The sequence below is a fragment of the Eucalyptus grandis genome, chromosome 4, assembly GCF_016545825.1.
Source record: "Eucalyptus grandis isolate ANBG69807.140 chromosome 4, ASM1654582v1, whole genome shotgun sequence".
In the NCBI taxonomy this organism is placed as follows: Eukaryota; Viridiplantae; Streptophyta; class Magnoliopsida; order Myrtales; family Myrtaceae; genus Eucalyptus; species Eucalyptus grandis.
In genome coordinates, this window is record NC_052615.1 from 5,677,129 (window position 1) to 5,801,676 (window position 124,548).

General features: G+C 37.5%; 5 protein-coding genes and 2 long non-coding RNA genes across 13 annotated transcripts; 6 read left to right on the forward strand and 1 right to left on the reverse strand.

Annotated features, from left to right (window-relative positions):
* The first annotated feature begins 7,735 nt into the window (after positions 1–7,735).
* Positions 7,736–8,523, forward strand: LOC120292419. Its single transcript, XR_005550212.1, has 2 exons — positions 7,736–7,843; positions 7,974–8,523. It is a non-coding gene; the product is annotated as an uncharacterized LOC120292419 (long non-coding RNA).
* A 3,972-nt stretch (positions 8,524–12,495) lies between these two features.
* LOC104419787 (BEL1-like homeodomain protein 4) lies at positions 12,496–20,861 on the reverse strand. Of its 5 annotated transcripts, none has more exons than XM_010031557.3 (5): positions 20,675–20,861; positions 18,809–20,412; positions 17,249–17,634; positions 16,117–16,177; positions 12,496–13,585 (listed from the first exon to the last, which is right to left on the reverse strand). In XM_010031557.3, exons 2-5 carry the CDS (start codon positions 20,228–20,230, stop codon positions 13,007–13,009), a joined length of 2,448 nt encoding a protein of 815 aa, XP_010029859.1. In that variant the 5' UTR covers positions 20,231–20,412; positions 20,675–20,861; the 3' UTR covers positions 12,496–13,006. The 5 variants fall into 5 exon arrangements, with proteins under 5 accessions (XP_010029859.1, XP_010029856.1, XP_018718485.1 ...); XM_010031554.3 differs by having other exon boundaries at positions 20,663–20,861; XM_018862940.2 differs by having other exon boundaries at positions 18,809–20,420; positions 20,663–20,861.
* A 19,349-nt stretch (positions 20,862–40,210) lies between these two features.
* LOC104419786 (protein DA1-related 1-like) lies at positions 40,211–43,755 on the forward strand. 2 transcript variants are annotated; one of them, XM_010031552.2, is made up of 10 exons: positions 40,211–40,510; positions 40,694–40,769; positions 41,208–41,400; positions 41,872–41,923; positions 42,076–42,195; positions 42,347–42,559; positions 42,640–42,702; positions 42,841–42,955; positions 43,040–43,115; positions 43,222–43,755. In XM_010031552.2, exons 1-8 carry the CDS (start codon positions 40,409–40,411, stop codon positions 42,880–42,882), a joined length of 861 nt encoding a protein of 286 aa, XP_010029854.2. In that variant the 5' UTR covers positions 40,211–40,408; the 3' UTR covers positions 42,883–42,955; positions 43,040–43,115; positions 43,222–43,755. The 2 variants fall into 2 exon arrangements, with proteins under 2 accessions (XP_010029854.2, XP_010029853.2); XM_010031551.2 differs by having other exon boundaries at positions 43,057–43,115.
* A 21,616-nt stretch (positions 43,756–65,371) lies between these two features.
* On the forward strand, positions 65,372–83,202 carry LOC104419784 (protein DA1-related 1). Of its 2 annotated transcripts, XM_010031548.3 has the most exons (14): positions 65,372–65,629; positions 65,795–65,867; positions 66,097–66,256; positions 66,917–66,989; positions 67,218–67,293; positions 67,475–67,661; positions 67,817–67,886; positions 67,955–68,032; positions 68,153–68,271; positions 72,981–73,193; positions 74,036–74,131; positions 74,376–74,452; positions 74,546–74,604; positions 82,716–83,202. In XM_010031548.3, the coding sequence occupies exons 1-9, from the start codon at positions 65,513–65,515 to the stop codon at positions 68,267–68,269; spliced, it is 951 nt and encodes a 316-aa protein (XP_010029850.2). In that variant the 5' UTR covers positions 65,372–65,512; the 3' UTR covers positions 68,270–68,271; positions 72,981–73,193; positions 74,036–74,131; positions 74,376–74,452; positions 74,546–74,604; positions 82,716–83,202. The 2 variants fall into 2 exon arrangements, with proteins under 2 accessions (XP_010029850.2, XP_039167635.1); XM_039311701.1 differs by lacking the exon at positions 72,981–73,193.
* A 29,026-nt stretch (positions 83,203–112,228) lies between these two features.
* On the forward strand, positions 112,229–114,063 carry LOC104419783. The gene is made up of 5 exons (XM_039310656.1): positions 112,229–112,345; positions 112,508–112,580; positions 112,807–112,996; positions 113,667–113,733; positions 113,965–114,063. Exons 1-5 carry the CDS (start codon positions 112,229–112,231, stop codon positions 114,061–114,063), a joined length of 546 nt encoding a protein of 181 aa, XP_039166590.1.
* On the forward strand, positions 113,973–115,090 carry LOC120292464 (protein DA1-related 1-like). Its single transcript, XM_039310657.1, has 5 exons — positions 113,973–114,040; positions 114,211–114,437; positions 114,592–114,661; positions 114,730–114,804; positions 114,932–115,090. Exons 2-5 carry the CDS (start codon positions 114,238–114,240, stop codon positions 115,088–115,090), a joined length of 504 nt encoding a protein of 167 aa, XP_039166591.1. The 5' UTR covers positions 113,973–114,040; positions 114,211–114,237.
* Positions 115,091–120,265: 5,175 nt separating this feature from the next.
* LOC120292790 lies at positions 120,266–121,131 on the forward strand. Its single transcript, XR_005550396.1, has 4 exons — positions 120,266–120,448; positions 120,689–120,751; positions 120,850–120,926; positions 121,064–121,131. It is a non-coding gene; the product is annotated as an uncharacterized LOC120292790 (long non-coding RNA).
* Positions 121,132–124,548: the final 3,417 nt, after the last annotated feature.

Consider the following 124,548-nt stretch of genomic DNA (forward strand, 5'->3'; position numbering starts at 1 on the left):
CGCCTATTAGATTTTGGTTTCATTCCAAAGTGAAGATTGTAATAGAAGCGCTAACTAAATGGAGCCGAACAAAGTTCTTAAATGGATATACAAAGGTGCTGACCTTACAACAACAGTTACAGGACCTAATAAACCAGCAACATTATCATTATGACAGTTATCATTATGATAGAGTAGAGGTAGCAAAACTGAGGGAGGAAATTCGTTGGACTTTGCAATAGGAAGAGCAGTACTGGGCCTTTACGCTCTAGAATTCAATGGTTGAAATGGGGCAATAAGAATACGCGATTCTTTCATGCATCTACAATTCAACGAAGGCAGAGAAATCAAATAACTATGTTACTGAATGATAATCAGCAGTGGGTACGTGATCTTCCAACTCTTCAAGATATGACGTCCACTTTCTTTTCGCAGTTATATACAATTGAAGGGTTTAGGGAATATGGACCTCTACTTGATCAATGCCATCAGGTTGTCACTTGTGACATGAATGACCAACTGACTGCTTCACTTACTATTGAGGAGGTTCGGCAGGCCACCTTTCAGATGGGAACCACTAAAGCCCTGGGCTCGGATGGTTTAAACGGTTTATTTTATCAAAAACACTAGGATACAATCAAAGAAGATCTATTCCTTTTAGTGCAAAATTTCTTAATGTCGGGAATAATGCCTATAGGTCTCAATTAGACAATTATTACACTGATTCCCAAAACAACTCAACCTGAGAAGCTGGAGCAATTTCGCCCAATCAGCCTATGCAACTTTGCATACAAAATTATCTCAAAGGTACTTGCTAACCATCTGAAACCTTGTTTGAATTTTCTGATTTCTAAGGAACAGTTGGCTTTTGTGAGTGGACGACAAATTCAGGATAATATTTTAATCGTCCAAGAAGTTCTTCATCAATTTAGAACCAGGAAGAGGACAAGTAAGTTCAATGCTATTTTAAAAATAGACATGAAAAAGGCGTATGGTAGAGTCAAATGGGATTTCCTTCATGATTACCTTCTAAAATTGGGATTTCATCCTAGATGGGTTCGGTGGATAACCTAGTGTGTCACGACAGCATCATTTAGTGTGAAGTTTAATGGAGAGCAGCTGCCTTATTTCTACCCATCTCGGGACCTCCGGCAGGGTGACCCCTTATCTCCATATATTTTTATTCTGCTGGTTAATGTTTTATCAACTCTTATTACTCAAGCTGTCAGTATGGGGGACATTAGGGGTATTAAGTCAAATAGATGGTGTCCTAAATTGTCCCATCTATTTTTTGCTGATGATGCGATCTTCTTCCTAGTTGGTAGTGTGCTGGAATGCCAAAACTTAGCCAATCTTTTAAATCAGTACTGTATGGCTACAGGGCAGCTAGTAAACTGTAACAAGTCAGGAATGATTTTCAATAGACACTATCCTATTACCCTACAGGAAAACATGTCTTGGGAACTTAGAACACCGGTGTTACACAAGTGTGGCAAATATTTGGGGATACCATTAGAGTGGGGTCGATCAAAGAGGGAAATGTTTTCTTGGATAATAGGAAGAGTCAACGCCAAGTTGGATGGATGAAAAGAGAGATACATTTCAAAAGAAGGTAAAGAAATTCTCACTAAATCTGTTGATCAGGCAATTCCACATTACGCTATGTCTATCTTTAAGTTGCCTCTTTCTGTTTGTAAATCTATTAAAAAAAACGCATAGCTCGATTTTGGTGGAGAAATGATCAAAATAGAGCAGGTATCCATTGGCAAAAATGGGAAATTTTGAAAGAAAGTAAGTATAAAGGAGGGCTGGGATTCCGAGACCTTATTGCATTTAATAGAGCGATGCTTGGAAAGCAGGCCTGGAGATTGATAAGTCAGCCTCACTCTTTATGGAGTGAAATTTTTATGGGTTTGTATTTTCATTCGACAGATTTCCAATCCGTCGTTAGAGGAGCTCGGCCATCTTGGGGATGGCAGAGCATTCTTATGGGCAAAGATACTATTCTACCACACATACATTGGTCTGTTGGTAATGAAAAAGAGATCAGAATCCATGGAGATCGATGGTTACCAATGGGTATTCTCCATGGACCTAAGACTATGGAGGAACTAGTTATGGTGGTGTATTTTATTGATCCAATCAACCATAATTGGAACCAATCACTGCTCCAAAGGTTTTTCGGAGAATAGATCACAACAGAATTACTTACCATCCTAGTAAGATCTCTATATGCAGAAGATAAATTAGTTTGGTCAGCTACAACTAATGGTAAGCACACTGTCAAAAGTAACTATCATACTATAGTGCAGTCAATCAACAATCCCAATAGAGATAGAGCATCAACATCTCATAAGAACCCCAGATTTTTATTGATATGCATATAGGCTATGAAAACAACACCGAAAATCAGAACATTCATATGGTCGTTTTGTCAAAATGCCCTAGCTTCCAGGGTAAATCTCTTTCAACAACATATTATCGCAGATTCGTTGCGCCATCTATGTAAACAGAAAGCTCCTAAAACCCTAGAACACATATTTCTACATTGCTCTTGGACTCGAGCTATTTGGTCAAACCCACATATCAATTTACTCCCTTCAACCCTTACAATCAATCGTTTGGATTCCTGGCTAATAGAAAGGGCGAGATCACCTCATCACTTACCTGGACTAGAAATTGTTGCTAATGTCCTTTGGCAGATCTGGCGGATGCGAAATACTTTCATTTTTCGCAACCAGATCCTTCCTTCGTAGTAGAGACGGCAGTTATCCAAGCCAGAACATACCAAATCTCCTTTGTTGCATCTACTTCGAGATCTGGGCTTGAACATCTTAACCCTGCGTAGCTGTGGCGACCCCCGGAAGTAGGAATCCTGAAATGTAACATTGATGGAAGCTATAAGCCGGGTAGCACCGAAGGTTCGATGGCTTGTATTTGCAGAGATTACAAGGGGAGACTTATGGATTTCTTCTTGAAACAATTCCCAGCGACGTCTGGCTTTGAAGCAGAGACCCAAGCATTAAGCTTCACCCTTCAACATCTGTTGTAGCAAGGACTCCATGAAGCTAATATGGAGATTGAATCAGACTGCCTCAATCTCGTCGAAGTTGTGCGAGGAGCAAGATCACCGCAGTGGGAGCTTCGTGGTGTAATCGCGGAGATTGACTTTTGGCTTTCCCGTTTTCCTAACCTAACGTTGCAGCACTGTAGGAGAGAAGCTAATCCGTTGCTGACTAGGCTGCGAAGGCCCAAATCTCAAATTTTTTGGCCCAAAGCTGGTTCCTTTCTCCTCTGGTTGTAATGCTTGACTTAGTATATCCAGATGCTTTATCTTCAGGTTGTAAGTTTCCATTGTGTTGAATATATGCATTGTTTTCGACCAAAAAAGAAGAAGAAGAAGTGCTAGGTATTGGGTATAGTTGATTCTTATTTATTATTATGTAAATGTTATAATATGACTATCCTTCTAATCAATTATGTGATTAATATGTTATAAGCTTCTTTATTTAAAATCGTGAAAAATATACATCAATAAATGAAGGGAATTATAAACATGATGTAATATGCTTGCTAGCGGTATTGGGTTATGGGCAGCAAGAAGTGCCAAGTACTAGGTATAGTCGATTCTCATCTATTATTGTGGAGATGTTATCATGTGACCATCATTCTAATTAGTTTTGTGACCAAAATGTTATAAGCTTCTTTATTGTCCTATAATGAAGATAAATAGTTCTACATAATTAGTAGATGAACAGTTGCTCAGTCCCTTAAAATTTATGCACCGTGACAATTTTACTGTCCTCTAACTTTTTGTTAAAATTTGCGAAGGTCACTAGCTATAGTAGAGAGCGTTAGGGCTTGGCCTAGGCCAACTTAGCCATGATGCTCTCACTAGCTAGAGCTAGGTCTCACAAGCCACCCCCCAAAGATTGGGCAAGGTCACAACACCCTCATCGGCCACAACAAGGGTTTACAGCCCTCTCGCATATTTGACAAGGGTAGCGACTCCTTCACCAAATTTGGTTGAGGGTTGGCAAGGGCATCTTGGTCCTTGCTTGTGGTTGGCAACCTTTGCTGGCCATCACCGAGGCCCCATCAACTGGTAATGGGAAATAGGAAATAGGGAAAAAAGGGGAAAAAGAAGATTCAAAATATTTCAAAATTTACAAAATCGTCCATATCAATGCCGGCTGTATTGCATAAGATGTTTGACTTCCATGTCAGTTATTTCTGGTTAAAGTATCACATTGGAAAATCATCAAAAAAATTTAGAACTAAATTGGCCAAACTAGAAATTCTAGAATTAAATTGATTACCGTGCAATAGGTTCGGAATTTTTTTAATTAATTATCTTGTAGGTATACACTTCATACGGTTAGGTATATGAAGGTCTACTGAAGAGAACATACTTCTTCCTGCTTGTTTTAAAAAAAGGAAGATGTAAAAAAATTCATTGCAAATCATGATACCATTAAGTGCTTTATTTCATTTTATCTAAATTATCTTTCTTTTACGGGTTGGGCAAAGTTCTAGTCCTACGTTTCAGTGTATATGTATTTTGGTTCATAAAATTTCAAAAATTATACAATCAACTCCTCTACCGTCATCATTTTGCGTGATTTGCTCCTCTAAGATTTATTTTGTCCGTTCAAATCTTGAAACGTTCTTGATATATGCAATTTAGTCCTCTAAGTTTTATTTGATCCATTCAAGTCTTCAAATGTGCTTGCTTTGTGCAATCCACTGCTTCATTTACATGTTATTAACATTATCAAATTAGGGTTTCTCTTTTCTTTTTCACCCGGTCTGCTTTTCGTTAATATGGCACTCCTTTGCATCCATCTTGACATGTCACACTGACAATGCCGCGTCATTGATTAACATGATGGTTTGCTGAATTGATTGAAGGATTTGATTGCACAAATCGAGAAAGTTAGAGAACTTGATTGTATAGAATAAAACTTAGACCGTATTTGGTCGTCATGATATGATTCAATAAGAGAGGATTTGACATTGAAAAATTTTGCTATATTCCATAAATTGTTTGGTGAATCGTAATAATAAAGTCGAACATTTTTACATCATATCGTATCCATTACTTAGTAAGAATAACACATAAGTGTAAATGAACCTATAGATTATAAAAATGAAAATGATAAGAATCTCTCATGACATTCTTGCCCACTTTATTTTTATTTGCTTATTTTTTAATATTTTCCTTCTCTTTTTTTTTTTCTTTTTTTCCCCTTCCATCATTCTCTAATAAATTTTTTATTAAATGGTAAACTATACTACTATACCTAAAATATTAAAATACCTAAAATATGTAATAAGTATAAATCTTAAATATGTATTATAAGATAGAAAAAGATTTGAATTTATAAATAAAAATAGGAATAGATAAAAACAAAATTGTTGTTATTTTGAATTTTATTTTTTTAATTTAAATATTATTTTTAGTCAAATATTATTTTAATTTATTAATTTAAGAATTTTATTATATGAGAAAAATAATTTTTATGTCATAAATATTAAAAATATTAACCACTTTTATCACACATTCCTCATGGGATATTTTTATCCGAGTTATATTCCTCTTATTTTTGATATTATCTTGTCTTGGGTAAGAACCAAACACTTATCATATCTTGAATTTTATTCTAACTATTAAATGTAGTCTTAGACTACTATATTGCATAGATCAAGAAAGTTAGATGAATCAATCGAAAAAAATTAAAAATAAAATAAAATTAGAGAACTAAATTACGCAGATGCTAAAACTTGGAAGACTAAAACTATACTTCACCCTTGTTTTATTGTATGCATTTACATTTTAGAGTTTACAAGCAAGAAAATGGAACGCAATTGGTTAAATGGGCCAGAATGGACTTAAAGCCTGGTCCCTAACATTATGAGGCCCGAAAAGGAAAGATTGGGCCATCACGTTTGGTCGCCAAGACCAGCCTTCTTCTAATTTGGACTTAGCGAGCTCGTTCAACATTCAAAACTCAGTTTCAAAAGTCAATCAATCCAAGGTTTTTTTCCAATTAGTGGTGTGTTTATCCTGACTTTTCCCTTAATTGACTTTATGATTTCCTTCTAAAACACGAAACAATTTCTCACTATTAAAAACTCCGGAAAAAAAAAATAATTGGCTAAACGTGTGATTGTTCTGGAAGGTTTTGAATACACGTAGTAACTAAAATGTCAAATTTCAAGCGTGCACGATTCCTAAAAGACTATGCCAAATTGAAAATGACGAAAATATGTTGAAATGTGGCCTCTTCGAGTGCATTTAGACTAGGATTGCTCATAGCATTTCATTATGTTGGTTTACCTTCGACGCATTATTCGATTGGAATCTTAACAATTCGATGTTTGATGGAGACTGTTGATGATGTAGAGTTCACAAGTTTGGTACCAAGTACTAGAAAGTAAAGTCAACCTATTTTGTTTGATTTTTTTCTTCTTTTTTTTTAAAAAAAGAAAAAGAAAATCTATTCGACACCTTCTCAAACACATCATGAAAAACAATTTAGGAAGGTGCAAAGGATAATACAGTCATTTCCTTAAAAAGCGACGGGGTGTCACACACTAATCTCCATCACAATTCACAATCATTTAGAGTTGCATACTATTTGAGACGTTAATGTAGCACATAAGCACGCATAAACTAATCAAATTCTTGCTGCAATGCATTGTCATTGATTTTTAGAATTGGGATTGCGAGAAAAGGATACGCCATCTAACTTTGATGAGATGACTCTAATTTGATGGTGATGTGATAAAAAGAACACCAAATACCTAATTTTGCAACAATTAACTTTTGCATAGACTCTCTCTCTCTCTCTTCTCTTCAAAGCAAAGCTTTTAAGGCATCTCCTACTTTATTGTTAAAAGGTCAAAAGGGCAACCGGTGATGATATATCCTTAGTAAATTTGAGAGAGTAATATTCCTAATCCAAGGCGAGATTAGCTCTTCTATTTTGCACACAAATCAATGCATAGTTCTCAATAGGAATTGGAATTTACAACTCTATATTGGAAGGGTGCCATGGCCGCATTTTATTGTCATAACTAGAACAATTCAAAAGTGTAATCCTATTATTATAAATTGTCCTCGGCCTTATAAATTGTCCAGAGAAGTGCTCCTGTTGGTATTTTCAGAGTGCTGGTCACGAATTAACATGAGGAGAGTCAAAAATCATTTTGAACTATTTTTCATAATTAAGAAGATGCCAATTACAGAAGGTAAATCACATTACATCAATGATATGAACCTAGTAAAAAAGAAGAAAAGGTACGTACCTAGGAATCAGCTAAATAATCACATGGCTGATGGAAATTGACCATTCTCATAGAAAAATTTATTTACTGCCTCTTGATTTTTGAGATTGATTACCAATCTTCATGTGTTGACCAGGCCCATCCTACGGCTATGATGTAGCCATTCTCCCCACATGGCCCATCCCGTACCCTCTCACCAATCACAGAAGTTACTTATTATGGCTATTCTTATCACCATCCAAAGCTCAACACAGCCATGGTAGGGACACAAATGAATTAAAAGATAAAAAATTGGGGGGTGAAAAACTCCAATAAGCCAAAATAATGGGACCCCCTTAGCCCTCAAAAAACCAAATTTCAAACACCTAAATTTCCTAATTCAGTGGGCCCCGGACTCCAGTATCCGGTTGGTGGTCAGTCCTTGGATTTGGATCTGATGGGTCCCTTTCTCTAGCAGCAAGATCAAGAAAAAACGAAGAGGAAAAAAAAGGAGAGAGAGAAAATCGACAGAAATTGAGGGGAAAAGGAGGGGGGGCATGTGGTCCACTCAAAATTGTTCGTCCTCGGCAGTCTGGTCTGATCCTGGCTTGGCCCTCTTCTGTTTTTCGGTTTTTGGTTCTTCGATATTTATGACCATCATGTCAATTTCCTCGTCAGTTTCTGCTAACGTTGAATCTTGCGAATTTGAAATTTGGGTTTTGCAGGCAGGACAAATAAATCATTCTTGGGGATTTTTGAGCCCATCTGCTCTATCTATCAATCTGAGAGCCAATGGGGTGGGGTGGGGTGGGGTGTGGGAGCGTCGGGTCAGGGCAGCAGAAACAGGTTCAGAGGAACAGCCACCCACCCCAGCAAGACCCACATTTATGTCATACACAATTGATTGTATGAGAGCGATGATCTGGTTACAGATTTTGGGTCCTATGTAGAGAGAGAAAGGGGAGATGGAGATTGTATGTGGCACATTTAATGTCTTTTGGTCCAGAATCCATCATTCAATCTGACCAAAATTGTAAGTAGGGTTCCCTTCTGCAACTGCTGCCCCTAGGTCGTGTGTGCACAGTTGATGAAGTTTATGTGGTCGTGCTCGGACCGTTTGTTTGTGCCCTTTTTAGATTAAAAACCGAAACAGCTAAAAATTCCGATCAACAAGGGGAAAATCTCACTTGTTGGGTTAGGAAATATGTTAGAATATCAACAATGGGATCCTTTGTATTGATGGTGTTTTTGTTGAATAAGAGTGACAGAATACTAGATAAGGGATTTTCGAAGGGAAAATTGCACATAAGAAGTTACCATCAATTACATTTAAAGAAGAGAGTGTTCTGGCCAAATATTCATAAAAACCACTTATTTTAACTAGAATTTGGTTGATCGGTGTCTTTGAAGAGAACTCGCCGAGTAATCAGATGAGGAGAACTTTAGCTCTCCAAGGACTCTGTTGTTTAAAATACTTACTAGTGTCCTTATATAACACTGCTTAATCTCATCAACCCATATTTATTTTCGACTCAGAGGTAGAGAGCTCTAAAATCTGGGAATAGCAGATGATACTCCTCCGAGCATGTCAAACCCTAGAGGTTTCACTTTATGATTTCCCCCCATCCTCATTGGTCCATACCATCAATCCCAGGGATAAATAAATCATGCATTCAAGGGAAGGCCCGCCCCCACCCCCTCCCCCCCCAAAAAAAAAAAAAAAAAATTAAATAAGAAGTGAAAAATTCCAGGCTAGTTGAAGGATCACTACTCTAGGTAATCATGCACTTCTCTATAAAGAGACGTGGTTAGGAAATATAGTCGCGTTTTATTAAATAAAATCCACTTTTTTTTTTTTTTTTTGTTAATTACGAATACTTAACAAGTATTTTCGAAACACTCGTATCACATGATAATTCGATTTATCGCAAACCAGAATAGTTTTACCTACTTAGAAACCACGTCCTCGCCACTGGGGTTGCTGTCACACCTTGTTTCTTGCTTTCTTCAAAGCATCTGCTCTCGGAATAAACAAAGGAAGAGACAAAAAAGGGAGAGAGAGGAAAGTATCAGTTTCAGATGGAGCTCGGTGAATAATGCTAAACATTGCAGCTGTAGCTGAAAATGACAGTGAAACACCTGCCCATTGAAAAGGAAAGACTAGGCTTCACGCAGAGGCCTTTGTTCTTTTCTGCGATGTTAATACCAAATGCAGACGTGTAATGCAGCATCAAAATCATCCTCTCCCCCATCATTATTGTCTGACTCTTAGCTTTAAAATAATTCTTGAAAGACAATCTCGAAAAACACCCCTCGATCTTTGAAAGTAACTGAGCCTGATAGTTGCAGGACAACAACCTTTGTGAATGAAGAATTTAAGGCAACGTGCTTTCTGTTGGTTGTATTGTTCTTTAGGTAAAGGGCACTTGTTGCTTAGGGATACCTTCAGATGGGGATTTTAAGGAACTATCAACTGCGTTTGTTATATCTGAAAGCTCCACACAATCCTAACATTCCCTTATTTGTCCCTTTATATGATGAGATAGACAAGGTCCGAAATGTTTGCACTGTGTATTTGGTTATGCACTGGCAAGTTGGTGCCACCATTCCCTGAGCAGATAATCTTCTTCAAGTGGCAAGATCTCGTTTTTCTTTCTTGATTCCCTTTTCTGATCATTCTTGTAACAACCGAAAGGAACTCCTACCGAAATGGCACGAACACGTTCCAAATAATCATTTGACTATTCGTAAAAGGATGCCGATTGATTCACGGACTTATTATTAGGTTCACGACATTTTTTACATGAGGATAATTTAATAAGCAGCAAAGTAGACAAGGTAACTAAATTCTTCTCTATGTTTCTCAAGACAAAAGGTATCGCTCTAAAAAAGCTGGACATAATGTGAACCCTAATTTATATCAAGTTACGATCTTTGGCTAATTGAGTATAAACTATACAAGAAAATCACGCGGCCAGCTTTGGTTTATATATATTGATTTGATAATTCCTGAAAACAAAGAAAGAAATTTCCTAGATAAAAGTTGATTCAAAATATCACTCACAAAAAGAAAGTAAAAAAAAAATTCTCAGCATCGAACATTACTTACAAGTGCGATGGGGAAAGGATGGCTAAATCTACAACTGAAATCTCTATACAAAATTAACTGGCAGTAGGCAAGAAACCAATCTTACTGTTGGTAGAACGAGGTGGATGAACGTTTGGAATTAGGAGACTTAGGACTTAAAGGTAAGGGTTGGTTCTTTTGGATCGTTTCTGAGAGAAATAGGATGCTTTTCATCTTAGGTGCGTCTCTAGTTTTCAATTGCTTTCAATAGGTTAAAGAGAGCTTTCAATAACTGCCCTTAGTATCCTAGACTTCTTGCATGCACTCCTTAGAACTTTGCCCCAAGTTGTGGCCTTCTTATTTGCCTTCATATAGAGTATGTTGCGATAATTAGTGCACGCAAATGTGTACACACATTGCGTGCGTGCAAGGAATTGATACTTGATAAATTAAGTAAAAATCACTAAGGTATGAAATATTTAAAGCATTTAGTAATGGAACAAAATTATATAAATAAATACACAAGACAAATAAGTAGTGTCAATATATGTGGATAAAGAAAATTATTTTGAGATTTGAAGTCTTCCTTACGAAGGTTGTTGTAGAATAGCGAGCCTCATCTTTTGATGGCTAGGATTTGAAAGGTCATTAGAGGTAAAGCATCACTCTACCATCGGTGTGAACCTTTCTAGGAAAATGTTTTATTGGCTGTTGTATGAAGGCTTCCTTCCTCCATCTTTTCACATGATTAGTCTCTTTGAAATGCTACATGATTTCCCTAAACTTTTATACCTCATTTGATCAATGATATTCACATGTTTACACAAAAAAAAAAAAAAGGTTGTTGTAAAATAGAAAGTACCCATATTTTAATACATGAAACATGTGAGATAAAATAAAATCGTGAATTTATGCACATGCATATGTATACATTCAATATTCATAGAATAAGTAACTAAGGAAACTTGAGGAAAGAAAAACCGATTGAGATCCTTAAAAGTAGGAAGTCTTCTTTACTTTATATAAGTAACTATAAGTGAATAAGGCTTTTAAAGTTGATTGAGGGAAGCGAGAAAAAGAGCAAATTTCGCCACCTAATTATAAAAGTAATAGAAAGAAGTAATTAAGCTTTCTTACCATTCTCTGCAAAGCTTGGACTTTGAGTATGCAATTATAGATATGTATTCATTATTTAGCTATCTCAAATACTATAAAACCCATTTTTGACTAATTTAAATGAATGAAATAAGTATTATTGAATTCCTATAAATTGACCAAGCAAAAAGTACACATATATTTCTTTATTGTAATGACGCAAGACTTGAAAGCAGTCACGACCCTTTTGAATAATCCCGAGATAATCAACGATCTGTTTCACTTTAATTCTCGTTTTGGTAGGATGTGCTCATGAGAAGTAATGACCATGAATTTTCTCCTGCTTTATTGCCATTATCTGATTTTTTTTTTAAACTGCAGCATTTTGTGTCATGAACAACGTATCACAGGAAATTAATAGAAAATAATTACATATTCCTGGATTTTATCATATAGTTAACGGATCAATAGTCAGAACTCTCTGTAAGCTATTATTATAATGTGCATGTCTTAAAACTCTTCATACGTTTTTCGATTTCTAATTAGTTTTTTTTTTTTTTTTCATATCCTCGTTATAAAGGTCATGCTGTTCAGCCGATTACTTTAAACTCACTGTTGTCATTATTATAGCCGTAGACTTCGTTTGATCTATAGAAAATGAATGATTTTGAAAATAATTTCATAAAAATAGTCGCTTATATCGCTTACAAAATTGAATAAATAAAAAATATTTTCATCATCTATGAAACTATTTAAATATAAATTGCCGTTGATAATGAAAATATTTTTCATTGATTAATTATTTCAAATGATACAAGCAATAATTTTTAAGAAAATAATATCTAAGTTATTCATTTTTTATGAAACAACAGAGCTTTTGTAATACTACAATGGGCTCATAGCTGTTCATCTCTATATTATGATATCAAGTCATGGACACCTATAATAATAGAATGCGACATATCAATCCACGAGCTGCACACATCAACTTCACCATCAGTCCAAGGTTATCAAACCCTAAATGGATAGCAGCTGATGTGGACCTTCGAGGAAAGCTTTCCACTTACACAATAAAAGCTCACATGTTGCACAGGAAGTAAAAACAATAATGCAGCCCTATGTGAAATATAGGTGCTCCTTTTCAGTCAATTATTAAACTAACAGATACAATCACACAACCATCATCATCATCACCACCACCCTTTCCTCCCCAATTTTACCATTTATAGGAGCTATCAAATGTCTCTCTCCCACCCTCTCCCTTCCCTCTCTCTTGCACCTACTGTTTAACTCCCAAAAAAGAAAAAAGAAAAGAGAGCATTTGAGAGCTCACAAAGAGCACAGAGAAGTCATAGTCCCACACCAAATAATGATGTCCTAGCTACTATACATCTGTTACAATATAGAAAGTTACTGAAATTCAATAAACTACCTATTTAGCTAGTAAGACAATGTACAAACGTTGTTTCCTGAGGGTTGGTGTATCTTGTTTTTAAGCTAGATTAATGATAATGGAGGAAAAAGAAAGGTTTTCTTTTTCTAAAATTGTTTTTTTCCCAAAGGTAGCTAGATGACAGGCAAAAATTTAATTACTAATTAACAGCCGCCCAAGTCGGTAACCGAGAAAGAGCTCTTCTCTGGCACATTCCCGGCGTGGCGCAGCCCCAGGGTGAGGGACACGTCGCCCGTTGCTGCCGCGGCTGTCCCAAACCGGATCAGCGCGGACCCGATGTCCGTGGCGCCGCCTAAGCCCGTGCTGCCTCCGATGCTGCGGCGGCAGGGGTCATCTATGTGCGCCGGGCCCGCCACCTGGACAGCGGAGGAGATCATGGCGGTGGTGGCCTGGAGGAGGGTGGTGGCCTGGGTCTCCGAGAAGGGGTGTCTATTGATGGCGGGTGTAAGTGAAGGGTCGCTTTCGGGGGCATTGATTTCTGATCTTCTTGTTGGTGTTGATGCATTGTTGCTGTTGGTGTTGTTATTAATGGGTGGTGGTGTGAAGGAGGAAGGCGTTGGTGTCTGTGCATGGCCACTAGTGCTGAGGTTGTTCCTGGAGCTCTCTGATCGCTCTGCTTGATGATCGTCGTCCTCATCCCCTTCTTTGGACTCTTGCTGGTACATCTCCTCCACCATGGGTTTCCACAACCGGACCCTGGCATTTATGAACCAATTCGAGACCTGCCAGATTTCCATTTTGCAAAATTCACAACCCCAAACACGTTAGTACGTTCGTTAACTTCACAAAGTCGACGGCGTCAAGGAAGATATAGTTAATAGAAAAAAAAAGGTTTGATTTAACTTAAGTAACCAAATTTAAGGAAAATTATTGTTCTCGTGCAATATGTTATCAAAGTACTGAAAACTGAATGATTTCTTACTTAGTATTTTTTACAATTACTCTGAAGGCACTTGTTAGAATGAAAAAGGTAATGTCGAGGAGATAAGAAGGACCGCTCAGTTGAGTATACAAAAGAAAAGAGACTCAATTTTCAAAATTATAGTCATACACGCCAGAGAAAAGTCGGTGCCATGAAAATCAAGAGTAGATGATTGACGTTAGCAAAACCAATAAAAATGATTGTCAACAAATGCTTAGAGGGTACTTGCTAAGCGACAATAAATGGGCTGTAGAAATTGGAAAGAAAAGTGATTTTCGTATGTTTGATTTGCTTATGATGTGCTGAATTCAGACACTGTACCCGTACCCATACCTACTACCTTCAAAACACAATTTTCTTTCCTTGAAAAGAAAATTTTGTAGTTATGCTTAAAAAGTACTGTGAAAACTCTTAATAACAAGACGTTAATGACGATGATAATTATGCCATATAGAGGTCAACTCTAGTAGATCGTGATGACTCGTATTAATTAGAGCTAGTTAGACTACGATTTCTTTATATCACATAATTTATTGGTCAGTGTCACATGTGTATAGCAAGGAGGTGGTATGTTTGTAGTTATTAGTCTGTTGAATTATTTTCCTTCCCTAGGCTGAAGTCATGCTCACGAGATTAGAGGTGGTACTTAGTACAAGAAGGGGAAATTTCGTACATCCCACCTTGGTGCGAAACACCAAACTCCTAAGTAGCACCAATGTAGCCGCAACATTATAAAAACGATGATAATGACACCATAACTGTAGCACTAATTTTGCATTATCTATAGTTCATTATTGGCATATACCATCACTATCTGTACTATTGCGATTCGAATATATTTATCTAATGAAATTATATATTCCTCCAAGAGTTTACTTCCTCATCTTAAAAATAACTTTGCTGCCATTGTCTTTCTCTATTTGTGATCCGTATTTTCTTTCTGCTTATTCATTAATTTTGTTATTATATTACTTTTTTAACATTATAACATAGTGTTCAAGACACAAATTAAGGAAAAAAAAACCCTAAAATTCGTGAATTTTTCGCAATTACGCCTTATTTTGGAAAGCTCAAAATTGAAGGTAGAAAACCCTAAAATTCTAATAGACTTTAGGTAGAATAGCTTCTAAGATATGCATGGGATAGCAACAGACCCTCTAACTTAGATTGGATGTTCCACCACACGAAGAGCAATAATGACGTAACAGCTGTTTCTATGTTTATTGTGCAAACAATATTATTTTAGTTTGCAAAATTATCTTACACGTTGTTGGCATAATTCTCATTAAAAATAGTCACATCATTTAGCAACCTATCTTTGTAAATTAGTCTCAATGTATTTAACGTTGCTCTTTATATCATGTTTATTTGCTTGTGGAATCAGTTAAAGTGAATCAGCATTCACTCACTAACTTGAAAAAACATCATTTTAGGAGAGCACATGGTATATCGAATGCATGCATGCATTCGTACAGATATATTACTGTGACCTCGTCATGGGCAGCTCTAATTTTGTTTTACTGTCTTTGATATTTCTTTTTTATGTTTTCAAGAGTGTTGGTCGTGCGTGTGTGGATGAGGATAATGTCACACGGTGTGTGTGTGTGTGTGTGTGTGTGTGTGTGAGAGAGAGAGAGAGAGAGAGAGAGGGAAAATGTCTGTATGAAACCCAAAGCTGCACAGTCTCAGGTTGTCATCTCTAGCTGTTGTGTACTTGCCTGCGCTCTCATTATGTCGAGTTCTTTCAAGTGGTCAAGAATTTATGTCCCGGCGTAGGTAAAAAACTATAGAATCCAAGGAGAACGAAAAGCTCAACCACATGAAAAAAAAATGATATAACTCTACCTTTTTGGTTTTTCAACGGAAAACAGAAACGTATCACACTGATAATACCCAAATTTTATGCAAGTTCAACTATGTTCCATTGACCGGCAAAAGCAATGTCCATATAAAAACACCGGTTTAAATTTTATTTTGTGAAGACTGAGAGGTGTGCAAGACTTTTCCAGGTATTAATGGTGATTATTGCAGCATACAGATTCGTGTTCCTCAAATAACCTCGACTTATGTCCGAGTGTAGTGGAATGCATGGTGATGTAGTTAGTTTTGAATCGGGTATTTCGTTCCTTACGTCGTAATGAAAGATTTTAAAGCGTTGGATGCATGTAATACGAGATTAAGAAAGCGATCCTGCTCGACGCGGGTCGTGGGATCCAAAGACACATGAAATGTTACTTGCATCAGACGCCATGAAAAATTCGATGTCGTCACTTCTCCATCCGAAGTGCGTCGGGGAGAAAGAAAATGAAGTGCGTGTGTGGGAGGACGAACCTGGTTTCTGGAGAGACCAGTCTGTCGAGCCAACAGATGCTTATCAGCGTCACTTGGATACCTGAGAAAGAGACCAGAAAATGACATCAGAGTCTCTCATTACCCGAAAACTGTATACAATGATAAAGACGAATCTTTTTTCCTCTTCCTCGCTCATTTACCTTCACAGCATTAACGTAGCATAACCCTCCCTCCCTCTCTCTCTCTCTCTCTCTCTCTCTCTCTCTCTGCTTTCTCTGCATGAGGCGTGAGAATCTAAGTCGCTAAAGATCAGCTGCTGCAATTGGCAGAGGTAAAGAAGAGAAGGACACACCTGCACTCACTGAATCTATCTATATCTTGTCTCTCTCCCCGTTCATAAATCACCCATGCATTATTCCCATATATCTAGCACTACTGTTGATTAATCTCCTCATTTGTCGGTGCACGAAACCGTATAGTCAATGGCATGTCGAATTAGTTGTAGTTGTTAAATATAACTCGTTGTAGCGTCAATAAGTACATTGGCTTTGTAAGTTTGTTGTTAAGAAAACAGTGTTGAAGAAGAAGAAGGAACAAAAAGGGATAGGACAGTTTTTCGAGACAAAGATCGGGCGGGTCAGAGAAAATTGTGCTTAAAATAAAGGATCTTTTTCGACATAACTAATTTTCACGGTGGTCAGCCATGGGGGGGACCACTGGTTTAGAGAGAGAGAAAGAGAGAGAGAGAGAGAGCAAATGGTGAGGTCTTTAGGCAGCTTTTTCGCGGACGAGACAACGTCCAAGGACACTGCACAGCTTTTCCTCTCTAAGAAAACCCCAAAAAAAACAAACCCCAGAGAAAGCTGGGGAAAAAAAAACAGAGATGTAATTGTCGCTTTTCATAGCCCTGTTCACTAATTAAAGCATCATTAAAGCATGCATGTTAATTAACATGTGGTAGATGTCGAGAGATAGCCAAACGAAAGTCTAGTAAAACATAATCATCATCGGAGAGGGTAAATTAGGAGTAGTGTCAATTAGTAAGTTGCATGCATGCATAAATCCCAGATTTAAGGATGCTTATGTCGCAGAAATTCCATCCGTCGACATAATTAAAAATACTTTGGTTGCGATGAAGACGAAGAACTAGAATTTGTTCGGGGGGACTTACGGATGCAAGAAATGCTCGAAGAGCCATGCACGCAGTATGTTGACCGACCGCTCCGGCAGGCCCCGCTGCGGCCTCCAGGCCTCTTGCTCCATCATGCCCATCTGGTGGAAAGCCCTCTGCTGCCTCAGGCTCTGGTCGAGCAACTTGAGCCGTGGTGTCTCGCCCTTGGTTATACCGGAGCTGCCCGCGCCGTCCTTCTCACCCAGTAGCTCGCAGCTGTGCTTCAGTTGGGCGGCAATCGCATCCTTTAGGCACCGGAAGTGCCGTGACATGGCTTTCTGAGCGAGGGCGGTGTACGGGACTGCTGCTCCGTAGCCCATCACGAGGTCGAACATGTTCACCACCATCTGCATTTGCTCGCAATAATGGTTGTATCTTCTCTCCACCTGCAAAAGAACCATGTGGACTATGGAATTCATCTTTTTTGGTCTTGGTCCTAATCAGTGTGTCACGATGTTTGTGTTCCATGATTTGCGAAACGAATGGGATAGTGATCTAAACAAGTGTGCACTTCACTAATTTAAAGAAAAAAAAAAAACAAAAGAATTATGGTCATGATGGTGAAGGTGAATCGTTGGATGCTTTTATAATTGGGAACAAAAGGGCATTAGATGGGCATTGATGTGATTTGATAGTTGATATGATCGGGAGCGAAATGTTAAGAAGAGAATGTTCGTCAAATATTTCAGAATATCATTATTATCCTTATTATAAAAATTGTGATAGCCCTCGACGACGCTTCTCATTGGCTATTGGGGGGTCACAGTGCGATGACTGTTTATGTGAATGAGGAAATATTTTCCACAGTCTCTCTCTCGTTTTCTTGTTCTCTCTCCCTCTCTCCCTCTCTTCTTTGTCTTTCCCTTCCCAGCACAGCCACAAGGGACAGGCTTGTTTGGTATTTACATGCATCGTACAAAAGGAGAATTTAAACATAGAAAGTCAAAAAAATAAATTTTAAAAGAGAACCTCCACAGGTCAATTTAAACATGATAAACAAATCGAGTGTGTATGTGTGTGTTTTTTTAGCTAATGATAGGTGCGCAGTAGATCTCTTGCTGTAGCTGCAGGAGCACTATCTTAACCACCTTCTTGCGTAATAATAGCAACAAGGATAATAAATGACAAATTAGTGGTGGCTTTTCAGTTGTTTGCCATATAATGTTGACTCTAATTATAGTAGTCTCTCACCATACAACACCAAACTGAAAAACCCAGCAGCGAGTCCTCTCTGGGAGGTTTTCTTCAACCACCCTCCATATGTGTGAACTGAAATGGGATCAATCTCAAGCAAATACAAAGAAATGCTAAAAGTAAAGAAGATATTGAGGAATCAAACCCTATCATATCAGAATTAGCCGGCTTTTTCCCTGTTCGGTGTGTTAAAATACTCCCGGTTAATGTCAAAAGGTCGGTGTCTTCCGTTTGTCGCAGCAGATTAATGATAATTCGATTAAACAAATCATGATTCGTAATGATTGGGTAATGCTGATGCTAATGCATGACTATCTGAGAGGAGAAGAGAGAGAGAGAGAGAGAGAGAGAGAGAGAGAGACATGCCTCATCAAGCATCGATAAAAGTTTGACCTTCCTCCTCTGGTGCTCCATTCTATCAGCAGCCGATAAAGGAGGGACGTCTTTCGACGACGAAGAAGAAGCGCCTCCACCGACGGCGCTAGCGCTACTAGTGTTGTTATTGCTTGGGTTTGAACTAGGGTTTGATGAGCTCGTGTTCCTCCCAAACTTGCCCTTCTTGAAGTGGCCTCTACCCACACTGCAAAACTCCTCCAGCAGCTCCTGAGCTGCCTTGAGGTACCTCGAATTCCTTAGCACGTTGACAACCCCGAGAGACGAGGAAGACGGAGATGACCCATAGCCGACATGGACTTGATGGTGGTGGCTTTGCAAGTTATGCACTCCCAAGTTCTTGAATTGGTGGTGGTACTGAACAGAGGCAGCGACAGCAGAAGCTGAAGCTGAAGAGTTGGCTGACCCACCTCCTGCGGCTTGATTGAAGAACAGCAAGCCACTGTCTCCCATCCGCAGCTCCTCGGCCTTGGCAGCCTCCAAGTGCTGCAACGATGACGACAGCGACAGTGACAGGCCTTGACCCTCAACGACCGCCGCCCCAGAGATCTCGCTAGGGTTATTGAGCTGGGCTGCGGTTGCGGCGCCGCCGTCGGGGACCCAAGTGAATTGAGCCGGGGGTATCATGCCAGTCCCATAATTGGGGGCAGCGCTGCCCGAGCCAGACACATGGAATCCTTGGAGGGAAGGAGGGGGCGATGGGTTTGGGAGAAGCATTTGAAGGGTTGAAGAGGAGGTTGGTGGGGGATGATGATGGTGGTGATGAGGAGTGGGAGGCGATGGCGACCTCGCTTGCGGGTTCATGAGGAAAAGCTGCATGGCTGCTGCTGATTCCGCATTAATGTTAGAAATCTGATTTTGCTGCTGTTGCTGATGATGATGGTGCGCATGGTGATGTTGCTGTGACATATTGCTCTCTCCTCGCCTATACACACCTGGGTTTTTTGAGCCGTACCACTCACTGGTTGGCAGTGATGGCCGGGCAGCCCGATAACCCGACGCCATCGGCTGCTCCAGCAATTCGGCAGCGGCTGCACCGCCGGGAGGGAAATTGAACATCTCAGATAGCATCCCAGCGGTCTCGTACGCGGGCAGCCCGCCTGGTTCCTCCTCCATGCCAACCAGTTGTGGCGGTGGAGGTTGGTCAAAGCCTTGCACTCGAAGCTTGTCACGGCAGATCTGCTGGGCTACATGGTGCTGCTGTTCTTGGTCTGAGGCAGCGGAGGCCGCGGCAACGTCGGGTCGCTCGAAGCCGTTATTTGAGAAGGCGAAGATGCTGGGGTGGTGATAGTCTTGGGACATAGACTTGGTGGGGTTGGAGATTGCGATTGAGTGATGGTGGTGAGTCTTGGTGTGGGAGGAGATTGGTGGGAGTGGTGGTGTTGCTATGCCCATATCAGTATCATCTCTCTCGCTCTCTCTCTTTCTGTCGCTCTCTCTCTATCTTTGCTTGCTTTTCAACAACTTAGCCAGCCACACCAGGTGATCTCTCTCTCTCTCTCTCTCACAATTCTTCTTACCTTGAAAGTTCTTGATCTATTGCCCCAATTCAATCTTGGATCACACCGCATACACACCTATAGAACTCAAGAATCAAAACCAAGCAAAACCATGATTTAATCAATATGAATTTCATTAAGAAAACCAAGAATTTGCAGAATTGAACAAAGGGAAGAGAAGAACTTGCTCAGTTGAGAGAGGAAAGAGGCTGAAGAGGGAAAATTTTGGAATCTTTCCCTGTTCACTTCACTTTCATTTTCTCAACTGTGTCTCAATCTCATATATATATATATATATATATATGTGGGTTTGTATGGATGTGTATACCTTAGTATATACCTCTCAAGAGTTGCAGAGCATGAAAGGATGCAAAAGCTCTCAGACATCGTTTTCCCTTCTGTGGTATTGAAAGCTTCTTCAATTCCTCCACTATCTCTTTCTCTTCCGCTCTCTCTCTCTCTCTCTCTCTCTCTCTCTCTCTCTCTCTGCGTTTGTCTCTCTGTCGTCTCTATCTTTCTCTTTCTCTCCTTTTCTATTTCTCTTTGCTGCTCTTTGCAGTGAGTGTTCTCTCTCTCTCTCTCTCTCTCTCTCCCCCTCTCTCTCCTTTTCCTTTTTATTTTGTTGGGACAAATTGTGCTGTGGAAAGAGGAGGGTAGAGAACAATATTAAATACAAAGGGTTATTTAATTATTTATTTATATTCGGGGGGGACTGATATCTCTCTCAATATGAACCAAACCCAACCCAGAGAGAGAGAGAGAGAGAGAGAGAGAGAGGGCAGAGAAGAGGTCGCTATTCTTCTTTCCTTCATCGCCCTCCTTTTTAATGCACCTATATGATTTTATGGTTTTTTTTTTATGGATATATTTTTTGTACTTCATTGTGACAATGATATCTAGATAGAATAAATTATACCCAAGTAGAAGAAAACAAAAAGAAAAACTTAATATAAGCAACAGGGAAGACTTGGGCTATCGATACAAAAAAAAATAAGATGACCAAATACAACCTTTGTATAGAAAATGATAGATTTTGGGTAGTTTAGTCGCTTAGAACTTTCGAGGAAAAACAAGTGCGTACACGGACCTCTTCAATTGTATTATTGAGAAAATACTCGCCTAAACTTTCTTTTATCATGCCAATTATCGATTTGACGCATATATTAGATTTCGCTAAATTCATGCACTGTGGTTGGCTTTGTACTTCATACCATCCTCAAGACGACCCGCTATACTATTTCTTTTCGTCACAGGCAAACACACGGTGGAGAGAGCGCCCCCCAATTATCGCAATTCCTTTCACGAAATGATAAAATCGTCCCTTTCAAAGCGGTGTCTACTCTCGTAAAATGTATTCTCCATCCTTTGGAAACCTACGCAATCTACGGAGTATGAGGAACGGAATATAATAGAGAAAAGGTCAGTAGGGAGTCCATCTCAAATGATCCGAAGCTGCCACCGTACTCTCGATCCACACTCCAAATTCCCCCAACGCGCTAGTCAACATAATTGTCTTATTTAAGCGAAAACCAAAGTTGGTGGGGCTATTTCGGTCAAATCGCCTAGGCGCCCTCTCCTTCATGGCTAACGAGAAGATGGCAAATTACGGTAGGGTCGTAGATGGAGCTTAGGGGAAAGCCAAGAACATCGGTTTATCATTAAAGTAAAAAAAAAAAAAACCCGCACGTGAGGGGGTGGATCGGCACGTGCCGTAGGTTGTGGCTCTTTAGGCTGAGGTTAGGTTTCGTGGTGTTGTTGTGTGGGAAGGTGAAACGAGGGTTTGAAAGCCACACTTAACCGCTTTTGCGAAGGCGTTGGTACGTCAAGGGATAGGCATGTTGGGTTCCTCTTTTTCGCTTGCTTTTGATTTGTAAAGTTAGATCGATAATAATAGGCGTCTCCTTCACTCATTTCTTTCTTTTGCCAAGCCATTAAATCCCTTTCCCTTTTTACTTTTTATCGATGTGCTAATGACGCGTATGGGAAGATGGAAGTTCTTTAGCGTTAGATTATGTCTCGATCCACAGACTTGAAGCATTTATTGGTCTTTATCAGTCTAACTTAATGGCAATCCCTCACGCCACAGCAATTTCACAAAGGGCGTCGTCGGAGAGATCTCACCATATGGTATTCGGACCCCTCATTTGCCCATTCAAATTTACCTTAATGATGCTAGAATACTTGAAGTCACGGATCATGCTATGATTAAAGGATGAGGAGAATAACAATGATCGCTCACTCTCTACTTAATTTTCCATGCACGATCAATGTTGCCTTGAAAAATTATTCAACGGACCTAATACATGTATTGAAATGAATTACCACCGTAGGGTATACTTGACCCTTGCGAACCACGTTTTGACCATGCATCAATGGGGTCACAACCCTCTCCGCCATGTTCTCGAGCTGAGGGAAAAGGAATTGCAATTCGATTGCTAAGAAAGAAATTAGAATGACTACTGTATGTGGTAATCATAGGTTGATCAACCAATCATAGAGATGTGGAAAAAGATGGCGTGCCTTGACAATGGCAAGCACTTTTCGTAAGCTAACTAGTGGGGGTCTTGGGTCTCATGGAAAAGGATATGTGCGCCAATACTTTATTTACTCATTGTAAAGAAACAGCACAATATTTCAGTAATGGCGATGCTTTTGTACTTTTTCTGTTGTTTATTCCCTCTTGTTTTTCTTGTTATGGCACCGAAAAGTGTGTTTGCTTTAAAAAAAATAAAGGAAGAAGAAGAAGATGGACGACGAATGGGTAAAAGTCAGTTGTTCATATCGTGTCCTAACACTGATGAGTCTGCGATTAAAGTCTTAGGTTAATGACTGAGGCAATCTCAACCTCGGACTTTGTCGTGTGAATTTTGGGATCTCGATGGAAGTGCTCAGTAGGGGATAAAGAGAGAAGAAAAGAAGCTGTCGTCGGCCTTTGCGATGTAGCCAGGTCGCAGACACATGACAAGAGACCAGAATCGATTCTTTTGCTACCGTTCTTTTTGCTGAAACGATACGGAGGGGGGGCGCAAATTCCTCTTGCCCTCGATTGAGATGCCGTAGAAAACATAGGTGACATCATGGGGTTTCCATCGTTTCATCGATGGAGAAAAAACGTTTCTTTTTCCTGTTTTGATGAGGAATCTCACTTTTGGAGGATGAATTTCGTCCTACAAGATATCTCACCGGCGGTGAACTAGGTTTGACGTGATATGAAATTTAGATGAGTAGTGCGAAACATGGAAGAATCACTCATGCAACGTGTGACAGCTTGACCCGATTTAGATATGGCAAGATCTCCAAAAGGAGAACTCGAATGGTTGTCTTTGTTGGCGAGTCATTTACTTAAGTAACACTTCAAAATGTTTGCCTATTGAAAGTAGGGTTTGAAATGTTACATTAAACAAGGAGGATTTGACTATATATAAAACAAGAAGAGACTTAGAGGTGACAAATGGGTAAGGCTGTCTACCGCGTGGCCTTGCTCAAAATGTCATAAGCCATGCTAGGCACATAAGCATCAACCCTCATCAGTACAACCCAAATAATTTGTTGGAATACGTAGCAAAAGTTTAATATTTTCATCTAGTAAGATCACCAAGAGATTCTAAGTTTGAGCTATCCATATATCCATGTGGACCCACCACACTCGAAGGCTCAAGCCAATGGGTTTTGTCCTAATTATGATGAATTAACTGACCATCTCACATCAAATCTTCAATGTGGGACTCCACCAACATCCTTCTCACAAGCACTTCAACCATCTTCACTCATATGTGAGACTCTTGCATTATGTTAGCTTCCCTTTAATCTACATATCCTTCTCATCAATATATATCTTGACCCGAATTTTCACTCCCACTACATTGAAGGCATCGCAACACCCACATTCGCATGCACTCTCTTATGCCTTAGCAAACCATAAATCTAGCCTCAAGACTGTGTTACTACACCTCAAAGCCCACCTACTTGAAAATTGTATTGATCATGAGATTCTTCATTGAAATTATCATCTAAATGTCTATACAGGTTGGGAGGGATGCACCAATCTATGGCTAGATTTAATACCACTTGTTGAGATGCATAGCAACTAGAGACCATCACACTAGAAGATCATTAAAAGATAGCTTAAATTTGAGCCCATTAATATATCTAGTTGGACATTTTTTCATTTAAAAGTTTCAATCAATTTTCACCGAAAACAAATAGGGAAAAATGATATATATGATCCATAAACCTTGGCTCAATTTGTAAATATGGTTCATGAACTTTAATTTATTTAATATGGTCAATAAATTAGTCCAATGTGTTGAAATTTTAATTTGTTTAATGTGGTATATGGATTTTTGATACATGTTCAATTTAGTCCATAGATTATATGAAAATATTAAATGTTGTCAAATTTCAGAGATTATTCTACATAACGAATTAAAGTTCATGGATTATTTGTGTCATTATCTAAAAAAAAAGAAGAAGAAGCTTAAGCCAATAATTGAAGCAACTAGGATGTATTAATTATCTCACCTCATGCCAAATCTCATTTGGAACTTTACCAACACCCTTCAAACATGTACTTCAACATGATATGGTCTAGAGCTATTTAGGCAACAACCCATATTTGGGGTTGTGTAGTTTTTGAATTTTTCCAAGTAACCCAATCCAACCCAACCCAAATTCAAAACCTATCATTTCTATTTCTATAAAAATTCCACCCACTTACTCTCAAATTGTTCAATTTTCATCCTCATTCTTCTGTTCTCATTCAAATGCGTAAGCTCATTAAATTTCAATACTCATGGTTGAGATGTTCACTTTTTGTTTTTCCTCTTTCTTTTCCTTTCCCTCTTTATTTTGCCTCTTTTTATCTTCTTACTCCTTTCAATTATCCCTTGTACACAAACTCCGCAACTGGCTAACTACCAACACTACCCCTAATCGCTCGTCTCCATCATGCTTCAACCACTGCTACCACCACCACCACCACCAAGGCCGCTCTCTCTCTCTCTCTGTAGCCCCTCTCCTTTGCTCTCTCTCTCTCTCTCTAGCTGATCGAGTTCATATTGGATGTCACTCGCCTTAGTCGTCCTCAAATCAAAAGGTTGCCTAAGCTCAGCTACCACATTCGTGCATACAAGTCACGGTGGTCACGGCCTCTTATCTATAGCGACATAGCTTCATTTTGGTTTTGGTCGCTTCTTCTGCAGAGAAAATGTCTCTAGCGATATTCTGGCTGAGCATGTGCGGTGGCACCAAGGATGTAGGTAACATGTGAAATAGATATGTTGCCGATGCCAATGCGAGCATTAGTAAAAATGTGTGACCATGCAAAGATGCGCATCTGAAATGTTGACGAATTGGCTTGTGCGAATTATCATATACATAGTCGTCATTTATGTCATACGAACTAGAAACACGCGTCGTGTTTTTTGCATTGTGATTGAAAAGTGGACAAAAACAAGTGCAAAAGGCAGGCAAATATATGCCATGTGACCATAATGTTTGATTTGATGCGGCCACGAGAGAGGCAATTATGCACTGGCAAAACCCATCACGCAATCACTTCTCATGTGTCGGTTCAAGTTGTCACATGTACTCTCCACATATGAGGGCTTCACGAAATTACCCAGTCGAGGACTATGACTGCATTATTCACGAAAAATTTAAAATGATACATTCACTGGTTCGGTTCACAAATTCATGTGTGATACAATTTTTCTTACTCATGCCACTACTTGAGCCAAAGTAGATAAGACATCATTGAATTTGCTGTGCATGGTTTTAAATTTCAGTGACACAGCCTGACTGATTATTTCGACTTAAATTATCGAATGTTCGATACTTATTAAGGAGGGAATGTGTGGCACATCGAAGTTTCGGCTTGAGAAGGTTTTACATCAAGAACACTTACGTTACACGCTGGATTTGTTTCGGTTTGTTCCATATGATGCTTTACAATCAACCAAATATTATACCTTTAGTGATAATCAACCAAGTTTTGGTTTTTGAGGTCACTTAGTGCCATATGGAGAAATATGCAATTTCTTTTGTTAAAATTTAAGCCGTCTTAAAAATATTGGTCACATCAATCGGTATACGCAAGTTCACATGTTTTGTTTTTTTTTTTTTGCCATTCCATTTGTTGTTTAGTGTATCCCAAGATTCACTGTAACAACATATCTCGCTAGTTTTGTCAGTTTTGAGGTGCAAGTGGAAGGGTGTTAGACCAAAAAAATCCTGCATCGGAATATGTTATTATGTAGAGTTATTATGTAGAGTAGTTGCTGTATCCTAAATGGTCGATAACCAATTGGCTTAAGCATTTGAAAGAGACAAATTCAATTGAAAATGTTGACATGTTCGAATTGGGGCTCTATCTCGATGGTCTTTTACAAGTGAAGATATATGACTTCTATCATGTCAACCCAATAATATATATTTTAATTATATATGATTTATCTTTATCGAGATCTTCATAATGTCACCACCAAAATTGATGTTAAAGTGTATTTGTTCGCCTGATGAAAGGTCGGATTAGATAGAAATTATCTTAATTGATATTTAAAGTCACGCTCGAATTGTGACAAATCCGGATAAAATCTCGATAACTTCTCTCAGTATTAGTTATTGAATAATTTATGGCATCCAAATAGAAACAAACTAATACAGAAAAAGCAAGATGTTTCGCCTTAGGACCCAATATTGGTGCCATTGATGGGCCACTAGAGACCACTAGACATTGCTCGCACCGCTCTGGCAATCTCATTGCCGTGACCGCACCAACCGAGAGCTAGATTTGATAGAGATCAAAGTGTAGATCTCGTGTCTCAATGATCTTAGTTGATCATTGTGATATACATGACCTCCACCATGGTTGTCGCCGCACATAGGCGGAACGGGTCTTAGGCAATGAAGCAAATCTTTGTGTTTTTACTTTGATATGAAGATCTTACAAAAATCTCATATGACCTAAGAAAGAAAAGGTTGATAGGATACTTAACTTAGACCTCTACCTTTTCTTACATATATATTCATCATAGAAAAAATTACTTCAGAGACCGGCAATCACCTAAATCAGTGCATTGCTGCAAACATAAAAACATCTCCCTAATTTCTTAACTATAATCCATTCTATTTTATCAAACTTCTTCTTCTTCTTCTTCTTCTTCACCAAAACATAGATCTGCAGTTTCATTTGCATTTGGTTTTGTGGAAAATCATATCTTACTATACACCTAATCAACAAACAAATCTGTTACGTATCCATTAAACCGTTTCAATGAGTTTTATAGCAATAATTCTATGATTTCACACAATAATTGGTAATTAGAATGAAAGTTTTATTACAATTATTTTCCACGTCCATTATCAATTAATTGATGAGCTCTATTGGGCGTTGCAAATTGAAATCATCATCACACTAATTATTTCTTTCTTCTCGCTGCGACGCCGAGTTTTTCAACTAATTCGCATTTCCATTTCACTAAAGTTGATGAAGACATAATGTAGCGTGTGGAAGTCGATCAATAATAGACAATAGGTAGGGGAATAATTGATGTAGTGCCGTTGACTTAGGTTAAAAGTCGTGGGCAGATAAATTTCCAAAGTTACGTAAATGACATACAAATTATACGAACCTCTTCTAGCTAGGGGCCGACATATTTCTTGGAAACCCTAGAGCGCTGAAATAGTCTCGCGTTCGACTTCGATCGACAATTATTTTCCATCGTCATGAAAGTTTGGTTTGACTCGACGATTTTTGGGTTTTTTTTTTTTTTTTTCAGACGCGCTTAGTAAAAAATGAGACGTGACGTGATAATTCGCGAATTTGATGGGGGGTTGACGTGAGCATCCTCGTATGAGACCCGACTGCGAATCGGAAGAGATGCAAATGGCTCTCCCCCTTTGCAAAGTCAGCTTTGTCTTTTGGCTAGAAAATATTCGTGCTAATTACTCAGCTCGATATTTTTATTTCGGCTTTCAATGTTTCCATTTTCTATTTGTTTCCTTGATTTAAGTTCCCCGCAGTGGGGACGCATATCAAAGATCTCAATTATACCATGGAATTTCCTAAATACAAAAATTGCGATGAATTATTATTATTGTTATTATATTTTTTAGTTTAAGTTGTTCCTTTTCGGATCCATACTGGATTACTCTTACGTCATTTGCCACTATAAAAAATCTTTCAAGCATTCATCATTCCATAAATAATGTGTATACTTAGAGATTGTTACGTAACGGACTTGCGTTTCAAATATTCAACAATGAAAATGTATATTATTTCTTACCCCTAGACCTAATAAAAGTTCACATTTTTTATAATGTTCTCTTTAACTTGAGTAAGGGCAAAAAAGGATTTGGCAAAAACTGTAGATAACCTACGATGCCACCGTATGAGTAATTTCCATATAGTTGACCCCTCCGAATGAGTTGGTAATGCTTGCAAAAGCTTAGCATAAAGGAGAATCTGACCATTGCTAGTTTTACCAATAAATTAGGTGCTTTCGTTAGAGGCTGGAGAAGAAGTCAAATTGTTGAACTGTGAAAATGAATCTGGCGAACCATGGACAAAATTTTGCGCTTGAATAAACAAACTTCGGAGGAGGTTTCATGTGTAATTTGTTTGAAAGATCATTTAGAGAGTGACACAGCATTCTCTGGATATTGATCTCGAGCTAGAAAAGACTAGATTAGCCAATGGCTTTGATGGGTCCGATCCAAAGTTGTAGCAATATTTATTGACATGTTTAATAATTTGCGATAGACATGTGGTCACTGCATCTATTGACATAATAGTAGATCGGCATAACAAAAATTTTGGGCTTGTTTTAATGTGAAACTCAAGCGATAGATGATATAGGCAGATGGAAGTATACGTGGCTTACTGATCATTCATCTTATCTGTTCGTGAGATGAGTGGAGTATTTCATGAATCTGAACTGAAAACATGTCTTTATCTCGTTTTACTTGAATTGCAAGGTGAATTAGTCAAATTCACACCCAAAGGTATTGTGAAGTACGAGGAAAAGACACGTCATAATCTTTCAATTTGCCAAGTAAACAATCTGGACCCTTTTGCCCCCTCACCAATACTCTCCACAGGAGGGGAGTTAAAATCTCCCTTTCCAACCACAAACCTGCTTTGATAATTGACGGGCCAACCTTCTCCCCCCAAAAATTTTAAAAAAATGAAACAAGAAATCGTTTGCTTTTTCAATGGGATTCGCACGTGAATACCGACCCTCTCCAGGCTCACACGCCCTCAAATCCCATGGACCACCTCCACTCGCTAACAATAACAATTATTAGTCATTATAATCTTCACCTTATCTTCCTCCCCTCACGTGCCAAAGTCGGCTACGCACGTGTGATCAAGCTTTTCGAAATTACTCCTCTGGTCGTCGTCTTCGTGCTTTTGGCTCGCCTTGCATGGCTTTGAATGTAATCACTTTCACGGGGCCAAACCCTAAACGCATCGAACCACTCCTTCCCTTCTATCACTACCAAACCCTTTCCTTGTTCCTTTTTCTTTTTCTTTTTTTTCTTTTTTCTTTATTTTGCTTGCCTTATATTTCGTCCCGGAGGAGGCTGACATTAACATCCCAAGACGTGACCTTGGTTGCACACAAGCCGGCAAAACGTAAATCGGTCATGTTCCGCTATAAAAAGATCAACTTAGCTACTTAATAGATGGGACCAAAAGATTGGTTATGTGTTTATTCCTAGATGCCGGGGACGTCTGTTGCTGACAGATTTTGGTCCCGGTCACGAATTATGACATGAATATTTATCGCGCCCTCTCTCTCTAGATGGTTCGTTATTTGATGAAGATAGTGATGATGTTTTTTAAAGATTTAGTGGGACTTATTGCCAGTTACTTTAAAAGTTTAAACCGGTAGGTAAAGAGAGACTAAATAAATATAAAGAGTATATAAGACTCGTAATTAAGTGATGTAATTAACACCTCGTCTTATGTACAAGTTGGATTAGGAGCAGCATATGGAATTTTATATTACGGCAAGCGGAATTTTATACTATGACACGTGGAATTTAATTGATGGGGGATGTATGCATGTAGATGTAAAGGGATAGCACTAGCTCTAATACTATATGAAGGCTTAGGTTATATATATATATATTTCAACACTACCCCTTACACATAAGTTGGACTTTGGCCTAAATCTAAAGGGTGGAAATATGTAATTGAAGTTGTTAGATGAATGTAAAGTTTAATATCTAATTCAAAAGGCAAAAATAGGAGATGTTAGAGATACTTCTCTAAAATATTTTCCTTTGTTAAAGATAATTAGAATATCTATGTTAATTCTATTTATTTCACAAGATTGCACGTACATCTCCCTTTAATTGTGTATATCTTTACTTTAAACAATCATCTAATAAGGCCCATAAATTAGGCCCATAATTGTTTAATACAGAAATTTCATATTTCTCTCTTCCACATATTTCTTATCTCGGTATTGCTATTCCTTTCTTGTATATGCATCCATCCCACATCAGTCAAATTATATGTGTCATGGTATAAAATTCCATTTGCCGCTCATAATTTGGCTTGAACATGGATGGGTGAATATTGTCCTACATTGCTTGACAACTGGTCTTATATGTTTTCTTTATTCATGTGGTCTCCCTCCACTGGTCAATTTGAGCTTTTTAAAATATTTGGTAATTGGTCTGACGAAATCTCATATAATGTAAGGGCAAGAAAACCAAATCTTTTTGGCCCTTGTTTGCCTCTCTCATTACATATTTTTACAGCTTAGGCTAAAGTCCAGCAAATGCATAAGAGGAGTGTTAAAATATTTAAATACTAAGCTATTCCTTTATTTAATAACTTGAGTTTTGGATTGGACTTTTTAATACTTTCCGTTGTAATTACAATAAATAAAATCATGGAAAAAGTACCAAAAGAATCCTAAATGTTTCAATTAGATCAGTTTAGTCATAAACCTCTTGTATTTGTGCCAATTTAGTTAATTCTACTAATTTTGGCTGAAAATTACTGACATGAATACTAGCTATCCCATGTGGCATGATTGGTGTTGATGCTAACACATTTTATAATTTTATGTTCTAATTTTTTATTATTTTCTTTTTAATTGCTTTTCTTTTTCATTGTAGCCAGTGAGTTTCACAATTGTTGCCCAAGCCATTGTTAGTTGTGGATGAGGGCCACCAAGCCCTCGTCAGATTTGATGAGGGCAGCCTCACCAACGTGCGGCAATGGCTTGAGCAAGGCTTTGTTGGATTTGATGAGGGTGCAATGGCCTAGGCGAGGCCATGACCCTTGCTAGTGATCGGGCCAACAAGGCAACCCTCACTGGCACAATGAAAAAAAATAAAATAATAAAAAAAATAAAATTATATAAACATTAAAAAATTTAAAACTTGTCAATGTCAACATTGGTCGTATCATGTAAGAAAGTCGATGTCATTATTAATGATTACTGGCCAAAATTGGTAGATGAATTGAATTGATACAAATGCAAAGAATTTGTGACTAAATTGATCGATTGAAAGAATTAAATTAATACCGATACAATAAATTTATGAATTTTTTGGTACTTTTCCCATAAAATTATACATGCACACAAAACTTTGATTAAGATGGAAAATTGCACATCACATTTGTCATAATCCCACTCAGGCGTGCTAGTGTACATACATAGAGATGTTATAATATTTAAATATTAAATGAGTCTTAATCTATCAACTTAAAATTTTAGAAAAGTTGACAATAATCTTATAAAATCTCACGTAAAATTAGAACATGTGGTTTAGATTAATTGGAGAGAGTAATGAGGGAGCACAAAAGAAATAATGAAGTTTCGAGGGAAATCAAATAGAATATTCCCTTTAAGTAGCTGTATTAAAAGACCAATGCAGGTTTGGAAGCAATTTGAAAGGTTAGGTAATTTTACGAAAGGTCAAAAAGTTATGATAAAATTGAGACTCCTCGAACATCGACATGCTTTTTCTTTTATTTTATTGTTTGGCCAAAAAGACAAGGAAAACGTGGGGTAAAATAAGGCGAGTGAATTGGGGAAAAAAAAAAAAGGAAAAGGAAGGGGAAAAGTTAAACATCGTGGAGACAATTCTTGTGGTACGAGGATTGTGCGATTGGAAAAGGAAATGATGCGAAGGGCGCAAGTGTACAAGGCATGACAAAATGCGAATTTTGCCCCCACATCTATCACTAATACTAATAGTGCCTTCATGGTCGCATATATGCGAGAGACACATCAATGTGGATGGATGGTCCCTCATTTGCCTTTTGTTCCCTTTTGAATTTGAATATGGTGCATATATATTTATATTGCTATATATATATATATATAATAAATGATATTGTTCCCTCTCCTTTTCCGGATGCCTCCCTCTTTTTTTTTTCCTCCCCATTTCCCTCAAGTCTCATTTCCAAATCCTTAAGAAATTTGTTAATTATGTGATTAACCTCTTAAATCTAAATGCGCGTAATTATAATCTATATCACAACATTTCTGATGTAGAACAGTCTTGAGCACGCATTTGTCATCTTGTAAATGGAGCACTACTCAACGCACATTAACAATGTTGTTTATACGCATCCGTGGAGATTAATCGGCAGGGAGATTTAGATATCTTTCATTATGTAATGGGAAAAGAAAGATGATTTTAAGTGTTCTTTAGGCTTGTGGACAAGTCTAATTCCTTTGTTTTATTTGTCATATTTGTATCGAATACTACATTGTTTTCTTTATCTTTCGGATATGCTATTCCATTTCGATTATAATGGTGTTGAAAATTGAAAATGTTGCACTACACTTTCTTGGATTGCAAAGGCCAATCTCAATCCTACTATTGTTAGATAATACTAAAACTGTTAGATCTTGCAATTCAATATCACATGCAGGAAGACAGAAAATTGCTAGAGAAATCAACAACGAATGATAAGGGGATCGAAGATTTTTGGTTCGGTTCAAGTGTCAATACCTTTTCCTTTCACAAATTGCGTAATAGCTCAATCCCTCAAATACATCCTGGGCCTAGAGTATACTCGTAGATTTCGATTTGTGTTTACTCACAATCTCTCGTAGCATCTCAGCAGAAAATATCACAAATTGAAAGTAAACACTCAGATGGAAACGCTGTGTCCACGAAGTACTCGGAATATAACCCACAACGCTTTGGATAATTATGTTCCCTCATCAAGGGTCTTGCTTGCAATTGAAATCGAGAAGGATTAGATAAAAATTTCTTTAGACTGGCGATGCACACTATAATAAACCCAATAATTATTTCCTCCATTATGGAAGGGTTCTTAATACGTCTCGTTGTTTTCGACGAATAGTTGATGTGGTAGGGATGTGGCTAATTCTGTAAGTGCTAGGTGACCACCACATCAACATTTCCTTGAGAAATTGGTCATTTTTTGAAGTTAGTGTATCAATGGCGAAAAAGAAGAAAGTGTAGTGTACTAGATGAAAAAAAATCTCTCTCTCGTAATATATATATATATATATATATATATATATATTTACGTAATTCTAATCATTAAAGTGAGGTTTACTCTAACATATGCAATTAGGCTTTTCATATCGATATATGTTTGGGTTATTTTCCTTCTTAAGGTTAGTTGGTAAGTTGAAGATTTCGATTTACTCAGAACATGTGGATTTTTATTTTATTTTATTCTGTTGACGAGTGCACCATGTTCAACAAAACAAACATTTTCATTTTTAATATCTTTCATTGCATATAACATGAGAGAGAAGGCTTATCAGAAATAAGAATATTTCTTTATTTAGACATTTAGACACTTGTTGAAGTTTTAGCGTACAAGGATTATCAAGACTTCTCAACCGTAAGGAGCATTTTTTGTATACCAATCTCACTACATAGAGAAAAGTATAATCACCAATTCTAGCCAAAAAAAAAAAAAAAAATCACCAGAAAGAAAAGGTTTAGTCTTTCTAATCAGAATTATATCTCAAGAATTATAAAAATATGTTATTATTTTCTTTGAAGATTAACCCTATCGATGGAGTACAATTTCGACTTTGGAAAAAAGAAGTTAATATCACTTACAAAATGCCACATCGATTGATCCAAATAGGTAAATCTCATTGATGCTTGTGTGAACAGGAAGTACTCCATATATTTAGCCATAGCTTAGATAATTTCTCAACTTCAAGCATTGGAACGCAAATTCGCTGATTGAGCAATAAAATATAAGAGATACATCATTAGACCAACTGTATATAACCTAAAGTTGTCATTAAAATGTTGGATTAAAGAATGTAATCATAATGCAATTATATCCAAATTGCTTGTTTGAAAAATGGGTAACCCCACCTAATGATGTTAAAGCCTTAACCAACCATTTTCCCCTAAAAGGGTATATCTAGATACAGTCTATGATGCCAAAAAACCATGACTCTTTTATACTTTTTTTACTTAAAATCCAAGGCTCTCCTGAATCTTTTGACCCACCAAACCTTTGGGTTGCATTTAAGAATAAGTTCCTTCGCCCATTGGTCCAACAAGATGAAACCCACTATGCTAAAACATATGTTATTCAATCATAGGTTTATATTATTATTCTTGAGTGTGAACAAAAATAAAAAATAAAATAAAAGGCTGTCCAATTCAAAGGTGCCATTCATGTCATGCAACAGTCATCCAGAAATATGGGTTCATTTTTGAGAAAGAAACAAGGTGTAGTTTCTGAAGACGCAAGGAAACAACATAGGAAAATGCTGGCCTGTGGGGCCAGATCAAGATTTATCAGTCATTTTCCGCATTGGTCAGGAAAGGTTTACTTTAATAATACCAAGATCATTTCAAACACATTAAACATTATTATACCTCATCTCCTGCGGTCACCTTCTACTGTGGCATGAGTGATGAGTACAAACAATTTGATATTGACGTTAACTTTATATTATATTGATTAAGATATTGGTGCTGAGGACATTCTTGGAACACCCTCTTCTCTCTCTCCTTGTCAGCACACATGGTAAAGAATACTTCAACATTTTTGTCTCACATTTTTGTAGTGATGAGCAAGGGAACAAGATAAAATAAACCAACATGACTTGGATTAGAAGCAATGCTTTCCTAGAATAATATTTTAAAGACCGGCAAAGTACAGAGCTGTTCCTGGAAGGAAAACACACCTTGAAAATGAGCGAATCCACCATGGAATCTTTGAGGAAATTACAGAGATACCGTCTTCCTACCTCTTGGCCAATGAAAAAATATGATGTGTATATAATCAAACGATTATGTCTGTATCATGTCCATCAAAGCCAAATCCAAACAATTCAATTTGCTCTAAGATGAAAGTGAAGGGTGTTTTCCCTAATGCTTCTGCTAAAACTAATGCTGAAAAGAACACACGAATTGGAGGGGCGGTTGTTGTGTTTTGTTCTTGGGACTTGGGAAGCATACACGAGGATGTCCTTCTCAAATGGGGTCACTTTCTGGGTTCAGATCGATTACATTAACCGAGAGGACCAAAAACATTCTCATGGTATGTCTCCACCCCTTTTCCAAACATAATTACACCCCCCCTTTTCTTTTTTTGCCTGCTTTTCCTTTCCCAATTTCTACCTTTCCCACTGTCCAAACATACGCACACCCGAAATTAAAAAGAAAATAGAAATAAATTGAGGGAGAGAGAGAGAGAGAGAGAGAGAGAGAGAGAGAAGCAATTGGAATTTAAAGAGGAGTGAGTGTGGTAGTGATTCTTTAGTTATTGGGGACAACTTTCCAGCCCTGGCCCGCTCTTCGTAGATAACGACCTAAAATAATTGAAAGAGGCTGCACTTCCGAAAGAGAAAGAAAAGGGCTTTTTTCTATATGGTGCCTTGTGAAAATTTTGATTTAATCATATAAATTATTCTGAACAAGTAATATGACTTTTTTTTTTCATAAAGTTATTTTGAAATCGGGATGAGTTTCTTCTTCTTCTTTTTTTTTTTTTTTTTTCTTTTTTTGCAATTCAAATGTGCATGTATTATTCATTTGTAAAGATCATTGGAAACGATTTTTTCAGCGGGTCGTGTCAATATTATGAAAGATGGAAAAAATCTCGGCAAGAGAACAAGAGGGTGACAACCTATGCCGTGTTGTGCATCCAAATGGTGGTCCTCCAATTCGGGTTGGGGGAGGGGGTCCGCGTGGCAGCAGCCGGCAAGGGATGGCCTCGGCCACGTGGGAAATGTGGTCCAAAGGGCTCGACCCAGGTTTGAGCCGCGCCACGTGTCCAGAAAGGAGGGGGTGACAGGCTGGTGGGCAAAGAGTATGGCATTGGGAGGGGATCATCACCTTCCTCTTTCTCCCCCCCTTCTTTTTTGCCCCCCTCCTTTATATTCTTTTCAAAACCTGTTCTTGTTTGTTGATGTGTGGATGAATGCGGTCAAAGGGTGTCCGAAGTTGACTATATTCCTTGCGAGGCAAGATCACTGAGACCTCGAGATTCATCTCGACATCTGTACTTCTTATTAGCGATTGCTATATTTCTATTACTTATCAACACCCGAATTCAGGACGCATCATGTCGCGTGTTTGGAGCAAATTAGGTACGTAAAAAGATAACAAGGGGAATTATGCAAAATGCTCTTTTGGAGTTTTGGGACTTTGCATATGATTGCATGGGTCTCTTTTGGTTTTTGTTCAACTGAGCCATGAACAGTCAAATCAGGAGAGCCTCCCTTTTCACTGGCATCATTGGAAATCATATGGGACACACAAACACCACAGCACATGCTGTGATACCGATTTCCTGCTCAAGATCGATGGCCCTTCCTCGTTCCAGAACTTTAGGTTACGATGGAGAAGGCCAGTCTTCTATCAATTTTATACTTTAGTGAGCAAGAGTTGAAGAGTCAATTTTCTTTTGTCACTAATTAATTAGTTCCAAGCTTAATCCCACAGGCTTAACGCGGATGGGCTGGGTCCATATACTCGTTTGATTTTTACTCATTTGTGCTTTTTTAACTACTGTTAAATTCGAAGATCGAAAAGCAAAACTTCTCATTAATCAAGTCACTTTGAGTCGGAAAAGAGGAGTGGCCAAGTCAGTTGGTGTTATGAGCAATTATCTGAGTTGATTGTGATATCATCGAGAAGGGAGAACTTGGAGTTCATTTCATAATGCGCACCGTAGTTCCTCAATTTGTAATAAATATTTTTCATATTTTTATGAATGTTCTAATTTAGGATTTGGTATCGAATCGGGATTCATTGAGGTTGCCTCGCTTAGCTACTGGAGTTTGAGCATTTGAACAATCTCTTTTTACGGTCATACAATATTGTCTGTGGGATTTGACGCAAAAGTATTTATTTTTCTCGTCATTTGACCTACCATTTTGTGAAGTTTTCTTAGATGTCGCTCGCCCCCCTAATTTAACTTTATGCAAGAGAAAAAATAATAATTGAATTGGAACGACTCACGCTCAAAGCCCAAAGTGCTACCTTTTACCAACTAGCCCAAGATCCGTTTGAAGTGACAATCTTTAGCCTCTTAGCAATGTCCAAGGTCCAACTCAAATTCCCATGTATCTTTTGTTTCTACTTAAACAAAATTGCTAGCCCACTAACAATCGACAGACATTTCAAAGCCCATTTGGATGGCCGGTCCACTCTAAACCAAGTTTAAAAAGGGTAATTGGACAAATGGTTCTTGTACTTTGGTTTTATGTACAACTTCAGCCCCGAATTTATAATTTCTACAATATGATTTCTGAATTTTAACTTAATATACAATGTTGTTCCTAGATTTTTAATTTGTTTAACGTGATCTTTATATTATTGATAATTGTTCAATGTAGTCCCTAAAATATAAGAAAATATTTAAAAGTTCAAAGATTACACTTAACATTGGACTAAAGTTTAGAAACTCTATTAAAATTTAAAGATAATATTACACATTAGACTAAAATTCATGAATCACTTACGCCATTTTCTCATTTTAAAATTTGTGTTGAATGCATAAACTTTGAGCAGCACTCTTGCCAGATTTAACGAAACCTAATCTGCCATAGTAATGTTGGGGATGAATGCTTGTGACCTGTGGAGATTCATAAGTGACTTGGATAGTAAATTTATGTATTGGAGCTATTGCCTAATTTAATTTATCTATGTATAAGTGAATTTTTTTGACAATAAATGTTTTTGAATATTCTGAAAATTAGAATAAACCATTTTAAAAATAAATGCTAATAATAACTTCATTTTGTAATTTCGTAACATATGCTCGAAAATTTCTAGCCAATTTGATAGTTCAACAAAAACACAAATATTTCTCCATAAATTCAATATATGTGTGGGACACCAACAGTTTTGAAAATCACGTACACACCTATACTTTATGTAAAGGTTCAAGTATACTACTAGTAGAGTCATCTACACAAGAAGAAGTGAAATCTTTTAGAAAATTGATTTAATGTCAAGAGGAAACTTAGTTATGATTAATTAGTATAATATTTTGGATTAAATTGATCAGTTCTATTGTATAAAGCAAAGCGGACCTCCTACTATAAAGGGGTCTCAATCGCTTTTTCCTCCCAAAATATATTTAATTACTTTATTTACAAGTACTGTGTACATGACAAACTGCGTAACTACGTAACTACGTAATCCTATTTATCCTCTCTTGTTTCAATATCAAAATTTATGTATTTTCTAGGATACAATAAATTTTTTTACCGATATCGCAAATGGTAAATGTCCTTTCCTTTCCACACACACACATATATAATTTCTTTGTGTTGTGAATTCTTATTACAAATTAATTTTAATTAATAAAATACTTCGTGATAATGTAATTTTGGTTAGTGATTTAAATATCAATCTTTTGCATAAACGCAACAGCTGTGCATATTCTTTAGTATTATATAAAGCAAAGGAGACTTCCTGCTTTAAAAGTGTCATGAATTTTTTTATTCTTTCTCAATATATCCTCAATTAGTTAATTCTACTAAATATCTTATATATTTCAATTTTAAATTTGAATTTGTTCGATCTTACATATAAGCTCGGAAGCTTGAAAAATTTCTCCCTTCCTACATGCGTACTCTTTCTTCATATCGTGCAAATAATTTCGTTTCGTTACTTATTATTTCAAATCTATCATGATAAGATGATATCAAAAACTATTTTAAATGTCAATTTTTTTAATACATGCAACTTGTGTGCACTTTTATAAATTAATAGTTATTGGCACAGCTGTTTACCTAGCGCAGCTGCGTGTCCATGTCTTTTTCTGTGTCCCATTAGGCCTTTCAGTTTGTTCTCATTCATGTTTCGTGATATGCGGATGATTCGCATCATTACAAACTTGTATTGATTTTGAGTTAAGTCGTGTCGTGTCAAATTCAACTTATCTACAAATTTTTTCTTTTGCGTCAAGCCATATGTTAGTATTGTTTCAAGAATTACCACCCCTACACTTAGGGGATGTTATATTGTCCAACAAAAGGGATGCGAAATATTTGAACACCTCCTCTCATTTGCAAGGAAGATTGGCGATGACACGTGGAATTGATGAATTGGAGGCTTCATATGATGTTGGATCGTCCGACTCAAAAGCAAAAGTCAATAGGTGGATGAGATTACGTGCATGAAACCTAGGGGGACAAAGAAAAAGAAACTTTCTATTGATACGATACAATATGCAGACAATCATCTTGTTGCTGATCCCGTAATGTTTCAATATTTTTGGTCTTAAAGAAAAAAAGGGCACCCAAGACACACGGCCCACCAGCTACACTACAAATGACAGAACTAAAAGATAATAAACGATGGTTGTTGTCATAATCTAGTCAGCGTGGTTCGGTTGTTGAAAAGCCAACCCTGGTTCTTCAATGAAATGTCGACTTCTATTCGATTAAATAAGACCAGGCCAGTCTGGCCAAGGAAGAGAAGCCATGGCTGTCCAATATGAGAAATATTGTGGAATCATTTAACGTTTCTTTGCTTCTGTACTTGTCCGGCCAAGCCTGGCTTGCTTAGTCACTGGTTGCTGATTAGAACGAATGATTGGGTCAACAGGCAATCAACAATCGTCTGTCAAATGGGTTGGCTCAGGAAAATGCTGAAAGGTTCTGCTTCCAGCTCCAGGATACCATTGGACCGTGAGGAGGATCGTGACTGGGAGGAGCCTTGTGATATATCGGTAATTAATCAGATGTAGCACATCTATTTGTCTTTCCTTTTAAGCAAGAAAGAACAAGTTGGTGTTTGGTTATTCTGATTTGCACCCAAAAGTTCATGTCGTGATGGATTAAATTTTTGCAGTGTGACACTTTGATAGAGTTTTGATTCGTCCTTGAAAATTGCTTGTATTATTTGGTGCTAGGATGAAGTATTGGACGGTGAGAGAGAAGAAACACATTATGCAACTACTCTTTCTTCAGCTGATGAAAATGAAGCAGGTAAAGTGATAAACTGATACAGCACTTACAATGCCAAGTGAATAGGACTCCCCTACTTTGTTGAATACAAAACATTTGATAGATGATGTTGGATTTTTTGCGACTTTCCCCATCCCTTCCCTTTTTTCCCAGGATTTTGTAGAAAGTCAAATTCGAATTTACTTGGAATTGTGATCCTGTAAAGGTTCTTTAAGAAGAATCACTATGGAAAAGTAACAGAACTGATTAAAAGGATGTGATTTGTGAGCCGTCATATTACCATCTCCGATTGGCCAGTGGAGCAGAAAAGCCTTTGTGCTCTTTGAACTCTCAACAGAATGAGCCTATGTTGAGCAATTTTTCATTTCTTGAACATGGGTTATACAGGGGAGAGTTCACTGAAATGGCATCTTTTACATGAAGCAGTTTGTCTGATTTCAGACTATTAATGTTGTTCAGATGAAGACCAACAATCAGATGCTAGTCAATCAGAGACTGATGATGGACAATATTATGAAATCAGCCACTTGGAGGAGGAAGATGAGGGACTTGCTGAGGCTCTCCAACGAAGTTTAGTTTTCAATTCAAATCCTCTGTGCGAACTCGAGAACATATTTCCCCCTTTTCCATTCTCTTTTCATTCTACGGACAGGTACAGTGCTGACTGCTGAGACTTCGCCTCCTTTTCTGAATCTGGTGGCTAACATTTACATTCTCATTTTTACAGGTCAAGCAATGATACAAAAAACAAAACAAAGATTTGCTTTTCATTTTCCTTAGCAAGTAATGATAGAATAATGCATTCTTTGGTGAGGGAAATTGAATGTAGAACTGGCTAAATCCCAGTGAGAATCTCTCATAGCTATAATATCCTCCACTTTGTCATGCTCGAATTATTAGCTTGTATGGCTTAAGGGGCTACTTGCTAGTTCAGTTGATGCAGAGCATCCACTCCAAATGCTAATCAAAGTTGGCTAGGCTATTTGTCATGTAAATTTGAGTTCGAATTCTCATTTACAGTTAGTCTTTTGATTTTTCTATTTTTGTTAACCAAGGCTTGTGTTGATGTTGATTACTTTCTGGCTCATGATGGACTTCTGGTATTTGGACTAACCCTTGTCAGATCACGCAATAAGGAGCTTCATCGATCGACATGTTATGTTTGTAAGAACCTGGTAAATAATTAGGCTTTTCATATTCTTTTTTGAGAAGTTTACTCTGGCTGGGATGGATCAAGTGCTCTTTTATTCGATTTCTCTGCTGTGATTGATTAAGTTTATAACATTGACTATACATAATGATTGTACTTTATCACTTGATCTTACAGATCCCGGTAGATTCTTCCGGACAGTTTCAATATAGGTCCAATCGTTTCTGGCAGCAGAAGTATTGTCCCACGCATGCACGTGACGGAACTCATCGTTGTTGCAGTTGTAGGAGATTGGAGGTTGGTTCTACTAATCCAAACGTGCTTATATATTTGTTTTTTCCATAGTAACGTAATTAACTGGAAAACATGTGAATGATAAAACAATGACAAACACTAGCATCAGAAAGAGGTTTTGGTAATTTCTATTGCTAAGCTTTCAAATTTGCAGCCGAGGGACACGGCATTTTCTTCTCTCACTGATGGTCGGAAGCTGTGTCTGGATTGCCTTGACTCCTCAATTATGAATACGGATGAATGTCAACCCTTATACCGCGAAGTGTGTGAGTTTTATGAGAACTTAAACATGAAGGTGTATCAGACAATTCCGTTATACTTGGTCGAGAGACAAGTCCTCAATGAAGTTAAGAAAAGCGAAAACAACGTAAGCCAAGGGGCAACAAACAGGTGTTGTTCTATGTTAATGCTGATCGAGAAGTCACTATGTTCCTTTACCTTTGACAGGGACATCATCTGTTTGGAGAGATAAGAGGAGTCACCATGACAGAGGGATGCAGCATTAATGCCGTATGACATCCAGTCCTAAGAAGTTTCTTTGCAAATATAATCATCTTAATAAGTCAGATTGTACTGAGAGTTTTAAATTACTGGTGATTGTGATTATGAATAGTCTTTTATTTCTCTTCCTGTTCTTCAACTCTTCAGATTGTAGAGCAATCGAGGATCAGGGACGGCAACGAGACTTAAATAAAAACTAGGCGATATAAACTGGTCGCCTACTCTGAGGTCATAGGATCATCATTTTGTATGGTTTCCCAAGGTAGCACACGACTAATTACTTATCAATTTTATCTTATTCTTTGCTCAGAAAATGCACATCTTTTATATGAACTATGACATGCAGAATTTAACCATTCTCAGGCTGCTAACTGGAAGGATCCTCGCTCATGAAATGATGCATGCGTGGCTCCGACTCGAAGGTTCTCTCTCTCTCTCTCTCTCGTGTGCACGCTTGCGGTGGATGATTGCTTAAGTGACTGCATAACTCCAATTAAAAGCGTAAGAAAACTTGGCATTGGATGATAGGTTATCCATTTATAAGCCCAGAGGTGGAAGAAGGCCTTTGTGAAGTCATGGCTCATATGTGGTTGGAGTCTCAAATTTCATTTATGTCTACGAGTCATAACAATCACTTCGAGAAAAGGCTTGCTGAATATCTCAAGTACGATACTGAGTCACGAACATCACATCCTTATGGAACTGGATTTCGACGGGCAAAGAGGGTGATTGGCATGTATGGCCTCAAAGGAGCAATCGATTACATCCGTATGACGGATACATTTCCTAGATGAGTTGTTGTACGAACACGATAAGGCATTGGTTCTTTGAATTCAGGAGTATGTTCGACACATGAAGATCCTGAAGTCAGTGTACACCAAGTTCATACGTATCATCTGCTTAAGTGCATACGCTTAAAGCATTGTCTCAAGTGAGTGTTAGCTAGTATGACAATTCTACTGTTCCATAGGAAAAATACGAGAACATTGTACCGTGCTTGTAAAATGTGACAAACTTGGAGAAAATGAGATAAGAAGTGCCATAATTTTTATGCGACGCTTACTTTATTACCAAAACTTTTTGTCGTGATCATTGAAGTGCCAACCTTGATTTGGGTTACTAAAAATCCGACATGGAGATATTTTATCAATTTCACCAATTAGGATGGCTCGCGGGCATGCCCAATTAACATTAATAGCCTATATGACATTGTTTACATGTTTTGCCCCAAATATAAACCCTAATTCAGACAATCATGCCTTTTCACAAATTCTTAAAACCCAAATTGGTATCCCCAAAATTAAGAGCTCAATCTTGTAATGGAGCATAGGAACATGACATGCAGCTTAAATTCGTTTCAATGAAGTGAAGATGAAGGTAAATAATACTATTATTGTGGGCTCAGAAGTCCATGAAGAACATCTTGGACTTGATTGAGTCTTGGAAGAAGATTCAATGATGTGCAAATATTTCAAATGGATCAATGCGAAATTAACAGACAAGTTGGACAATGCCAACTTAATGCAAGTAGAAATGAGGGCTTTAGCATCTATGGCCAACCATTCGAAGAAAGAAGTTTCGAAGATGAAAAGTGAAAGAAAGTTTTATCGAGTGTAGATGGTATTGTTGTTGTCTTGTTTAGCCTATTATATGCTCAAATGTAAACTAAGTGATGAGAAGTTTGTTTGCCCACCAACATTGAAGATCAATGGGATATGTACTTGTATTAGGGTAACAAAAGGTAGTTATTGCCTTGTTTTGTACTAGAAATGTTGCTTTGTTGCAATGATAAGTTAAGTTCACAAGTGGTAACAAGTTCATAAGTAATTAATTGAGTGCCAAACTTTATCAAAAGTGATCATAGAGGAGAATTATAAAAAAAATTTAAACCTATTGTAATTATGCCAATTAAGTCATAATTTTTTTTTTGCCAAATTCAATTCTAAACCTTTTGCAATTATGCCAATTTAGTCCATCTTGCCAATTTTAGTTGGCTAATGCTCACATGGACGCTAACATGGATGCCGATAGCCGATGTTAACATGGACAATTTTTAATAATATTTCATTTTTTTTTCATTTTTTTTTATTTTTCCTTTTATTTTTATGTTTATTTTCCTTTTATTTTTTCTCTTTTTATTTTCCTTTACTCTCCATATTAGCTGTTGAGGCTCGTTGGCAAAGGTTGAGGCCCTCGCTCAACTTCACCCAAATTTGGGCGAGGAAGGGTGAGTACGACCTTCGCCTCGCTAGCCATTGTAAGGAACAAAAGGAAAAGAAGAAGAAGAGAAAAAAAAAGGAAAAAAAACAAATTTGAAAAAAATATATTATTAAAAATTATCCGTGTTAGCATTGGTTGGATGGCTGGCTTTAGCTAACACTGGCGTCCACTCGCATCTTGGCGTGCTGGTTGGTCAAAATTAATTGGATGGATTTTGAGCAAAAAGTTTATGACTAAATTGACAAAAAAAAGTTTAGAACTAAATTGACATAATTGCAATATATTTATAACCTTTTTTTTTGGTTAATTTTCCTAATCATGAGTGTCATTTTTTTTGTGAAAATTGATAATTTGAGTATCAGCTATTGTATTAAAAAGTGATTGCTTGTGGTTTTCAACTTCTAAAAAGTAATATGTTGTTTTCGCTTTTTGAAACACTTCCATTATCAGCTTATAAAGGAGTGTGAGGACACATAAAAAGTAATGCTACACCAGCAACGACCAATTTCAACTAGTTTAATGTAGTCTTGTGCTTGTTTCAGTTGTCCGAACAAGTGTTGATGTTAGCACAAAACTGCACTTGGTTGTTAATTTGGTACTAGTGCTTGCATTGGCAGCACAAACAAGTGTCGGTGCAGTCTTATACTGGTGTACTACACTAGTAGCAACATATGCAACATCAGCCAAAAGTAAGACAAAAATTGGAATTGCGAAAAGTATAGACGAAAACATTGTTGCCTTCACATTCAATTGCTTCCTTGACATTGAGTCCATTTGAATATAACATAAATATCTCAAAACCAACCAAGATCTAGACAACACCATATGTACCACTTGGTAAAACCATGTGTAGCAAACCTCAACCCAATATATATATATATATCCAATGCCCTCTCATTAGTCAATATCAACAACCCTAACAAAAAGTCATATTTTTTTAGCACCCTCCCATTAGTCAATATCAATAATTCCTTAGTTCCTTTTCCATTGATGGACTTTCGATTTAATGTTTAATCCTTGTATTCTTTCTAACTAGAACTAGACTTGCAAGTGTTTCAACTAGCCTTCTTATTCATGTATCTTCTTCTTTGCATCAGCCATTCTCTTTCTAGGAGAATATAAGGTCATTTGAAGGGAGCTCGTTTTAATTCATCTTGGCTTTGTAATAGTGGTGTTACGGTCATTATTATTGCTAAGATCAGTTGGTTCAATTGAAACTGGTGTTGGATTCTTTGTTGATGGCTATTTTGGACCCCTCTTCTTTGTAGTTTTCCCTTGTGTCTTTGAAGTTGCCTTAGTGTCGTTTGTTTTGGAGCAACATTTGATTGCTTCTTATTGGATTGTGCTCCCCTTGCCCTTAGTTGATTTGTTGTTTGAGTTTGTCATTAGTTTCTTCTTTTGGGTGTAGTCATTAAATCTTGACTTGAGCCACCTTAAGAGATCAGCATTCCAACCTTCTTTTTGGCTACAACAACATAATCATATTGTCAAACAAAAAAATACCATCATTAAATGCTTAAGACCTGCAAAATTTATATTCAAAATGGTCATTCTAGAATTATAAAATATGTAAACAACCTATAACTATATTGCCTTATCCTTTTGCAAAGAGCCCCTCTTGTTTGTTGTAATGCCTCACTTTCAGAATCCTATTTAGATGGTTTTCTTCTAAGGCTGCGCATGACAATGCTTCTGTTCTCGGGAAGAGCTTTTTTTTTTTTTTTTTTTTTTTTTTTTTTTTTTTTTTTTTTTTTTTTTTTTTTTTTTTTTCAGAAATAGTTCTTTTCTATTTTTGCTCCGGAGAACAATTTCTGAGTAAAAGAACCCGTTTGGTAACGTCACAAAATTTCTACTCCTGGAATAGAAAAATAATAGAAATGCGTTTGGTAATGCAATAATTTCTTTTTTGTATTTATTTATTTTTTATTTTTGCCGACGGATCGCCACCGCCGCCACCGCCAGCCCGCCAACCGCCGTCGTTGCACAACCGCTAGCCATCGACTGTCACCGCCGACCGCCGTTGGAAGCCCATCGGCCTCCGGCGGTCGGCAGTTGGCCGTCATCGGCGGCCGATGGGCTTTCGGCGGTGGTCGGCGGTGACGATTGGTGGCTAGCGGTCGTGCAACGGCAGCGGCTCGAGGCCGGCGTCGGTGGCGTCGGTGGCGGCGGCAACCGGCGATGGCGACTAGTGGCGGCGGCGATCGACGACCGGTGGTGGCGGCGGCGACCGGCGGCCGGCGGTGGCGATCGGCGGCGGCGGCGGTGGGCGGTGGCTCGGGCGGTTGATGGTGGTCGCGGCAAGAAAATAAAATTAAAAAAGAAAATCAGCTTACTTCTAGAAATTGTTCCGGGAACAAGAAGCAACTTTTTTGCTTCTCAAAACTATTCCGGGAACAAAACGGAACAAAAAATTGAGAAATTGTTCCGGGAACAAATGTTTTGCCAAACAAGTTTCTGTTCTTTTTATTGTTCGGGGAACCAAAGAACAGAAATTTTGAGGAACAGAAACATTGTCATGCAGCACCTAAGTCTACCCTCTTGCTTTTATAGTGATAAAGGGTGAAGGGCTTCATGATTTGTTGGGTCCCATAATTCGCTATCTCTAATAGGCTGCAATAGAATTAGATAGTTTATATAGTAGAAGAACTGGGAAAAGCAATTAGAAAAGCAATCGACAATTTATTATTCCAACAGTCGTAACAATATTATTTACGGTAAAGAATAATAAAAGAAGCAATTGCAACGATAGTGCTGATTTTGTCCTAAGTCTTCTCCAACAATTCTCAATGGCTAGCTAACCTCCAATAAATACTTTGAAGTACTTCAACATATAAGGAGAAGTTAGCAAATGAATTTTACAATGACAGTCAAAATAGAAATTGTATTTAATCTTGCTTTGTAAGGCTATTAGTTTACAAGTATAAAGTAGAGAATCTTATTAATGGAATCTAGCTGTTGTTAAGGCTATTAGTCTAAGAGAGAATCTAGGCTTGTATATAAAGTTGAACCACTATAAATTAATGTGTGATTGTCTTGATTTACTCTAATCTGTTTACCATCTCACACATGCTATTCTATTTGAGATAATATCATGAGTTCTATTTGTCTAATATTCCACAAAAGATTTTTCTATTATCACTCAATCTATTCAGCCCTACTTTTTAGGTTGTATTGTTGGCCCCAATAATTATAGGCTAAATAACTATTGGTAATTCCATAAAGTTATCGATAACTTACTAACATGCTACAAGCTAAATAAGTTGCTGGCCAAAATTTATCTACTAACCGGTTTTGCAATTTACCAATGCTTTTAAAGAATTAACAATTAGGAATAGGGTTTTGTATTTTCATGCAAAAAATGCTAGAAATCTACCACTAGCAAAGTGTTTTCAAGTGCAAGATAACCTAATGGAATGCCAGTTTTTCAACCAATTGGTGTTCCAATTGGCGTTCTTGGTGTGATCACCACCCCATAATGATGGTTTAATGGTTTCATAATCAATCCTCTTACTACAAGACGCTTATCAAATCATTATTGAGATCCGACTTTACCTAATTTTTTTGGTTTACCTCAATATTCCCAAGTTCAGTTATAGGAAGAAGTCAATCTCATTTTGTAGAGCTATGACATCCCAGATTTTCAGTCCTGTTTTCTATTGAATAAATGGGCATTTTATCAACATGCCTATAGGGCTATTCTCAGAGCTGATCACTCTCGAGATAACTAGACTATCCAATGAAGCCATTAAGGAATTTTAATGCAATAGACTTGAGAATTCGGCCAAGAATCGGTTTCTCAACCGTGCTCATCTTTAGAGGCCATTACGGCACAATTAAAAATTGATTTGAGATCAGAGATAGGTCAATTTGACTGAGATGTATGGCTAATCATGGATGACACCACTAAATTGGAAAATTCTCATCGGCGGACACTATACTAATTTTTCTATTGTTTTAGTACCCCGTGTCTGTATTTGAATTTTGAGATTTTCACAACAACCGAGAGTTGCCAATGTGTCGAGTGAGTTCATTGTGGCTTGAAGAAAATCGGCCATGGGTCATTTGCACTAAAAATTTCTGAAAACTACTCGGTAGCCTAGGTCACGCTAAAAACGCGCCTGAGTGAAATTAACCGTGAATTTGAATTTGATTTCAAAAATTGAAGATTCTGTCACGTCGTAATAAATCTAGAAACATCGACTCGGTCTTAGAAGATTTTTCTGAAACCCGAGACTTTTTGAGAAAAAGTCGGCATATGGCCGTTTTTTGTCTAAAAAAGCTATGGACCGTTTTTTATTGTGAAATTGGGAAACAAATGAGATCCATTGGTGAGGAAAAATACCAATTTGATCATTGAAGGGTTGATTGAATTTATAGAAGCCAAATTGTGTTGATTCAATAAGGAAATCAAGTCCAATTGAGGGAGAAGACTAGCAAATTCGTAGCTCCCCCTTGCCTAGCCAAAATGGACCATTTCAAAGGTTGTGGGGTGAGCATTGTTGGTTGAATTGCAGCCTAGGAAGGTGTGGGTGGTGTAGGTTGGTCAAGGGAACATTGGAATGGAAAAAAATGGCTTCTGGCCCCCTTGCTCCCTTTTCTCTCCCTTTCTCCCTTAAGACCGGCAACTAGCTTCTTTCCCCTCCATTTCTAGTGCTACTTGAACCCTTTTGCCGCAGAGAAGATTGCCGTGAAGCCCTCGCCACCGTAGCTGCTCACCAGACCAGCTGCACGTCACCGCCTTGCCACCGCTGCCCCGTGTCAATCAATCGCTGCTCCGCCTCCACTGTACGACTCACGCCTTCCCAGCAGGCTGTCCCGACATCGTAGGAGCTGCCTCGATCGACTTAGGCTGCCGTGAGCCATCCTCGACCACTGTGAAACCTCGTCGGAGCTCCGACTACTCGTTGCCAGCCCTTAATCACCACAACCAGCTTCGATTCCGTTGTTTCCAACCCCAAACATAAGCAAAAGTCAGTGGGTTTTAGCAGCTTTCAAGGCCCATTTTGAGATGGTTCTAGGCCTCGAAATTTTTGCCCGTCTTGGGAAGAGTCGATCCTCGTTGCATTCCCGACATTTTGAACTGGACGGATCGTGAATCAAGTGAGTTGAACTCACTAATCCCTACTTAGTTGATGTTGCGACCTAAATTTCGGGTGAACCACCTAAAATTTGGTTAATAGATTATTAAGCCTAGACTTAATTCGGGCTCTCCCAAGCCCATACCAATTCGCAACTTAAGTTTAAGTTCTTAACATACAGATAGATTTTATTTAGGAGTTGCCACTAATTTATTTTTGGTGGGTCGATTAGAAACCCAAGTAAAGTAATGGAAGTTTTACTTTACTCCTATGAACCAGAAACTATGGGTACGAGCGCTTGGTTACACTAGATTTCTCTAATGCCCTTTAAGTACCATTCTTTTATTTTGAAAAATGTTTTTTTGCAGACATCTTAAATTGATTTTAAATATAATTCCCTAACATGTGAGGTGATCATGCGGGTGTGCAATCCACCAATTTAACACCCAGATAAACAATAAATAAATTGCAAAAACTTATCTCAAAGTAATGAAAACATCTGCAATGTTAAATTAAAATCCATATCAACAACTCTAGGTATGGTTTCTAATCAACACGCAATTTCTTTTTTTTTTTTTTTCACTTAATTAATGAAAATCATGCAATATGCAATGCGATATTAACTAAATGACCTAATTCTAACACATGTAATTTCTAATTAAATGGGCCTAGCAAAAATTCTAAATGACATACATCTTAGTGAATCTAGCCCTAATGACGTGAATATGACATTTTTTATTTTTCCTAAAAGAATGCATTTTATCCTAAATAATAAAACTAATTTAACCTACTAATTTAACCTAAGACATTGTTTGTATTTTTCATGAAATTCGAAATTTGGTGAAATGTGAAAATTACCTAATTAGATTAAGATCCTATTTAATTTATATTAGGAATTAGGTTGAGCCAAATCCTAATTTAAACTAAAATATTATCTTAACCCAAATAATCCTAAAATGCAATCTATTCAAGAAAATACCTAAACTTATAATAAATTAAGAAAAAAATATTATATAAAACTAAACTAAGTGCAGTTTTACCCTAATATGCAATGATATACAAAAGATGCCCTAATTCTACATGACAAATGCATGATGATTTTTTTGTTTTCCTTTTTTCTTTGCTAAAGCTTTTTCCTTTTGTATGCTCTCTCCCGAAGAACGAAGGAAAAACCTTTTTTTTTTTTTTTTTTTTTTTTTTTTTTTTACGAATTCTCTCTTGATTTTTCCGAATCCCCCTCCCCCCCCTTTGTCATGAAAAATGAGCCTCTCTTTTATAGTGATTCGAAACGGTCTCTTTGCATGACATTTCCCGAGTTACCATTTCTTGTCACATTAAATCAAATCTTTATGATTTGGCAATCAGCTCAATTCTTGCCCATTTTTTACTTGATTTCAAAATTGTTGCTGCATTTAACAAAATCTGGACATCCATTAGAATTCTATATTTCCTTGCATAATTCAATCAAATCAATTTCTCCCATTTTCATTTTTTTTCTTTTTATTTTTCAAAAATTAGGTGTCAACAACTACCCCTATTTGAAAGTGAGCTCGTAGAGGTTGCCTTCAAAAACAAGTTGAGACCTAAATGTTAATCATGCACATGTACTGAATGACTTTTTTTTTTTTTTTTTTGGAAAAATGAATCTCATTTTGAAATGAAATTTATATGATACATGGAAATGCTAATGCAAATGACAAAGGAACTTACCTGGAATTACTTATCTTCGAGGATGGTAGAGTAACTCAAGATAGATTGGTGTTACATGCCCAGGACCCGTACTATTCTGCGGTTGCCCAAAATAGTAACATGACTTCGCAAAGTGATTGCTTTCCCAGGACCCGTATCATTCTACGATTGCCTAGTATGGCATTGTTTGGTTGTGTCTAGGACCCGTACCATTCTATGGTCACTTAAACGAAAAAAAAAATGATTTTCCAAGACCCGTACCATTCTACGATTGCCTGAATGAAAAAAGATTTTCTAAGACCCGTATCATTCTACGATTGCCTGAATTGAGGTTGTCTAGGACTCGTACCATTCTACGGTCGCCTAAACGGGGATCTGTTTTCCAGGACCCGTACCATTCTATGATCGCCTGAACTGAGATTGTCTAAGACCCGTACCATTCTACGGTTGCTTTGACGAAAAAATGATTTTTCAGGACCCGTATCATTCTACGATCGCTTGAACTAAGGTTGTCTAGGACCCGCATCATTCTACGGTCGCCTGAATGCTGTCTAGGACCCATACTATTCTACGGTCGCCTAATGAATCTGGGAAAATTCTTTGGGGGGAACTTCATTGAGTGCCGGTGCTTGAAAGTGAATACCTGTACAATGACAAGTATTTAAGATATGGATAGAGATATACTTACTTGGTGACATCTTTGTTCTTTGGGGATGCGTTTCCTGCAAAACACAGTTGTAGGAAAAGCAATATGCATTCATAGACATGCATTAATTCAAATGAGATTCATGCGTGATGATTTCTATCAATCTTGCATCGCCTAAAAGAATATTCCAATATGAACACATGAGTGTCATGGATGTGTCAAATGAGAGATAACTTGGTTTGAAAGGACTTTTCTCTCATCCTTATCAAAAGGGTTGTTTCATCCTGACCTTTGGTGCATGATTTTGACAATTACTCTATCTCACTGTCATCATGCTAAACAAGGTTTTTGTGCAATCTCGCAAGTGGTACAACCCTACCAATCTGAGAGGTCTTTAACAGGGATCGTAATGTGAGCTTGGTCAACGGCTTAACAAAAGGGACTCTTTGAGTCGAGGCTTTTGAAAGAATGAGTGATATTCTATAATTATCTCTGGGTTTACAAGTCAAGAACCCTATAAATGAGAAATGAATAATCTTGCTTGCACTTCTTCGAGTGATGCTTAAAACATGTGAACCCCTAGGTTAATTCAAGTGCCATAATTTGAAGAAACTTTGCAAGGGACGTAACGTAGGCTTGGCTCATGGGTTGAGAAATGAAAGGATTATTAGGCTAAAAAAAGTGTTTATGGGGGTTAAAGTTGGTGATCATCCTAACATTTCCACCACTTTCCTTCTCCACTGTCGAAGATTTTTTTTTTTTTTTTTATCACAACTCCATTGATTGCAACAACATTTGAGAGTTTTTTTTTTTTTGGTACCACCTTGTTGGGGATACGATTCAAGTGTTTGATTTTCTTTTTGGGCATTGGCATTGCTTTTACCAAGCACACTGCTTTTTCATGCCCCTATTTTGCACTTCTTCTCTTTGGACTTACATAGACTTCTTTTATGAGCATTTTAGACCATGCTACTTGAATGATTGTATTTCATCTTGCCCCAGTGTGGGGGATGATCACCAACTGGGTTTGACATGAAATGAATTTATAGGCTCAAGTGGGCTATGCAATAGTCAAAAGTGTGTAGGATAAAGAAAGAATTGCTCTTTGTCATCCTAAGGCACTTGAATTACCGCGTAAGTTGCACTACGAAAGCGATGCTTGAAGATTGATGCAAGTGTGAACAAAAAGATTCCTACCATTCATTTTAAATTTGCCCTAGTATGGGATGATCCTTGACAGGGGTAATTTTAAAAGAATCTCCATAAGTGTATGGGGCTCAAAGGGGTTGAGCAATGGATCACCTATGGTGTTTGGGATAGAGAAAAGAATGCCTCTCATCACCTTGGTTGACGTACCCTTTGCAAGATAGCCCTCTTCCTTGCAGGCATGTAATTTTTCACACAACTCACTGGGGGTTAGTGTATGAAACAGTGTACGAAACAATGCTTGCCTTTTCACCATTCCAAAGTATCCCATTTGACACATTCAATTCATCTCACACAATTCATCGGGGAAAATATGCAAAATTTGTAACAAATTTGAACGATTCAACTCATTGAAGCAATTTACTCATCATAGAAATGCTTGCAGTTCAAAACATGACATGGCAAATTCTATTACGGATAATACTTTCTTGACAACATCAGAATTAATTGGAGTGGAAAACTCATGATCATGCATTTTTGTCAAAATCAAGGCACCTTCAGGAAGTATCTTTACCACATACAGGCCACTATAATTCGGAGCGAACTTGCCCCCAGGATCCGAAATTGGATTGGACCATTTTCAAACCTTTACATGCTATAAGACCATCTCTAAAACAAAAAGTAGATGGGTAAAAAAGACAAACAGAGTAAATCAAGTTTTATTTTTTTTGAATTTTTTTAAAGTATTTGGAAAAGCATTTTTTGAAACATTTTGACACGAGAAAGCATGATGAAACCTAGGCCTCAGAATTCTCTTTGGATTTTTCTTTTCTTTTATTGGTTGGATATCATCACCGGGCTGGTTTGGTTAACCTCATCATGCCCTCAAAATAAAATTTGTAATTTCATGGAAATTCATCAATCAATTACATTTATTGAATGGAAAAATGCAACACTTAATCACTGAAAACTTCTCTAAGAAAATAATAGAAATTCCCACGCAGGGGAATATGCAAAAGTAGTAAAAAATTTACTCTTGTGGGCCAAGGCCCATCTCTTCAAGGGGTCCTTCATTAACAACTCCTATCATGAGGTTGTCGAATAAGTTTGTAACCCTTTCCAGCACATTATCGGGGTTCTTCGTCTTTTGGGGGTGTCGGCCTATCCATGCCACCCCATCTATCATTCGGTTGCCCTAAGGTGTCCATCACATGCACCTTCAAGCTCTTGATTTGACTGACGTCATGTTCTAAGATAGCATTCACCGTACCCTCATGCTTTGGTAGCAGATTTTTTTGGACGTTTGGCCGAGCAGTTTGAAATGAAAAGGCCTTCGTGTCCAAGAGGTTTTGGATCTTGTGCTTGAGGGTGAAACATTCATCAGTTGAATGCCCCAATTCACCGCTATGGTAGTCACACTTCTTCATCGGGTCGTAACCTCAATTGCTTTCACGGTTAGGATGCTTTGGTTCACTAGAAAGCAAATCTTTCTTTCGGAGAATCGCCAATACCTGAGATGGAGATCTAGGAAGAGGAGAGAATTGCCTTCTATTATTTGCTTGGGCAAATGATTGATGACCAGCAATTTGCTGTTGCCTTTGATTCATTTAGATAGCTGGGGTGCGATTAGTACCTTCTGGGCTATAGGTCACATTCACATCCTCAACAACTTCCTTCTCTTTCTTGGTAGAGAATCTTTTAGTAGATGGCTCAAAAAATCATCATTCCCTTATTCCCATCTCAATTTGTTCTCCTACGGGAATAAGTTGATTGAAGCTCTCGACATACATACTGGCCATTCAGTTACAGAACTCAGATGGAAGGGTCTTCACAAACAACTTCTTCAACTCCTTGTTGGTAGGCTCAGGAGTAACTTGGGCCACCAGGTTTCTCCATCTCATAGCATACTCTTTAAATGACTCGCTCCTTTTCTTTTCCATCCGCTCCAAGTCTTCTTGGGAAGGCACAATGTCCATGTTGAACTTGTATTATTTGAGGAACGCATTTGCCACTTCATTCCAGGTTTCGATGATGTTTACGTTCTTCATCACGTACCAGTTTAGTGTGGACCCGGTCAAACTCGCATGAAACAATTGGATCATAAGGGGCTCATTTTTGACGTGCTAGGCCATGCGCACGTGGTATATTTGCAAATGGGATTTCGGACAAGATGTCCCGTCATACTTCACGAACTCCGGCATTTTGAACTTGCTTGGCATTTTGACCTTCTCATAGACTGAGAGGTAGAACGGGAGTGAGCTTTGTGACTCCTGCAACTGTCTCACTTTCTCCTCTAGCTTTGCAACGCGCTCATCTTGATCTGTCTTGGGAACATTGTCAAGCTTGGCCTTTCCAACAAGGACCATGTCATCTTCCAACTTAGGGATTTCGTCGTCACTCATTTGGGCCATGTTTGTTGGCCTCGGAGCTACAATTTCAGGGAGAGCGGGTGTAGGATTTGGATTCACCTGGAGGGATTGAAGTTTAGCTGTTATAAGTTGCATAGAGACAGCTAGCTGTTGGAGTTGCTCTTCCATGGAGGACATGCGATTGCGCATCTCGTTTTGGTTAGCCATTTTAGCCTTTGACCGCATCATAACAAGCGAGCGCGGTGGATCCGTTGTTACCTAAGAAAAAGAGGTAATGTAAGAACCAATGACAAGATAGAAAATGGCCCATGACAACAGTCTAATCGCCTAATTTTTATTCAAAATTCACTAGAAACATTAAACCAAACAAAAACTAAGAATTGAAATTCAAGTCCCTAAACATTGAACTAAAAATTGAATTGAAAATCGAAATCAAGCTCCCAAGACATTGGACTAAGAATCAAAATTCAAAAGATCTCATTTTATATGCTTTTGGGATTCCAACACCTTGCGAAGCTTTTTATTTTCAGCTTCAATTATTTCCACTTTTCCGCTTAAGAGGCTCAATTTGTGCTCGCTGAGTGGGCTTCTCAGTCACATCAGGGACCACTGGACGTAAGGCTGTAGGAATCTGGTGTTGTTGAATGTAGAATGCCGACGCATGGTGGACTTCCTCTTCGCCTTTTAGTCTTTTAGGCACCAAAATATTCTCTAGGTGGCATTCATTCCAAGCATCAATGATCATCTAGATCTCTTTGAGGTAGTTATAGTTTGTTAGAATAAAATGAACTTGGAACATCTCTGTCTTGAGTGGTGGAGGAACTTCTTGAAGAGCTTTGTATTGGTAGGCCACCCTGAGAGTGCTAGTATGAACAAAATAAATGAGTTAGGGAAGAGAATAAGAACACAAGATTTATAATGGTTCGGCTTAATCCAAGCCTACATCCACTCTCCCACGCTAACAGCCTTCTTGGCTGGATTCCACTATGCAATCAACAAGAGATTACAACTTCGAGTGCAAACACTTAGTAGTAGATCACACTATCTCACTAAGTCACTCTTTTGGTATTTCTCTCATGATTATAAACGTTTAAGCTCTCAAGAGACAAGTATATGATCGAAAGTCGCTCAGACTTTGGAATTATAAATTCTACGCTCCGTCTCTTTTTTTGCTCATCGGTCCATGATCTCCTTAAATACTCCTCCACTTCCAAACTACCCGTTGGACAGTATCCCGGAGAATCGTCTTCCAATATACCCATTGGACAGCTTTGTATCTAGAAGATTTGGTAGTCGTTGAGTGACAAAGGTAGAATCCCAAATTGATTCCGATCGCCCATACAAACGAAATCTTGGTTTCCATAAGTAAAGCTTCTTCGTATAGAAAGTTCTTGTCTTCAAGATCCAATCGTCAATCAAATAGATTGAATCAATCAAATCAATCTTGATGTGGAATCCAAACCAAATCACTAGCCGTTATATGATTGGGCTTGAGTTACGTTCTGTCGAGTCTGGATGTAAAGTCTGATAGCAATAGACTTTACAATCTCAGTCTGTAGACTTTACAATCTGGGTTTGAACATATCTCGCTTCGAACAGATTTAGTTTTAAGATTTGTACCCAATTCAGCTTCAGCATAGAGTCCGTCTTCGGTTCATCATCCACGTTCAGCCCTGGAATTTGTCGAGTGAGCGGACTTCGATGTAGAACAGACTTTGACACTAAAGTCTAGCGGTCTTCGAGACTTTGACACGAAGTCTGGAAATCTTCAAAATATACTCTTGACATATGTTTCTGGTCGTCTTCTGACTTTGATAATATCCTTTACATGTTCTATCATCTGCATGGTCTATTACTTAACCATTAAATATGTTAGTAGCCTTTGATTTATTTTGTCATCTTCAAAACATCATAAGGGATTTACCTAACACACCTTATATGGGTAATAAGAAGTCGCACCAGAAAGACCTAGCAACGGGATTGGCTCATCATGCTTATGTGAGAAATGAGCCTCCTCAACTCGGAACCATTTAATCAAATAGGCGTACTGTTTATTCGGAGAAAAACATTCTATGACCGCAAATTTTTGTAAGGGGTGCCTAAAATCGTCAATTTTAAATTATTTCATGAGGTGCCCAAAACCCCTTATATGTGAGAAAAATCATATTTGTAAAAGTTCAGGGAGGGCGCACAAGGTCTTTTCTTCATTTTGTTTGAAACAATTAAATGACAAAAATGTTTCAGCTAAAACCATATTGACATTATTCAAGCCATCACAAACACAATTAACCACCCATGAAATTGAATGATTAATGGCATTTCTTTGATAAAGAAAAACAATTAGCCCAAAAAATGCTAACATGAAGATCCTAGCTTTTGAAATCATTGATTGATTTGCAAAACAGTTTTCCAAAAACGAAAATGAGCATGCAAAACAATTGGCTTTGATAACTTTCCTTACTCTTTCGGCTTCAATTTCTAAAAACTATGATAATTCAGAAATAGAATTTATATCGATAGGCGGTTTAACAAGTTCATTTTCCATGGGCATTCCAATGGCAACACTATATTCTTCAAGTGTTGGAGTCAATTCGTACTCACTAAATATGAAGGTGGAAGTTTGTGGACACTAGAAGTGAAGGAGTGCTTGTATCACACTAGAGTGGATGTTGATTTCCAATAGTGGAAGAAGTCGGGCAATCCTAGTCTTCACATACCTCTGACCCTCTTAATCTAACTGATCCAGCCACATCTTGAGTTCTTTTTTGGGAGTGGAAATGAATTGTACGTCGGTCCTCCCCATGGCATATAAAACAAGACGCGACGAAACCTATTGTCATGGACCGACAATAAAGTAAGTAAATTGCGAAGTAAGAATTTAGACAACTTACTTTCACCGGAAGGGATGACAAGCACATAGACACACACATGGAATGTGAGGCTCAATTTCTATCTAAATGGCTTAACAAAGTGGAGCTAAAAGGATGATCTGACTGTTACAGTCTCGCATTAACGTGCCAAGTCCCCATAACTTCGGTTCAGTCGAATGGAATGTCCAATAGTCATGTAGTCTTGTGGATATGGACAAACACATTCAACACTATGAAAAGACTTTCGGGAAAGAGAAGGTCAACCTCTTCATAGTAGTCTCGCTTTGGAGGAAGTATCCTTCTCAACACCATCCTAGAAATCCTATTGCAGCCCAGGTCCAGCCACTGGTTGTGTGTGCAATAGTGTAGTGCTAAAAACAATAAAACATGCACAACAGTTTAAATGCAAACAACGCTTCTAATCATGGAAAAATAAATCATTAATCTCACACTCTAACCTACAAGACAAAGGTTAGCATAGACTACTCCCCTTATACCTCCCATCTGCAAGAATATTTAACACCTTAGAAATGTTAAGGACATACCTGGGATTCTCGTTGCAAAACAAAACATTTTAAAAAGAAAAATTGGCCTAAGTCTATTAAGTGTTTTAACACAAATCTCCAACGGAGTCGCCAAGCTGTCGAGACCTAAATTTCGAGTGAACCACCTAAAATTTGGCTAATAGATTATTAAGCCTAGACTTAACTCAGGCTTTCCCAAGTCCATATCAAGTCACAACTTAAGTTCAAGTTCTTAACATATAGATAGATTTTATCTAGGAGTCGCTACTAATCTATTTTTGGTGGGTCGATTAGAAACCCAAGTAAAGTAACGGGAGTTTTACTTTACTCCTATGAACTAGAGATTATGGGTACAGGGACTTGGTTATACTAAATTTCTCTAATGCCCTTTCGATACCATTCTTTTATTTTGAAAAATGTTTTTTTTTTTTTTGCAGATAGCTTAAATTGATTTTAAATCTAATTTCATAACGTGTGAGGTGATCATGCGAGTGCACAATCCACCAATTTAACACCCAGATAAACAATAAATAAATTGCAAAAACTTACCTCAAAACAACAAAAGCATCTGCAATGTCAAATAAAATCTACATCAACAATCCTAGATATGGTTTCTAATTAACACACAATTTTTTTTTTGTTTTCACTTAATTAATGAAAATCATGCAATATGCAATGCGATATTAACTAAATGATCTAATTCTAACATATGTAATTTCTAATTAAATAGGCCTAGCAAAAATTCTAAATGACATACATCTCAGTGAATCTAGCCCTAATGACGTGAATATAACATTTTTTTCTTTTTCCTAAAATAATGCATTTTATCCTAAATAATAAAACTAATTTAACCTAAGACATTTTTTGTATTTTTCATGAAATTCGAAATTTGGTGAAATGTGAAAATTACCTAATTAGATTAAGATCCTATTTAATTTATATTAGGAATTAGGTTGAGCCAAATCCTAATTTAAACTAAAATATTATCTTAACCCAAATAATCCTAAAATGCAATCTATTCAAGAAAATACCTAAACTTATAATAAATTAAGAAAAATATTATCTAAAACTAAACTAAGTGCAGTTTTACCCTAATATGCAATGATATACAAAACATGCCTAATTCTACATGACAAATGCATGATGATTTTTTTTCCTTTTTTCTTTGCTAAAGCTTTTTCCTTTTGTATGCTCTCTCCCGAAGAACAAAGGAAAGACCTTTTTTTTTTTTTTTTTTTTTTATTTACGAATTCTCTCTTGATTTTTCCGAATCCCCCCCTTTGTCATGAAAAATGAGCCTATCTTTTATAGTGATTCGAAACGGTCTCTTTACATGGCATTTCCCGAGTTATCATTTCTTGTCACATTAAATCAAATCTGTATGATTTGGCAATCAGCTCCATTCTTGCCCATTTTTCACTTGATTTCAAAATTGTTGCTGCATTTAACAAAATCTAGACATCCATTAGAATTCCATATTTCCTTGCATAATTCAATCAAATCAATTTCTCCCATTTTCATTTTTTTTCTTTTTATTTTTCCAAAATTAGGTGTCAACAACTGGTTAATTACATTTAGGGGTTGATTAGATTAATTAAGCATGGTTTAGGTGGATAAATTAGATTAGATTAGTTAATTTAATTATCTGCCAATGCATGTTAGGTGGTTAGTTAGTGAAATTAGCAAGTAGACTCGTGTTATTATTTATTAAAGGAGTCTTAGAAATTTTTTTGGGTCTGTTTCAACTTCCAATTAGGCATTACGGGCCTAAATTGGATTTATTGCATTTATTTATTATTTTCCATAATTAATTAATTAATTAATTTCTAAAAATTAGATTGGGATAGTTGACAATTGAAATTTTATGCTGATTGCTATGAGGCTCTCTATTTATTTAATTGAGTACTAGATTGTGGTAATTGAGCGAAATTGGAGGTTATGAGAATTTATCTCAAAAATTAGATAATGTGGGTATAAATCTAAGAAATTGCCGAGTGAGGCCGTGATGCCACTCGAAAAATGTGAACTAAATATCGAAAATTGCCGAAAATTTGCCGTGATCCCACTAAATAGATGCCACTAAATAACGAAAATTTGCCGAATAGGGCCGTGATGCCACTAAATCTAGAAAATTGCTTAATGGGGTCGTGGTTACCACTAAATCTAGAAAAGTTACCAAGTGGGGCCGTAATTACCACCAAATTTAGAAAAGTTGCCAGTGGGGCGGTGATTACCACTTAATCTAGGTTGTGCCTGTTAGGTCGTGGCTAAGAGTTGAGAATGGTTAATCAAGGTTACCGTGTGATGGTCTCGATGACATATAATCGCTGGGTCGATTGATCGATAGTTCAATTTGATTAGGTGAATTGATTTGGTTCTTGTATATTTGATATATACTGACTTGCAGGAAGGAATTGAGGCCAAGATAAGTCCTCTGACCCGTGTTGTGCTTAGGCATCCTTTATAGTATTGGCTTCCTAATCAGGTCTTAAAGGGTAGAACTTACTGAGACGTAGCCTCACCCCGTTGTGGGACAACATTTCAGGTCCCTAGATGGCAGCACCTCCCCCTCCTCCCGTGCATTTTGGTATACCGGAGGAAGTCATAGAAGTATACCCCCCAAGCCTCATATTCCGATATACCCTCACTCTAAAGGATTAGAGTATGTAATGATACAATCCACCGTTTGGGTCGATGTGGGTGAACCCGAAAGGGTGCCTCATAGGTATTGGTCATGGTATCGTCACTATCATGACGGGCGAAGGGAGGGTCCTGTGCCAAAGTCTGATGTACCTTGGTATGTTTTGGAGGTTGCGCTCGGGAAGGGCACAACAGATCCTAGGGGGGGATCGGTGATTGATGCGAAGGATCCCAAGTTGGGTGATGATCCCGACTCTCCAGAGTAATCAACAGTGGACTCCAATTGGAGCTTGGAAGAAGGAGAGATCATTGAGGAGGAAGAGTACCCGGAGGAGAACCCGGAGGAGGAACCTGAAGAGGACCTTGAAGAAGAACCTGAAGAGGAATCGGAGGAGGATCTAGACGAGGATCCAGAGTATGACCCTGATGAAGATTGAGACCCCACCCTATTTTGCAAACCCTGAGTTGTGAACCCATGTGTGATAGATCCGTCTTTGTTAATATTATTGTAATATATACTTTGAGGTTTGCTTTGTATAAAAGCACGATTGTGGTTTTTCAAGTTCGAAAAATTATAGCCATGCTTTCCTATCCCATTGTTTTATTGTTTGGGATTTATATTTATATGCTTCGCATGCGTATTAAAATGAAAGGGTTGGCGATACGTCTTGAGACGTCACTATTATATCGACCAGGTGAGGGATGTGCACGTGCTCGGAGGATATGAGTGTGACAAGAGCACTATAGTGAATTCAATACAACATCAATGAAGGGCAAGGTTACTCTAGTTTTTGAAGTTACATACTTCCCCCCGTTTTAATAGCCTTGTCATAATGTAACATTGAATAGTTTATGGCAAAAATCTTTTATTAGATAGTTTTCTAGTATAAACATGATTTGGGGTGGTTGATATATAGCTATTACTATGCTAGAAAATATTTCTAGCAAAATTAGCATTTTGGTGTAAGTTTCTTAATTAATAAACGTCAAATGAAAGACGAGAAGCAATTTAATTGTTTAACCACCACATTTTTGAAATAATTTGTTATCATGAAAACATATGACTCTCGATTATGAAAAGAGGTAACCTTAGTTATATTTAAAAAAAGTAATTGTTGACATGAAAGATGGTGATGGCTCATCATGAAAATGTGCCATGTTAGGTGTTGTGACCTTACCTCAAGTGGACCACTTAAGATTTGGCTCTTAGATTATTAAGCTTAAATTTAGTTTAGGCTCTCCCAAGCCCATACCAATTCATAGCTTGGTTCAAGTTCTTCACTACAAATCAATTTTTATCTAGAAGTTGCCCCCTAATCAATTTTTGGTGAGTCAATTAAATACCTAGGCAAAGCATTGGGAGAGTTAATTTACTTCTACTAATAAGAGATTCATTGAGTTTGGGGACTTGATCACTCTAGATTATTTTAATGCCCTTTTGGTCCTATTTCATTCTTTTGAAAAAAATATTTATGCAAGTAACTTGAATTGGTTTTAACCTAAATTACTAACAAGAAGGGAGTGATCATGCGAATGCACAACTATTAAAATAACACTAAGCAAACAAATAAATTGCAAGAAATTAGATACCAAAGCAAGCAATTATTGTTATCTATTTGGGTTTTCTTCTATCTTGAATTCAAAACTAACTATATATCCTGCAATTTTAATTAACTACATGACATAGTTCTAATGATGTGCAATTTCTGATTAAATAAGCCTAACGTGCAAACTATATGACATGCACATGATGTAGCAATAAGACATGGCCTAAATTACTTAACATACATATGATATTTTTGGTATTTTCACTAAAATTCGTAATTTTTAAATACCTTAGTTTTTACATGCAATCTATCCAAGAAAAAGAATTTATCTCTTTTTATTGTAAAAAGATAAAGAGATAAATTCAGATTTATCTCAAGAAAGAAATTGGAAAATTAGTTTGTGATCGGAGGGCACATTACCAAAAAGCAATAGATCAACCAATGATGCTCCTGAGTTAGCCTTCAAAGATGTTACGTTGATGGTACCTTCAAGTCTTATGATCATTTCGTCATGTCTGACTTGGCTGCCTCTTGTCGAGATCTTCACCCTTGTCACTAGTCTTTTCTGAGCTGTTAGTGCCATTATACAAAGATTGGTCTGGCAATCATCAAAATTTCATAATACTGTTTTCCCAATAGGTATCTCTAGATGCACCATGTGATGCTAAAAAGCTAAGACTCTTGATATTATATTTACTTGAATCCAAGGCTCTCCGGAATCTTTTGACCCACCAATCCTTGGCTTATTTGTTTTTAAGAATCGGTTTCTTCCCCTATTGGTCCAAAAATATTAAACCCTCTTAATTGAGACATATAATTAAATCACAAACTTGTGTCGGTGTTGAGTTGGAAAAGTAAAACGCTGCCCAACTGCTCGCTGATGTCTTTTTCTAGTTAATAATGATTGCCGGAGTTTCCTAGTAAGCGCAACTGCACGTTCATGTCTTTTTCTCCCTCCCACTGGACCTGCCGTTGTCCTCTTACCTTCGGACACTAGCACTTTACAGATCATTTCATCTTTGTTAATACCCATTTGCGCTTTCGTGGTATGTTGCCTATTCGTGTCATTGTTAGGGCTCGTCTTTTTCCCCTTATATTCGATTTTTTTGTGCTTCCACTGATGGTTCTCTCATGAAGATTCAACAGATAAGTTGGTGACTGAAAGAGTATTATGTCTCCTGCTAAATCTATAAAAGAAATCTTAAGGGCGTTTATGGAGATATATACGTTAGGGAAATGTATTTCAAAAGTGTTTTTTTTTTTTCCTTCAAAAGTTTCAAAGTTGTTAAGGAACATGTACAATTCTATATCCGAAGCACTCTTCGGCAAAATGCAATCATCGAACATCTCTGATTGGACAAACGCCTTATTGTAATTTCCTTATTCACAACATGATTAATGGAGGGCAGGGGCACTCTGGTTTTTGAAATTTACATCCATATTCGAGTTTCGTGGCCTAGTTATCATCTTACCTTGAATAGTTTGTGGCAAAAGAATCTGTCATCGAATAGTTTTATAACATAAACATGGATGGTCTGGGCGTGATTGATATATAACCCATTGCTTGTTTGAAAACCTTTCTTGCAGAGTTGACCTGATGGAAGTTTCAGAATCACAATCGACCAAACCATCGACTTAGTCATCTATTGTAACATAAACTGCATCAATATGGTTAAACACCACATTACGGCGATGGTCTTGCCGGCGCTTCCAATTGTCTGTGAGTTGCTGGACTTACTAATAGGAAGCAATCTTCCTATTGTTTCTGAGCTTGTGTAATAAAATCCAATACTTATTGAGAAAACAAAAAACAAACAGAAAATAGGAGCATGATGTTGGTAGGCGATAATACAAGTAGGATTAAATTAAGAGGTTAGATGCAACTAACAATTGTTAGAATATGATGAATTCTCACGCAGAATATGTTTATGTTTATTGTTCCAGTTCATTACAGAGTTGACTCGATGGCGTTAGATATATGACCAGCGCATCATCACTCTATTAATCTGGATCAGAGTGTGGTCTTTTTGGTGATAGCGTTACTTGAAAGTTGATCTATTACTACAACAGCGTAATACCCTTTTCTCCTTATGGGTTGGCTGAAAAGAATTCTCCAGGGATCTACTTCTAACTCCAGACAGAGTTCTAACAGAAGCTGTGAGGTTGATGATCATCGTTCTCGTTCTGATGAGACTGATGACACAGAGGTAACACAAGAAGTATAAGTTGGGGCTTATTTGTTATTCTTGTTTTCTTTTCTGGTTAATTCATGGGTGGTTATAATGCCCAAGAAAAACAACTGTATAAGTTGGATGTTGGGGATTGATAGCTGCAATAGAAGTGTTAAATAGTTGCAGAACCTCAATGTGCAGGATGAATCAATAGAGGGCGAGGTAACAGACTATCGAATTGCCCACATTCGTTCCTTTGTAGAAGATGATCAAGGTAAATTGGACCATGGTTCATGAAACTTTTCTCCGACATCAACTTAAGGACAAACTAGATGTACACTGGACCTCGGTTATGTTACTAGATGCATATTTCTTTTTTCTGGTCTGACCAAATTAGAACCAGAATTTGTTGCAGACACATCATAGACCTTTCTACTCGACAATGTACTTTTACCATGTATCTCTAGTGATAATGATTCAAATGAATGGTGAATGTCATTCAGTGGACGATCTCTATGGAGCAGCATTGACCGAGGACAGGGTACAAGATGAAGATGAACGACCTACCTGGTCTTTCCAACAAAGTTGGGCTTTAGAATCTCCCCAGTGTGACCCTGCAAACATATTCCAACCTTTTCTGCGCTCATTTTATCCCAATAACGGGTACTTCCATGGTCAATTTTGATTTTTTTCACCACTTCTTACCCAATTTATTGGTGTTTCCACTCATAGTTCTCTCATGATGGGTCAACAGTTGAGTTGGTGACTCCAGATTTTTTTGTCTACTCCTAAATTTAAGAAAGAGATCTTATCGGTGTTTATGGAGATATGTACGTGGAAAATGTTTTTCAAAATTTTCTTTTTTTTTTCTTTAAAAGTTTCAAGGTTGTTAAGGAACAAGCACAATTCTGATTCATAAAACACTCCTCCCCTGGCATGTATACAACGTGAAACAAAAGCAGTAAATGATACTGATAGGATAATTTGAATAGAAAATAAGAGGTTAGATACGACTAATGACTATCAGAAGATGCTGAAGATCCTTCATTGCAGCAGCTTTTTTTTTTTGGGGGGGGCCAAGGTCATTCTAAAGATGACTTCATGGAGTTAGACATATGACCAGCACATCAGCAAATCTAATAATCACGAGAGAATTAAAGGGCCCTTGTAACCACCAAACTTTTTATGGAGGTGCTGCTCTGTATATTTGGATCAGAGAAGTGCTGTTTTGGCGATAGTGATACTTGAAAAGTGATTTACCACAATAGCGGGACACTCTCCTATGGGTTGGCTAAAAAGAGTGCTCAATGTGTCTTCTTCTAGATCCAGAAAGCAATACCACGGAAGCTACAGAGACGATGATCACCATTATTCTGATGAAGGGAACGACTCTGCGGTATATGCATCTTCTGACTAGCAGTGCTTTTGTCATTCTTGTATCCCTTTCTTCTTGCCAATTTGTGGCTTGTACTAGCGCGCAACAATTGTAAATGGCCGTTTGGAAAGAAAGCTGCTATGAAATTAAGTCTCTCTAATATGAAATACATCCTACTCCTATCCTGACATTTGTTTTCTTGAAAATATCTTTGCATAGTACTTAAATTGTTGGAGAAAATCTGTGCAGGATGAGTTGACAGACTGTGGCGAAGAAACATACCACAGAGTTCCCCATTCCTCCTTAGCCTCAGGAGAAGGTCAAGGTGAATTCGATGGCAGTCCATAGCAATTTTTTCTAACAGTATATTTCGGATATGCATTGTATGTCTGATCTAGTAGTGCAGAACCCAAGACTTTGCGGTCGCAATGAACATTTTGCTGAGGAGAAGCAATTGTTCATCCCTAGACAATTCAGATGAGTTGATGAATGAATGCTCGATGTAGGAGAATATCTCTATGGAGCAGGATGGGCGACCTATGGCCCTGTGCATTTTGAAGGATCACCAATGCAGCACGGAGATGAACAACTTTCAGAGGCTGTCAACCAAAGTTCGGTCATCAAATCATCCTCTGTGTTTGATACCGTGAATATCTTCCAATCTTTGCCATTCTCATTTTATACAGACAACAGGTACTAAAACACCTGGTCACTTTTGCCTTTCCGAAATTCCTCAACGTTTTTGCTTATCTTTACATAACTCGATGAAAAACATTGGATGTGGGATGAAAGGAAAAGCAAGTCCTTTTCACGAATACGGTTCGTTAGCTTATATTTATATACTGCAGGCACACCATTCAGCAACCAGAATGCATTCATCCTTATGCTTTCGATGATCCGGTTATTGCTAATCATGAGGTTTGGCCATACACCATTTCTATTTGATTGTCGTGTTCAATTGTAGTCACCGCCTTTTGTTGTATCAGGGCGAGTATCATTCCAATCTGAATATTCACTACAAGGAGCATCATCATCATCCTACATGCTACGTTTGTGGGGAACCTGTGAGTGCGTTCATTTACATTATTTTCACAACTTTTCCTCAAGCACTATGATTGATTAAATTCATATGCACACGATCACAATCTTCTTTTTTTTGTTTGTTTTTTTTTCCTTGGTTACAGATTGAAGTAGATGCATCTGGTCATCTTCAATATCGGAAACATCCATTCTGGCCAGCAAAGCATTGTCGACGGCAAACAGAGATGGAACTCCTTGTTGCTTTTGCTGCGGAAGATTGAAGGTTGGTTTTCACTCAAACTCATATCTCACGGTCGAGATAATTTGGCCTTCGCATACATGAGAAGCATTCAACCGGAAAAATGTTTTGATAGATGCCAAGCAAACCATTAACAAATAGGGAGAAAGACACAAATGGTCCCTAATGGCTTAACATACAATATGGTTCATAAACTTTTAATTTGTTTAATATGATCCCTGAACTTTAGTCTCATGTTTAATGTGGTTTCTAAACTTTTAATTTATTCAATTTGGTCTCTAGATTTTTGGTACATGTTCAATGTGGTCCCTAAATTTTAGACTAATGTGTGATGTGGTTCATAAATATTTAATTTATTCAATGCAATCCCTAATCTTGAATTAATGGAAGGATTATATTGATTTCTATCAATATATTCAATGTGGTCCCTGACTATACAAATATGTTCAATGTAATCATTTCACTAATTCTAGATCAGGAACCATATTGAACAAATTAAAAGTTAAGAGACCATAATGCACATTGGGTCAAAGTTTATAGATTATTTGTGTCATTTTCCCTTAGCAAATACTAGACATATTATAGTACACCTCTATCTTGCTCATATTACAAATAATTCCCCCTTGATGTCTCTTTGTTGTTTGCTCGATATTTTTGGTGCATCTAGCACTAATGGGTTGCCAACTAATCTATATCGAGTGTGGCAGTCCCTCTATCTCAACCACGCTAACTAATTACAGAGTCACACGTATTCGTGAATCTTGGGGGTGGCCCCAAGTAATTAGGCGATAAGGGAGGACGAACTTAGGACCTCTCACTTCATAAACGAAAATGCCTTAAGGCCTAACCGCCCAACCAAATCATGAGGGTTGTCCTCTTACTTTTGGTTGACTTTAGAGTACATAAAAATCTATGTAGTGACATAATGCGGAAGCTAGTCAATTGTGCAAATATCAAACTCGAGAGGGCGAAATCACTAGAGAAAGTCAACAGAAAAAATAAAACACCAAATGTTTACAAGGTTCAATTTACAGAATTTCCTACATTCACAAGGAAAGCAATCGATAGTAAATCCACTCTTAATCAATAAAAAAAATTACGAAACTGCAATCACTCAACTCCTTAAATTATTCAACCAAACAAAACTCCTTGAATGTTTCCTAGTCCCAGATAACACCCAAGTTAACCAAACAACTCACTGAATCTCACAAAGAACTAACTCAAAAAACACACAAAAAGAGAACCCTAACTTATTTTGATTGCTCTAAATTGTAACCTCTGAAATATGTCAAAAATTAAATTTTAAACACGAGTTTGCAAGGGTCAATGCAATTGCTGGGCTCGTTCCACTTTCCAGGCCACTTCCCGAGCCCTTGGTCAGACTTGGCCGGTCTCCAAGCCCATGCCTAATAGGTACGTGCTTCTGGGCACTGCTAGCTGGGTGCCTGGGCCTTTGGCCACGTCATACGGTCTTTGTTCACTCGTTCCCAAACGCTTCTAACTAGTCTCGGGTCTATCTTGTTCTTTGTGCTATGTTCCAAACTCCAATTTAGCAAGAAATTCAGCCAAAAATTTAACAACTCTCCACCTTAACTTAATATTTATGGTCAAGTCATATTGCTTGTCATCTACGCTAGCTCTCCCAACACCCCCATGGGTGCTCAACCACCGCAAACATCCTTGAAGTCTCAATTGAGCCGATCTTGTATAGAGGAATGAAGTTGGTCAACATGTCTGCAGGAATTTATGCTGCAAAAAGCTTCTTCATAGTCACATCCTCTCATAACATTGTTATCTCTAATACAGAAATATGGATCGCCAATGATCGATTCTCCCATGGTATCTCTGGCTTCCACTAAAAGACAACAATCAATCCAATGACTCTCACCGACATCACTAATCAATCATTCCGTGATATCTCTGGCTTCTATTGTCTCCATGTTTGCAGCCTCAATCATCGACAATATCACTATGTCCGACAACAACACCATCCTACCTACAACACAACTCAAGAAGTAAAGACTTATTTGGAAATTGACCATTCTTCAGGTTCTTGGACTGAGTTTCCAAACCTAGTTATTGCCATGCTATTTGAACTACATCGTTTGAAACATTACTTAATATTTATCATCCCAAACAAGTTCAAGAGGATCCATCTGACAACATCACAATGTATACCTAGATTAGCCTAACACGTTCTCCTAACAGTAAATGAAGTATTAAGCCTAGTACTATTACGTGGCATTACGTACATAACCAATTGTACTAGCATTTGTGGAGCTCAATGCTCTACCTTTACCCAAGTGCCCAGTGATAAGGTAAATGATTTATAATATGCAATAAATGGGGTATTTATTGACTTCACCAACTACATGTTTAACCATTTAGAGAATTTCTTGATGTAACTCCTTCGAGCCACTCGCAACATCTTTTCGACTGTCTTGTCTATCTACAACTCATGAAACCATCTTCACTAATCCCAAATTATAAATCTCAGCCTCGGTATACCTTTTTTGCTTTAGCTCATTCACCTCCCCTGATCATCTCAAAGCTTCACACTCAATTCTTGCCTTGAAACATTTGCTAGCTATTGTGGATTCAAGCGATACTATAAAAATTGTCACATCTCCTACATTATAATCATCTCGCTCTCCATTATACACCATATTTTCTTAACATTGTCCAAATCTCTCTTTACAATTGATGTCTCAATCCTCTTTTGAAACATAGCATATTCTTTGAAGGTAATATCTTTGTTGACAATAAACCTAGGTAAATCCTTTTTGGTGCACCACAACTTTTATCACTTCCCCTCATATGCATAGCCTTGGAATAAGCACGTCTTTGCCCTTGGGTCTAGTGCACCATCCCTCATATGAGCATAATTAGGCAATTGAATACTCTTAGTCCAATGTAAACAAAAGTTTACCCAACCACATTTCCTCAAAAGTTTCCTCTCAATTATGAGTAATGGTGATTTGTTCACTAACTAATAGACAATTTTCATTACTTTAGCTTAGAATTCTCGACCTAATCTAGAATTGGAGAGTAGTAAGTGAGCCATTTTCTATATAGTTTTGTTAATTAGTTTTACAACTCCATTATGGTGTAGTATGTCAACAATAGTGCCATGTTTCATTATGTCTTCCTTTGTGCAAAACGGGCTATGTTCTTCATAATAGAATTTTGACCTTTTGTTAGTTATCAAGCACATGTTCTTCCATTTATCTGCTTTTCAATCATTGTTTTCCATGACTTGAACTAACCAAACTCCTCAATTATGGATTTATGAACACAAATCCAAACTTTCCTCAAAATGTTATAAAAAATAAAGAACAATATATACTTGCCACCACCCTTAGATGATAGAGATGCCAGACATCATGCCCTATTTCTCAGTAGTAAGGCCTCATTAATGTTCTTCAAATCCATTATGAACATGTTAAACAAATTTAAATGGCTTTAATAAATATGCATTCAACCATATGAGATTAACACATCATTCTGAGTAGAAACAAGCAATTGTTCAACCTTTCTTCACATTAAAGGCCTCAAACTTGCGCACAACACTATGCCATCTCATTGGTTGCTTCAATCAAAATATCTTTTGATAAATTCACTAGGATTATGCTAATCGCCTTCTCCTTCAGCTCAACCTTATCAACCTCTCTTGTCTTTTCAAGTATTCTTGCCATCTGATGCCTTCGTCAAAGCTTGAGTTTTTACCAAGTACATTTCTTAATACTACTCAACCAAAGTTATTACTCTCATTAAACTTCTCAACTTCAATCCTCACTCCGAGCATGATTGCAAAACACATCATACTCAAACAAGTACCGGATAAGCAAAATGTGCAAATCAACTTTAAAAAACCAAATACAAGCTTTGATACTAATTGTCATGAAATAACACGAAAGCTTATAGATCATGCAATTCAATAGCCAACACTAGAGGATAAAATTAAGAAAAGAAAATCAACAAAGAACAATAGGACATTGGAGACTTATGCCATTCAATCCAATTTGGTAACCCACATCCATGGGGAGTTAGGCACAAAGAATCTACTATGAATCAAAGAATCTTAAAGTTACAATCATTCAAACAATCGAGTGTTTTCTAGTCTAACTTACACCCAAGCAAAGCCACAAGTGTCAATTCACAATATCTCACGAAGAACTTACTTTAAAAAATTAATTTATGAGGATTTATGTGGGGGTCTACCCGACTATTTGAAAGCCGATGCCAAAAGATATATCCAAGCAACTTCCTAAGGTCTCACCATGTCTGGTCGAGCGCCCAAGTGTCTAGTTTCCTGCACCTCAAACACCTCTAATTCTATCATGATCTTTGGGCTCCTTTCCAAAATTTGATTTATCAAAATTTGAGCCACAAATCAACAAATAACTATGACTTGATTGTGGGTTAATACTAATTTGGTACATTAAATCTTGCGGTTTGACTCTTCCATCAACCTTTATACAGCTCAAACGTATAGTTAGGTATGTTCGTATTGATATCATGCCAAAGGCACAGGCTCATAACTAGTATGACAAGAAAGCTTGCTAACCCTAAACTATTGCAATTTGACATAAACTCATAGGCGGACTTATGATTTTAAGCACATTGATCGATATCCAATTAAGACACATCAATTAGCTTCACATTAAAAATTTTTCCCCTTTATAACAATATGGAGCTTGCTCATAATACATTAATTGGGAAAATATTTGCAGCCCAGAGGAACAACTTATTCAACCTTTAATGATGGTCGACAATTATGCCCAGAATGTCTTGACTCTGCAATAATGGACTCTGACAATTGTAAACCTCTCGAGCGCAAGATCCGAAAATTTTATGAACGTTTGGACATGAAAGTGCACCAGCCAACAATCCCACTCTACGTGGTGGACAGGCAAGGTATAAAAGAACGTAGGGTCAAAAAGAAGGTAAGATTCAAGATAAATTGTCTTAATTCGCTATATTATTTGTATAGGCTCATCTTCTTAGTTTGTTGTTTTTGTGTATTTTCTATATGCATGTGACAACCTTAGCTATCTGGGTGATTTCAGAGTATGTGACACCATCGAGTATGTTAAAATGTCTCGAGTTTGAGCCCATGAAAAACAACTCAATCCAATATGAAATGTTATGTGTGGACTTCCAAATGTATGCCATGGAAATTCGAATTTTCTTTTGTTGGTGTTAGAGTCCGTGTTGGACAACGATTTCCTATTTTTTCTTGTTATCAAATTGGTGTATAGGGGTTGTTGGGCAAGCAAAAATAGAATTGGAAAGTTGACTTGACTTGATCAAATCCTGTTAGTTCTTTGCATTATATACATGTATATTGCAAGTGTGGTGATTGTTCAAAGTAGGCTCATCTAATTGTTGGAGTTCTTGTAATAATACTTGGAAAACCTTTTCTACTGATTAATTAGAGTTTGATAACTAGAATCCTGTGCTGAAATTTCTGTAATTCTTTTGTGAGGTTAAAGATTATGTCATGAGAAATTGTGAAACTAGATAATATGTGAGTCACTAGGTGTAATTAGGGGTGGGACACACTGTAAGTTTTTGAATTATTCGATTATGGTTGTAATCTCCATTCCTTTGCCTAATTTATGATGGAATCATTTACTACTCTTCTCATGAACAAAGGTCACACTAACTAACTAAGTAAATTTGGTATTTGTTTTATTTTCTTTGTGTTGTTTATTCTATCATTTGATTGCTTATTTTCGCAACAAAGTATTTAACATTAGTTACCTTATTCTTTTATCATTAATAGGGACACCATCGAGTATGTGACGACCTTGGATCCATCCTTGTGCTTTTAGAGTTGCTCGGAGAAACAAGATTCTATACAAAACCTATTATATATACTGTATGTGTTGATTATTCCGTGGATTACATATAAAATACCTATTGATTTTTTTTCTCTAATAGTTCACATTTCCAATCTAAATTTTCTAAATGTGATTTGTTGAACTTCAGATCCTATTTGGTTTAAAAAATTTAAGCCCTCAGGAAACCATCTAGATATGACAAGTTATTACTTCCATATTACTTTGTATAAGTGTCGATTTTCTAGTAAGTGGCATTTTTTCTCCTTTCTTTTTCATGTTTAGATGGTGGAAGGAGAGCAACATAAGCTAGTTAGTTACTCTAATGTGAAAGAGATAATGCTTTTAGATGGTTGTGCAAGGTAGCTTTCTTTTCCCTTTTATAGTCAAAATATTCTCCATCAAATAATCATTTTTAATTAAATAGATATTGACCAAAGATGAAATATTTTCAGGTTGTACACAGGGGAGACCCTTGCTCATGAGATGATGCATGCATGGCTCGCACTTGAAGGTTCTTGTTTTCCATAGATTCATATTTATTTTCTTAATACTCAATTAACAAAGACTATTAGACATGTTGCGAGTGAATCTTTACACTTTATATGCTTAGCATAATCCATTAAATCACTAGTCTTGAAAATATATTCTCATTCATGAAAGAGTGGGAAGAAGAGGCGATAAGTCATCAAAATCATTTTTCCAATGGATCACAAGATTCTACTCAGTGCATATTTCTTTCATTTCTATATGTTGAAGTGCACATGTGAGGGTGTTACATAAAAGAAGTCCCACATTGAGGATGTAGTGTAAGGTGAAGTATTTATTGTATTATGTTTGACTTATGACTCATCAGCTTAACCTCATAGTAAAAGTGTGTTCTACTAGGTATATTGACGGGCTTAGAATTTCACTCCTACTCGGCATTCCCCCTTCCCAAAATGAAGATGTTGGGTTTCCGCTTCATGATACTCGTTTGTGAGGATAGATTTATTGAAATGCAAGTGTGAGAGCATTAGGCGAAAGTCCCATATTAGGAATTTAGTGTAAGGTGAAGTAGACCATATGATTTTGAGTGAAGCTAATTCTAACTATGTATGTTGATGGTCTTAGATTTGGGTTTTGTCCGGGTGATCTCCTAGAAGAAAGTACGAGTCTACCGTGTGGCCTAATATTTGAGTTGATATTTGATTGATGACCCACTCCCAATGTGTATAGCTGCTTCATTAAATATTTCAAAAGAAGAAATTTTAGGTACACTTCCCTAATTGAGATGACAAATTATATCCCCTAGCTTGCCATCCAACTTTTAGTTTGGCAAGGTGATTGAGGTAGTGTCTAAAGGACAAATATTGTCCACACCAACATTTGCCAAACCTGACTGAGCTAATATAGAGACTCAAATTGAGATAATGTTGGTACAGTAAGATATTTGGATTAAGAAGTAGTAAACATTACACATGAAACTTCTACGTATTTAGGATATTTGTTGAGGTGCACATGTGAAGGTGTTAAGCAAAATAAGTTTATCATTACGAATGTGGTATAAGTTAGTAACTAATATATCATAGTTAATCTATAACTCATCAACTCAAGTGTTTGAGTAAAAATGAGTATGACAAGATATATCAATAGCTATTTAGCATCATCTTATGATTGCTGATGGTTAGGGATAAGCATGGTCCAAATGGGTAGTTCTCACCTTAGAATAGGGAAACGCCCATTAAAGATTGGTTTAGAAAAAATGAAACTGTGAACCGCTAGTTTGTTCGATAAAGCCACCCATTGGGTGGACCACCGATTTGGTTTGGCTCTCAGGCAGGTCCATAGAATCGGCTAGGGGAGGTAAAGAAGAGGTAGGGAGGGGCAAAGAAGGAGGGGAAGGGCAGGCATGGGTCGTTAGGTAGGGTGGAGCAAAGGCGTGAGAGGGCAGATGAGGACAAGGATGAGTACAAGACGATGAGGTGGAACAGGAGAGAGGAGGAGGAAGAGTGGGTTGAGAGATTGAAGATCTACATCTTTCTAGAGAGAGAATGGACGAAAACATAGTTTAAGGTGACTCGTTCCAACAAAGCTATGAAAGATAATGGACACAAAGTAAAGTATAGTAAAAAATCAAGAAACATAGAGCAGAGTATAGCAACAGACATTTTCTTTGAAGGTTCTTGGAACCCAATGCAGCAAGAGTGGACACATAGGGAGAGGGGGGAGTTTGTATTTATGTGTGTGCTGTATTAATTGAAGAGAGAGTAAAGAGATGAAATTTAAAAAATATATATGTGTACTAGTTTGGCCCGGATGGGCAAGTGGACAGTTTACATGCCTGGAACTGGGAATTGGATTGGTACTCATTGATTCCGATTAATTAGAACTAGGACTTGGATCTGTCCCCACGAGAATCGTTGAATTTGGGTCAATTCGGTTTGGTTTTGAGCGGTCCGAGTGATTTTTGGTTCTTTTGCACGCTCCTACCGATGGTGGCATGTGAAGCCTCTGAGACTGGCAATGGTGGACAAGCTAGACGATGCTCATGAAGGGAGAGGGGACGTGGTACACAAGAACTATAGGTATTTTAGTGTCTTTTTTGGGGGTAAGTTGGTTTTTGGGATAATAATACAAATAGTTCTTAAACTTTAGCCCAATATACAATATGGTCTATGATTTTTAATTAGTTTAGTGTGGTCTTTGAACTTTAACCCTATGCACAATATAGTCTTTCAACTTTTAATTTATTCAATGTAATTCTTGGACTTTTGTTATATGTTCAACTTAATCCCTAAACTATGTGAAAATATTCAACATCCCCTTTAATTAATTAAAGTTCAGAGATAATATTAAATATTTTCATTTAATTCAAAGACTAAGTTGAGTATGTATCAAAAGTTCAGGAATCACGTTGCACATCGAGTTACAATTTAGGGACCATATGAACAAATTAAAAGTTCATGGACCACATTTACATTAGTTTAAAGTTTATGGACCATTTGTGTTATCTTCCTAAGTGTTTTCATCTAGGTTGTAGGTGTGAGATGTTGACGGAAAAAGTTAAAGTAGTTTTGGCAATTATCCTTAGCAAAGGCCACATCATTGTATTTTGGCAAAAAGTCATAAACATAAAAGGTTAAAGTGTCTCTTAAAGAAGAAGAAGAAGAAGCAATGCTAAGAAGGCGAGTGATCTCTTGACCACACATCTTTAAGTGTGGGATTTTGGCAATTAGAATATGAAATTTTCAAAATCAATTGCCAAAAATAGCCCTTCCGCCATAAAACCACAAAAACTAGACCGGTTAAAGTGATGCTAATAAACAAAATTTAATCATTTAGCACAATATTAAACACCTACTTAAAAATTGTTAGATTAAAATTCCCAAGATTTGTGTCTCGTTTTGTATTATTGCTGATGAGATGCATATGCGAGTTGTATTAGAAAAATGCACTATCGGAGAAACAATGTGGTGTGAAGCAGTTAATATATCTTAATTAGCCCATTACTCATTAGCTTAGGTTTTTTTAGTGAAAGTGATTCCAATTGGATATGTTTACAAGCTTGAACTTAGGCTCTTTCTTGGTGATCTCCCAAGATTATGGTATCGAGTTTCTACTACGCTCACAACTGATATCAAAGTTGATGGCTTATTGTGGGTCGAACTGAATAAGGAATCCCATGAATCTTTGTGGTTGTTGAGTGCAATTTGCCATCACGGATTTGTGTAGGAGGAGACGATGGGCAAAAGGCATGTTTGCATTGATTGGTGATGTTTTGAAATTTAGGTTGAGATAATGTTGGTGCAAAAGGATACTTGAATTAAGAGGAAGCAAATCTAATACTATGCTCATGCATAAGGAGGAGATCGTTGAGATGAATGTGTGAGTTGTGTTAGAAAATATATCAAAGAATTGGTGTTGTGGAACAATTTATATATCATAGTTGGCCCATCATGTAATGGCTTAAATTTTTATAGAAAAGATGAGTTCAAGTAAATATGCTAACAAACTAGAACTTAAGTTCTCTCTCTTGATGATCTCCCTAACTAATTGCATTGGGTTTCCAATGTGTTCTTTACAACAAATGTTGTGAAAATAACATTGAAGTTAACAAATCTTACAATTCAAGTCAAATATGAGAGAACAAAATTACTGGAGAACTTAACAATGAATTATATAAAACACTAAAGATTTACATGATTTGGTCTAAGTGTTGACAATTTTTCCACAAGGAAAGCTAGCCACTACGAAACATATTTTGAATCTAGGGAGTATAGAGTTTATAACTGCTCAAGTGTCTCCTAACCCCAACTACATCCGAAGCAAACCCACTAATGTTATCTCACTATATCTCAAAGAGAACTCATAGAGAAAATATGATACTCCTTTTTTTGTTTTTGTTTTGTTGTATCTAATATCAGCTTAAAGGTTTTTATTATATATGCGCATGTACATATCCAAAATAGGAAATCCCTTTCAGGGAACCTATTCAAACTAGGAAATCTAATTAAACTCAAGACATATTGTTGACGGCCTCCATATTAGCTCAACTTTTGAGCCAAGGAATAATGCTCACTATCCATTTCGACTCTCCCAATGCTCTGACAATCACTCAACCATCTCAAGCATCTAGGGGAATGAACTCAGTTCACATGTTCATAGAATTATCCAATGCAAGAAGCTTCTTCAAGGTGACATCCTCTCCTGACATACTAAATCTAATGCACTAATTTCGATCCCAAATGAACTCGATTATCTAGTGATATCTTTAGCTTCCACTAAACAACACATCAACCCAATGTTTCACACCAACATCACTAACTAAGTCATTAAACTATACCCTCCTCTTCAACTCATTTCGTTGTCACTATATTTCTAGCTTTAGTCGTTAATGAAACCATCGTATCTCTAACCAATGCCTTCCAACTCACAATGCAATTAACAGAAGCAAAGGCATAATTGTTAAAAAATTGATTATCTTTCAGGCTCCTTATGTGAACTAAGTTTGCAAATCTAGTTATTGCCACACTACCTGATTTACATCCTCTAAAACATTCCCCAATGTTAGTTGTCACCAACAAAATTAGGAGGATCCACTTCACAACATTTCCATTTAAATTATATTAACTATACACATTTTGATGATTGCATTTGATAGATCAAACGTAGTACTATTCATGACATAACTTAGACAACTAATAGTACTAGCATGTGAAGCATGGGATAAGTACTCCCTTTCCATCCAAGTACAAAGCAGCAGTATACAATTTATGATTTGCAGTAAAGGGTTACTTACAAAATTTCTTGATTGTATATTGAAGCGCCTTGAGGCTAATTCCTTTGGGCCACTTGCAATATTCCAATAGTCATCACTACCTACATTTGCATACTCAAAACTATCTTTACTGTACCCAAATTATTTACTTCAATACCTTTGTACAAATGTTACTCTATCTCATCCACCTTTGCCGACTATCTTAAAGTTCCATAAGTTGTGGCTTTAGAACAACTGTTAGCTACTATAGAATCTAGCGATTATGTAGATATAGTCACATCTACTGCACTTTGTCAGCTGCTATAGATAATGTCCTTGGACGAAACTTGAGAGCATCTCATAAGTCTGAGTGTACATAACCAACAATCTTTGAGTTAGAGTAAACAACCATACTAAACTTCACTCTCCACCGACTACTCTTGTTTTAGTGTTCACAAAAGTTCAGCTTCTCAATCTGGTGACCTTCTAATAAACCTCTCTGCCTCTAAACAATTATCTATATCTCACTCATGTGTCTAAGTCTCATATGCCACAACTGTGTAATGTGTTGAACTAAAATCTCAGAAAATTTAGCATACGAGTTAGTCATTATTGTTCCCCCATATCATAGTAAATACAACTTGAGAAACCTTCAAAGTTCCACCTTTAGCAAAGCTTCAATATCCAAACCTATCAAGAGTAGTCGAAATATCAAGTTCTTTTTAGACTCCTGTAATGTCTAACATTATTCGACGTTCTCACCACTCTATTGTGTGTCTTAATATGAAATGTTCAAATCCCTAGTACTTCACAAGTAGCACTATTTCCCATAAACACCTTGCCACCCTCTGTGTGTTGATCGGTAGTAAACCAATTCCTATGAAGAGTCACATGATAGGAACATCAAAGTCTAGCCCCCAATCATCACTTGACGTTCTCACCACTCTATTGTGTTTCTTAATATGAACTATTCCAATCCCAAGTACTTCACAAGTAGCACTGTTTCCCATAAGCACCTTACCACTCTTCGTGTGTTGATTGGTAGTAAACCAATTCCTATGAAAAGTCACATGATAGAAACATTCAAGTCCAGCCCCCAATCACCACTTGACAAATTTGTGGTGACTGCTAACATGGCATTGGCATCATTAGACTATCAGCTATTGTATTAACAACTTTGCCATCGCCTGTAGACTTCACCTTAACAACTTTACATTTGTACATCAGATAATCTCTCTGATAGTGTCCTCACTCATCGTAGTGATAACATCGACGGTTTAGAATATTGGCCTCGATTTGGAAAGGCTCTTCCATATCCTATTTTCAAACTCTCTACAATAGTTTCTACCCTAAGTAATCAAATGTTGCGCCATATTATGGGCTAAGTTATCTTCTAGTAACTTCTTTTGCCACTCTTAGAGAACATGACGAATGTCACCTCTTCCAAAGTAATCATAATGTGCCCTTGCTATAGCAAATTAGTAAAGTGCTTAAAAGAATCCAATAGAGATGCCAATAACATCATGCATTGTTTCTCATCAAGCAAGGCCTATTTGACGTTCTTCAAGTCCATCATGAGTTCAAACTCATCTAAATGGGTTTTGATATATGTACCTTCAAACACCAAGACTCGAAAAATCCGATTCAGCATATACAAGTAACTATTCAAACCATTTATTGGATGCAGTGCCTAAGCTTTTGCCCAAAATGTTACATCATCATTTCAGCAACTTTAATTTAAACTTCATCCAATGAATTCAACAAAATTATGCCTTTTGTCTTCTCTATTAACTCTAACTTGTTGACCTCTTTCATCATTTTTGACAATTTATCATTGCCATTCAACGCCTTTGCCATAGGTTGTAAACAAGTACACATCTTAATGCTCCATAACCTAAAGTTGTTATTTCCGTTGAATTTCTCAATCTCTATTCTAGACATAATTAAAGCAAATATTTCAGATGTGATTAGACAAGCAAAAATCACAAATTAAGTCTGGAGACCTTAACCTTAACTCTAATACCAATTGTTGTTGAAATAACACGAAAAGTAATAGTCTTGCAAAATAAGTCAAAGGCAAGAGAAAGATATTACCAAAGAAATTGATAGGAATGATAAAGAACACAAGAAATTTATGTGCTTCAGCCCAAATATCAATACTTACTCCACAGGAAGAGCCAATTGCCAAGAAATCCACCATGAATGAAAAGAGTATAGAGTTTACAAACACTCCAGTTTTCTCTGCCACTAATTACACTCAAAGTAAATTCACAATTGTTATCTCACTATCTCTCATAGGAAACTCACTCAAAAAACCCACAAAGAGAATATCAGATACTCTTCTTTTTTGCTTTATTGAATCAACTAGTGGAGTAAAATTTTTATCTTATATATGTTATTCCTATCTAAAATAGGAAACCCCTTTAGGAAACCTACTCAAAATGAAAATCTACTCAAACTCAAGACATACTCTCAACAATTGCTAAAACATTTTAATGTATAAAATATAGCATCATCAGGTTTGTGACTGCCATAACTCACTTTGTGTGTAAATATAATCACTTGTCAATGGACAATATTACTTACTCTAGTCATGATCGTCGACATCCACACAATTTTAATATATGGGTGGCTAGTTTGAGGTTTTTAAGAGACCAATCTACCAAAGCAACAACACAGATATGAGTATAATGGAATCAGAAAGATAACATGGAATTATAGACATATATGATTCCCTTTATACAATTATACTTGAATAGATATTACCTCGTTGAATTTTCCCATATTTCACCTTATAAACTAAAATGTACGAAATATTTTGTCCGCTCTTTAGGATATTATTCTTCAGTTGGGATTGTGAAGTGTAGAATCCCTAGACATTTGAAGTTGTCACTTAGCTAACGTTAGATTCATATAACGTTTTAGTTCTTGAATTCAATGAAAATTTTCATTTCCCCTTTGGAAATTGTGCGTGACATTTTACAAAATCTTACCACGAAGAACGAGACCCAAAATTAACATGAAAGGTTGGTTTTATGTTAACTTTTGTTTCTATTAGTGTTTGCTAAATGGTTAGATTTCGTTTGTTATTATTCTTCTAATAGGTCTAGTTTTTGTGGCTTTATAGTATACGGTTCGTTTTTGGTAATTGATTTTTGAAGCTTCATATTTTGGTTGTCAAAATCCCACACTTGGGATATGTGGTCAGGAGACACCGTCACTTTTTGGAGTGTGGCGAGATCGTCTTCATAGCATTTTTCTAAATTTGAAAAAAAAAAAAAAACGAGTCTTTTTGCAATGAAATCCTTTTACTTTTTCATTGCTCGCTTTTTGTTTCGCAACATTTGGTTTCTATATGATATGAGCAAAAACTGCCTATTTGACAGGTTATCACAATTTAACTTTGGAGGAAGAAGAAGGACTCTGTCAAGTTATGGCTCACAAGTGGTTGGATTCTCAAATATCGGCCATGTCTAAGAGCAAAATTGCTCCATCTCCACAGTTAGACTTCGAGAGAAGACTTGCCAAGTATCTCCGACGTGAAATTGAAGCGAGGACTGATAATCCTTACGGGACTGGATTTCGACTAGTAAAACGGGCGACGGACATGTACGGCCTTAAGGGCACACTCGACTACATACGTATGACTGGAAGCTTTCCTAGATAATTGCCGTATATATAATTCTTAAGAATTTCACCTAAGCCAGTGCATAATGAAAAGTTGTGGTTGACACTGGACATTTATAGCTTCCCCACCGCACGAACAAGTTCCTATAATTAGTGTGATGCGAACTTAATGTCGCTGTGTATTAGAATAAGAAACTTTTCCTGTAAATTGTCTTTCCAGTCTATGAACTTGAATGCAGTATGTGTTTCCTTTCATATGTACGCACTGAAGCTCTTATTGATACTTTTCTGATCATGGTTTACTGGTTCTTTCACCCGTAAATAACCAATTGATAAATACCCAAGCTTCGCGTCGAGCTGTGTTAAAAATTTAAGCTTTACATCAAGAGATCATATCTCATGCTCATGCATTCATATGGTCCATATTAGGCTGTGATGCTGTCGCAAGTTCAATTTGATTTTCGTAAAACAGACACATCTATCGAAACGAAAAAGTGTATGACCGATAATTTGCTTGTCTAAGTGAATACTCAGTAAGATACCAACATTATCATGATTAACCAATGTTGAAATATATTAGTGAATTACCAATTAGTGTAGTAGACAAATTATGAACAATATAATAAGTTTACCATCATTTTAAGAATTCGTAAGCTACCAACTTCTTTCAAATTTTACCAGTTTGGTTAGTAAACAACCGACACAATTATAAATTCACCACCATTCCAATTTAGTAAATAACCCAATTCTTCTGAGTTTCACAAGGCAGTTAGCTATAAGGAATATACTAACGAATTCCAATAGTTAGTACATTACCCACTTCTTTCAAGTTTTACAAGTGTGATTAGTAAACTGCTAACACTGTACTGAAAATACCAATATCCCAATAAATTAGCAAGTTATCACTTTCTTTCAAATATTACAATTGTGGTTAGTAAACTACCAACATGTTAATGAATTTACCGATATCCCAATAATAAATAAATTATCAGAGTCTTTCAAAATTTACCAGCGAGGTTACTGATTTCCCATTGTGATGAATTTAGCAACGTCCAAAGAATTTGAATTGTACACGCTTCACTAGTGTGATTAGTAATTCAATAATATTGTCATGAACTTACCAGTATGTGTTCCTAAATTCTTTGAAGCTGTACCAGTGCGGTTAGTAAGTTACAGACATTATAATGAATTCGTAAACGTTTAATTAGTTGCCAATGAACTATTTCGTAATATATAAATAGTAATATCAGTATTTTACTTAGAGAACAACATTATATAGCAACGCCTATACTATAAAATATCATTATTAAAAGACATAATAAACCAAAATTAGTTGAAACTATGACCATCGGAAAATTCTCTTTTGAAGTTCAATCATTCTATAATTTTAAGAAAACTCATCTTTTCCATAATGTACAATTGTCTTGTGTACGCTAGTCTTGTATGCAAAGTTGAATATACATGTAAAAATATAAAGAGATAAATTCAGATTTACCTCAAGAAAGCAATTGGAAAATTATTGTGAGCGGAGAGAATGGCTGAGGGGATATTAACAAAAGGCGATATATCAACCAAAAATCCTTCTGAGTATGTTAGCCTTTAAAGATGTTACATTGATGGTAGATCGATCTTAGTACCTCCAAGCCTTATGATCACTTCATCATGTCTAATTTGTTCTCCTCTTGTCAAGATTTTCACCCTTGTAACTAGTCTTTACTGAGCTTGTAGTTGTCCATTGACATGATCACAATCCATTTTTACATCACCAGAAATATCTGTACTTATCATAATAGATATTATACAAATGACAGTTTTAAAATCATCAAAATTTCATAAGGATGTTTTCCCACCAAGTATTTCTAAACGCACTGTATGATGCTAAAAAGCCAAAGACTCTTGATATTATAATCACTTGAATCCAAGGCTCTCCGGAATCTTTTGACCCACCAAGCCTTGGTTTACTTATTTTTAAGAATCGGTTTCTTACCTATTGGTCCAAAAAATTAAACTCATTTTATTGAGACATATATTTCAATCGTAAACTCATATTATTACTGAGTTAAAACGCTGCCCAACTGCTCGTTGATGTCTTTTTCTAGTTAATAATGATTGGCACAGATTCCTAGTAAGCGCAGCTGCGCGTCCATGTATTTTTCACCATATATTCGAGTTAGTCTCAGGAATTGCCACCTTCCACACTTTCCTCTTGGTTAGGGGTGGTTTTTCCTTACAAACCCGTTCTAGGTCAAACAATGGTTATTACTTCCATTAAATTATTTGTAACTCACAAACATGTAACAACCTTAATAAGTTGTGTAAGTCATAGTTATCTATCGACGCTTTTTAGGAGTTGACACTAAAGAATAGTATTTTGTATTTTCATGCATGAAACACTAGAAATCTACCATTAGTAAAGCGTGTTCAAGTGTGGAATAACCAAATGGATTGAGGGTTTTTTCGATCAATCAATGCTCTCCCTCCGATCGCCATCCCTATAGAGATGGTTTAGAGTGTTGATAATCACTCCGCTTACTATAATACTCTAACTTAGCCAACATTTAGATCCTACTCTTCGCAACTTTTTTCTGGTTCACCTCAACATTCTCAAAATCAGCTGCAATAAGAAGTGAGTCTCATCCTATCAAGCACTACAGTGAATCAACCCATCGACTTAACCATCTATTGTAGCATAGGCTGCATCATTATGGTAAAGGTCTAGCCGAGTCGGCGCTTCCAATTGCTTGTGAGTTGCTGGACTTCTAATGGGAAGCATTCTTCCTACAGTTTCTGAGTTTGTGTGATAATATCATTTAATTATCGAGGAAAGGAAAAACAAACAGAAAATAAGGGCATAACGTGGGTAGGTGAATAGTACAAATTGAATTACAATAGGTTATATATAACTAACGAAAATGATGAAGAGCTTTCTGCAGAATATGTTTTTGTTTATTGTTCCATTTCATTAGATGATGGAGTTAGACATATCACCAGCGCACAAATAAAATAATCTTAAGAAAAAATATTCTTGGTACCACCCTAAACCTATGATATATGATGGTACTGTTGTAATATTTTATTATTTCAAAAAAATGATCCCAATTTTATATTTCACAATTAATTCTGATTTATTGCCCAATTTATTACCCGTGTTTATTACATGATATTTGCTCGTTAATTTGTTACCATAATGGTCTTGATGAAAACGTCAGTAACGTAAGAAACGGAAAAAAATGTCAGGTCGTCTAGGCCAAACCCTATCATTACAGAAAATACGTTTGAGGGATATTGGCTAGTGGAACATGATGTACAAATCTGGTGTTTCATATCTACAAATCAATTGTGTTTCGTGAATCTATCCAAGGTTTTAGGGTTTTATGCATTTGCAATTTTTCATCAATGGCTGGAGGTGCATCAATCTTTACGTTTCCACAAATCAATCCCGAATTATGCACGTATTTGTTTGAGAATGATAGATTGGGATCATTAGGTTTTATTTAAAATTAGTCTTATAGTTGGTATCAGAGCTTGTTTATAACATCTGCCTTGGTGAAAAAATTTAGAATTTTTGTATGTTTTCACTCGATTATGTATGGATAAAATTCGGATCTTTTATGGCTTGGAACGGAATTTTAAATTCCGGCCAAATTCGGGCAACCCACCACACGATAATGGATCTGCATGGTCACACTACCATTAGGAAGAAAAACCCTTAAATTATTCAGCATATTACTGATTGTCGAAGGTTAATTGAGCGGTGAAACTTTTGGTGGTTAGGGTTTTAGGGTAGACCGTTTTAGACTTAATTCCGGTCAATTTATTAGTTGTTTTTGCCCAATCTAGAAACTATACGTTCAACCTTATGATGTCTTCGAAACCCATGGATCAATTTAATTGGACATGGTCTATGGAGAAAGACCCAAGCGGCGGAACAGAGGCAGATCGCGGCAAAGGAATGGTGGAAGAAATCGAGAGGAGAAGACCTCGAGCATGTGCGAAGCCCAGCGGCAGGTGCATGCATCGCATGCGCCCATGCATCCGCAGTGGGAGTCTGTGTTGCACGCCCCCGGGGGCTACAATGAGCGCGTGCAAGTTTGGGGAAACAACACGCGTGCCCGGTTTTACCCCCTCTACTTTTTGCAAAATTGCAATTCTGCCATCAGCCATCTAAATACGATCTTGCCCCTCAACATTAAGAAAATTTGTAGTTCTACCTTGGTCACATAAAATTCCAGTTTTGCCCCTTTGGGCGTAAAAAATTATGTTTTTGCCCTTTGGGTGTAAAATTCTTGTTTACCCCTTAAAAGTGAAATTCCAATTTTGGTCTTGCGTGTAAAATTCCAGTTTTACCCCTTTTGCACGTGATTTTACTGTTTTGCCCTTACGTTTAATTTTATGAATATTTTCTCGTGAAATTAAATGTCTAGTGATTCGTATATATTTAATTAATTAAAGATTAGCCACAATATCTTTGATTATATTAAATTATAAGCAATAAGATCATTTGGATCACATATAGTCAAAGACAATAATTGTGACTAGTCACATTAATATTATGAATTTTCTCTCACAGGAATTTTCAATACATTAATGTAATTAATTAGGATGAAATGTTATTTTATCTTTCTTAATTTTCCCACAAGGATTAAGGAAGGGAATATTGTTTGATAGTTTCATCATGAAGTAATTATGAATCAATTTAAATTAGAAACTTAGCCCACATGCAGTTTTTGATGTTATGTGATTTATATACTTATAACATGTTTTACAGTGGTAAAATATGATTTAAGTTTATTTGCCTCAAATATATTGATGCATAAGTTTTCATTTGATTATGATGCAATATTATTACCTATGATTAGTTCTGATATAATTGTTCTCGAACTTAATGGAAATAACAATAAAGAATTGAGGGAATTAGTTCTTCTCCAATTGTGGTGCATGGATCTTGATTATGCTCTACAGTCAGATGAATCACCTAAACCTACTGAGAATAGCACTCAAGCTGAATATACTCTTTCTGCACAATGGAGCAGTCCAATCATCTCATTGTGATGTACATAAAGACAAAATTCTCTGCTAGTATTTGTGGTTCAGTCATTCTGTATAACGATGCCAAATAATTGCTGGAGGCTATTGATGCACAATTTGAATCTTCAAAAAAGACACATACTATGACCCTAATTGTGAAATTCTCATCATTGAAGCTTACCATCGTAAGAGGTGTGCGGGAGCACATCATGAAGATGAGAGACATTACAGCTCAAGTGAAGAATCTTAATATTGGAATATCATAATTCTTTCTTGTATACTATATCCCGAACACTCTCTCACAAGAGTATGCCCCTTTGAAGATCTCTTACAACACACATAACACTAAATGGTTAATCAATGAACTCATGACCGTGTCTGTTCAAGTGGAAGAGGATACTCTTTTGAATTTTCATAGTCAACATTCAGTTTATCATATAAATTTGAAATTGTTAGGAGTGGTATTTTGTCTGACGGTCTCTTTCGAATTAATTTACAAGATAATGCAATTTATAATGTGATGCACGTTTACAATAATGCTGGTATAAAGCGATGTGTTGTGAAAGATGATTCTTCTATGTTGTGGCACTGGGGATTGGGACATATCTCCATGGATAGAATTAAGTGATTAGTAAATAATTGAGTACTTAATACTCTAGATTTTACTTATTATGACACTTGTGTAGACGGTATAAAGGAAAAACATACTAACAAGTTAAAGAAAGCTGCTAAGAGGAGTATGGAAATATTAGAAATCATACGTAGAGTTATTTGTAGTCTGGATATAGACTCAAATGGTCAGAGATACTTCATCTCTTTCATAGATGATTATTTACGATTCATGTATCTCTGCTTGCTTTGTAATAAGCATGAAGTGCTAGATGCCTTTAAGGTATTTAAAACAAAAGTAGAGAAATAATGCGGTAAGCAAATTAAGATCGTGAGATTAGATAGAGGTGAAAAATACTATGGTAGATACATTAAAGATGGACAAGCACCTGGTCCATTTGCAAAGTTTCTTGAAGAGCATGAGATTATTGCCCAATACACTATGCCTGATTCTTTGGACCATAATGGTGTCGCAGAAAGAAAAAACCGTACTTTATTGGACATGGTATTGAGTATGCTCAGTAGTTCCAAACTTCCTAAAACGACAGTGTACATATTAAACCGAGTTCCAATCAAGGTTGTTCCAAATATGCCTTTTGAGTTATTCAAGGGTTGGAAACCTAGTTTGTGACATGTACACGTTTGGGAATGCCCATCTAAAGTAAGAGTTTACAATCCACAAGAAAATAAGTTAGATCCAATTACTATAAGTGGGTATTTTGTTGGATATGCCGGAAAGTCCAAAGGATACAAGTTTTATTATCCATCTCACACTACTGGGTTTGTGAAATAGAGAAATGCTAAGTTTCTTGAGAATGGCCTGATCAGTGGGAGGTATCAATTCAGGGACCTTGTTCCCAAAGAAGATCATTCAGATACTCAACATTCCACCTCAAATACTTGATTGGTTGTTATTTACAACATCCCTTCCGTTCAACCAATAATTGACCAAGCAATAATTAAAGATCCACAACCTGTTGATATTGATCCAATAGACCCAACTATCCAATAATTGTCAGATACTGTTGAGCTTCCGGTTGAACAACAAACTCCTTAGAAGAATGTTGATGCAACATTAAGAAAGTCTACTAGAATGAAGAAATCAACAATTCGTAATAACTATATTGTGTATCTACAAGAATCTGACTATAATATTGGAGCTGAAAGTGATCCCGAGATATTTTCACAAGTCATGAATTGTGATAAATTTAATTTATGGTACAATGCCATGAAGGAAAAGATGAGTTCTATGGTATCAAACGAAGTTTGAGATTTAGTTGAGTTGCCTGATGGTGCGAAGGTCATTGGTTGTAAATGGTCTTCAAAACTAAGAATGATTCATTATGCAATATTGAGATATATAAAGACAGACTCGTTACTAAGGGATTCACTCAAAAAGAGGGAATCGATTACACGAAAACATTTTCTCCTGTATCTAATAAAGATTATCTTTATAATATTTTGGTATTAACTGCTCATTTTGATATGGAGTTACATCAAATGGATGTGAAAATAGCGTTCCTCAATGGTAACCTAGAAGAAGTGGTTTACATGAAATAACCAAAGAATTCTTCTCTAATGCTAGTGAGCATTTGGTGTGTAAGTTTAAAATGTCTATATATGGCTTGAAACAAGCATCCCACAAATGGTACTTAAGGTTCCATGAGGTCATCTCCTCACTCAGTTTTGTAGAGAATATTATGGATCAATGTATATACCATAAGGTTAGTGGGAGCAAAATTTGTTTCCTTGTGCTATATGTGGATGAGATTCTACTTGCAACCAATGATAAGGGATTATTACATGAGGTGAAATAATTTCTTTCTAAGAGTTTTGACATAAAGAATATGGTAAGGCATCTTATGTCATTGGCATTAAGATTCATACGGATTGACTTCGAGGTATATTATGACAATTCCTAAGAAACATATATCAATAAGATCTTAGAGAGATTTCGGATGAAAGATTATTTACCAAGCAAAACACCCATTGTGAAGGGTGACAGGTTTAATTTGAACTAGTGCTCGAAGAAAAATTTTAAAAGGGGAAAAATAAAGAACATCACATATACTTTTTTCATTGGAAGCTTGATATATGCTCAGGTTTGCATTCAACCTGACATTGCTTTTGCTGTAGGAATGTTAGGAAGATACTAGAATAATCTAGGTATGGACTACTGGAGAGTTGCAAAGAATGCGATGAGATATCTTCAAAGAACAAAGGGATACATGCTTATGTATAGATGGACAAACAGCTTAGAGGTAGTTGGTTACTCAATTACTCAAACTCAAACTTTGCTAGCTGTATTGATTCCCGTAAATCAACATTGGAATATATTTTTATGTTTGCTAGCGAAGCTATATCTTGGAGGAGTGCAAAACAGACCTTGGTTGCCACTTCCACTATGGAAGCAGAGTTTGTTTTCTATTTTGAGGCCACATCACATGGTGTGTGGTTGAAAAGTTTCATATCAGGACTTAGAGTTGTGGATTCTATTGCTAGGCCTTTAAAAATATTTTGTAACAATTCAGTTGCAGTTTTCATGGCTAAGAACCACAAAAGTAGTAGTCGAAACAAGTATATCGACATCAAGTATTTAGCCATCAGGGAACGCGTTAAAGGGAGGAAAGTGGTCATAGAACACATAAGTACTGGATTGATAATAGTTGATTCTTTGACTAAAGACATGCCACCAATAAATTATAAGGATCATGTATTCAAAATAGGCATTGGTCTAACCGTGTAAATTTTCTTTATATAGAATAATTTGTGAGACTTTTATTTATTTGCGATGTTTTTCTCAATGCAGTTGTATACATTCAGTTATTATGAAAAGAAAAATTGCCTTTGACCTAAAGTAAATATAAGATTTATTCATTAAGTTATTTGATCACATATGGGCTAATGAAATGCATTATGACATATGGAGATAATACTCACTCTAAAAGGACTCATCGTCGTGATTCATGTGTTTTATTTCAGCATGAAGTTTATGTGGTTTTGGGTTAATATTTCATTTTATGGAATATTAGGATCGAGTGGGAAGAATGTTGTAATATTTTATTATTTCAAATATGATCCCAATTTTATATTTCCTAATTAATTTCAATTTATTGTCCAATTTATTGCTTGCATTTATTACATGATATTTGCCCGTTAATATGTTACCATAATAGTCGTGATGAAAGATGTCGGTAACGTAAGAAATAGAATAAAACATCAAGTCATCTAATCCAAATCATATTATTACAAAAAACACATCATCACATTTGAGGGGTGTCACACCCCCGTCCCATCTTTGGCATGAGAGCATGACCTAGTGGGTTAACATTAACGCCCTAGGTAACGTCAAATGTTCTTAAAGTCTTTTATCTTTAGTTAAGCACATGCGGAAACGATCATAAATAATCCCCATATAAACAAACATGGAAGCTGGGCAAGACATATGCAAGCCAAACACATAAAAGCAACTTATATTCATACAAATATTCACGTATCAAAAGCTGTTTTGATTACATACTTATCCTAGTCATGGCCTACTTATTTTCATTTGCATATATAGTCAATCAAAATGTTGGGGGTAGCCTAACTCCTCTACTGAGTTGCTCCTGAAAGCGGCCCCCATGTTAGGTTCATTCCCTTCTTGGATCCATAGAGTAGTAGTTTTTTTCCGATAAGTGATGTCCCCTTCTAAGTCTATTATGTCCGTTATGATGGTAGTCATATCAATAAGGAGGTCGGGACAAACAGGCAACGGGATTGGTTCACCCATCACACACTTCAAATTATGAAAACAACAAGAGTGAGTCGATGACTCAATAAGTAGAAATCCCTAATTCTCCTATAGGAGGATATCTCACCGTCGATCATCGGATACAAGGCCAATACCCACTTGTCAATGGCAAATCAATAGCAAGGTTTGTCACGCCCCGATCCTCGGACGCGCGCACATCCTTCTACTTGGTCGATTTTAGGATGCGATATCCCAGGACTATGTATCGCCGACCCTTTGTTTTTATTAAGCACATGCGGAAGCAGTTATAAATCCCCAGACAATAAAACAATGGGATAGGAAAGTAGGCCATATTTTTCTTATTGAAATTCATAACCACACTTTCATTAACAGCACAACTCATAGTATATTTACAATACTATTTACAGCATAAAAGTCCCACACCTATCTATACCAAGACAGGGTTCACAAAAGGGATGGGATCTCAATCCACATCCGGGTTATATTCAAGATCCCTCTCTGGATCATCTTCTTCTTCAAAAGTCTTTCTCCCCTTCAGGTTCCCCTTCCTTAGCTTCTCCTCAGGGTCCTGAAATGGTTATTCAATAACCAATGAGACCACGTCTCAGCGAGTCCTACCCACTAAAACCCGATTAATAAACTAATATGCCATACGGTTGCCTAAGCACAACACGAGTCAGAGGACTTACCTTGGCCTCAGTTCCAACCTGCAATTCAAGGTTAAACATAGATATTCCAACAATTCACGACATTCGATCAAGCATTGATCAATCGACTAAGTCGATTACATGTCAGTCAGACCCTCTCTAGGTCATTCCCACTCATACCACGCTTTCTCAGTGGTGTACTCATTCATCAAATCACATGTGTTTCTCGGGCGTCGTTTTCGCCAATGACATACCGATCACCGACACCGTGCGTTCTTTAAGGCGCCGTTTTCACCAGTGATAACCTTGATCACCGAACCACGTGTCCTTTTAAGGGCGTCGTTTTCGCCAAGGTGACATCGGCTATAGACAACATCGTGCGTTCTTTAAGGCGCCGTTTTCACCAGTGATATTCCCATAACCACCGAACCACGTGTGTCTATAAGTCATTTACGTGCGTTCTTTAAGGCGCCGTTTTCGCCAGTGATACTTCCAATCACCGAACCACGTATGTCCAATAACATCGTACCTGATTGGTCTCAGCCAATAACATTCTCAGTTAGCTCTCACCGTTCTCCCTACTATATAGCCCATCAACGTACTGGCGCTATATACCCATGCTTGGCCATTACCAATCAAATATTCAATAACAAACAATTTAGGACAATTCATAAAATTCCACAATAAATTCAATTCCACACAACGTAGAGCTCAATTAAATAAACGGACTGCACCACGACAATTGGCACGAAATTCCGGTCACCGGCCATCCCGGTTGAATTTCCGGAAAATAATTAATTAAATAATTAATTTCGAAAAATAAATAAATAAATATTAAAAATCCAATTTAGGCCTATATTGCCTTATTGGAGCCCGAAACGGGTCGAGAAAAATCTCGAGATGCATTCAATAAATAACCAAACATTTCTACTTGCTAATAGCTAGGTCTAACCACCTAACATGCATCGTTAAGTCACTAAATTAAATGTTCTAACCTAATCTAACCACCTAAGTGCATGTAATTAAATCTAACCAACCTTAAGACATAATTAGCAAACTAATAAAGCATTAGTGAGTAAAACTCACTTGGTCAAAAGCGGGGATCGAATCACCGCAACGGCGACGCGACGGCGGCCGAAATCGGACTTTCGACGACACCGGCGGCTTGGGACTGGGCCTTAAGACTTGGCCCAACAAATCTCAGCGAGGCTGGGCTTCACTAAAATTCTTGGGCTGAGTTGATCAGGGCTGAACTTGATGGATCCTTGGGCTTTGCTGGAAATTGGGCTTGGCCAATTAACTCACATGGACTGGACTGGGCTGCAGCTGAGATAATTCGACTGGGCTTGAAACTAAGCTGAAAATGGGCTGATCTCTTGGGCTGAAACTGCTGGCTTTGCTGGGCTTCGGAGCTGAATCTGCTGGGCCTGATTTGCGGCCCAAATGACCTACAAAGGCTGAACTGGACTGCACGATGGACTGAATTTGGTTGGGCCCGAAAGTGAAGAGATGGGCCACAAAGAGGACGGAAGCAGCTTCGGTCACTGGGCTACCGAAATTGAAGGTGCGTGGACTGACGAGCTGGGAGAGAAACTCGGATGAGACGTGCTGCAAGTGCTTCGTTTGCTGCTGGACGAAGAAGACGAAAATCAACCCAGCTTCAGTAGCTGGCTTCTGTTCACCAAAGCAGCTTCGGTCTTCATGGACATCAATGGACGAGGAAGCAGCTTGGGGTCTTCATGGAGTGCATGGGCACCAACGTGGCAGCTTCACGAGGTCAACAAGGTGGGACGGTTCTTGCTGGAGTTGACCGTGGAAGCTGCAGCTTGGACGCGTGGCTGAAGAAGAAGGTTGCTGGGCTTCCTCGTTGGCGTCGTGGGGTCTTCGGTCAACAAACCGAAGCTTGTTGCTGGAGTTTGACCCACGGAGCAAGTCGGATGCGCGGAGGCTGAGGGACGCGCGGATGAAAGGAGTTGTAACTGCTGGCGGTTCAATTTGTTGGCTTCTCGGTGGATCGTGGCTTCAAGGGTCAACAACTTGATGAAGCTGACCAAGGTTGCGGTAGTGGAAGTCTTCGTGGCAACAAAGTGGAGGAAAGCTGGAGCTGCAACAAACGGTGGAGTCTTCGTGGACGAGGAAGTAGCTGGGTTGGCGTGGCTGCAGGTCTTCGTGGCTGTTGGCAAGGCATGAACGAAGATGTTGGACTTTGGGATTCGGTGGCAGCGCGAGAGAGAAGCAAATCGTAGACGGGGCTTCGGTTTTCTCGAGTGAAAGAGAGGAAGATGGAGGGGAAACCGCACGAAGAAAATGAAAAGGTAGAGAAGCAATTCACGGCAGCAAGATGGAGAGGATGAGGAAGAGGTGGGCCTTAGCTTGATATTTTGCAAGAATATCTCCATGAATCACTCTTAGCCAAGTAAAAACACTTCGCCGTTTGCACCATCCAAACGACTTCCATAACCTCTCGCAAGTTCAATATCTAGGGTGAGGGGATGATACGAATTTCACCATTTGAACTTCAATTTCTCCAATAAATTCCCAAATTGAGGTCCATTTCGACGCGTAGAAAATCCCAAATGATTTTCTATAAATCCCCGACACACAACGGCTTAGTCTGAAAGTCCAATTTCCCATTAATTTAGCCAATCTGAACTTCGGCCAAACTTCCACGACGTCCGAACCCAATTTCCGTAAAAATTTCCTGAATCTCCGAAAATCTTCTGAGACTGAGTCAATGCACCTAAAATTTATTGTGACATGGCCAAAACTTCAATTTCTGAAATCGGACTCGAATTTGCGGTTAATTTTCATTCGGCGCGTTTTTAGCGTGACCTAGACTATCGGGTAGTTTTCGAGAACTTTTAAGGCAAATGACCCGTGGTCGATTTTCTTCGAGCCACTATAAATCCACTCGACTCAATGGCGACTCTTGATTGTCGTGAAAATCTCGAGGATTCATTACGGACACGAGGTACCAAAACAATAAGAAAATCAGTCTAGTGTCGGCCGATGAGAATTTTCTAATTTAGTGATGTCACCCACGATTAGCCACACATCTCAGTCGAACCGACCTATCTCTGATCTCTAATCGATTTTATACTGTGCCGCAATGGCCTCTAAAGATAGACACGGTCAAGAAACCGATTCCCGATCGAGTTCTCAAGTCTATTGCCTTAAAATTTCTTAATAATTGTCCCAGCTAGTCTAGTTATCTCGAGAGTGATCGGCTCTGAGAATAACCCTATAGACGCGTCAATGAAATGCCCGATTTATTCAGTAGAAGACAGTGTTGAAAATTTTGGGATGTCACAAGGTTTATGCCTTGTCTTATGCATATGAAAGGCTCTCAACCGTCTATGTCCTTTCAAGAATCAAAGATAAGGAGTTAGTGCACATGAATAAGGTTTCCAAAGATATATGGCTTATGATCATTTCGGTCACAAAAAGGGATGCATGTTTCTCATGAAACTCATTCAAGCACTACGTAACCCAATTCAAACATATGCTCAAATTGATGCAAGGACTTAACAATACATATTAAAATAAACCCAGCTTTTGCAAGCATCACACATATATCAGTCATGGACCACACATGGACTTTCATTTTTCTTTTTTAGTATCATATTAGTCGAAATTAATCAACTCTCCCAGTAACAACCGGGCATCAGTCCCCCCATGGCAACTGGCATCGTCCCAATCTTATTATTAGGACGGCATCCAGGGCAACCCTCAAACATCGGCCACACCAGGGCTGGCATCATCCATGATCTCAATATTGGGATGGCATTTAGGGCTTTACCCTAGGCAACAACCAAGCAGCCCCCAGCATTGGCATAGAAGTCCATTGTGTGTCTATGCGTTTCAAGCATCAAACGATTCATTTTATCTTTGACCTTTTGGCCAGATGAAAGACCCAAATGCGTGCTATGTAAAGTGAATCAATGAACGACTCTTATACCTTGTTAAACTCATGCCGGATGCGATTTAGCTTTGTGGTCTTGACTTTGAACTGTTCACTCCGGCTTTGGCATCGACCCGTGACTTGTCTTGAGTAACAACACGCCTCAATATCGTCCCAGCATTGAGTGTGAGTCATGCACCCACCTTGGCACACGACCAAAGTCACCGAGACCATTCCTCGACATTCGGGTGTGCTCAACACTCATGCAAGATGATGAATTTACTCAATGTAACAACAATCAATAGAAACACAACAAACATAATAATACAAGGCTAACATAAGCAAACGATGATATGATTCTAAAATCAATAAGCGTAGCACATTGTCCCGTCGAAGAGTTAAAAAAATTTACTTACTACTTTTTGGACCTAGCTCCAAGATGCTTCTTTGGTGGTTGGTTGGCATCTAGGGCAATTTGGAAGAGAAGGGTGTGTAAGAGAGGAAAGGAAGGGAGAGGAAATGAGAGAAAGGTCATGCCTTAAAATGTGAGGATGGCTCATCCTATTTATAAGTCTCATTCTCTTAGATTTTTATGCAAACTCATGATTACGCCTACATAACGAGTTGGCCTACCTATCTTCTTGAGTTGGTGCCTAGGTCCTTTGGTGTTGACTTATGATTGTTCCACCTATTTGCTTATTCTCCAAGGCTTACTCTAGGCTCATTATTGCCTATGGTGCCTAAGAGACACATAGGCCCCTTTAATGTCTAATGTTTTCTTCTAATTTATTGGTCATTACCTTATTCACCAAGGCTACAATCGAGGGCTATCATAACCTAAAATTCACTTAAGATTATAGGGGACACCTAAGTAGGTGACTCACATCTCTCATTAATTACCAAGATTTCATGCAATCATTAGACTTAGATTTGTTAACATTAGCTAACTTGCTCTCCAAGTTTCTTCTCTTTAACACACTAAGGTCCAAAAACATTTAATGCATTCTTATATTCAAGCCAAGAAGTCTCTAGATTAGCTTGTTTCTCAAGTTAGGCGTGCAGCCCCCTTCCCCTCCAAGTTGGATGTGTGGTTCTTCCATTCTAAAAGGAAAACAATTTTAAGCAACTTTCAAAATCGATACTCTTATTTTATCAAACAAACTGGAAAAATTATAAAATTATAAAATGTTGTAGAAAAGACCTTAGAAAACATTTTTCATGAGGAATCCAAGCCAAATTCATTTTGTGGGAAGAGCAACAAATCATTGAACACAACCCAAAAATTCATCTATCGAGCAGATTCAACAGAAAATCTCAAACTAGTACATCTGCGCAACATCTACCCCAAACTAATTTTTATATTATTTAAACTAATACACTCATGTCACATTTATCCAAACTTATTTTTTATATCACAAAAAACCAAAATCTTAAATTGGAAATCTACTAAATTTTCCCTAAATGCTCCCACAAGTTCAGAAAATCTACAAAAATTTCTAACTTTTGGTGACACGACATAAGTTTGGGATAAATGTGACACAAATGTATTGATTTGAGATTTTTCACAACACTAACATTAGTTTGGGGAAAACAAATGCCTTGCCTAATACCATGCTCGTCAAATAATGCCTCGCTAGGCATTAGGCAGGGCACAGGATGGGCCAAGAGGCGAGGAGGGAGCAAGGTGATGCTATTAGCTTTCTCCCCTACTATTTGTGTAATTTAGAAAGTTTTCTTATAATTATTGTATTTACTCAAGAACAAATTTTGTCTCCTATAAGCCTTGCTTTTATAGGATATGCAAGCTTGAAAATACCTAAGGTAACCTATATAGGTAAATAATTTCCATGTATTCCATCTTCATATGGTCACTCATCAACCATCATGTGAAGTTTGAAGCTTGTTTGACTCAATTAAACCACCAAGCGAGTTCATTCTTTTCAAAATGCATCCATGAAGTCATTTATCAGTATTCCATATATCAGTTGGGGACCATCACCCTTGATTTGTCCCCCAATCTAACTAATTAATGAAGTTTGTGATTCATTTGACTTTGTAAATTCAAACCAAATGGTTCATTATCTCTGAAAACCATCCTTGAAGCTATTTCTTCTTGTTAATTAATTAACTTTAATACCATCAATGTTATACATAAACAATAAGAATGCCAAATATTTTCTTAACATAATGCAGTGTCTTGTGGGACCTGGTGTTCCAAGAATGAAAAAGCACTATTGGTCCATCCCTACGCGGTTCCCTTCCCCAAGTTTCCATGCCTTGTGATTTCTTTCTTTTGCTTGTCATGGGATTTCACTGCCAACTATTTTAAAATTTTAAGGTATTAAACAAAGACGTGGTTTAATATTTAATTATTGATACCTGGACCCTTGGAGGGCCAACACTTGGAATGGGAAACACTTAAGTGCTAAATGTTAGGAAATGTTCACTTAAGTGTCAAAATTGAAATAAAATGGATTAGTCAAATACTAACAGAGAGAAAATTCGGCCAAAATGCTAACGTGACATTTTTCAGCAAGATAAGTGCAAAATGACATCGTTTTATATGCTGACATGGCTAAATAAGCAAAAAAATGACGTTGTTTTGCTTGGATTTGAATTTTAATATATATATATATATATATTAATTTAATTAAATTTAAACCTAAATTATTTTAAAATAAAAGAATAAAATAAAGTAAAAACGAAGAAGAAGTTGCGGAAGGTGGGATAGGGCTATGCAAGCCCTCATTGCTGCCTCCCCACCATCATTGACCTTCCCAATGATTCTGCAATCTCCCCTTTTTAACTTAAATTTAGTTTTAAATTTGACATAATTAATATTTATATTAAATTAAAATAAGATGCAAAATAACATCATTTTGGCTCTTCCTTGCTTATTTAGCTATTTAGCGAGTCATGTAGGCAAGTTATATTAATTAAAAAGAAATTGCCATGTAAGATTTCCGACTAGGGTCACCGGACTTAGCACTTAGATGTTTAATAAACAAAAATGACACTTAAGTATATCTTTCGTAATTTTTGGCATTTAAGTATCTCTTATGTCAAGTTTTGGTATTTGCGTTGTATTTCTACTTTTAATTATTCTAATACTCTCCTTCACGCTTAATCTGGTCTTTTTGCATAATATTAAGTGTGAACATATTTAATTAGGGAAGCAAATGGAGCCTAGAAATATTTGAATTCGGAATCTCCAACTCTGATATCATGTAAGATTTTAGAAAATTACTAAAAGTTTAAACTATTAAATGAAGTTGTGATTTAATATTTAATTATTCTAACACCTGTGACCAACCACACATCATTTTGGATCATCTAAGATTAAAGGTCTTCATGGGAGTAGCATGTTTCTATACATGTCTTACAAAAAGAAAATGATTAGATTAAATGCATTCATGTTTACCAACAATCTTTTTTAGCTTGCACAAGCTCCCCAACAATTGAGAGAGGTCGCTAGTGCTTGTGAAACATTGTGCAGCCTAGAGGATCCACATACTCAACCTTAAAGCAACAATCGGTTATGCCAAAAATGTCGTGACTCTACAATAATGGATGGTCGCACTACAATAATGGATGGTCGCACATTAAAATCTCCGGAACCTGAAATACGAGAATTTTATGAAAGCTTAAAAATGAAAATCCACGAGCGATCCATTCCACTATTATTGGTGAACAAGAGATGAAGAAAGCCAAAGTCTGATGCCAAAAGAACGTAAGATGAAGTTCCACTTATAACTATTATCATACTTCTTAATCTGGTTTGGTCGTTTGACACGATTTGCTTGCTCAAAGACTCGTTAGCCCGCCCAATCACTTGGTAAATTGATATAATTGTCCATGCTGTCAAGCATTATTCTATGGCATCACCAATAAAATTCCACAAACTGTATCGGGTTCTAAGCTAAGGAATTGCTAAATTTCTCATCCTACACTCCTAACCAAAGTTTCTTCTCCGCTCTGGATAGGGTCATCATTGACCAAGTCACATAGTTGGCCTTACGATGCGGGAACCCTTGGATATTTCTACTGTTTGTGCTCTTTGCACTTGAGATTTTCTCAATTTTCACATTGGTTACTTGTGTCAGTTTAGCAACAGAGTGATAGCATTTCTTCTTCTTCTTCTTCTTCTTCAAATCAAGCTCTTATCATAAAAGAATTTCAAATTTAAGCTTCATTCATTTCATAAATAAATAAAAAATTCTAGAAAAACGTTTTCTGAATTTTTTTTATGTTTGTCTCACAGAAAATGAATTAGTTAAGGCAAAATAGTTTCCGCTATTAAAAAAAACACCTTTAAGATTGGGGAAAATGTTTTCCACTTTTCAAAATTAAAAATATTTTCCATAACGTCTTCTACCTTACATTTTCTGTTTATTTTTATGTTTTCTTTTTCTTTTTATTTTTTAAAAAAATTGAGTTTTTAATTCTTTTTCTTCCCTTTTCTTTTTCTTCTTCCTTGGTTGGTTGCTAGTCGGCTACAAGACAACTCTAGTCTCACCATAGGTTGGCGATCTCATCATTAGCCTATGGCAAGGCAGGCAAGGCGGAGCTAGATTCGATGAGGGTGAGGCTCGAGGCCGTCGAGGCGGGCAAGCTCGCGGCTTGCCAAATCCGACGAGCCCGAGCTCCACTAAGGCACTTACCAAATCTAGTGCGTGCAGAATCTAGCCATACACGTCTAGGTCAATCGCCAGCAACCGGCCATCATCGAGGCACATACCAAAGTGGAGGACGGCGGAGGATGAAGGGGGAGGAAAAGGAAAAGGAAAAAGGAAAAAGGAAATAGAAAAATTAAAAATTAAAAATTAAAAATTAAAAATAATAAATAATAAATATTCGACTTTTAAAAAATAAAAATAACTAAAAATTCATTTTTTAAAAATATATTAATAAAATTAAATATTTTGGCCAATCAAAATAAGTTTTTGGTAAAGTTTTTTTTTTCCAAAAAATCAAATTAGATAACAAACGATAGAAAATATTTTCTACTCCATTTTCAGGTTTTAGTTAAATATTGTAAAATATAGTTATTTTCTTAGAAAATGACTTCTTCGAAAATATTTTCTAAAAACATGATATTTTCTGAGAAATAAATTGACTTTAAGACTTGCTATTTTTTGATTAGAGACTTGTTGAGAACATTTGATAGTTTTTCTACAGGTTGTTCGTAGCGCAAACCCTCACTCATGAGCTAACGCATGCGCAAGCTCATGCTCGAAGGTCCTTCTCTTGATAGTGGTGGAGTTTTTTATTCTAATTTTAACCACAATATGTTTCAAAAAATTTATTTGTCTTTTAAAGTTAGATAGTTGGGCTTTGTCTTTGATTTAATTCTCAAAACTACACTTTTATAATCCTAGCTATTGTTTCTGGCAAAATAAAAGAAAGAAAAAAACAAAGAATCCTAGCCTAGCGATCTATTTATTAAGATGCATGTTCGAGATGTGTTAGAAAAGTCTTGATGGAAAATTTGGTGTGCTATGATATGGTACAAAGCAATTAATATATCATAATTGGCTCATAATTTATTGCATTAAGATTTTGAGTAAAAGTAAGTTCAACTAAACATGTTGAGTTCAGACTTAGGCCCTCTCTTGATGATCTCCCAAATGAATATATTGGATTCTACTATATGCTTCCAATAAATAACGTAAAAGCCGATGGTTCCTTACCAAAAAATAATAATAAATTAAAATCCTTACCAAAAAAATAACATAAAAGCCGATGGTTGATTGGTGACCCACTTCCAATATGTTGAATTGGATAAAGACATTAGGGATGAAGGTGGGAGATTATTGAGATGTTGAGAATTGATCTAGTGTGAAGTAGTTAATAAATATCTTAGTTAGTCCATAACACATTAACTCAAGGTTGAGTGAAAGTGGGCCTAATTGGATTTGTTGAAGGGCTCAAACTTAGGCTCCTTCTTGATAGTCTCCCGACATGAAGATATTGAATTTTGTTGCACGCTTCGAAAAACATTACACTGTTTATACCACACATTATCATGCTTTAACATCCTAAGTGACAAAGAATAATAAGAGATTTTTCGAAAGAAGAAGAAGAAGAAGAAATGAATCTTATTAGTTAGATTAATAAACTGCTGCTTTTTTATTTTTGGGGAATAGAATTTGACAAAAAAGTGTCATGGTGCAATTGACAACATAATAAAATATTATGATATTCTGGGAATTGTGGTATGTTTGGTAGGTTATCCCGAATTAGATGAAGAGGTCAATGAAGGCCTTTGTGAAGTTTTGGCTCACATGTGGTTGGATTCTCACATGCGGTCCTTGTCCAAGAGCAAAATTGCACTATCTCCAAGGTTTGACTTTCAAAAGAGGTTGCTAAGTTTCTTCAACATGAGATCGAAACGAATCATGTTCCTATTTATGGTAGGGGATTTCGAAAGATGAAATGGATAGCCTTAAAGGCACACTTGACTACATATGTATCACGCCCCGAACCCCGGGCGCATATACACCCCTCGGCGATTGACTAAAATTTGCAACGTTCCCAAGATGCGTCGTTGACTCTTTTTATTTTATGTACATGCGAAAGTGAATTAAACAAATTTTGGACAACAACAAACATATGATAGAGAAGCACGACAACCCAATTTCATATAAACACACTTTATATGTAATCCAAGTCAATCCTACAAGTTTGCACACTAAGGTTTGCCCTAAAAGAACTACCAAATAACCTCTACTCTGGATCCCTTCAACTCAGGCTCGAGATCCTCCATGACACCCTCCGGTATCTCCAAACTAAAAACTTGAAAATTGTAAACCACGACGGGGTAAGAATAAATCTCGGTGAGTCAACACTCTAAACCCCAATTAGGACGAAAATTCACTCAAGGGCATCCTAAACATACACCACTCATAACTTACCTTACCACAACACCTACCCGCATATTAGTGCACCTCATAAAACACATGCATACAATAATTGCATTCAATAATTTGAACGCATTATGTCACTCATCAAACAATTCACAAAGGTCCTAATTATAGGATCGACTCGTTATGACACATCACATTTCATGCCACACAACTTCATCTCATAATCAGGTGCCGGTAACTCATGTTGGTGGTTTAATCCACACTCGATATTCACTCTCAATATTCAAACTCCAAATTCAAACTAGAAATCAAACTCAAGCTCAATATCAGACTCAAGGTTCTAGAGATGTCCCCCCTCCCACGAAGCAGCCACATCCCCAAATAGGCATGGTTCAGCAAACATAGTATCAAGAACAATCACCAAAACTATTACCAATCCTAACCGGCAAAAATGGTCCACTCGCGTGTCTCCGAGTTTAAATCCAAAAATCTAATCAAACGAGTTCGGAAAACTCCTAAATTTGAATATGTTGTAAAGGACACATAAAAAAAACATTTTTCATGGAGACACCTTAATCCATATTCTTCTAAATTAAGCCCAATAAATCACTAAATTCAGTACAAAAAACTGTGTTCATTTCCAAAAAGTCTATTTTCCAAAATCAATTTGGTTCGAGATCCAAAACTTATCCATTTGATTTGAAATTTGACTATATTAAATTAAAATATGTGATAAACAACCTTCGTGAAGAAATCATTTTGAAATTCGAATCCTAAGAGTTGATAAAAATCTTTTGAATCCCAAAAGATCACCAGTTTTAGCGAAAACAAATGTTTTGTTTTGAAATGATAAAACTGATATCTCATTCGTTTAAATCCTTAAAATTTTGAGTAAAATATATGTTATAGTTGAGAATGTCTAAAGTATTTTTTTAAGAAGAAATTAACCTCAAAATCTCAGCACATTTCAATCCACAAAAATGGCAAACAATGAGGGTCTAGAAATCATATCTCGAGAAAATCCACACTGGATTAATCCCTCCTCATTAATGCTAATCTCACCAATTAGATTAACACTAATCCATATTAAGGCTAATCTAACCATTATATATTAGCACTAATCCATCTTAATACAAATCTCACTTAGTACTAATCTGTTAGGGAGTTAACTCACCAGATTAATGAGCAATTAATAACCTAATCAAGGATTAGGGAGTTAACTCACCAGATTAATGAGTCAACGAGTTCACGGCAATGGAAACGAGAAGGCGGTTAAGACTTGTGTCTACGACGGTGCCAAGGGAGGTTCGAAAGAGGTTGAAAACGGCCTCGCGAGTTTCTACCCTTAAACCGAAACTTGGTTCTCGCTTCGGCATGGATTGAGCCGGTCTCGATAGGCTGTTGGTGCAACTTGGCTAGAACGGGCCAAGTGGGTGGCGAACAGCAACAGCGGAGTTGCAATGGTCGAGCGGCGTGAACAGGCATGGAATAGGAGTCGTGGATGGGAACGGTGGCTATTGCAGTTGGTTCAAGCAAGCTAACTTCAGCGGGGACTTGCTGTTTCGGTCCAAGGCTAGTGCTGGTACTTTGGTCTTGCTTCAACAATGGAGGAGGTGAAAGGATGAAGAAGAATGAAGAGAAGGTGGCACAAGGCTTCTACTGGTTCTCTCTGGTTTTCTAGCCCCAAAACAGCAACAATGGAGGAAACAAAGGTAAGGAAGAAAAGAAAGAGGGGCTGTAGCTAAAAAGGGACTACCAAGCTTCCAAATTCTTCAACAAATATCCCAATTTACTCAAGTTCAAGGCCCCACAGCTTTAGCCCTATCCTCTGCCCATTTTCCTTCACCAATCTTCCTCCACAAGTCACTCTAGGTGGTCCAAAATGTTCCCCCCTAATGGCTACGAATTTTGAGTATTCCTCCTCAATTTCCATTCATTTCATTCCAAATGGCCAACTTGCCAAGGTAGATGCCCACTTCAAATTGTACCATTTTCCTAAACAAATAATCCAACTTGGATGCCAAAAGTGTACTAAAAAATGGGCCTCTAAATTTACTGGTTAAATTTTGCCAAATTTTGATTTTTCGCCGAAAATTTGAACTCACCGAAAGTTTTTCGAAGGATAAGTCAACGTTCCTAAAATAAATTGTGATATGACAGAACTTTTAATTTCTGAAATCGGGTTCAATTTCGCAATTAATTTCAGCCGGACGCAATTTTAGCACGATCTAACCTACCGGGTAACTTTTAGGAATTTTTAGTGCATTTGACCCATAGTCGATTATTTTCGATCTACATTGTTCATCTTCAATCTATTGGCGACTCTCAATTATTGTGAAAATCGTAAGGTTTTAAATATTGGCACTAGGTACCAAATTGATAGAAAATTGGGTTAGTGTCATTCGACGCAAATTTTGCAATCAGGTGGAATTATCCATACTTCAATTGCGTTCTTCCGTCAAATCAACCTATATTCAATCACTAATGCTTATAACGATGCCGTATTGACCTTGTCGATTATCATAGTCGAGCAGCCGATTTCTAATTGAATTCTTAAGTCTATCGCGTTTAGATTCCTTAACAACTTCACCTGATGGACAAGTTATCTTGTGAGTGGTCGACTCGAGAGAAAAGACTATAGGTGCGTCGATAAAAAGCTCATTTCATTTCATCAAAAATAGGATTGAAAATCAAGATGTCACATATGTATGACAAGAAGCTAACCTTGATGATCTGCATATTCTTATTAAGAAAATTTTCTTGTTTTTACATGATCTATATAATTATTGATTATGAGTTTAGCTTAGTAATAGGATGCCAAAAACATTAGCCAGCTTTATTGTGCTTCAATTTTCTTTTGTATTGTCTTGAGTTGTATTTGGTTTTGTTGGAAACAGATTCTTGAAAAACGAACCGATACTCAAATGATCGAATATCGAAAAACAATATGAAAACTGGCTTAGGAAACTGTAACACCAATCGAAAGACATATTACGAAAATGGATATATCTTGTTTGCCATAGATTAAGTACTTGTTGCGGTCTCAAAGGAATTAATTGAAGTATTGTCTAACATACACAACCAAAATTTATCCTTTTTTTCACTTATATATTGTAGTTATATTCATTTAAAACTAACTGTTATCTTCCTCTCATGGGCCATTTTCTTATGAGCTGGGTTTGGTTAAACAAATAAAAAACTCAACATCTCTCACTCGCACATGGTGGGTCGAACAAAATCAAGGATAGCCAAACGTCCCAAAAGTAAGGGCAACAAATTTCAAGCATTAGGCAAGAGCAGAGGGCTTACTGATGGGTGATACTCAAACTGATCATCTCAATGGACGAAGGTAGCATCCGCATAGGAGGATGAAGAATAGGAGAGACGGAAGTAGGACAAGTGGGCAACAAAGAAGGCGATAGTGCCAATATGGAGGACAGCGACGACATTGACAGGGAGTTTTGCTTTGTCCTCTTTTCTGGGTCGTCTGACTACTACCACGACTACATGGACGCCAACATTTCGCGTCTATTTCTCTCCGATGACCCCTTCTTCGTAGGGAAGCGTGTGCCATAGAGCCCTCCGACCCCAATGCCACCAAGCCTCCATCGTTTCCCAACGGCTGAAAGAGAGTGTTGACACCTAAAATTTTGATTAGGTTTAATTAGGTCTTAATTTATTTTATTTTTTAGATAATAAATAACCAATAACAAAAACAACAAAAAAACAGTAAAAACAAAAGAAAAGAAAAACAAAAGCAACACCCCCTTTTTTTCACGTGCGCTTGTGCGGCTTGGCCCCACCCCCCTTCCTTCTTCTTCTTCCTCCTGTCTTCTTCTTCCTTAGTCGCTTGCATCTCACGCGCGGTGGCCGGTGACGCGCGCAAAGGACGGCCTACGGCCGAGGAGTGTAGGGCGACGTCGGCCGGAGGGGATAAGATCGCAGGTGCCATTAATGCTGAGCGAGCTTCGCTGGAAAGCTCGATGGGACACCGGTTCAGCCGAGCGGAACCGGTGGGCAAGCCGGAGGCCGGCGACCGAACCCCTCCGTCGACCGGAGTTCCTTCGCCTATAAATAGGTGGCCGCAAGCATCGTCGGAGGGCGTGGCGAGCTCGGAGATCCTTCACTGAGAGACATCGGGAAGGGTTGAAGGGCGAGCGCAGGAGAGAGCTCAAGTCGCGAGCTCAGCCCACCTTCCACCGAGAGACTTCGGGGAAGGCCGGCGGCGAGTGACTTCGAGAAGGACAGATCCGGCCGGTGGAGGCTCGGATCTGGCCTGAGTGAGGAGGAATCGAGGCCGAGGAGGGTCCGGCCGAGTAGATCTGGTTTTTGCTGTTGTTACCGCCGGACGCCGTGCCGCAACCGTTCGCCTCGGCCCCGACGCCGTTGCTTCGACGGCTTGTTGCCATGCCCCACCCGCGAAGCCGTTGCCGTGATCGGTCCGCCGATGCCGCGTCGATCGAGAAACCGAGTTGCCCAGCCACCACCATCCGGACGCCATCGCCACGAGCAGGTAGTGTTACGCCACCGCCGCCGTTGCCCGCCATAGTTTCCCCCTCCGAAGTCCAACCCTCGTCGCTACCGCCGCTTCGTCGCCGCCATTGCCGCCGCCGCCGCCGTCGGCCATTGCCTTGCCCGTCGCCGTCGCCGTCGTCCCCGCTGTTGTGCCTCGGCGCGCGATTCGGGAACCCTAGGGTTTCCGATTTTCGGGTCGCGACCTCGGGTTGTCGGGTCGGACTGGATCGGAACCAGGGTAGGGATTCCGCAAATTGCGGGCGCGGCGGAAGACCGGGGTCGCGATTCGGGTCGATCGGGTAGGGTTCGTAAGGAGCCGGGTCGCGGAGCGGGTCGTGGACCCGGTCGTCGGGCCGGGCGGCGTCCCCAAACGCCGGCCACGGCGTCGTTTTTAGTAAGTAAAAAAAAATAATAAATAAAAAGAGATGAAAAATCCGAGTCGGGCCCGCAACGCGGCCCGTCCGCGTTTGGGTCGCCGGCCCACTCGGACCCAACTGCGGATCCGACCCAGTCGGTTTTATTTTTTTATTTTAATATAAAAATAATATTTTAATAAATAAAAATTAAAAAAATGTTTTAATTTCCAAAAAATCGAAAAATATTTAAGAATGTCGAAAAATGTTTTATTTTCTAAAAATCGAGAAAAATCAAAAATAATTTATTTTCCAAAAATATTTTGAAAAATATTAAAAAACATTTTATTTTCCGAAAAAAAAAAAAATCAAAAAATATTCCATATTTTCCAAAAAATGCCAAAAATCCAAAAAAAAAAATCCAAAATTTCATGAAAAAGCCAAAAAATTCAGAAAAAGCCAAAAAGACTTGTATTTTTCCAAAAAAAAACCAAAAATACCAAAAATCCCTTTTATGTCAAAAAATGAGAAAATACTCAAAAATGTTTTTCCTCCAAAAATGCATGGAAAATCTCTCAAAAATCCAAAAGCCTTAGGGTTTAAACAAGATTAGGTACCGAAAGGGCATTAGTGATTAACTAGTGTAATCAAGTCCCCGATCCTAATTTCTCTGGTTGCGCAGGAGTGAGTATTTCTCCCGATACTTCACTTGGGTTTCTAATCAACCCACCCCAAATCGATTAGTGGCGACTCCAATTTAAAAATTGATTTACAGGTTAAAAACTCAAACTATTAAAGTCGTGAATTGGTGGACTTGGGAGAGTCCTGACTTAACTAATTTCAGCCGAGCCATTAGCCTCCTTAGACGCTAGTACCCGATTGCGGGCGCCGAGAAAAAAGAGGTCGCGACAGAGAGCATTCCGATGGTCGTCGGATTTTGCGAGACAGAGAGGAGAAGAGAGAATGAGGAGGAGGGATCTAGAGTGAAATTTGAAATAAAGGAGAGAGAGAGAGAGAGAGGGGGGCAGGAAGAAAGACAAAGGAAAAGAGCATCGTGTAATTAATGAGGAGGGAGCATCGTTTGACTGCAAAGTTCTTATTTTCCCTTCTTCTAATTTCCACATCACTCGACACATGTCACAATTTTAATGGATCACGCGTGCCACGCGTGCAGATGACGCGGTGATTAGCAACCGCTGAATATTTTCTCATTCGCTAGAGAGGAAAGAGGCTTGCTCTTCTTTCTTCTTCTTCAGACAAGGAAAGCACGAAGAGGAAAGAAATATGAGACAAGGAAATAGATGTGTGCAGAGCAAGAGAGAGAGAGAGAGAGCGTAGGGGGCTAGTGTGTGCATACTAGTGAGAGAGAAATGAAATTAATTTTGTGCGCAAATTCGTTTGCTGGTGAGCGGCCCCCACACCTCCATGTGTCCCTTCCTGAGTGGTCCGAGACCTCTTGGCGGTCTGGGACTACCCAATATTTTTTCCTGCATGTTGATGTCTTTGCCTAGTTAATAATGGTCGCCACAGTTTTCAAGTAAGCGCAGCTGCACGACCATGCCTTTTCTTCGTCCCACCGGACCTGTCGTTTGTCCTCTTGCCTTTCGAAATTAGTAATGATACAGATCATTTCGTCTTTGCTGGCATACATTTGTGTTTTGGTGGCGTATTGTCTGTTCGTGTCAATGTTAGGGGTTGTCTTTGCATCCTTATGTTCGAGATAGTCTCAGGAATTGCCACCCTCCACACTTTCCTCTTGGCTAGAGGTGGTTTTTTCTTTGTAACTTACTAACAGGTTATGGACTAAATAATGGTTATTACTTCCATTAAATTATTTGTAACTTAGTCACATGTAAAATCTTAATAAGTTATCAGTCATGGTTTAGCCGCCAAGGGGTTTAGAAGTTTGCCAACGCTTTTAAAGAATTGCCATTAAAGAATAGTATTTTGTATTTTCATGCATGAAACCCTAAAAATCTACCATCAGTAAAGCATGTTCAAGTGTAGAATAACCCAATGAATTGAGGGTTTTTAAATCTATTGGTGCTTTCCCTTGATCACCATCCCTATAGAGATGGTTTACAGAGTTGATAATCACTCCGTTTACTATAAGACTCTTACTTAGTCAACATTTAAATCCTACTGTACCCAACTTTTTCTGGTTCACCTCAACATCCCCGAGTTCAATTGCAATTAGAAGTGAGTGTCATCCTATCAAGCATTACATGGAATCAATACAACAAAGGGCAGGGTCACTCCGATTTTCAAAATTTACACACTTTCCCAAGTTTAATTGCCTTGTCATGATGTCCGACAAAAAAATAAAAAATAAACTGCCTTGTCATAATGGAACCCTAGATAGTGTTCAGCAAAGTGTCATTGAATAGTTTTCCAGTATAAATATGGTGGTTGATGCATAGCTAATGATCTGTAAAAGAATCTTTCTGGAAGAGTTGAATTATTGATGGAAGTTTCGGAGTTAAGTAAAGTTACACGACCAACCAATGAACTTAATAATCATCTAACAAGAGATGAGAAGCAATTTATTCGTTTAACCACCACATTGTGGTCATGTTATTGGTGCTTCCACTGACAGTTCGCTCGTGAAGGATCGACAGTTGGTGACTGAAGAGTATTATGTCCCCTGCTAAATCTAGACAGAAACCTTAAGGGCTTTTATGGAGATAAATACGTTAGGGAAATGCATTTCCTAAGGATTATTTTCCTTCAAAAGTTTCAAAGTTGTTAAGGAGCATATACAATTCTATTTCCATAACACCCCTTGGCAAAATGCAATCGTCAACCTTGTTGGATTGGACAAAAGGCTCATTGTAATTTCCTTATCCAATACATGATTAATGGAGGGCAGGGTCACTTTGGTTTTTGATGTTTACATCCATATTCAAGTTTTGTGGCCTTATTACAATCTTACCTTGAATAGTTTCTAGCAAAAGAATCTGTCATTGAATAGTTTTTAACAGAAACATGCATGATCTGGGGACGGCTGATACATAGCCATTTTGCAGAGTTGACCTGATGGAAGTTTCGAAGTCAAAATCGACCAACCCATCGACTTAGTCATCTATTGTAATATAAGCTGCATCAGTATGGTTAACCACCGCATTAGGGTGAAGGCCTTGCCAAGTCAGCGCTTGCAATCGCCTGTGAGTTGCTGTCCGAAGCAGTCTTCCTTTTGTTTCTAAGTTTTTCTAATAAAATCATTTACTTATCGTGAGGAAAAAACAAACAGGAAACAGGAGCATAATATCGGTGATCAATAGTACAAATTGAATTACAAAGACAGGTTAGATATATAACTAAAGATTATTAGAAAATGATGAAGAACTCTAAAGCAGAATACAATAGTACAAATTGTTTATTGTTCCAGTTCATTGCAGAGTTGACTTGATGGAGTTAGACAAATGACCAGCACACCAACAAATATAATAATCTTGAGAAAAGGATTCTTGTTACCACATTAAACCTATTATATATGGTGGTACAGCTCTATTAATCTGGGTTAGAGTGCGCTCTTTCTGGTGATAGCGTTACTTGAAAGTTGATTTATTACTACAACAGTGGTATACCTTTTTCTCCTTATGGGTTGGCTGAAAAGAATACTCCAGGGTTCTACTTCTAACTCCAGACAGAGATCTAATGGAAGTGGTGAGGTTGATGATGGTCGTTCTTGTTCTGATAAGCCCAGCGACACAGAGGTAATACAAGAAGTATAAGATGGGGTTTATTTGTTATTCTTGTATTCTTTTGCGGTTAATTCATCAGTGATTATAATGCACGAGAAATATAACTCGTCAGGCATTGGCAATTGATAGCTGCAATAGAACCGTGTTAAATAGTTGTAGAACATCAATGTGCAGGAAGAATCATCAGAGGGTGAGGAAACGGACTATCAAATCACCCACATTCGTTCCTTCTCAGAAAATGGTCAAGGTAAATTGGACCGTGGTTCATGAAACTTCTCTCCGACATCAACTTAAGGACAAATTAGACCACACTTGATATATTCCTAAATGCATATTTCTTCTTATTGTCTGACCAAAAATAGAACCCAGAAGTTGTTGCAGTCACATCATCGGAAACCTTTCTACTCAGACAATGTATCTTTACCATGTATTTCTAGTGATGCTGATTCAGATGAATGATCAATGTCATTCAGGTGACGATCTCTATGGAGCAGCAATGACCAAGGACTGGCCCGACTGGGTACAATATGAAGAACTGAAATTGGTGGATGTAGATGAACCACCGACCCAGTCTTTCCAACGAAGTTGGGCTTTAGAATCCTCCCTATGTGACCCTGCAAACATATTCCAACCTTTCCCGTTCTCATTTTATCCCAATAACCGGTACTTCTATAGTCACTTTTATTTTTTTCGCTACTCCTTACCCAATTTGTTGGTGTTTCCACTGATAGTTCTTACATGAAGGGTCAACAGTTAAGTTGGAAACTCCAGAGTATTTTGTCTACTGCTAAATCTAAGAAAAAAATCTTATGGGCGTTTATGGAGATAGATACGTTAGGAAAATGTTTTTTAGAAGTTTCATTTTTTTCTTCAAAAGTTTCAAAGTTGTTAAGGAGCAAGTACAATTCTGATTCAGAAAACACCCGGCATGTATACAAACTGAAACACAAGCAGTAAATAGGAGCATACACTGATAGAACAATTTGAATAGAAAATCGGAGGTTAGATACAACTAATGACTATCAGAAGATGCTGAAGATCCTTCATTGCAGCAGCTTTTTCTTGTTTTTATTCTTGCCAAGTTCATTATACAGATGACATTGTGGAGTTAGATAAATGACCAGCAAATCAGCAAAAATAATAATCATGAGAAAAATTAAAGGACCCTTGTAACCATCAAACTTTTTATGGAGGTACTGCTCTGTAGATTTGGATCAGAGAAGTGCTGTTTTTGGTGATAGTGATACTTGAAAGTGATTTACTACAACACCAGAACACTCTCTCCTATGAGTCGGCTAAAAAGAGTGCTCAATCTTTCTTCCTCTAAATCCAGAGAGCAGTACCATGGAAGCTACGAAGATGATGATCGCCGTTATTCTGATGAAGTAAATGACTCCACGGTATATGTATCTTCTGACTGGGAGTGCTATTGTCATTCTTGAGTTCTATCTTTTCTTGCCAATTTGTGGGCTGTATTTGCACACAACAATCGTAAGTGGGTGTTTAAAAAGATAGCTGCTATGGAATTAAGTCTCTCAAATATGAAATATATCCTACTCCTATCCTGACATTTGTTTTCTTGAAAATATCCTTGCATAGTACTTAAGTTGTTGGAAAATATCTATGTGCAGGATGAATTGACAGACCGTGGTGAAGAAACATACCACAGAGTTCCCCATTCCTCCTTAATCTCAGAAGAAGGTCAAGGTGAGTTCCACGGCAGTTCATAGCAATTCTTTCCAACATTATATTTCGGATATGCATTTAATGTCCGATCTAGTAGTACAGAACCCAAGACTTTGCGGTTGCATAAATGTTTTACTGAGGAAAAGCCATTGTTCATCCCGAGACAATAGCTTTTTACCTTGTAATTACAGTGGACCCGATTCAGAAGAGTTGAATAAATGCTCGATTTAGGAGAGTATCTCTATGGAGCAGGATGGGCAAACTACGGCCCTGTGCAATATGAAGGATCATCAGTGCAGCACGGAGATGAACAACTTTCTGAGGCTTTCGACCAAAGTTTAGTCATCGGCTCATCCTCTCTGTTTGACATTGCGAGCATCTTCCAACCTTCGCCATTCTCATTTTATCCAGACAACAGGTACTAAAAACACATGGTCACTTTTGTCTTCCTGAAATTCTCAAGATTTCTGCTTGTCTGTATATAACTCGATGAAAAACATCGGATGTGGGGTAAAATGAAAAGCACATCCTTTTCACGAGTATGGTTCGTTAGCTTATAATTTTATATACAGGCACGCCTCTCAGCATCCAGAAGGCATTCAACCTCATGCTTTCGACGATCTGTTTATTGCTAATCACGAGGTTTGGCCATACACCATTTCTATTTGATTATCGCGTTAAATTGTAGTCACCGCCTTTCCTTGTATCAGAGCAAGTATCATCCCAATCAGAATACCCACCACCAGGAGCATCATCATCCTACATGCTACGTTTGTGGGGAACCTGTGAGTGGGCTTTATTCCTTCATTTACATTATTTTCACAACTTTTCCTTAAGCACAATCATTGATTATAGTCATATACACACAAGCAAAATCTTCTTTTTTTCGCTTTTTCTTATCCTTGGTTACAGATTCAAGTAGATGCATCTGGTCATTTTCAATATGAGGAACATCCTTTCTGGCAAGAAAAGTATTGTCGACGGCATGACACGGATGGAACTCCTTGGTGCTTTTGCTGTGAAAGATTAAAGGTTGGTTTCCCTCAAACCCATACCTTATCTAACGGTTGAGATCATTTGGCCTTGCGTACATGAGAAGCATTCAGTCGGAAAGATGTTTTGATAGATACCAAGCAAACAATTAACAAATACTAGACATATCACACGCACGCCTCTATCTTGCTCATATTACAGGTAATCCCCCCTTGCTCTCTGTTTTTTTCTTTTCTTTTCTTTTTTTCCTTTCCCCCGATATTTTTGGAGTATTTAGCACTAATGGATTACCATCTAATCTATATTGGGTGTGGCAGTCCCCTTATCTCAACCACGCTAACTAATTACAGAGTCACACATATTCGTAAATCTTGGGGGTGGCCCCAAGGTATATCTTAAAGGCCTAACAACTCAACCAAATCATGAGGGCTGTTGTTGACTTTAGAGTACATAAAATATATGTAGTGATATAATGCGGAAGCTAACAAATTGTGCAACTTTAAAATCAAATTCGAGAGGACCAAATTACCAAAGAAAGTTAGCAAAAAACAATAAGAACACAAAATACTTGCATGGTTCAATTTGAAGAATTTCCTACATCCACGAGAAGAGGCAACAACGGAAAATCCACGAAAAATTACAAAACTAAAATTGTGCAATTCCTAAATATTTCCTAATCCTAAATAAAACCGAGTAAACCAAACAACTCACAAATTCTCACAAATAACTAACTCAAAAAACACACTAAAAGAGAACCCTAACCCTTATTTTGGAAAATTATCAAAAAAAGTCAAATCTATTGTAATTGTGTCAATTTAGTCCATTTGGCTAATTTTGGCCAGCTATCGCTAATGTGAACAATTTTTAATAATTTTTATTTTTAATAATTTTTTATTCTTTTTCTTTTTCTTTTTCCTTTTCTTTTTTCTTTTCTTTTTTTTTCTCTCTTCCTTCTTTGGTTGTTTTCCCCATAATGACCAATGAGGCTTGCCGGACACTAGGTGAGGCCAGGGGGGCCACAGGCGAGGCCATGGCTGCCTCCGCCCCTAAGCATTGAGGCAAATGATCACCATGGGATAGTCGCCTAACATCGACAAGGCTCACAAGGTCGAGGCTTGCCGTGGTTGAAGGTGTTCTAGTCAAGGCTCACTAAGATCGATGCTCACCTCCCATCTCCATATCAAGGTCATTGAGGGTCGATGCTCGCACAAGGTTGAAGCCGACCATGACCTCGCCAGCCACGAGCGAGGCCACCTTCACCCGTGGTGGGCCTATGGCAAGGGTGGCCTCGCCCAAATCTCAATGAATTTGCCTCGCTCATGAGGCCTCACCCAAATCTAGGTGAGGTTGGGCAAGGGCCATGACCCTGGCTAGCAACTAACGAGGGCTTCATGGTCCTCACCTAGAGGATGGCAAAAACAACCAAAGAAGGAAGAGAGGAAAAAGAAAAGAAAAAGAAAAAGTTAATAAAAAATTCAAAAATATAAAATATTATTCAAAGTGCCATATCAGTGTTAGCCGAACGGCCGGTGTCGGTTGGCGTCCACATCAGTATCAACTAGCTAAAATTGATTAGATTAACTGAATTGATACAATAACAAAAGGCTTATGACTGAAATGGCAAAAAGAAGTCCGGGAGTGAATTTTCCCTCTTGTTTTGATTGCTCTAAATTGTAACCTTTGAAAATATGTCAAAATTGAATCTTTAAACACGAGTTTACGAGGGCCTATGCAGTAGCCAGGCTCCTACCGAATGGCCAATGCAAAAGGCACTTGCAACTTCCCGAGCTTCGGTTCAGACTTGGTCGGTCTGCAAGCCCTTGCCCAATAGGTACGTGCTACTAGGCACAGCTAGCTGAGCGCCTTGGCCTTTGGCCAAGTCATACAGTCCCTGTTCACTCGTACCAAACACTTTGAACTCGTCTCGGACCTATTTTGTTCTTTGTGCTTTGTTCCAAACTCCAATTTGTCAAGAAATTAATCAAAAATTTAATAACTCTTCACCTTAGTTCAATTTTTATGGTCAAGTCATATTGCTCGTCATCTATGTTGTCTCTCTCAACATCCCCATGGGCACTCAACCACTACAAATATCCTTTCAGTCCCAATTGAGCTCGGTCTTCTCTAAAGGAATGAAGTTGGTCAACATGTCCTGAGGATTTTCTACTGCAAAAAACTTCTTCATAGTGACCCCATCTCCTAACATTCTTGTCTCTGTTACGGAAACATTAGTGCCAATGATCTTGATTCTCTCGTGATATCTCTGGCTTCCACTCAAGACAACAATCAATCCAATGACCCACACCAACATCACCAATCAAGTTAGGAGACCACACCACCATTTCAATTTCTTCCATTGTCACCATGTTTGCAGCCTCAATCTTCAACAGTACCATTGTGTCTAGCAATGCCTTCCAACTTATAACACAGCTCGAGAAGTAAAGGCATAATTTTTAGAAATTGACCATTCTTCAGATTTTTTCATGACAGGTCTACAAACCTAGTTGTTGCTATACTATCTAAATTACATCCTCTGAAACACTACTTAATATTTGTCTTCCCAAACAAGTCCAAGAGGATCCATCTCACAATGCCACAATGTATACTAGATTAGCCTCGCACATTCTTCCAACAGTACATGAAGCATTGAGCCTAGTACTCTTACATGGTGTTACTTAGATAACCAACAATACTAGAATTTGGAGCATATGACTAATGCTTTGCTTGTGCCCAAGTGCACCATGACAATGTAAATGATTCATAATATGCAATAAGTAGGGTACTTATTGATTTCACCAACAACGTGTTTAACTATTTAGAGAATTTCCCAATGTGACTCCTTTGAGCCACTTGTAACATCTCAACAGTCTTCTCTATCTACAACTCAAAAGCCATCTTCACTAATCCCCAATTATAAATCTCAACATTTGTATACCATTGTTGCTCCAGCTCATCCAACTTTGTTGATCACCTCAAAGCTTCACACTTAGTTCTTACCTTGAAACATCTGTCAACTACTATAGATTCAAGTGATACCATAGAAATTATCACATCCCTATATTGTAATCATCTTGCTCTCCTTGGTAATCCACGTGTTTCTTAACACTATCTAGATCTTTCTCTTTTAAATTGATGCCTCATTCCTAGAGGTGATCAGTTTTAGAATTGGTAGGTTCTAGAGCTAAAACTTGGAACCACCTTATTATAACTATTCTCAGTTTTTGGACCCTAAAACCTACTATGTTTTTTCAATCTAATCCCAGGGTCTACCTAAGAACTTTTTAAAAATAAATTTGGTTCATTTTTTACTGCAAAATCATAGGAAGTTATGAGTAATAAAATAGTTCAAAGTAAAAGATGAACTGCATAAATCCCTATTCACCAAAAACAACAATCCATAAGATAAAAATGTAATCGTGAACATAAATAATAAAAAATTCAAACACACAACATAAAACATAAATTATAAAACCCCGTTCCCAATTCATCCATAAAAATTTAGGGGAATGAAGACTGGCGATGAGTTCCAAAAAATGACAAAGGACGAAAGACTGTTGAAATTAGAATTTAGGGGAAAAAGAAATTAGGATTTTAGCCTTTTAGCTTATAAAATCGGTTCCAAAATAGGGTAGTCTAATCCAGTTCCTAAGTGAGTATTCACTTGGAACATGTTCCCCACTAGTTTCAACCAGTTCCAAGAATTTGGAACCTATTCGCAGACAGGTTTTTTTTTTGGTGGTCTAGTGCAGTTCCAGGTAGACCAATCTGGTTACACACCCTCTACTCACTCCTCTTTTGAAACATAGCAGATTCTTCGAAGGTATTATCTCTCTGATTATAAATCATGGTAAATCCTTTCCATGCACGACATCTTTTATCCCTTGAACCCATATGCCTAGCCTCGGAATAAGCAGCTCTTTGCCTTGGCTCTAGCTTGCCACACATGAGCACGAGAGGGAAATTGAATACTCTAGTCCGAGCTTACCCAACCGCGTTTTCTCAGGTGTTTTCTCTTAATTGTAAGCAATGGCTATTTGTTTACTAACCAATAGCCAATTTTCATTACTTTCGCCCAGATTATTGACCTAAGCTAGAATTGGAAAGAAACAAGTGAGCCATCTTCTATATAATTTTGTTCATCAGTTTTCCGACTTCGTTCTATTGTAGTATGTCAACAAAAGCCATTAACTATCTCATCACATCACTAATTCTTGACTTTTTTAGTAACATCAGCATATTAAATTTCTTTCTAACGTTTCAATAGATAGTTAATGAGTCCACAATAGAAACAGACCTAATAGTCAACTCTTCTTCTCTCTTTTTTCCAATTCTATTCTACTCATATTTTAATACTTACTCTCAGATTTTTGCCTTGCCTTTTTTTGCGGGACATAGTAGTCAACATAAACAAAAAAATCTAGATAATTATTGTAAGCAATTCAAATGAGAATTGGTAATCTAGAAATAATTAGTAACTTAACCAAAGAAAAATTGGCTAGTGACACCAAAAGTCTGGTAATTTGACATAGTAGTTGGTAAGTTTAAGGCGTTGTTAAAAAGTAAACAAAAATTGGTGAAACAATAGAATAATTGGTCATAGATAAGAGAAAATCTCTCTCTCTCTCTCTCTCTCTCTCTCTCTCTCTCTCTCTCTCTCTCTCTCTCTCTCTCTCTCTCTCTCTCTCTCTCTAAAAGCTGATAGATGCAAAAAACTTTTGTTTATTTCGTACAAAACTCCCAATTCATTGTTTGCCTAATTAAAATTAGAATTTCCTTTATAAATATATATTACTGGTGCATCCATTCTTTTTATATTCTCATAATTCATAATAAGTTTTTTTTTTCACATAATGACATAAATTCCCATAAGTTTATAGAAATGGGCATGAGGCGGTGGTGGGGCAACTTTCAAGCCCATGGAACGAGGACAGGGCCGCCCATGCCCATCCTCTAACATTGTTCCAAAGCGACTATTTTATAAAGTTTCACAAAACCAACCCATGAATTCATTTTTTTTAATTCCATCGATGCTGCAGTTTCTTATTATAGACTGGCTGTACATCATTGTAAATTATTTGAGATCAAAAGGTCCTCACATCTGTAGCATATTAAGGATCAGGTTAAATGCGTTCATGTTTACCGACAATCTGTTTTAGCTTTGCACAAACTCCCCGACAATTGAGAGAGGTCGCTGATGCTTAAGAAACATTGTGCAGCCTACTAGAGGATCAACATATTTAACCTCAGCGACGGTCGGCGATTATGCCCAGATTGTCATGACTCTGCAGTACTGGATGATGGGGCACTTAAAGCTCTTGAACGCGAAATACGAGAATTTTATGAATGCTTAGGCATGAAAGTTCACCAGCCAACAATTCCACTATACTTGGTGAACCAGCAAGAGATGAACGAATACATAGCACGAGATGAAAAATTGTAAGATGAAAATTCGGTTTGTGACTATCGTCATACTTCTTAGTCTGGCTTGCTGTTTTATATGATTCGCTTGATTAAATACCCATTTACCCGGTCGCTAGACAAATCAATGTAATTGTCCGCTGTCTAGTATTGATTTTGTAGCATCATCAATGATATTACACATAATTCTAGGCTAAGGAGTTGCAAAAAAATTTCATCCCACGCTCCTAATTTAAGTGTCTGCTCTGCACTGGATAGGGGCATCATCGACAGGGCGTGACATTAGGACTGACAACGCGGGACTACGATCCTATTTTTACCGTATGTGCATCTTTCACTTTGAGATTTTCTCATTTTTCACGTCAATCTAGCAACAGAGTGGTAACCTTTTCTTTCTGTTGGCTCTCTTTGAATCGTAGACCGTGGAAGGTAGACGACATCCGCTAGTCGCCTACACAGAAGTTGTTTCCATAAGAATTTTGTGTGGTCTTCCGAGGTACTTTTCTCTCCTCCCCTTTCCCATCATTACAATTTCAAAGTAAGGTCTCATTCAAAAATAAAAAATAAAAAATCAGATTAAGACTAGTTATCTTTGATTGGAGACTTCACCAGAAAATTTGATATTTTCTACAGGTTAAAAACAGGGGAAACCCTCACTCATGAGATGATGCACGCGTGGCACATACTTGAACTTGACGGTTTGTCTCTTGATTATCATGCAGTTTCTAACTCTAATTGAAACGTGATACGTTCAAACAGTCGACTGCCTCTTTCGAAGTTAGCTTGCTAGCCTAGTGTGATCTATTTCACTGTCTAGACCACACATTTTTAAAAGCTTTAACTCCTAAGATCATTGATCGAGTAGTTAAACGTTTTATTTCTATCCGACAACAAGGCTAAATTTTCATAACAAAAGGAATATAAAAAAGAACAAAATCTTATAAGTAGAGATTAGTCAATTGCCACTTCTGGGATAGCATCTGACAAAAAGTGTACTACTGCAATTGGCTCCGTAATGAGATATTTGTTGTTACTGATCAAAACAATAAACTAGAAACAGAAAAACTAGAAGCTATAGTTTTGAATGAGGAAAGAAGCACAGAGAAAACAGAGCACAAACTTACATACATCAGTTTTCTTAAAGAAACTGTCAAGTACAGCCACTAAACACAAAACAAAAAACTGTTCACGTAGGTGCAACGATAACTGCACACAAACGTGCTATTAATTTCCCTAGAAAATAGCAAAAACACTAAATACGTAACTAAATGAACTTGGCTGTTTTTAATAAAAAAAACAGAGTAAAACAGAGTAAAAAGAAAACTGAAAACAGCAGAAAACAGAGACATTATAATCCAACAAACTCCTCATTGGATCAGTTGCTGCTGCATACTCCAATTTTCTTTCTTAATACTTCAAATCTTTCAGCTTGAAGTGGTTTTGTGAACATATCTGCAAGCTGATCTTCAGATTTGCAATAGACCAACTTAACTTCGCCACTTTGTTGCATCTCACGCAGAAAGAAAATTTTGACTTTGAAATGCTTGGTTTTGCCATGGAAAACTGGATTCTGAGATATTGCTAATGCCTTTGATTATCCACATTAACTTCAATGCAATCACTATAATTCAACCACAGATCATTCATTATCTTTTTCAGCCACAAAGCTTGATTTGCAGCTGCAGTAGCTGCTATAAACTCGGCCTCGCAGTGGGCGAGCTACAATCTCTTGCTTTTAGAACACCGGAGAAACAAGCGGGAACCAAAGCGAAACAATATCCGGACGTACTCTTCATGTCATCTCTTTTGAACCAGCCCAGTCACTATCGGAAAATCCTTGCAAATTAAACTTGACCTTTCTTAAACTTCACACCAAAGAACAATGTTCCTTTGAGATACCTCAAGACCCTTTTTGCTGCAATCAAATGTAACTGACTAGGACTACTCATAAACCTGGATAAAACACTTACAGCAAATAAAATATCTAGTCTGGTTGCTATAAGATACATGAGACACCCAATCAGACTTCTATACATAGAAGCATCTACGCATCTGTTCCATCATTCTTCGCGACTTCTCTTTAGCAGCCATAAGAGTGCTTACACCCCGACAATTTTCCATCTGAAACTTCTTTAGAATTTCCTTCATGTATTTTTCTGACAGATGAAGATCTCATATGAAGCTGTTTGACTTCCGGACCCAAAAAATAAGACATCTTTTCCAAGTCGACATCTCAAAAAGCTGCAAATAGATCTTGCTTCACCTTCTTTATCAATTCCATATCATTCCCGTCACTAATAGATCATCTACATAAAGTGACAGAATTACAACACTATGATTCACCTTCTTGACATAAAAGAGTGAACTCACTTAAGCTTTTACGAAGCCAAAATCCTGCAAATATCGATCTATCTTCCCATACCAAGTTCTTGGAGCCTACTTCAATCCATATAGAGCTTTCTTCAACTTTGTATACACTCTCTTCTTGCCCTTTGATGCTGAAGCCTTCCAGGTTGTTCAACAAAAATCTCCTCCTCAAGCTCTCCATTCAGAAATGGACTTGACATCTAACCGAAATATAGGCCATCCCTTCTGCTTTGCAATAGCTAACGGTAACCTTATTGTATCAAGTCGTGCAACATGAGCAAATGTTTCAGAATAGTCTACTCTCCATATTTGTGCATAGCCTTTCACCACCAGTCTAGCTTTGTATTTATTAACAGAACCATCGGGATTAAGTTTTGTTCTAAACACCCACTTAACCCCAATCACATTCTTATCGGATGTACGTGTCAACAAGCTCCCATGTGTGGTTTTTCTGGATCATTGAAATCTCCTCTGCATTGCTGCAATCCACCTCGATCCTCCTTAGCTTCCACAAAAGTTAGATGGTTCGAGCATTGCCACATTGCTTCTTTCATAGATTTCAGCAAGTGACCTTGTGCCCCTCCTTTGTAAATCATCCACACTGTCTTCCAATCCATCTATAACTTCATCAACCTCTACATATGTTACGGGTTTTTTTTTTCGAACTGCTACTGTTCTGCACTATTTCCTTCCATCCAATTCCACACATCTTCCTTTAGAAAAACAACATCTCTACTTATAGTCACCTTCCCTGTCATAGGGTGAAAATTTTTGTAAGCCTTTGATTGGAGACTGTACCCAATGAAGATTCTAAGCTCTGCTTTCTTATCCAGCTTCACTTCACAGTCCCTCAAGATCATACACGCTCTAATACCACTATTGTTACTGATCAAAACAGTAAACTAGAAACAGAAAAACCAGAAGCTATAGTTTTTGAATGAGGAAGAGAAGCACGAGAAAAGAGCACAAACTTACATACGTCAGTTTTCTTAAAGAAACTGTCCAAGTACAGCCACTAAACACAAAACAAAAAACTGTTCACGTACGTACAACACATAACTACACACAAACGTGCTATTAACTTCCTAGAAAATAGCAAAAACACTAAATACGTAACTAAATGAACTTGGCTGTTTTTTTTTTTAAAAAAAAACAGTAAAACAGAGTAAAAGAAAATTGAAAACAGCAGAAAACAGAGACATTATAATCCAACAATATTCTGATCTTTCCGTTGGGACATTTGGGTTTTGAACTAGAAAACTGTCATATGCTTGACAGGTTATCACCGTTTGACCGATGAGGTCGAGAAGGCCTCTGTGTGAAGTTTTGGGGTACATGTGGTTGGATTCTCAAATTTTTCCATGTCTAAGAGCAAAGCTGCACCATCACAGTTTGACTTCCAGAAAAGGCTTGCGAGAAGTTTCTTCAGCATTCAATGGAAACGAGAACGCGATGTTTATGGCCTGGATTTCGAAGAGTGAAGAGGGCAACGGACATGTACGGCCTTAAAGGAACGCTCGATTACATACGTATGATGGGAAGCTTTCTGGATGATCTACACATATTTTCAAGAAATTTTTCTTGTTTATGTATGACTTTGTCTAAGGATTAATTATGTACTCTCGATCTCTTCCTCCACTTATAAACCAAAAAGCTTGCTTTGAGTTTGGCCCAATAATAAGATGAATGAGTGTGTATAAGATGCTAAAAAGATTGGCCGGCTTCGGGCGATTCCATTTTCTTTGGTATGA

Coding starts and splice junctions, on each gene's coding strand:
- LOC104419786 (XM_010031552.2), top strand. CDS start 40,409: ATGGGTTGGCTCAGGAAAATGCTGAAAGGTTCTGCTTCCAGCTCCAGG. Junction 40,770..41,207: donor AGCTGATGAAAATGAAGCAG/GTAAAGTGATAA, acceptor AATGTTGTTCAG/ATGAAGACCAACAATCAGAT. Junction 42,703..42,840: donor AGGGATGCAGCATTAATGCC/GTATGACATCCA, acceptor TCAACTCTTCAG/ATTGTAGAGCAATCGAGGAT.
- LOC104419787 (XM_010031557.3), bottom strand. CDS start 20,230: ATGGGCATAGCAACACCACCACTCCCACCAATCTCCTCCCACACCAAG. Junction 16,178..17,248: donor TTCGAGCATTTCTTGCATCC/GTAAGTCCCCCC, acceptor TCTCTTTCTCAG/GTATCCAAGTGACGCTGATA. Junction 13,586..16,116: donor CTGGTCTCTCCAGAAACCAG/GTTCGTCCTCCC, acceptor GAAATCTGGCAG/GTCTCGAATTGGTTCATAAA.
- LOC104419784 (XM_010031548.3), top strand. CDS start 65,513: ATGGGTTGGCTGAAAAGAATTCTCCAGGGATCTACTTCTAACTCCAGA. Junction 66,990..67,217: donor ATGAAGGGAACGACTCTGCG/GTATATGCATCT, acceptor AAATCTGTGCAG/GATGAGTTGACAGACTGTGG. Junction 68,033..68,152: donor GCTACGTTTGTGGGGAACCT/GTGAGTGCGTTC, acceptor CCTTGGTTACAG/ATTGAAGTAGATGCATCTGG.
- LOC104419783 (XM_039310656.1), top strand. CDS start 112,229: ATGGGTTGGCTGAAAAGAATACTCCAGGGTTCTACTTCTAACTCCAGA. Junction 112,997..113,666: donor TCATTTTATCCCAATAACCG/GTACTTCTATAG, acceptor CTCTAAATCCAG/AGAGCAGTACCATGGAAGCT. Junction 113,734..113,964: donor ATGAAGTAAATGACTCCACG/GTATATGTATCT, acceptor ATCTATGTGCAG/GATGAATTGACAGACCGTGG.
- LOC120292464 (XM_039310657.1), top strand. CDS start 114,238: ATGCTCGATTTAGGAGAGTATCTCTATGGAGCAGGATGGGCAAACTAC. Junction 114,662..114,729: donor TGTTTATTGCTAATCACGAG/GTTTGGCCATAC, acceptor TCCTTGTATCAG/AGCAAGTATCATCCCAATCA. Junction 114,805..114,931: donor GCTACGTTTGTGGGGAACCT/GTGAGTGGGCTT, acceptor CCTTGGTTACAG/ATTCAAGTAGATGCATCTGG.